General features: G+C 44.2%; 1 protein-coding gene across 1 annotated transcript; it reads left to right on the forward strand.

Moving 5' to 3' along the window:
- The first annotated feature begins 57,599 nt into the window (after window positions 1-57,599).
- On the forward strand, window positions 57,600-106,809 carry shisa9a (shisa family member 9a). Its single transcript, XM_038974647.1, has 5 exons — window positions 57,600-58,117; window positions 59,529-59,635; window positions 100,484-100,612; window positions 105,575-105,653; window positions 106,254-106,809. The coding sequence occupies exons 1-5, from the start codon at window positions 57,600-57,602 to the stop codon at window positions 106,807-106,809; spliced, it is 1,389 nt and encodes a 462-aa protein (XP_038830575.1).
- Window positions 106,810-137,938: the final 31,129 nt, after the last annotated feature.

The following is a 137,938-nucleotide window of genomic DNA, read 5'->3' on the forward strand; positions in this document are numbered from 1 at the left end:
GGAAGAGTAGGGGAGAGAGAGAGAGAGGGAAGAGTAGGGGAGATAGAGAGAGAGAGAAGAGTAGGGGAGATAGAGATAGAGAGGGAAGAGTAGGGGAGATAGAGAGAGAGAGGGAAGAGTAGGGGAGATAGAGAGGGAAGAGTAGGGGAGAGAGAGAGAGAGGGAAGAGTAGGGGAGAGAGAGAGAGAGAGAGAGAGAGAGAGAGAGAGAGAGAGGGAAGAGTAGGGGAGATAGAGAGGGAAGAGTAGGGGAGAGAGAGAGAGAGAGGGAAGAGTAGCGGAGATAGAGATAGAGAGGGAAGAGTAGGGGAGATAGAGAGAGAGAGGGAAGAGTAGGGGGGAGAGAGAGAGAGGGGGAAGAGTAGGGGAGATAGAGAGAGAGAGGGAAGAGTAGGGGAGAGAGAGAGAGGGAAGAGTAGGGGAGAGAGAGAGAGAGAGAGGGACGAGTAGGGGAGATAGAGAGAGAGAGAGGGAAGAGTAGGGGAGATAGAGAGAGAGATAGAAGAGTAGGAGAGATAGCGAGAGAGAGAGGGAAGAGTAGGGGAGGGAGGGAGGGAGGGAGGGAGGGAGGGAGGGAGGGAGGGAGGGAGGGAGGGAGGGAGGGAGGGAGGGAGGGAGGGAGGGAGGGAGGGAGGGAGAGATAGCGAGAGAGAGAGAGAGAGAGAAGAGTAGGGGAGATAGAGAGAGAGAGGGAAGAGTAGGGGAGATAGAGAGAGAGAGAAGAGTAGGGGAGAGAGAGAGAGAGAGAGAAGAGTAGGGGAGATAGAGAGGGAAGAGTAGGGGAGATAGAGAGAGAGAGGGAAGAGTAGGGGAGATAGAGAGAGAGAAGAGTAGGGGAGATAGAGAGAGAGAGAGAAGAGTAGGGGAGATAGAGATAGAGAGGGAAGAGTAGGGGAGATAGAGAGAGAGAGAGAAAGCTAGGAAAGAGAAAGGCAGTGCAGTAAGCTATTAATGACAGCAGGCAACCAGCCAGCCCAGTCTGAATCAGCTATACATCTCTCTCTTTCTACATCTCTCTCTTTCTCCCTCTCCCTTTCTTTGCGTGAAAGATGGTTCCCTATGTGATGTCCTACCTTGAGTGAGACAGAACCCGTTCAGAATGTTCAGATAGAAATGTATTGTAAACATTATTTGTAATTCATTGTTGTTGAGAATAGGGAGTCGTAAGAGCTCTATTAGTATGTTTTCTATCTTCAGTTGGCACAGCAGGACAGGAACTGTGCCTAACCTGCCGAATGCTTGAAGGGTCTCACGATCTGAGGGTTTGGCTGTCACAAACCTTACACAACCGTCCTATCATAGTCTGGAACAGTGGAGTTAAGAAAACTCTATGTACCCTAAAATAAAAATAGATTCATGTTACAATAGAATTATCCTGAATTAATTTGAATATATCAGCTTTACACTGTCGTGTAAAGAGCTCATAAACAAAAATTATTAGAATTAATTATTATGCATAAAACTATCCATGTCACTTTTAATATCTCTGTCAATGTTAAGAAGGAGCCTTCAGCCTACTCTGCTCTTCTTGATAGCGTGGTGAAGAATCGGGATTAATTGGAGGTGATCACTTATCAACAGCCAGTGTTACTTGCTCATTCATATCTCCAGCTAGTCAGGCCTGCTGGGAATCTTAAGAGAAAAATAATGACTTGATAAACATTTTCACACTCAGTCTGTCGGTCTGCACTCACAAGTGTTATTAGTCACTGGCTCTAATGTCCCAGTCAGACAGTCCCACTCAACACCAGACAGGGAAACACAAGAGCTCTGGCTCTTTCACTTAGGAGTTTTTCCTGACCTCTTTTTATTTGATTTATTTATTTGATTTAACCTTTATTTAACTAGGCAAGTCAGTTAAGAACAAATTCTTATTTACAATGACGGTCTACCCTGGCCAAACCCGGACGACGCTGGGCCAATTGTGCGCCGCCCTATGGGACTCCCAATCACGGCCGGTTGTGATACAGCCAGGAATCGAACCAGGGTCTGTAGTGATGTCTCTAGCACTGAGATGCAGTGCATTAGACCGCCCGAGTGGCACAGCGGGAGCTCAGGACCACGCAGCGGGAGCTCGAGACTAGCTCGGGACCACTTCATTAAAAGGATTGGATAAATAAGTGATCCAACCTGTTCAGATCAGTGATTTCTTCAAGGGCAAATCTCTTACCTCCATCTCTATACTCTCCAAGTAAGGACCCTGTAACTCCCGCTCTCACACTGTTCACCCCCAACAGAGATGTCACTGACACATCTGTAAGACGTGTGCAGAGTGTGTGTGTGCACGCGTGTGTGTGAATGCGCGTGCATTCGCACCCTGTGTGTGTGCGGTAGAGCGCGGGTGTCATTAGAGTATTGAACTGGAAATAATTATTAATGAAAGCGTGTCTAGCTGTAGATACATTGCATGACAGAGGGAGGTACAAAATGAAGTAGCTAGTGTGGGGATTCTCATCTATAGCCTGTGCCTGACAGATAAATCACTCATCCAACATATCACTCTCTTACTGTGTCCCAAATGGCACCCTATACAGAGGACTACTTTTAACCAGTCCTTTTCATGATGAAAAGTAGTGCAATATATAGGGAATGGAGTGCCATTTGGGACACAGCCTCTGTCTCAGGATTCCTTTCCAATGTCCTCACCCCACACACACTGCTACTGTAACTACTACTGTACTGTGTGTTACTGTGGTGTCTAGATCAGAGGTGCACAGCTCCAGTCCTTGAAGGCTGCAGTCCAGCTGTTTTCCGTCCTTGCCTTTCATCCAGAGACTGATTTCTAGGTGATTTCTGATTTCTACACTCTATCAGTAACATCAATGCAGTGTTAGAGAAAAACAGTATACATTTCCACCTGCCTGGGAAACCAGATATGTACATTATCCAGCTCGCCACTCTCAGTAATATCAATGAAAGGCCAGGGAGAAATGAAAAAACAGTTAATATCTGAGGGGGCACTACTGTGTGGCTCAGTTGGTAGAGCATGGCGCTTACAACGACAGGGTTGTGGGTTCAATTCCCATGGGGGACCAGTACAGAGAAAAACAAGTATGAATAATGTATGCACTTGTTACTGTAAGAGTGTCTGGTAAATGTGAAACATCCATCATTTATTATGGATCCCCATTAGCTGTTAATCTTCCTGGGGTCCAGCAAAATTAAGTCAGTTTAATGCCGTTAGTAACAATTGAGAAAAGTAAGGGGTCTAGACAGCTACCTTGGGGACTTCCTCATTCTACCTGGATTATGTTTGAGAGGCTTCCATTAAAGAACATCCTGTGTTCTGTTAGACACGTAACTCTTATCCACAACATAGCAGGGGTTGTAGAGCCATAACAAATACGTTTTTCCAACAGCAGACTATGATCGATAATGTCAAAATCCACACCGAAGTCTAACAAAAGAGCCCCCACAATCGTTTTGTCATCAATTTCTCTCAGCCAATCAGTCACTTGTGTAAGTGCTGTGCTTGTTTAATGTCCTTCACTTTAAGCCTGTTGAAAGTCTGTTGTCAATTTGTTTATTGTAAAATAATATTGTATCCGGTCAAACACCATTTTTCCCCAAATGTTTACTAAGGGTTGGTAACAGGCAGATTGGTCAGCTATTTGAGCCAGTAAAGGTGGGCTTTACTATTCTTAGGTAATTACTTTTGCTTTCCTCCAGGCCTGAGGGGACTCAATTTCTAGTAAGCTTAAATTGAACATATGGAAAATACGAGTGCAATATCGTCCGCTATTATCCTCAGTAATTTTCCATCCAAGTTGTCAGACCCCGGTGGCTTGTCATTGTTGATACACAACAATCATTTTTTCACCTCTTCCACACTCACTTCACGCAATTCAAAATTACAATACTTGTCCTTCATAAATTGGTCAGATATACTATGATGTGTAGTGTCAGAATTTGTTGCTGGCATGTCATGCCTAGGTGTGCAAGCCTTGCCAATGAAAAAAACATTAAAGTAGTTGGCAATATAAGGGCACAGTGCGAGACCCAGATGCAGACACGGGAGGCAGATGGTTCGAGTCTGATATTTATTATAATCAAAGGGGCAGGCAAGAGAATGTTCGTGGACAGGAAAAATATCATAAACAAGGTCAGAGCCCAGAAGGTACAGAGTTGCAGGCAGGCTCGAGGTCAGGGCAGGCCGTATGGTCAGGCAGGCGGGTTCAGAGTCAAGGCAGGCAAGGGTCAAAACCTGGAAGACTAGCAAAAGAGAGATAAGAAAAAGCAGGTGCATGGGAAAACACACTGGTTGACTTGAACAAGACAAGATGAACTGGCAACAGACAAACAGGGAACACCGGAATAAATACCCAGGGACTAATGGGGAAAACAGGTGACACCTGGAGGTGGGTGGAGACAATCACAAAGACAGGTGAAACAGATCAGGGCATGACAATATCAGTGTGTTTTGTGATCAATGAGCCATCTGGTTCAATGGATGATGAAGTTGAGTTTGCCTTTTGTCCAAAATATCATTTAACCTCTCTAGGGTATGTGGGACGGTAGAGTCTCACCTCGTCAACAGCCAGTGAAACTGCAGGGCGCCAAATTCAAAACAACAGAAATCCCATAATTAAAATTCCTCAAACATACAAGTATTTTACACCATTTTAAAGATACACTTGTTGTAAATCCAGCCACAGTGTCCGATTTCAAAAAGGCTTTACGACGAAAGCACACCAAACGATTATGTTAGGTCAGAGCTAAGTCACAGAAAAACACAGCCATTTTTCCAGCCAAAGAGAGGAGTCACAAAAAGCAGAAATAGAGATAAAATTAATCACTAACCTTTGACGATCTTCATCAGATGACACTCATAGGACTTCATGTTAAACAATACATGTATGTTTTGTTCGGTAAAGTTCATATTTATATCCAAAAATCTCAGTTTACATTGGCGCGTTATGTTCAGTAGTTCCAAAACATCCAGTGATTTTGCAGAGAGCCACATGTACAAAAATTCTCATAATATACATTGCTAAAAGATACAACTGTTATGCATGGAATTTTAGATCCACTTCTCCTTAATGCAACCGCTGTGTCAGATTTTTTTTAAACTTTACGGAAAAAGCACACCATGCAATAATCTAGTACGGCGCTCAGACGACAAATCAAGCCAAACAGATATCCCCCATGTTGGAGTCAACAGAAGCCAGAAATAGCATTATAAATATTCACTTACCTTTGATGATCTTCATCAGAATGCACTCCCAGGAATCCCAGTTCCACAATAAATGTTTGTTTTGTTCGATGAAGTCCATCATTTATGTCCAAATAACCCCTTTTTGTTAGCGCGTTTAGCCCAGTAATCAAAATTCATGACGCGCGATAACTAGGTGCAGACGAAAAGTCAAAAAGTTCCATTACAGTCCGTAGAAACATGTCAAACGATGTATAGAATCAATCTTCAGGATGTTTTTAACATAAATCTTCTAAATTCCTTTGTCTTCAGAAATGCAATGGAACGCAAGCTAACTCTCTCACGTGAACGCTCCTGGTCAGCTCGTGGCTCTCTGGCAGACCTCTGACTCATTCCCCTCTCATTCGCCCCCACTTCACAGTAGAAGCCTGAAACAAGGTTCTAAAGACTCTTGACATCTAGTGGAAGCCTTAGGAAGTGCAATATGACCCCATTCCCACTGTATCTTGGATAAGCAAAGAGTTGAAAAACTACAAACCTCAGATTTCCCACCTCCTGGTTGGATTTTTTCTCAGGTTTTTGCCTGCCGTATGAGTTCTGTTATACCCACAGACATCATTCAAATAGTTTTAGAAACTTCAGAGTGTTTTCCATCCAAATCTACTAAAAATATGCATATCCTAGCATCTGGGCCTGAGTAGCAGGCAGTTTACTCTGGGCACGCTTTTCATCCGGACATGAAAATACTGCCTCCTACCCCAAAGAAGTTAAGGTGCTCCAAAGCCTTTTACTATCATTCTTTCTATCATTTATCTTTGTTTCATAGCATAGTTTCTTCTTCTTTCTATTCAGTTTAGTCACATGATTTCTCATTTTGCAGTACTTTTGCCAATCGGTTGTGCTGCCAGACTTATTTGCCAAACCTTTTGCCTCATCCCTCTCAACCATACCATTTTTCAATTCCTCATCAATCCAAGGAGATTAAACAGTTTTTACAGTAATTGTCTTAATGGGTGCATGATTATTAGTAACTGGAATAAGCGATTTCATAAGTGCAGCATCTGGCTACTCCTCATTATACACCACAGACCAGAAAATATTATTTACATCATCAACATAAGAATCACTTCTTGTATGACCTCTTATACACTATATTAGGCCCAGCCTTTGGAACTTTGGTTTTCCTAGATATGGCTATTATATTGTGATCACTACATCTGATGGATCTGGATACTGCTTTAAAGCAAATTTCTGCAGCATTAGTAAAGATGTGATCAGTACAGGTTGATGACTTCCTTCCTGTGTTGTTTGTAACTACCCTGGTAGGTTGACTAATAACCTGAACCAGGTTGCAGGCACTGGTTACAGTTTGAAGCTTTTTCTTGAGTGGACAGCTTGATGAAAGCCAGTCAATATTGACATCACCCAGAAAATATACCTCTGTCGATATCACATACATTATCAAGCATTTCACACATATTATACAGTTACTGACTGTTAGCACTTGGTGGTCTATAGCAGCTTCCCGCAATAATGGAATTTAGGTGAGGCAGATGAACCTGTAGCCATATTACTTCAACAGTGTTTAACATGAGATCCTCTCTAAGCTTTACAGGAATGTGGTTCTTAATATAGACCGAACACCGCTCCCACTGGAATTGCTGTCTTTTCTGTAGATGTTATAACCATGTATTGCTCCCACGGTATCATCAAAGGTATTATCTAAGTGAGTTTCTGAGATAATCAGAATATGAATGTCATCTGTTACTAGCAAGTTATTGACTTCATGAACCTTGTTTCTTAGGCTACATATGTTAACATGGGCTATTTTTAGCACTTTTCTGGGATGCTTGATTGTTTTCATTGTGTCACGTTCCTGACCTGTTTTCTGTTGTTTTGTATGTGTTTAGTTGGTCAGGACGTGAGCTGGGTGGGAATTCTATGTTGTGTGTCTAGTTTGTCTGTTTCTATGTCAGCCTGGTGTGGGTTCTCAATCAGAGACAGATGGTAGTCGTTGTCTCTGATTGAGACTCATATATAGGAGGCTTGTTTTGTGTTGGGATTTTGTGGGTGTTTGTTACCTGTCTCTGTGTTTGTGTTCTGCACCAGATAGGTCTGTATCGGTTTTGCACATTTGTTATTTTGTATTGTTGTTTGTAGTGTTTTACTTGTTCTTGATTAAACATGTTGAACACTAGCCGCGCTGCACTTTGGTCCTCTCCTTCACCCCTGGAAGAAAGCCGCTACAGAAACACCCACCAAACCCGGACCAAGCAGCGTGGCAACGGGCAGCAGCAACAGCAGCAGCGGTACCAGGAGGAATGGTCATGGGAGGAAATCATAAACGGAAAAGGACCCTGGGCAAAGGTGGGAGAGAATCGCTGCTCTCGGGAGGAGAAGGAGGCAGCCACAGCCCAGGAGCGGTGGATTGAGGAGGCAGCACGTAAGAGAGGCTGGAAGCCCGAGAGGCTCACCCAAAAATGTATTGGGGGGGGGCTAAAGGGGAGTGTGGCGAAGCCAGGTTGGATACCTGAGCCAACTCCCCGGGCTTACCGTGGAGTGAGAGGGCGTCGTACTGGTCAGACACCGTGTTATGCGGTAAAGCGCACGGTGTCCCCAGTACGTGTGCTTAGCCCAGTGCGGGCTATTCCACCTTGCCGCACTGGGAGGGCTAGGTTGGGCATCGAGCTGGATGTCATGAAGCCGGCCCAACGTATCTGGCCTCCAGTACGTCTCCTCGGGCCGGCGTACATGGCACCAGCCTTACAGGTGGTGTCCCCGGTTCGCCTGCATAGCCCAGTGCGGGTTGTTCCACCTCGCCGCACTGGCAGGGCTACGGGGACCATTCAACCTGGTAAGGTTGGAGAGGCTCGGTGCTCAAGAGCGCGTGTCCTCCTTCACGGTCCGGTATATCCGGCGCCACCTTCCCGCCCCAGCCCAGTACCACCAGTGCCTACACCACGCACCAGGCTTCCAGTGCATCGCCAGAGCCCTGTTCCTCCTCCCCGCACTCGCCCTGAGGTGCGTGCCCTCAGCCCGGTACCTCCAGTTCCGGCACCACGCATCAGGCCTATAGTGCGTCTCAGCCGGCCAGAGTCTGCCGTCTGCCCAACGCCGTCTGAACTGTCCGTCTGCCCAGCGCCGTCTGAGCCGTCCGTCTGCCCAGCGCCGTCTGAGCCGTCCGTCTGCCCAGCGCCGTCTGAGCCATCCGTCTGCCCAGCGCCGTCTGAGCCATCCGTCTGCCCAGCGCCATCTGAGCCATCCGTCTGCCCAGCGCCGTCTGAGCCATCCGTCTGCCCAGCGCCATCTGAGTCATCCGTCTGCCACGAGCCATTAGAGCCGCCCGTCTGTCCCGAGCCATTAGAGCCGTCCGTCAGTCAGGAGCCGCTAGAGCCGTCCGTCAGTCAGGAGCTGCCAGAGACGCCAGCCAGTCAGGAGCTGCCAGAGACGCCAGCCAGTCAGGAGCTGCCAGAGACGCCAGCCAGTCAGGAGCTGCCAGAGACGTCAACAAGTCAGGAGCTGCCAGAGACGCCAGCCAGTCAGGAGCTGCCAGAGACGCCAGCCAGTCAGGAGCTGCCAGAGACGCCAGACAGTCATGAGCTGCCCTACAGTCATGAGCTGCCCTACAGTCATGAGCTGCCCTCCAGTCATGAGCTGCCCTCCAGTCATGAGCTGCCCTCCAGTCATGAGCTGCCCTCCAGTCATGAGCTGCCCTCCAGTCATGAGCTGCCACTCAGTCCGGAGCTGCCACCCAGTCCGGAGCTGCCACCCAGTCCGGAGCTGCCACCCAGTCCGGAGCTGCCATTAGTACGGAGTTGTCCCTCTGTCCTGAGCTACCTCTCTGTCATGAGCTACCTCTTTGTCCTGAACTACCTTTCTGTCCTGAGTTGTCTCCTCTATTGTAGAGGGGAGTTGGTGAAGGTTCCTGGACCATGGTCGGGGGCGAGGGTCGCCACTCAAGGGACGCTAAGGAGGTGGACAAAGACAATGGTGGAGTGGTGCCCTCGTCCACCGCCGGAGCCGCCACCGTGGACAGATGCCCACCCAGACCCTCCCCTTGAGTTTTAGGGGTGCGCCCGGAGTTCGCACCTTGAGGGGGGGGTTCTGTCACGTTCCTGACCTGTTTTCTGTTGTTTTGTATGTGTTTAGTTGGTCAGGACGTGAGCTGGGTGGGAATTCTATGTTGTGTGTCTAGTTTGTCTGTTTCTATGTCAGCCTGGTGTGGGTTCTCAATCAGAGACAGATGGTAGTCGTTGTCTCTGATTGAGACTCATATATAGGAGGCTTGTTTTGTGTTGGGATTTTGTGGGTGTTTGTTACCTGTCTCTGTGTTTGTGTTCTGCACCAGATAGGTCTGTATCGGTTTTGCACATTTGTTATTTTGTATTGTTGTTTGTAGTGTTTTACTTGTTCTTGATTAAACATGTTGAACACTAGCCGCGCTGCACTTTGGTCCTCTCCTTCACCTATGGAAGAAAGCCGTTACACATTGCTTTACTGGGAAGCTTAACAGAAGTAGATGTGCTCATGCTATTTATGTTAGTGCAGGGTGAACTGCACACAGTGGAATTCCTACTAGGGCACACTGCCTCAGTGCTAACAGTATAACTCTGGTTCATAGGCACATGACAACTGCATAAAATAGCTGTGGGATCAGCAGAGGCATTCAGGGCTGTTAGAGGGACTTAAATTAGGTTACTTACAATTGTGTTTTCCAACGCCCCCTGGGATAATGTACATTTGCTGAAGCATTATGGCAACTCAGCGACACAAGGGTATGGATTAACTGAGCTGGGCTGGGGTCATTGATAAGTAATTGTCTCAACGCAGCCTTATAATGGTGTGAAAGGATCCAGAAACCCAAATGATTTCAGTGCATCCCATTCTCCTGATAAAACAAGCTTTGATTCCAGAAGGTATCAAAATTGTCAATACATTTTATCACCCACAGAGCTGCAGTTAGGGAGGGCTACAAGTCTGCTAAAACGTTCAATGCAATGATTTAGGGAGGGCAGATGGCCAGGTATTGTGGGTCCTCATGAATACTAAATCGAATACTAAATCATACTAACTCATGAGATATGAATGGGTAAACACACAACTCATCTTGGTCATAGTAGTTGTACTTGCCTTATGTCAATTCACATCATGCTTGACAACACAAAGGAAACATGGATTCAACTAAAACCTTACATCATAGTATACATAGTTAAAGAGATACTGCGAGCAATGCTACAGTACCTGTAGACTTCAAGTCACTGCGCTAATGCTATTTAGCATTGGCTCGTGAAACTACCACTAACTTCCTTCATACAGCACACATATACATACAAATGGGATCCAAGAGTTCATCTGACTCTGGGTAAGTAAAATCTTGCAGTATCCCTTTAAATGTCCCCCATTCTGAGAGCGCGAGGAACAACAATGCTCATGCATCTACAATAGAAATTACTTCAGAGTCTGACACAATACAGTAGAGAGAGAACCCTCGTCTTTCCCGGTCCGTAAACACAACGAAGCGTCCATCACCTAAATTAAACAGTGAGAGTCTATGGGCGTGCAACAAGTGACACATTCCCAAGATGACACTGGACATTTAACAGCTTCATTTTGGTTCCCGTCCTCTGGGCTCTGACACACAACCTGGTGCAACACTAAACATTACATTATCACCAACCTCCATCTCTGTTCCCATGGCTCTACACCTGCTACCTCCATTCCTCACCCTCTCAGGCTTAAAACAAGGGGGTTTAAAGTCTTATCTCCTGCCTCTAATCAAATCCCTGGGGACGATAAATGTCACCTTTGTTAAGAGAGAAGGTTCCTCTGCTGTTAGATAGAGACTTGGATTGCGTCCCAAATGACACCCTATTCCCTATATAGTTCACTACTTTTGACCAGGGCCCATAGTAGTGCACTATGTAGGGAATAGGGTGCCATTGAGGACGCAGCCTAGCTCAGCCTGGGAACCCGTGGCAGGGTAGGGTGGATAGGAGAGGAAAGTAGGAGATAGCAGGGTAATATACTAAGAACAGGCTTATCTATCTCCGCTAAGTAGTTACTGTATATGCAACTCTAGCGCCGTTAGCTATGTTGGGAATTCCAATGTGTTTTAAAGAATAGAACAGGGCTGAATGCTAACGAAGGTAGCATGAATCTGTGATGGGAGCTAGAGATCCTACCGAGACTGCTGGGGGCATCTTTATTATTACTCTGCATGTGGAGGGAAGGGGTGGGTGGCTCTGACTATACTAAAGGTAAATTAACCAAAATATACCTATGAGACTTTAACGACCTGAACCCTAGTTTTTAGAAAATAATTTTTTATTTGAATGATAGAGACCTTTCCATTCAAATTCGGCACTAATACCATTTCAAAGGGGATTGAGAACCACAATTGTTATTACAGCTGAATAGAAACTGGGTTAGGAGCAGTATACTAAGGTAACCTGCCTAAATGACTACCGACCCGTAGCACTCACGTATGTAGCCATGAAGTGCTTTGAAAGGCTGGTCATGGTTCACATCAACACCATTATCCCAGGGACACTAGACCCACTCCAATTTGCATACCGCCCCAACAGATCCACAGATGATGCAATCTCTATTGCACTCCACACTGCCCTTTCCCACCTGGACAAAAGGAACACCTATGTGAGAATGCTATTCATTGACTACAGCTCAGCGTTCAACCCCATAGTGCCCTCAAAGCTCATCACTAAGCTAAAGATCCTGGGACTAAACACCTCCCTCTGCAACTGGATCCTGGACTTCCTGATGGGCCGCCCCCAGGTGGTAAGGGTAGGTAACAACACATCCTTCACGCTCAACACGGGGGCCACTCAGGGGTGCGTGCTCAGTCCCCTCGACTCCAACACCATCATTAAGTTTGCAGATGACACAACAGTGTTAGGATTGATTACTGACAACAATGAGACAGCATATAGAGAGGAGGTCAGAGACCTGGCCGTGTGGTGCCAGGACAACAACCTCTCCCTCAACGTGATCAAGACAAAGGAGATGATTGTGGACTACAGGAAAAGGAGGACCGAGCACGCCCCCATTCTCATCGATGGGGCTGTAGTGGAGCAGGTTGAGAACTTCAAGTTCCTTGGTGTCCACATCACCAACAAACTGTCATGGTCCAAACACACCAAGACAGTCGTGAAGAGGGCACGACAAAGGCTATTCCCCCTCAGGAGACTGAAAAGATTTGGCATGGGTCCTCAGATCCTAAAAAAGTTCTACAGCTGCACCATCGAGAGCATCCTGACTGGCTGCATCACTGCCTGTTATGGCAACTGCTCGGCCTCCAAAAGCAAGGCACTACAGAGGGTAGTGCGTACGGCCCGGTACATAACTGGGGCTAAGCTGCCTGCCATCCAGGACCTCTATACCAGGTGGTGTCAAAGGAAGGCCCATAAAATTGTCACAGACTCCAGCCACCCTAGTCATAGACTGTTCTCTCTGCTACCGCACGGTAAGCAGTACCGGAGCGCCAAGTCTAGGTCCAAAAGGCTTCTGAACAGCTTCCACCCCCAAGCCATAAGACTCCTAAACAGCTAATCAAGGGGCTACCCAGACTATTTGCATTGCCCCCCCTCTTTTACGCTGCTGCTATACCTGTCACAAGACCCACTGGTTGATGATTATTTATAAAACCCTCTTAGGCCTCACTCCCCCCTATCTGAGATATCTACTGCAGCCCTCATTCTCCACATACAACACCCGTTCTGCCAACACCCATTCTGCCAGTTGTTAAAGGTCCCCAAAGCACACACATCCCTAGGTCACTCTTCTTTTCAGTTCACTGCAGCTAGCGACTGGAACGAGCTGCAACAAACACTCAAACTGGACAGTTTTATCTCAATCACTTAATTCAAAGACTCAATCATGGACACTCTTACTGACAGTTGTGGCTGCTTTATATGATGTATTGTTGTCTCTACCTTCTTGACCTTTGTGATGTTGACTGTGTCTAATAATGTTTGTACCATGTTTTTGTGCTGCTACCATGCTGTGTTGCTACCATGTTGTTGTCATGTTGTGTCATGTTTTTCTGTTATGTTGTTGTCTTAGGTCTCTCTTTATGTAGTGTTGTATCTCTCTTGTTGTGATGTGTGTTTTGTCCTATATTTATATTGTATTTTTTATTTATTTTTATTTATCACAGGCCTCCGTCCCCGCAGGAGGCCTTTTGCCTTTTGGTAGGCCATCATTGTAAATAAGAATTTGTTCTTAACTGACTTGCCTAGTTAAATAAAGGTTAATTAAAAAATAAATACAAAAATAAAATAAAATACTCTCTGTTTATTATCTATGCATACATAGTCACTTTAACTCTACCTACATGTACATATACCTCGATTACCTCAACTAACCGGTGCCCCCGCACATTGACTCTGTACCGGTACCCTCTGTATATATTTTACTGCTGCTCTTTAATTATTTGTACCTTTTTAATTTATTTTTTATTTACTTATCTATTTTTTACTTTACACTTATTTTTCTTAAACCTGCGTTGTTGGTTAAGGGCATGTAAGTAAGCATGTTGTATTTGGCGCATGTGACAAATAACATTTGATTTGATTTCATATACTGAATAGTATGTATGTGTTAAACTGAATAGTATGTATGTGTTATACTGAACAGTATGTATGTGATATACTGAACAGTATGTATGTGATATACTGAATAGTATGTATGTGTTATACTGAACAGTATGTATGTGTTATACTGAACAGTATGTATGTGATATACTAAACAGTATGTATGTGTTATACTGAATAGTATGTATGTGTTATACTGAACAGTATGTATGTGATATACTGAACAGTATGTATGTGTTATACTGAACAGTATGTATGTGATATACTGAACAGTATGTATGTGATATACTGAACAGTATGTATGTGTTATACTGAACAGTATGTATGTGATATACTAAACAGTATGTATGTGTTATACTGAATAGTATGTATGTGTTATACTGAACAGTATGTATGTGATATACTAAACAGTATGTATGTGTTATACTGAATAGTATGTATGTGTTATACTGAACAGTATGTATGTGATATACTGAACAGTATGTATGTGTTATACTGAACAGTATGTATGTGATATACTAAACAGTATGTATGGGTTATACTGAACAGTACGAATGTGTTATACTCAAATCAAATTTTATTGGTCACATACAGTACACATATTTAGCAGTTGTTATTGCGGATTTAGCTAAATGCTTGTGTTCCTAACTCCAACAGTGCAGGAGTATCTAACAATTCACAACAATACACACAAATCTAAAAGTAAAAGAATAGAATTAAGAAATATATAAATATTAGATTGAGCAATTTCATAGTGGCATTGACTAAAATACAGTAGAATAGAATACAGTATATACATATGAGATGAGTAAAGCAGTATGTAAACATTATTAAAGTGACTAGTGATCCATTATTAAAGAGGCCACTGATTCCAAGTCTAACTATATAGGGCAGCAACCTCTAAGGTGCAGGGTTGCGTAACCGGGTAGAAGCCAGCTAGTGATGGCTATTTAACAGTCTGATGTCCTTGAGATATAAGCTGTTTTTCAGTCTCTCGGTCACAGCTTTGGTGCACCTGTACTGACCTCGCCTTCTGGAGCTCAGGTGGTTGATGTCCTTGATGATCTTTTTGGCCTTCCTGTGACATTGGGGGTTGTAGGTGTCCTGGAGGGCAGGTAGTTTGCCCCCAGTGATGCGTTGGGCAGATGGCACCACCCTCTGAAGAGCCCTGCAGTTGCGGGCGGTGCAGTTACCGTACCAGGCGGTGATACAGTCCGACAGCATGCTCTCAATTGTGAATCTGTTGCGCCTTCTTCACCACACTGTCTGTGTGGGTCGACCATTTCAGATCGTCAGTGATGTGTACGATGAGGAACTTGAAGCTTTCCATCTTCTCCACTGCGGTCCCGTCGATGTGGATAGGGGGGTGCTCCCTCTGTTGTTTCCTGAAGCTCCTTTGTTTTGTTGACGTCGAGTGAGAGGTTATTTTCCTGACACCACTCTCCCATGGCCTTCACCTCCTCCCTGTAGGCTGTCTCGTCATTGTTGGTAACCAGGCCTACTACTGTTGTGTCGTCTGCAAACTTGATGATTGAGTTGGAAGCGTGTGTGGCCACGCAGTCATGGGTGAACAGGGAGTTCAGAAGGGGGCTGAGTTGAGGATCAGCAGAGTGGAGATGTTGTTTCCTACCATCACCACCTGGGGGCGGCCCATCAGGTAGTCCAGGACCCAGTTGCACAGGGTGGGTTTCAGACCCAAGGCCCTGAGCTTAATGATGAGCTTGGAGGGTACTATGGTGTTGAATGCTGAGTTACAGTAAATGAACAGCAATCTTACATAGGTATTCATTTTGTCCAGATGGGATAGGGCAGTGTGCAGTGCGATGGAGATTGCATCGTCTGTGGATCTATTGGGACGGTAAGCAAATTGAAGTGGGTCTAGGGTGTCAGGTAAGTTAGAGGTGATAGGATCCTTAACTAGCCTCTTAAAGCACTTCATGATGACAGAAGTGAGTGCTACGGGGCAATAGTAATTTAGTTCAGTTACCTTTGCTTTCTTGGGTACAGGAACAATGGTGGACATCTTGAAGCAAGTGGGGACAGCAGCCAGCTGGTCTGCGCATGCTCTGAGGACGCGACTAGGAATGCCGTCTGGGCTGGCAGCCTTGCGAGGGTTAACACGCTTAAAATGTCTTACTCACGTTGGCCACGGAGAAGGAGAACCCACAGTCCTTGGTAGTGGGCCGTGTTGGTGGCACTGTGTTATCCTTAAAGTGGGTGAAGAAGGTGTTTAGCTTGTTCGGAAGCAAGACATCAGTGTCTGTGACGTGGCTGGTTTCCCCTTTGTAGTCCGTGATTGTCTGTAGACCCTGCCACATATGTCTCGTGTCTGAGCCGTTGAATTAAGACTCCACTTTGTCTCTGTACTGACATTTTACCTGTTTGATTGCCTTACGGAGGGAATAACTACACTGTTTGTATTCGGCCATATTCCTAGTCACCTTGCCATGGTTAAATGTGCTGGTTCGCGCTTTCAGTTTTGCGCGAATGCTGCCATCTATCCCCGGTTTCTGATTTGGGTAGGTTTTAATAGTCACCTCCTATACACTTCCTGATGAACTCAGTCGCCGTATCCGTGTATTCGTCAATGTTATTCTCAGAGGCTAGACGGAACATATCCCAGTCCGCGTGATCAAAACAATCTTGAAGCATGGATTCCGATTGGTCAGTCCAGCGTTGAATAGACCTTAGCACTGGTACTTCCTGTTTGAGTTTCTGCCTATAGGAAGGGAGGAACAAAATGGATTCATGATCAGATTTGCCGAAGGGAGGGCTGGGGAGGGCCTTGTAGGCGTTTTGAAAAGTTGAGTAGCAATGTTCCAATGTTTTTCCAGAGCGAGTACTACAGTCAATGTGAGTACTACAGTTTAACTTCGGTAGTGTTTTCCTCAAAGTTGCCTTATTCAAATCCCCAGCTACAATAAATGCGGCCTCAGGATATGTGGTTTCCAGTTTGCATAAAGTCCAGTGTAGTTCTTTGAGGGCCGTCATGGTATCGGCTTGAGGGGGAATATACACGCTGTGACTATAATCAAAGATAATTATCTTGGGAGGTAATATGGTCGGCATTTGATTGTGAGGTATTCTAGGTCGGGTGAACAAAAGGACTTGAGTTTCTGTATATTATCAAAATCACACCATGAGTAGTTAATCGTGAAACATACACCCCCGCCTTTCTTCTTCCCAGAGAGTACTTTATTCCTGTCTGCGCGATGTACTGAGAACCCAGTTGGCTGTAAGGATTGGGAGAGTATATCCCGAGAGAGCCATGTTTCCGTAAAACAGAGTATGTTACAATCCCTGATGTCTCTTTGGAAGGAGATCCTCTCCCTGAGCTCGTCTACTTTATTATCCAGAGACTGAACATTATCGAGTAATATACTCGGAAGAGGTGGATGTTGTGCACGCCTCCTGGGTCGGACTAGAAGTCCACTCCGAATACCTCTTCTCCGCCGCCAGTGTTTTGGTGCAGCCTCTGGAATAAGTTCAGTTACTCTGGGGGGGTACGAACAAAGGATCCAATTCGGGAAAGTCGTATTCCTGGTCGTAATGCTGGTGACTTACCGCCGCTCTGATATCCAAAAGTTATTTCCGGCTGTATGTAATAACACAAAAAATGTTCTGGGCTAATAATGGAAGAAATAACACACACACCAAAAAAATAGTGCAAAGTTGCTTAGGAGCTAGAAGCATAGCTGCCATCTAGGAAATAAGACTATTTACCACGAACAATACGAGTGGGAAAACACCCTCTTACCCTCTGCAGTTTTTCCAGACATATGGAACATAACACTTATTTTGAAATTGTGCATTATTTAGTTACTTTGAAATAATTAGCTGTTTTTCCAAGCAGAAAAATGTTTAAGCTTGGTCAGTTGGTCGGGATATTTTTACCAGACGCCCACATCATGACCTGCAGTGAAAAACGGTTCATATGTACTTACATATGTGCCAATTTCCCAATAACAGGAACAAATTGTCTGTAAAAACACAATATTTCCTTTGGAGTCTAAGTAACAAAATACACTGCAGCCTGCCTGCCTACTGCTGTATAATGCACCCAGAGCAGAACAAATAAAGTACTGTGTAAACAATAGCTTAGAGATCCTAACCCGTATCTCACCCTGATGATTAGGAATGATAGGAATAGCAGCACCTCCTGCTAACAGAGAGAGGAGGCTGATCACAGCTCTATGCCTCCAGGCCAGAACAGACAGGCTAACACACACAGAGAGGAGGCCGATTACAGCTCTATGCCTCCAGGCCAGAACAGACAGGCTAACACGCACAGAGAGGAGGCCGATCACAGCTCTATGCCTCCAGGCCAGAACAGACAGGCTAACATACACAGAGAGGAGGCCGATCACAGCTCTATGCCTCCAGGCCAGAACAGACAGGCTAACACACACAGAGAGGAGGCCGATCACAGCTCTATGCCTCCAGGCCAGAACAGACAGGCTAACACACACAGAGAGGAGGCCGATCACAGCTCTATGCCTGCAGGCTAGAACAGACAGGCTAACACACACAGAGAGGAGGCCGATCCCAGCTCTATGCCTCCAGGCCAGAACAGACAGGCTAACACACACAGAGAGGAGGCCGATCACAGCTCTATGCCTGCAGGCCAGAACAGACAGGTTAACACACACAGAGAGGAGGCCGATCACAGCTCTATGCCTCCAGGCCAGAACAGACAGTCTAACACACAGAGAGGAGGCTGAACACAGCTCTATGCCTCCAGGCCAGAACAGACAGTCTAACACACAGAGAGGAGGCTGATCACAGCTCTATGCCTCCAGGCCAGAACAGACAGGCTAACACACACAGAGAGGAGGCCGATCACAGCTCTATGCCTCCAGGCCAGAACAGACAGGCTAACACACACAGAGAGGAGGCCGATCACAGCTCTATGCCTCCAGGCCAGAACAGACAGGTTAACACACACAGAGAGGAGGCCGATCACAGCTCTATGCCTCCAGGCCAGAACATACAGGTTAAGGCTTTTCATAGAACATACAGGCTTTTCATAGCCGGGCATTCAGAGGTCAAGACAGCAGGTGCAGTAGAGAGAGAGAGAGTCAAAAACAGCAGGTCCGGGACAAGGTAGCACTTCCAGTGAACAGGTCAGGGTTCCCTAGCCGCAGGCAGAACAGTTGAAACTGGAGCAGCAGCACGACCAGGTGGACTGGGGACAGCCAGGAGTCATCAGGCCAGGTAGTCCTGAGGCATGATCCTAGGGCTCAGGTCCTCAGGGAGAGGAGGGAGAGAGGGAGAGAGAGAAAATCAGAGGGAGCATACTTAAATTCACACAGGACACCAGATAAGACAGGATAATTACACCAGATATAACAGACTGACCCTATCCCCCCGGCACATAGACTATTGCAGCATAGATACTGGAGAATGAGACAGGGGTGGGTCCGGAGACACTGTGGCCCCGTCTGGCGAAACCCTCCTCCACCATACGAGCCCGAGGGGGTGCAAAACCGGACAGGAATATCACGTCTGTGACTCGACCCACTCAAGTGACGCACCCCTCCTAGGGACGGCATGGAAGAGCACTAGTAAACCAGTGACTCAGCACCCGTAATAGGGTCAGAGGCAGAGAATCCCAGTGGAGAGAGGGGAGCCAGCCAGGCAGAGACAGCAATGACGGTTCATCGCTCCTGGAGGCAGGAAGCCCTGCCTCCAGCTGTTTGTTTAGAAATTTTAGGGACAATAAGGAGGCCTGCGTCTTGTGACCGTAGCGTATTTGTAGGTATGAACGGCAGGATTAAAACAGAGAGATAGGGAGGAGCATGCCCATGTCATGCTTTGTAGGTTAGCCGTAAAACATTGAAATCAGCCCTAGCCTTAACAGGAAGCTAATGTAGAGAGGCTAGCCCTGGAGTAATATGATACATTTGTTTAGTTCTAGTCAGGATTCTAGCAGCCGTGTTTAGCACTAACTGAAGTTTATTTAGTGCTTTATCCGGGTAGCCTAACCTAGAAGTGAAAAAAGCATGGATTAGCTTTTCTGTATAATTTTTGGACAAAAAGTTTCGGATTTTTGCAATGTTACGAAGATGAAAAAACGCTGTCCTTGAAATATTCTTCATATGTTCGCAAAAAGAGAGCTCAGGGTCCAGAGTAACGCCAAGGTCCTTCACAGTTTTATTTGAGATGACTGTAAAACCATCAAGATGTCACGATTGTCGTCTGGAGAAGGAGAGGACCAAAACGCAGCGTGGTAAGTGTTCGTCATTTTAATGGTAAACTGAACACTACAAAGCAAAACAACAAAGTGACAATCGAAAACAGCTCCGTCAGGTGCAACACACACTAAACAGAAATTAAACACACAATGGAAAACAGGGTACCTAAATATGGCTCCCAATCAGAGACAACGATAGACAGCTGCCTCTGATTGGGAACCACACCAGGCCAAACACATAGAAAACCAATAACCTAGAAAAAAGAACATAGACTGCCCACCCTAGTCACACCCCGGCTTAACCAAAATAGAGAATAAAAACCATCTCTATAGCCAGAGCGTGACAGTACCCCCCCCCCCCCCCCCCCCCCCCCAAAGATGCGGACTCCGGCCCGCAAAACCTGACTCTAAAGGGGAGGGTCCGGGTGGGCCTTCCTTACGGCGGCGGCTCGGGTGCGGGACGTGGACCCCTCGCAGCGGGCCCCGGACTGAAGACCCTCGTAGAGGGCACCACTGGACTGAGGGGCGCCTCTGGCAGCTCCGGACTGACGGGCGGCTCTGGCAGCTCCGGACTGACGGGCGGCTCTGGCAGCTCAGGACAGACGGGCGGCTCTGGCAGCTCAGGACAGACGGGCGGCTCTGGCAGCTCAGGACAGACGGGCGGCTCTGGCTGCTCCGGACAGACGGGCGGCTCTGGCTGCTCCGGACAGACGGGCGACTCTGGCTGCTCCGGACAGGAGGGAGACTCTGGCCGCTCCGGACAGGAGGGAGACTCTGGCTGCTCCGGACAGGAGGGCGTCGCCAGAGGCTCCGGACTAGAGGGCGTCGCCAGAGGCTCCGTGCCATGGATCCTCACCGGAGGCTTCGTGCCATGGATCATCACAGGAGGCTTCGTGCCATGGATCATCACTGGAGGCTTCGTGCCATGGATCATCACTGGAGGCTTCGTGCCATGGATCATTACTGGAGGCTTCGTGCCATGGATTATCACTGGAGGCTTCTTGCCATGGATTATCACTGGAGGCTTCGTGCCATGGATCCTCACAGGAGGCTTCGTGCCATGGATCATCACTGGAGGCTTCGTGCCATGGATTATCACTGGAGGCTTCGTGCCATGGATCATCACTGGAGGCTTCGTGCCATGGATCATCACTGGAGGCTTCGTGCCATGGATTATCACTGGAGGCTTTGTGCCATGGATTATCACTGGAGGCTTCTTGCCATGGATTATCACTGGATTGGAGAGACACACAGAAGGCTTCTCTGGGAGAAGGCACAGGACTCACCAGGCTGGGGAGACATGCAGGAGGGTTAGTGCTTAGCACAGGCACAGAACTCACCAGGCTGGGGAGACATGCAAGAGGCCATGTCCTTGGCCGAGGCACCGGATGCACTGGACAGTGGAGGCGCACTGGCGGTCTCGAGCGCAGAGCTAGCACCACTCGTCTTGGCTGGATCCCCCCTGTAGCCCGGCAAGTGCGGGGAGTTGGAACAGGCCGCACTGGGCTGTGCTGGCGAACTGGAGACACCGTGCGTAGGGCTGGTGCAGTATACCCCGGGCCGAGGAGACGCACTGGAGACCAGATGCGCTGAGCCGGCATCATCCCTCCTGGCTCGATGCCCACTCTAGCCCGGCCAATTCGAGGAGCTGCGATGTAGCGCACCGGGCTATGCGTGCGCACTGGGGACACCTTGCGCTTCTCCGCATAACACGGTGCCTGCCCAGTCACTCTCTCGCCACGGTATGCACGGGGAGTTGGCTCAGGTCTCCTACCTGAGTCCGCCAATCTACCCATGTGCCCCCCCCCCCCCCCCCCAAAAAAATTCTGGGGCTGCCTCTCGTGCACTTTTCCTCGCGCCAATTCCTCATAGCGTCGCCGCTCCGCTTTAGCTGCCTCCAGCTCCTCTTTCGGACGGCGATACTCTCCCGGCTGTGCCCATGGTCCTTTTCCGTCCAAGATTTCCTCCCATGTCCAGGAGTCCATTCCACCACGATGCTTGGTCCTTTGGTGGTGGGTGATATTTCACGATTGTCGTCTGGAGAAGGAGAGGACCACAACGCAGCGTTGTAAGTGTTCGTCATTTTAATGGTAAACTGAACACTACAAAGCAAAACAACAAAGTGACAACCGAAAACAGCTCCGTCAGGTGCAACACACACTAAACAGAAATTAATCACCCACAACACACAATGGAAAACAGGCTACCTAAATATGGCTCCCAATCAGAGACAACGATAGACAGCTGCCTCTGATTGGGAACCACACCAGGCCAAACTCATAGAAAACCAATAACCTAGAAAAAAGAACATAGACTGCCCACCCTAGTCACACCCTGGCCTAACCAAAATAGAGAATAAAAACCTTCTCTATAGCAGGGCGTGACACAAGATTAATTGTCAGATCCAACAGCAGCTCTCTTTGTTTCTTGGGACCTAGAACTAGCATGTCTGTTTTGTTCGAGTTTAAAATGTAAAAATATACCGCAATCCACTTCCTTATGTCTGAAACACAGGCTTCCAGGGTAGGCAATTTTGGGGCTTCACCATGTTTCATTGAAATGTACAGCTGTGTGTCATCCACATAGCAATGAAAGTTGACATTGTGTTTCCGAATGACATCACCAAGAGGTAGAATATATAGTGAAAACAATACTGGTCCTCAAACAGAACCTTGAGGAACACAGAAACGTACAATTGATTTGTCAGTGGACAAACCATCTTTCCGACAGATAAGATCTAAACCAGGCAAGAACTTGTCCGTGTAGACCAATTTGGGGTTCTAATCTCTCCAAAAGAATGTAGGATTGATCGTGTCAAAAGCAGCACTAAGGTCTAGGAGCATGAGAACAGATGCAGAGCCTCGGTCTGACGCCATTAAAAGGTAATTTACCACCTCCACGAGTGCAGTCTCAGTGCTATGATGGGGTCTTAAACAAGACTGAAGAGTTTCATATACATTATTTGTCTTCAGGAAGGCAGTGAGTTGCTGCGCAATAGCTTTTTCTAAAATATTTGAGTGGAATGGGAGATTCGATATAGGTCAGTAGTTTTTTACATTTTCCGGGTTAAGATTTGGCTTTTTCAAGAGAGTCTTTGTTACTGCCACTTTTAGTGAGTTTGGTACACATCCGGAGGATAGGGAGCCATTTATTACGTTCAACATAGGAGGACCAAGCACAGGAAATAGCTCTTTCATTAGTTTAGTTGGAATAGGGTCCAGTATGCAGCTTGATGGTTTAGAAGCCATGACTATTTTCATGAATGTGTCAAGAGATACAGGATTAAAAACGTGAGTGCCTCCATTGATCCTAGGACCTGGCAGTTCTGTGCAGACTCAGGACAACTGAGCTTTGGAGAAATACACAGATTCAAAGAGGTGTCCGTAATTTGCTTTCTAATGATCATGATCTTTTCGTTTAAGAAGTTCATGAATTTATCACTGCTGAAGTGAAAGCTATTGTCTCTTGTTGAATGCTGCTTTTTAGTTAGCTTTGCGATAGCATGCACATTTTGGGGGGGGATTGTTCTTATTCTCCTCAATTAGGTTGGAAAAAGCGGATGATCGCGCAGCAGTGAGCACTCGTCGATATTGCACGGCACTGCCTTTCCAAGCTAGTCGGAAGACTTCCAGATTGGTGGAGCGCCATTTCCGTTCCAATTTTCTGGAAGCTTGTTTCAGGGCTCTGGTATTTTCTGTATCAAATTTCAAATTTCTTGTGACAAATGTTTTTAGTTTTTAGGGGTGAAACTGCATCTAGGGTATCACGCAAGTTTACATTTAGATCCTCAGTTAGGTGGTTTACCGATTTTTGTACTCTGACATCCTTGGGTAGGTGAAGGGAGTCTGGAAGGGCATCTAGGAATCTTTGTGTCATCCGAGAATTTATAGCACGGCATTTGATGATCCTTGGTTGGGGTCTGAGCAGATTATTTGTTGCAATTGAAAATGTAATAAGATGGTGGTCCGATAGTCCAGGATTATGAGGAAAAACGTTAAGATCCACAATATTTATTTCACAGGACAAAACTAGATCCAGGGTATGACAGTGGCAGTGAGTAGGTCCGGAGACATGTTGGACAAAACCCACTGAGTCGATGATGGAGTGGGTCTGTGGACTTTTCCATGTGAATATTAAAGTCACCAAAAATTTGAATATTATCTTCCATGACTACAAGGTCCGATAGGAATTCCGGGAACTCATTGATGGAAGGCTGTATACGGCCCAGGAGGCCTGTAAACAGTAGCTATAAAAAGTGATTGAGTAGGCTGCATAGATTTCATGACTAGAAGCTCAAAAGAAGCTATTTTTTTTGTAAATTGAAATTTGCTGTCATAAATGTTAGCACCACCTCCGCCTTTGCGGGATGCGAGGGGATATGGTCACTAGTGTAACCAGGGGGAGAGGCTTAGTTTAACACAGTAAATTCATCAGGCGTGTGCCATGTTTCAGTCAGGCCAATCACATCAAGATTATGATCAGTGATTAGTTCATTGACTATAACTGCCTTGGAAGTGAGGGATCTAAACATTAAGTAACCCTATTTGAGATGTGAGACATCACAATCTCTTTCAATAATGATAGGAATGGAGGAGGTCTTTATTCCAGAGAGATTGCTAAGGGGAACACCACCATGTTTTGTTTTGCTCAACCTAAATCGAGGCACAGACACGGTTTCTTGGGGATAGCTGAGCTGACTACACTGACTGTGCTAGTGGCAGACTCCACTAATCTGGCAGGCTGGCTAACAGCCTGCTGCTTGGCCTGCACCCTATCTCATTGTGGAGCTAGAGTAGAGTAGACAACATGGCTCACATCATTGGCTGTGTGTGTGTGTGTGTGTGTGTGTGTGTGTGTGTGTGTGTGTGTGTGTGTGTGTGTGTGTGTGTGTGTGTGTGTGTGTGTGTGTGTGTGTGTGTGTGTGTGTGTGTGTGTGTGTGTGTGTGTGTGTGTGTGTGTGTGTGTGTGTGTGTGTGTGTGTTATATTACTATACTGTATGTCTCAGGGCTCCAAAGGGACAATGGTATGAGCACAGATAGAACAATGAGACAGATATCTCACTGGATGTATAAATGTGAAGCATCCGGTTGGCGTTTCCACTCACTACCAGATATGGAGGGGGAAGAGGGAACAAGATGGATTTTGGCCGACATTCTGCAAATTTTCTCATCGATTAAACATTTGATCTCAATACAGTTTTCTGTTCCCAAAACTAAAATCTGTTATGAACGGAGTTAACTAAGTTTTGTAGACTTGATCTTTTGCAAAAGTTTTTAAAAACCATACTGTTTAGGAGTGCAAAGGCGAATTGAGTTATTGCACATGCACACTTCACAGAGTAGGCGTTCCCTAACGGAAATATGCAGATGTATACTAGAATGCGCCAATAGGATCTCGCTAACGCGTACTTGGTTCTGCCCACCTCCTTGCTTGTTCTGCCCACTATGACTCATTTGTTCCCATTGGAAACGACAAGCTGTGGTCTATCTTAGTTTAGTTATACAAATCTGTGGTATTAAAGGCCCAGCGCAGTCAAAAAAATGATTTCCTGTATTTGATGCATATATTTCCACACTAAGGTTGTAATAATACTGTGATATAGTCAAAATGATGATAATACCCTTTTAGTGTAAGAGCTGTTTGAAAAGAATATCTGGAATTTCTGCCTGTTGTGGTGGGGTGGAGTTTTGGCCTGCCTGGTGACATCACCAGGTAGTAATTTAGTTCATAGACCAATAAGAAAGAGTTACAAATCTCTCTGCCAATAATAGGTAGTTTTCCGTTTTCCTCTCCCCACTTAGACCACTCAAGCAAGATTTTTTCCTAGCAAACCTCTTGCTTAAGACATTGCTCTTGCTAAGAAGCTATTTTTGTTCATTTAAAAAATATATATATAATTGAAAACAATCACAGTAAGGAACTTAAATGTTACCCAGAAATGAATGCTCAAAGCGCACATTGCACAGTTTCTCTAGAAATAAATCAGATCCAGCCCGAACTGTGCAATGTAGTAGGGAGTTCTAGTTACCAACAAGCAAATATACTACATAGTTAAGCGCATAAAACGTGGTAATTAACTACAGTGATCATAATCCATTGAGCATCTACTTGTCCAGTCTGTGTTTCTTTTACGCCTGCTATGGAAGAGACAGAAGAATGCATGATCATGAGGTGATTATAGAGAGCAGTTGTTGCTTCATGAGGTACACTATATATACAAAAGTATGTGGACACCCCTTCAAATTAATGGATTCAGCTATTTCAGCCACACCCATTAATGACAGGTGTATAAACTCGAGCACACAGCCATGCAATCTCCAAAGACAAACATTGCCAGTAGAATGGCCTTACTGAAGAGACTTTAAACGTGGCACCGTTATAGGATGCCACCTTTCTAACAAGCCAGTTCATCAACTTTCTGCCCTCAGCCGCAAAGTGGTAGGCCACACAAGCTCGCGTAGCGTGTAAAAATCGTCTGTCCTCGGTTGCAAAACTCACTACCGAGTTCCAAACTGTAAGCACAAGGGCTTTTGGAAGTAACGTCAGCACAAGAACTGATCATCAGGAGCTTCATGAAATGGGTTTCCATGGCCAAGCAGCCGCACACGAGCCTAAGATCACCATGTGTCGGCTGGAGTGGTGTAAAGCTCATCGCCATTGGACTCTGGAGCAGTGGAAATGCATTCTCTGGAGTGATGAATCTCGACCTCTACCCCATAGAACACTTTTGGGATGAATACCGATCAGTGCCCGACCTCAGTAATGATCTGGAAGGATCCTGGAAGGATATTGATCTCATCCCGTCAGTAGAGGATGCCGGGTTATTTTTTTTAAATGCCTTCCTGACCATCTTAAATAAGCATGCCCCATTCAAGAAATTTAGAACCAGAAACAGATATAGCCCTTGGTTCTCTCCAGACCTGACTGCCCTTAACCAACACAAAAACATCCTATGGCGTTCTGCATTAGCAGCGAACAGCCCCCGTGATATGCAACTTTTCAGGGAAGCTAGAAACCAATATACACAGGCAGTTAGAAAAGCCAAGGCTAGCTTTTTCAAGCAGAAATTTGCTTCCTGCAACACAAACTCTAAAAAGTTCTGGGACACTGTAAAGTCCATGGAGAATAAGAACACCTCCTCCCAGCTGCGCACTGCACTGAGGACAGGAACACTGTCACCACCGATAAATCCACTATAATTGAGAATTTCAATAAGCATTTTTCTACGGCTGGCCATGCTTTCCACCTGGCTACCCCTACCCCGGTCAACAGCACTGCACCCCCACAGCAACTCGCCCAAGCCTTCCCCATTTCTCCTTCTCCCAAATCCAGTCAGCTGATGTTCTGAAAGAGCTGCAAAATCTGGACCCCTACAAATCAGCCGGGCTAGACAATCTGGATCCTTTTTTTTCTAAAATGATCTGCCGAAATTGTTGCAACCCCTATTACTAGCCTGTTCAACCTCTCTTTCTTGTCATCTGAGATTCCCAAAGATTGGAAAGCAGCTGCAGTCATCCCCCTCTTCAAAGGGGGGGACACTCTTGACCCAAACTGCTACAGACCTATATCTATCCTACCCTGCCTTTCTAAGGTCTTCGAAAGTCAAGTCAACAAACAGATTACCGACCATTTCGAATCCCACCATACCTTCTCCGCTATGCAATCTGGTTTCAGAGCTGGTCATGGGTGCACCTCAGCAACGCTCAAGGTCCTAAACGATATCCTAACCGCCATCGATAAGAAACAATACTGTGCAGCCGTATTCATTGACCTGGCCAAGGCTTTCGACTCTGTCAATCACCACATCCTCATCGGCAGACTCGATAGCCTTGGTTTCTCAAATGATTGCCTCGCCTGGTTCACCAACTACTTCTCTGATAGAGTTCAGTGTGTCAAATCGGAGGGTCTGTTGTCCGGGCCTCTGGCAGTCTCTATGGGGGTGCCACAGGGTTCAATTCTTGGACCGACTCTCTTCTCTGTAGACATCAATGATGTCGCTCTTGCTGCTGGTGAGTCTCTGATCCACCTCTACGCAGACGACACCATTCTGTATACTTCTGGCCCTTCTTTGGACACTGTGTTAACAACCCTCCAGACAAGCTTCAATGCCATACAACTCTCCTTCCGTGGCCTCCAATTGCTCTTAAATACAAGTAAAACTAAATGCATGCTCTTCAACCGATCGCTGCCTGCACCTGCCCGCCTGTCCAACATCACTACTCTGGACGGTTCTGACTTAGAATATGTGGACAACTACAAATACCTAGGGGTCTGGTTAGACTGTAAACTCTCCTTCCAGACTCACATCAAATCTCCAATCCAAAGTTAAATCTAGAATTGGCTTCCTATTTCACAACAAAGCATCCTTCACTCATGCTGCCAAACATACCCTTGTAAAACTGACCATCCTACCGATCCGCGACTTCGGCGATGTCATTTACAAAATAGCCTCCAATACCCTACCAATAAATTGGATGCAGTCTATCACAGTGCCATCCGTTTTGTCACCAAAGCTCCATATACTACCCACCACTGCGACCTGTACGCTCTCGTTGGCTGGCCCTCGCTTCATACTCGTCGCCTAACCCACTGGCTCCAGGTCATCTACAAGACCCTGCTAGGTAAAGTCCCCCCTTATCTCAGCTCGCTGGTCACCATAGCAGCACCCACCTGTAGCACGCACTCCAGCAGGTATATCTCTCTGGTCACCCACAAAACCAATTCTTCCTTTGGCCGCCTCTCCTTCCAGTTCTCTGCTGCCAATGACTGGAATGAACTACAAAAATCTCTGAAACTGGAAACACTTATCTCCCTCACTAGCTTTAAGCACCAGCTGTCAGAGCAGCTCACAGATTACTGCACCTGTACATAGCCCATCTATAATTTAGCCCAAACAACTACCTCAACCCCCTACTGTATTTATTTATTTATTTTGCTCCTTTGCACCCCATTATTTCTATCTCTACTTTGCACATTCTTCCACTGCAAATCTACCATTCCAGTGTTTTACTTGCTATATTGTATTTACTTCGCCACCATGGCCTTTTTTTTGCCTTTACCTCCCTTATCTCACCTCATTTGCTCACATTGTATATACTTATTTTTCTACTGTATTATTGACTCTATGTTTGTTTTACTCCATGTGTAACTCTGTGTCGAACTGCTTTGCTTTATCTTGGCCAGGTCGCAATTGTAAATGAGAACTTGTTCTCAACTTGCCTACCTGGTTAAATAAAGGTGAAATAAATCAAAAATATATATATTGTGGCTGAATGTAAGCAAGTCCCAACAGCAATGTTCTATCATCTAGTGGAAAGCCTTCCTAGACATCAATGCATGAAGTGAAAATATGTTTTTAGTGGAAATTAGGATTCTCTCCTAAATAAAGTTTAATTCAAGTTAAATTACTAAAATTAAAGGCTTGTTTGGGAGTGACCCCAGGCCCCTAGGAGGCCTTCTGCAGCTGGCCCTCTAACCAGGCCTCCTGGACGTCTCTCAGGTCCGGGCAGGCCCACACACCAAAGAACAGCTGGGTTGGGATTACAGTATAGGTTAATGTTATTTAGATTATGTCATTATCAAGCTTTATGTATACAGCACATTTCAGACATGGAATGCAGCGCAATGTGCTTCACAGAAAAAAACAAATAAAAAACAGTGAAACTTTTACTACACAACAAACATAAGAGGATAAAAAACTAAAGAATAACAATAAAAACGGAATGACTAAAAAGCACACTAAGATCTCTTTAAATTTCCACAGTTTTGGCCCCTTCAGGTTCTCTGGAAGGCTATTCCAGAGGCTGGGGGCATAGTAGCTAAAGACTGCCTCCATGCCTCTTTGTCCTAGGCTTTGGGATTGTTAAAAGGCCAGTGCCAGAGGACCTGAGGGACCTACTGGGTACATAACTTAAAAGCATGTCTGACATGTATTGGGGTGCACAATTGTGGATTGATTTAAAAACCCATAGAAGAATATTAAAATGAATTCTAAAACTCATAGGCAGCCAGTGCAGAGACCTTAAAACCGGTGTCGTGTGCTCTCCGTCTGGTCTTGGTCATTACCTGTGCTGCTGCATTCTGTATGTTTTGCAGTTGACCAATGGCTTTCCTGGGTAGACCAGACAGGAAAGCATTACAGTAGTCAAGCCTGCTTTTAATAAAATCATGGATGAGTCTCTCTGTATCAGCCTGAGAGAGAAACAGACGCACGATCGAAATAGAGTTCAGAATCTAAAATGACACCTGTTCAGAGCAACATTTGTGTGACTGTCCTTGTCTATCAGTTTTTTGTTACTTGTCATGTTTTGTGTTATTTGTGGACCCCAGGAAGAGTAGCTGCTACTTCTGCAAAAGCTAATGGGGATCCAAATAAACAAACAAAACAGTCGTAGCCTAATTCACATTGGATTAAAGTGTTAGCTAAGGGCTGGCACTCTGCCCCTACCATTCATGCTATAGGCCAATTGTTTCTATCTGGGTCAAAATGACCAGTGTTTTTATAAGGGACTGTAAGGGTTTTGTACAATCTCCTTCTACAGTATGTTTTCATCTCACTCTACCCACCCAGAAGCTGAAGTAGTCGTCTCCCCAGGCGTTGCAGAACTGGGCTACAGTCTCCGGGGTGGGTGTGTTACCCAGGTCATGGTTCTCACTGACAAACACCAGAGGGATGGAGGGGTCTGTACCCCTCAGAGCCACCTTCAAGTCCCGCGCCTGCCCCTCCCGGAACGGGGTGCCTGCATGGGGGAGAGAGGACACACTCACTGTTAGGGGTCGGCAATTGGCGACCTGTGGGCTAGAAATAGCCCAAGCCTGCCTTTTATCCGGCTTGAGAATTGGTGGTATTATTTTTAACTTCCAAGGTTGTTTTTTTCCATTTAAAGTTTGGATGGATATTATGGCCCCCTACCTGTTCACAACATTCATTACCATCCACATATTAAAAACTGAGAAATTGAACAAAGTGAATATATCTGCTCTGTGAATAAAGTAAGGAGAAAGAGTAAAATAAGTCTATTTATAATTTACAATCAAACAAACCCATCAATGCATAGCAAAGTATTTCTTCCTTCCTTTCTTCTGGTTTTTATTTTTCCATTTAAGTAATTATTTTACTGCCCTACTTTTGGAGATAAAAATTCCTTAGAAGTTTGGATAGGGTTGGTTTCATAAGACAAGAGCATTTCCGGCAATACGAATTGTGCTGGAAGTAGAGAATAATAGTTTAGTAAAAAAATAAAAAAAGATAAAAAACCAAAGTGACTTTTTCCCTCCCTGCTATAATTAAGTGAACCTTTCTATATTCTGACACACGTACGCACAAGCACACACACACACACACACACACACACACACACACACACACACACACACACACACACACACACACACACACACACACACACACACACACACACACACACACACACAAGGAAATGGGAAAATTAGGATAGCTCCTTCTGTCATTTAAATCTGGTGCTTGTATTCCCCATTCAAGCAGCTGTGGTGTCTGTACTGTATCAATGCCTGCATGCATTGACTTTATTAACATTTGGGGATCCTCGTGGGGTGGGGAGCCAATCAGCCCATATGTCCTGCAGAAAGGAATGGACGAGCAGCTAATTATCTGATGACTGATGTGGAGACCGGAGAGACTAAACCAAATCAGAGAGCCATCTGGACTAATAGTTACAATACACTAACATGATTTAGACGAGAGGAACATTTATCGTATAGAGCAACAAAATCCGTTAAGTAAGAAAGAATAACAATCAAATGAGGTACAACGACTGCCAACTGACTGCTGATTGCTGCTGTGAACAAAGGGTCAATACAGGGAGTCTGGTCTGAGGCTTTCAACAATATGTGTCATGTTTTTTATTTGATTTATTTTACCTTTATTTATACAGGGTTTTTCTCATTGAGATAATATCTATTTTCCAAGAGAGACCTGGTCCAATAGCAGCAGGGGGAACAACGTTTCAGACAAAACAACTTCCATACACTAACACAACATTAAACAAAACTATAAACACACATACAGTACAACAATTACATATTACATTAAAAACACAAACATCTTGACTAAAAACACCTGGCCTAAAAACAATTACACTCTTCTATGTTAAATACAACTGGTAAATAAATGCTCCTGTCCTCTTAAATACATTTTCAAAACAATAATACAATTATAAAAAAGGAGCCCTCACATACAGACACAGATTGACATGCAGGCTACTGTTGATAAATCCACTACACTACACCATACAAGGCTACTGCTGTTAGATCCACGACACGACACCATACAAGACTACTGTTGTTAGATTTGCATCCTGTAGTACAAACTCTAAAAAGTTCTGGGACACTGTAAAGTCCATGGAGAATAAGAGCACCTCCTCCCAGCTGCCCACTGCACTGAGGCTAGGAAACACTGTCACTACCGATAAATCCACAATAATTGAGAATTTCAATTATCATTTTTCTACGGCTGGCCATGCTTTGCACCTGGCTACCCCTTCCCCGGTCAACAGCCCTACGCTCCCCACAGCAACTCGCCCAAACCTCCCCCACTTCTCCTTCACCCAAATCCAGATAGCTGATGTTCTGAAAGAGCTGCAAAATCTGGACCCCTACAAATCAGCCGGGCTAGACAATCTGGACCCTCTCTTTCTAAAATTATCTGCCGAAATTGTTGCAACCCCTATTACTAGCCTGTTCAAACTCTCTTTCGTATCGTCTGAGATTCCCATAGATTGGAAAGCTGCCGCAGTCATGCCCCTCTTCAAAGGGGGAGACACTCTAGACCCAAACTGCTACAGACCTATATCTATCCTACCCTGCCCTTCTAAGGTCTTTGAAAGCCAAGTTAACAAACAGATTACCGACCATTTCGAATCTCACCGTACCTTCTCCACTATGCAATCTGGTTTCAGAGCTGGTCATGGGTGCACCTCAGCCACGCTCAAGGTCCTAAACGATGTCATAACCGCCGTCGATAAGAGACATTACTGTGCAGCCGTATTCATCGACCTGGCTAAGGCTTTCGACTCTGTCAATCACAACATTCTTATTGGCAGGCTCAACAGCCTTGGTTTCTCAAATGATTGCCTCGCTTGGTTCACCAACTACTTCTCAGATAGAGTTCAGTATGTCAAATCGGAGGGCCTGTTGTCTGGACCTCTGGCAGTCTCTATGGGGGTGCCACAGGGTTCAATTCTCGGGCCGACTCTCTTCTCTGTATACATCAATGATGTCGCTCTTGCTGCTGGTGATTCTTTGATCCACCTCTACGCAGACGACACCATTCTGTATACCTCTGGCCCTTCTTTAGATACTGTGTTAACTAACCTCCAAATGAGATTCAATGCCATACAACTCTCCTTCCGTGGCCTCCAACTGCTCTTAAATGCAAGTAAAACTAAATGCATGCTCTTCAACCGATCGCTGCCCGCAGCTGCCCGCCCGTCCAGCATCACTACTCTGGACGGTTCTGACTTAGAATATGTGGACAACTACAAATACCTAGGTGTCTGGTTAGATGTAAACTCTCCTTCCAGACTCACATTAAACATCTCCAATCCAAAATTAAATCTAGAATCGGCTTCCTATTTCGCAACAAAGCGTCCTTCACTCATGCTGCCAAACATACCCTCGTAAAACTGACCATCCTACCGATCCTCGACTTCGGCGTTGTCATTTATAAAATAGCCTCCATAACTCTACTCAACAAATTGGATGCAGTCTATCACAGTGCCATCTGTTTTGTCACCAAAGCCCCATATACTACCCACCACTGCGACCTGTATGCTCTCGTTGGCTGGCCCTCGCTTCATACCTAACCCACTGGCTCCAGGTCATCTACAAGACCCTTCTAGGTAAAGCCCCGCCTTATCTCAGCTCACTGGTCACCATAGCCGCACCCACCCGTAGCATGCGCTCCAGCAGGTATATCTCACTGGTCACCCCCAAAGCCAATTCTTCCTTTGGCCTCTCCTTCCAGTTCTCTGCTGCCAATGACTGGAACGAACTGCAAAAATCTCTGTGCAGCTGTAGCTCCAGTCCTGCTACAGTTATACCTCATCAATCTGCATTTGGGACAAGTCAATACCACGGTATCGGTGAGTGATGATGAGACTAAGATTTTTCACATTAGGGTACTAGGGGGTAACTAGCCACCCCTAACAACAATGTCTAATTGCTGACACAAAAAAGCAATGTTTAGAAAAAAAAGTATCTGGATGAAGGTCATGCTTTGGCGAATAAACTAAAGGGACATAAATGGCTATTAAATCCATTTAATCAGTTTTATTTAGAAATTCTTAAGTAAGTAATACTTAAAATCTAAGTCTAGTTGTTATATTTTCATTATTTAAATCAAATTTGGGGGAAAAGGGTGTTGCACATGTCACTATTAATATCTGCACTATGAGGAGATTTGATGTAAAGTCCCTCTTTTTAACTCACCTGCACATTAATTGTCTTTGTTCTTTCTTTGTTGTTTATTTTCCTTACAATCCATTATGTAAATTACACTAAATATCATTTGAATAATATAAGATTTTAAATCCCAGCAGTCTTTAAAATGACATTCAGGAGCAAAAGGTTTTCAATAGCTTTTAATTCATTCAAAAATGTATTCATTGGAATATGATATTGGAATGGAATATAACTAATAACATTAAATAACATTGGAATATAACATTTAATAACAATAAAACATAACTTAACTAATTCAGTGTAACATTGATGTTGCATCTCTTATGCTCTGCTATTGCACAATTCTAATTTGTACCTAGGTCACAAATGAAGCTATCCCCAGTAAAATTGGAGCACAACTCATGAGCCCACCTCCTGCATTGCTCACACCTAATCCAGTCCTGTGACTGAAAACAGCTCCTCAAAGAAAAGAAATTCCGCATCCCCTTCTTTGGTGGCTGATGTGGCTTGTTGTGCTGCAACAACCTTCTTTGAGACCACTTTTATTTGAAGAACCTGCATCATTTTCTTACTCTCTCTCTCTTCTTGTTGATGTTTCTGTCGAGCGTTTTCCTCCAGCAACCTTTTGTAAGGTGAGGCTGTCAGTCCAGCCGCAGACTCTGCCTTCCTCTTCCTCGGCCTCGACTCCTGGAGCCTCGACCCCAGGGACAACTCCAATAGAACTGCTGCAGCTGTTGGTTGTCGGTTTAAGCAAAAACAAACAAACAAGAACACATGAGTATTGGTATAATAAACACTTCTAACAGACTAACAGACTTTTTTATTTTCTTACCAACATTTGGACACGGGTAGGCTGCAGGGTGGAGGTTGTGGCAGAGGTAGATGGGGTGGAGGTAGAGGTTTTGGTGTTAGAGCTGGTGGAGGTAGAGCTAGTGATCGGTAGAGGTGGCGGCGGTAGAGCTGGTGGCCGTATCGGTAGAGGTGGCGGCGGTAGAGCTGGTGGCCGTATCGGTAGAGGTGGAGACGGTAGAGCTGGTGGCCGTATCGGTAGAGGTGGAGACGGTAGAGCTGGTGGCCGTATCGGTAGAGGTGGCGGCGGTAGAGCTGGTGGCCGTATCGGTAGAGGTGGCGGCGGTAGAGCTGGTGGCCGTATCGGTAGAGGTGGCGGCGATAGAGCTGGTGGCCGTATCGGTAGAGGTGGCGGCGGTAGAGCTGGTGGCCGTATCGGTAGAGGTGGCGGCGATAGAGCTGGTGGCCGTATCGGTAGAGGTGGCGGCGGTAGAGCTGGTGGCCGTATCGGTAGAGGTGGCGGCGGTAGAGCTGGTGGCCGTATCGGTAGAGGTGGCGGCGGTAGAGCTGGTGGCCGTATCGGTAGAGGTGGCGGCGGTAGAGCTGGTGGCCGTATCGGTAGAGGTGGAGACGGTAGAGCTGGTGGCCGTATCGGTAGAGGTGGAGGCGGTAGAGCTGGTGGCCGTATCGGTAGAGGTGGCGGCGGTAGAGCTGGTGGGCGTATCGGTAGAGGTGGCGGCGATAGAGCTGGTGGCCGTATCGGTAGAGGTGGCGGCGGTAGAGCTGGTGGCCGTATCGGTAGAGGTGGCGGCGGTAGAGCTGGTGGCCGTATCGGTAGAGGTGGCGGCGGTAGAGCTGGTGGCCGTATCGGTAGAGGTGGCGGCGATAGAGCTGGTGGCCGTATCGGTAGAGGTGGCGGCGGTAGAGCTGGTGGCCGTATCGGTAGAGGTGGCGGCGATAGAGCTGGTGGCCGTATCGGTAGAGGTGGCGGCGATAGAGCTGGTGGCCGTATCGGTAGAGGTGGCGGCGGTAGAGCTGGTGGCCGTATCGGTAGAGGTGGAGGCGGTAGAGCTGGTGGCCGTATCGGTAGAGGTGGAGGCGGTAGAGCTGGTGGCCGTATCGGTAGAGGTGGCGGCGGTAGAGCTGGTGGCCGTATCGGTAGAGGTGGCGGCGGTAGAGCTGGTGGCCGTATCGGTAGAGGTGGCGGCGGTAGAGCTGGTGGCCGTATCGGTAGAGGTGGCGGCGGTAGAGCTGTTGGCCGTATCGATAGAGGTGGCGGCGGTAGAGCTGGTGGCCGTATCGGTAGAGGTGGCGGCGGTAGAGCTGGTGGCCGTATCGGTAGAGGTGGCGGCGGTAGAGCTGTTGGCCGTATCGATAGAGGTGGCGGCGGTAGAGCTGTTGGCCGTATCGGTAGAGGTGGCGGCGGTAGAGCTGGTGGCCGTATCGGTAGAGGTGGCGGCGGTAGAGCTGTTGGCCGTATCGGTAGAGGTGGCGGCGGTAGAGCTGTTGGCCGTATCGATAGAGGTGGCGGCGGTAGAGCTGGTGGCCGTATCGGTAGAGGTGGCGGCGGTAGAGCTGGTGGCTGTATCGATAGAGGTGGCGGCGGTAGAGCTGTTGGCCGTATCGGTAGAGGTGGCGGCGATAGAGCTGGTGGCCGTATCGGTAGAGGTGGCGGCGGTAGAGCTGGTGGCCGTATCGGTAGAGGTGGCGGCGGTAGAGCTGGTGGCCGTATCGGTAGAGGTGGCGGCGGTAGAGCTGGTGGCTGTATCGATAGAGGTGGCGGCGGTAGAGCTGGTGGCCGTATCGGTAGAGGTGGCAGCGGTGGCAGTAGAGCACTGTGGTTGAATGAATTCTTTGCATTGAAAATAAACAACAAAAAACACTTTCTACCAAGTACATGCTGCTTCTGCAACGTTTCCTTAATTTTGATGACTTTTTCTTACCGGCAATGGGCCCCTCTATAACCTCAGCGGACACGAAGTCCGCTTCTGTGAAGATGTCCTTCTCCAAAGGCCACAGCCCACTGGCCCGGAAGCCCTCCACTCCTCTCTCCACACTGGCCAACTTGTTATAGGCCTTTGCGAAGAGGCCAGCCATTTGGTATATACCTATCGTTTTCGCAGGATGGGTCGTCATACACTGATCTGCTGCCCTGCTGTAAAAGGCCTTCAGACCCTTGAAGATGGTACGGTCTAACGGCTGCATCTTGTGGCTGCAGTGGGGTGGCAGAGTGATGAGAATCACTCCCTGGCTTCTTGCCGTCAGAACAACCTCCAGGGTCTAATGGAAGGGGTGCCCATCGGGGATCAGGATGTGGGGTTCCTCAGGGATGCAACCAACACTATGGGTGAAGTGGTGGAGCCAGACGACAAAGATGATCCTGTCGACCCAGCCTGAGTCACTCACCCTTCCAACGGACCCTGGAGGTGCTCCAATCAGGAGCTGTTCTTTCATCCTCTTCCGGGGAAAGATGAAGAGGGGCGGTACGTACTGCCCCGCTGCACTGATAGTACAAATTACTGTGACTGTGAAGCCCCTCTCTGTGCTGGTCATCCGTGCAACCTGTTTTGCTCCCTGGGTGGCCAGGGAGAAACCGTTGGGTGGCCAATGGTTTCTGGACACTTTGTATTCCCATCTCATCCATGTTCCAAATCCTCATTGGCCCAACGTCCCTGACGCTGTTTAAAATGTCCTCATAGGCCTTAAAAAAATTAATGCCCACGGCCCTCACAAGACCGGTTGCTTACAGTACTCAAACTGATAGTTGAGTTGCGCTTCATGAAGCCACTGCACCAATCGAGCCCTGCATACCCCGTTCCTTTGCTGAACCTGTGCTTGATTCCCATCCTCTCTGTCAGATCGAAGGCGAGTCTTCTCACGTCCCATGATGTTAGGCCAAATAGGGCTCTTTCCAATTGTTGAATGTGGTTGACAAGGTCACTTTCATACGTGGAAGAGAAGGCTGGCACCCCACCCATTTGGCTGAAGCCTGGGTTTTTCACCTCCTTTCCTCTGTGGTGCTGTAGGGTTCTTGGTGGAATGTTGAACACCCCGGCAGCCCCTTTAAGGTCTGCCAATTTTCTACTGCCTTCAGGGCATGCTGTATCACCTAAGAGCCATAGCTTCCACGGTCTGTTTTCTTCTTGTATGTTCTCATCTGCAAATAAAAAAATGAAATTATTTTAGGAACTGTAAGGAACTGACCCCTAATCTAACAGATGGCCCCTAACCCCCCTAACTACCCCACATAGGACGGTGTACCTTAAGACAAGTCAGTTTCTTTCAAACCACCTGACTCAAAGTATTATTATTAACCTGCAGAGGGAAGAGGTGCCAATTTAAAAGCCCTCTCTTAAAAACGTAGCTTGCTATCTAGCTATATGACGTAAAATGCTGTGTAAAATAGCTAAAAGGCTATAAAGTAATATTAACTGTAAAGCCATCAGTCACTAGTGCAAACATTTACAACTGCTATTAAGTTGTGTTATATTTTTTTATGTATCTTACCTCAGACGATCTTGTAGTAAGGTTGCTAGCTATCACTGCTAGCAGCTTATGCTAACTAGCATTTACTGGTATGCAGGTTAGCATAAACAAGCCCATAACTAAATGTCTAAATGACAGGTAGAAACACATTCATAACCATAACCCCAGGGGCCAGTTACCCCCTAGTAGAGGGGGTACTCAAAAATGATCTACATTTTTCTCTCTAAACAACTGGATTATTTATCTTAAGGCTTTCCTACTTGTATATACAGTTGAAGTCAGAAGTTTACATACACCTTAGCCAAATACATTTAAACTCAGTTTTTCACAATTCCTGACATTTAATCCGAGTAAACATTCCCTGTTTTAGGTCAGTTAGGATCACCACTTTATTTTAAGAATGTGAAATGTCAGAATAATAGAGAGAATAATTTATTTCAGCTTTTATTTCTTTCATCACATTCCCAGTGGGTCAGAAGTTTGCTTGGGGTCAGTGTCCATTTGGAAGATCCATTTGCGACCAAGCTTTAACTTCCTGACTGATGTCTTGAGATGTTGCTTCAATATATCCACATCATTTTCCGCCGTCATGATGTCATCTATTTTGTGAAGTGCACCAGTCCCTCCTGCTGCAAAGCACCCCCACAGCATGATGCTGCCACCCCCATGCTTCACAGTTGGGATGGTGTTCTTTGGCTTGCAAGCCTCCCCCTTTTTCCTCCAAACATAACGATGGTCGTTATGGCCAAACAGTTCTATTTTTGTTTCATCAGACCAGAGGACATTTCTCCCAAAATTACAATCTTTGTCCCCGTGTGCAGTTGCAAACTGTAGTCTGGCTTTTTTCTGGCGATTTTGGAGCAGTGGCTTCATCCTTGCTGAGCGGCCTTTCAGGTTATGTTGATATAGAACTCGTTTTACTGTGGATATAGATACTTTTGTACCCGTTTCCTCCAGCATCTTCCTCCAGCATCTTCACAAGGTTCTGGGATTGATTTGCACTTTTCGCACCTCAGTACGTTCATCTATAGGAGACAGAACGCGTTTCCTTCCTGAGCGGTATGACGGCTGCGTGGTCCCATGGTGTTTATACTTACTATTCTTTGTACAGATGAACGTGCTACCTTCAGGAGTTTGGAAATTGCTTCCAAGAATGTACCAGACTTGAGGTCTTCAATTTTTTTCTGAGGTCTTGGCTGATTTCTTTTGATTTTCCCATGATGTCAAGCAAAGAGGCACTGAGTTTGAAGGTAGGCCTTGAAATACATCCACAGGTACACCTCCAATTGACTCAAATTATGTCAATTAGCCTATCAGAAGCTTCTAAAGCCATGACATCATTTTCTGGAATTTTCCAAGCTGTTTAAAGGCACAGTCAACTTAGTGCATGTAAACGTCTGACCCACTGGAATTGTGATGCAGTGAATGATAAGTGAAATAATCTCTATCTGTAAACAATTGTTGGAAAAAATACTTGTGTCATGCACAAAGTAGATGTCCTAACCGACTTGCCAAAACTATGGTTGAAAAATGAGTTTTAAGGACTCCAACCTAAGTGTATGTAAACTTCCGACTTCAACTGTATATATATATATATTTTTTTTTTTAAATATAAAAAAAATCACAAAATTGTTTTGTTGAAATATATCCAAAAGTTGTGATGACACAAATTACATTTTTGGTTGAGCAAGAGCAGTGGCAGCCAGGGAAAGTAGTGGGGAAATAGTTTGGTGACATCTTGTGGTCTTAATTTGAATTACAGGAGGGAGGGCAGTTACCCCCCTAGTACCCTAAAATGTGAAATGATTACAAAGTTAAACAAACCATACAACTCTATGCACAATGACTACTTTTTTCAATTTCCACTGCAAATTTTACAAAAACATATTTAGGCTTACTAGAAGAAGAGTGCAGATGCAAAGATGGGTAACAGGATGACAGTTTGTGCTGTTTTAGTGCCGTCATTCTGTTACCAAACTTTGCATCTGCACTGTTCTAAAAAAAAAATGAATATGAAATACATTTTAAAGTGAAATATCGGTGTCTCATTATCATTGTCTCATTATTACCATGAAATTGCCCAACACGTCAACTGAGATTCATGAACCATGGCTAGCTGTGATTTCTGTAGACACAACCCCACTAAGGCATTGACAGCAACTGTAACCTAGAACCACATGTCTAGCTGTGATGCTGATTTTCATTCACCCATTGATTTCTGATATTAAAGTTATGATGTATGTGGACCACAGGAAGAGTAGCTGCTGCTTTTGCAGTGGCTAATGCGGATCCTAATAAATACCCCTAAATACCAAATATTGCAACGCTAAGGCCACTAGCTTCTATGATGGTATCATTTTATTTAGACAGCGAAAGGGACACTTTAATAGGCTGAGCTGAGCTCAGAGAATATCTGAGAAAGAAAGGATTTTGACTGGTCGGGATAAACACTTTCCCATGGGACTCTGCTGAGAACTATAGTCCTGTACTGTATACCACATCGTTGGCTCAAGCATTTAGGAGATTGAAGGGTTCTCCAGCTGCTAGTCCTTCAGTCTAGCCAAATACTGTATATAACCTATGTATCCATATTCATCAGACTGCATACTGTGCTTAACTTCCTGTGTGTACAACCTTGTCCTTGAGAAAAAGTATAAAAATATGCATCACAATTAGTCTAAAAGATTAAAACTATATAAAACTGAATACATAATAGGCAATTCACAAGAGCTATAACAAAACAAGGGCAGAGGCAGTATTACAAAGTACTGTATTGACTTCACTATGAATCAACTGAGCCAGCCAGTACATTCTGACACAGATGTACCAGAGACAGTTAGTTCTAACTCTTCTCTGTAGGGGTCACCCCTACATAGTCTCCTCTCTCCTCCTCTCCTTTCCTTTCCGCTGTCCCCAAACCCCTCATAAACCCATTAGAAGCTCTTCCCATTGGATGTCCCCATCAGCAAAACACACACACACACACGCACACGCACACTACGCTGCATGTACACACACTACGCCTCCTCACAGAGCCTGATTTCCCCACTCTCGCTCCTGTCCAAATTATGTGCTGCTGCTGCTCAATTCCACAGAGTCACACTTTATCTGCCTTCAACTACAATTAGGAGGCTTCCGCATGGGTGGAGGGGGACTGTATGGCTCAGTTGGTATAGCGTGGTGCTTGCATCACCAGGATTGTGGGTTCAATTCACGGGGCCACCCATATGTAAAATGTATGCACACATGATTGGATAAATGCATCTGCTAAATGGCATACAGCATATTATTCTATACTACTGGGAGTCCGAGACTAACCTCACTCTTACCTTCCCCCGTTCATGTGCTCTTCTGTCGTCCCCTAACCAACCCCTGAAGTCCTTTGTAGTGCTCATTAGGAGTGTGTTTAGTCCAGCAGGTTGCTTTAATCGAATCATCCTTCCTTCTCTGAACGTTTCACGGCTCTTCATTCTCTGTGAGAGAAAAGTCCTTGATGGGTCTCTCCCTCAGTCTCTCCTGGGATGGGATTACATTTGAGTCATTTAGCAGACACTCTTATCCAGAGCGATTTAGAGGAGCAATTAGGGTTAAGTGCCTTGCTCAAGGACACATCAAGGGATTTAAAAGAGCAACCTTTCGGTTACCGGCCCAATGCTCTTAACCACCTGCCGCCTTGGGATCACAGCGAGATCTGTCAGTAATAGCAGCACGGAATGGGATGGTAACAGGAGATATGTTTCCTCTGACAGCTGCTAGTTAGGGAAGGGGATCTGTGGATTGCTGGAGTAGGGGGTCAGGGATGGGCATTTTCATTGGGCCCAGCATGGAGCCTTGTGGCACACCACAGGTAGTTAACAAAGGTGATGGATGATCAAACTGTCAGTCGCTGAGTCATTCAAGGCCCTGTGTTTTCCTGATCACTACAGTGATAATGTACGGTGTTGAAGGATACAAGTAGAGAATTTAATTAATTATTTAGCCTTTCTCCCTTCGTGGTGACTGAAGAATGGTGAAATAAGAGATGTATTTTCACACAATAAAGTGAGTTATGCAAACAGGTTGGGAAGGGAGATGTTTACTCAAAGACACCCAGCCAGGAGACATTTGGCGCCAATTTCCTGTCTTTCCCTGACAGCACTGTTTGTGGACAGGCAACTTCCTCTGGCCAGCAAAATACTTTTTTTCTGTTTGTAAATAAACACAAACAGTTTTTGGGCGATACCCCCCCGGCAGTGGGAGCCGTGGAAACGGCTGTGCGTGTGACGGACGTAGCTTGTAATGCACCTGGCACACACAACCTGCTCAGGCTGCCTGACGGTAACTAAGAGAGACGGCAGGCCATTTAAAATGTCCCCAAACCCTGGGCGGTTAGACTATCACTATGCATTTGGTAGGGACATGTGAAATCACAGTGACCTATAAATGCAACTGATCAGGGAGGGAGGGAGGGACAAAGGGGAATGAGAGGGAATCGTGCCCGACTTAAACTGTACAGTCATGGAAAATATTAGTTACCGAGCACTCAGAGGATTGTGCAGGAGTGGAATGTGTTTAATGTATAAATGTATCCATTATAGTGTTTGTCAGCAGAACGTACAGTACAAGGCGAATTGGAGGTCATTATTACTAAGCATGGACAAAAGGAGAGGAAGAGGGTAGCTCTGGGGTTATCTGTATGCACAGCATTTCTTATGTAAGCAGAAGTAAGATTTTTCCCTCGTCATTTAGCTAAATGTGCATTCTGCAAAATGTGAACAAACAATACAGAAAAATGATACCTTTTTATATAGTCATAATAAAATCCTGTTCATGAGAACTATATTGGACACGTATAGTATACATCCCAGAGAAAACAGACAGACAAGCCTGATGACTTCTGCAGATGCCAAATATTCAGAGCCAAATATTCCACAGATCCACCCTTGGAAGGCAAAGCACCCCACAGTCCCTAATTGTCAGGCAAAGGTAGTTCCATTGGGAAGCAGCACGTTGGTGTGCAACAATATTATCTCTGCAGTGGGTCTAGCCTTCCGATTCCTCTTATCCTGTTATCAAATTAGTCAGCTGGACATCAAACACTCACCAAGCTATAGCCGCTCACTTAATTACATTCACCACCAGCACCTGTTTCCCCGCTAATGCCTCTCAGGCATACAGAGAACACCACTCAAACTTGTTCTCCTCTTTAAAACCACACAGGGAAGGATTGGGTTTTTCTGCATTTTTTCTTACATTGACAAATGGGAGTTTAGTTTTCCTTAAGGCCCAACAAACCTCTGCTCTGCTTTCTCCCAAGCCAGACTCAGATCTATTTGAGTAGATAAAACTCATCAATTTTCCAAGATCTACCATTTGTGAAAAATTTCCTAGAGGCAAATACTTCTCTCATATATTTTTTGATAAAACATCACACAGATACAGTAGTGGGAGGGAGACTGCTGTTAAGTCCACCGGTATCAAGATGCGGCTCATTCTTCTGCCTCTCATAGAGAACATTCTGTAATGATTCCAAACGCTCTAACGTCCTCAAGAGTCCATGCATTTAATCAGAACAATCTCAGTGGGGAAGGAGAATCCATTAATCATTATATAACAGCCATATTCCATTCCCTTTATAGACCCATATAATATCAGAGACTTTCAAACTGATTTATCAGAATGTCAGTAACAGTGTATCTGCATAGCTGCTGGACATAAAACTGTTGTGGTCACACAACTACAATGAAATGTGCCGTAGCAAAACTATACTCGTCCACTCCTAGTTGTTGTTATGAATACAAACGATGGCATCATGTCGGGGACAGTGACACAAAAAGGATCCCATCATTGTCAAAGCATGACTGGACTGCTCTCTTCTATACAGTATGTCTACCATATGAATACAGGTAATATCCTCATGTTCACACCTGTTAAGGCTCAGGTGTGTTTCCTTTGAACTTTGTCTTACCTGGCATGGACCATGTCCCCACACAGCACCATGAACTTGGGCCTGCGGCACAGCTTGTTGATGGCCTCCACAGCCTGCTGGGTCAGTTAGACCTCTTCGGCCCACTCGTCCCCTTCCCCGTCGCAGTCCCCCTCCCTCCAGGCCTTCATCAGACCCAGCTGGAGGTCTGCAAAGGATGAAGCCGAATGGACCTCTCCATTCCTTCTGCTCTTCTGGGAAGGTAGGGGAAGAGGAGAACAGGGGAGAGATGCCAGAGACATTGAATAAAAGATACACTCAACATACGTTTTTTGACACCCAGTCTCTCTGTTCGTGAAAGTAATGCCAGAGTTATAGTCCTAATAGCAGCATTCTTACAAAATGGTCCTGTAGACCCACAGGGGATTTTGTTCTAGCTACTAATCAATTAATCATCAAGCCCTTGAATTGTTTAGTCTGGTATGTTACTACTGTCTGTAACAAAAAGCCTACACACCCTGTGGGTCCAGGACCATGAGTGGAGAACAACACTGATGTAACAGTTATTGTCATAGTCGTGTTTCTCCTCTCAATAAAGAAACAGGTTAAATAATTAGGCCTAACAGAACTATGGATATTGATGTGTGCATGGCAAAGTGTTTGAAATAATCTGGACATTACATAACGTGCCCATAACCTACAATAATCTCACTCAAATATGCATTTAAAAAGGCATTTGTTTTCACAGAGATAGGCAGGCATGCTGCGCCGCCAGTGAGTAGCAGTCGGGAGGACCTAAGACGGATCTAACAGTTTTTAATGGATTGCCCTTGTTGCATGAAAATGGCCAGCAGAAACAGACATCCGCTGTTTGTACAATGTGTTAAGAGGAAGGACAAACAAACTCTCTCTAGTCTGGTCTGCATCCCTCATTCTGTTCTAGAAGCTCAAAAAGCTACACGCTGTGTATACACACACAGGACTACACACACACACACACACACACACACACACACACACACACACACACACACACACACACACACACACACACACACACACACACACACACACACACACACACACACAGGACTACACACACAGGACTACACACACACACACACACACACAATACAGTACAGTATACACTCTCTCTCACACACACACACACACAGACACACACACACACATGGCCGTACACAGCAGGACTTCCTTTCTCATCAGAATCTTCAATGTTTAACAAGCAGCAAATGAATGATGGTGAATCACAGTACTTGGAACAACAGAAAAGAGCTTTGTCTTTGGTCTTTGTATCTTCGTTTAGGAAATAATGGGGAACATTCCCTGCTTCTATGGTTAGGGCAATTCTGCTACATTTTGACCTCATATTCATTATCTCCAGCACCATACCAGTGTTTACATAATGTGACAACGGCACGTTTCTATGATCTGTTATTAAAACAATAAGAAGAAAGATCCTAAAAAATGCTTCTCTGTGACTTCACAGGGTAGAATTAAAAGTAAGGAAAACTGTGATTTTTAAAACCTGCAACAAGTTTCTATGTCACGTTCCTGACCTGTTTTCCTTTTTCTTGTATTTATTTAGTTGGTCAGGGCGTGAGTTGGGTGGGTTTGTCTATGTTTGATTTTCTATGTTGGGATGTTTGTGTTCGGCAGGGTATGATTCTCAATCAGAGACAGCTGTCAATCGTTGTCCCTGATTGAGAATCATACTTTGGCAGCCTGGGTTTCACGTGTGTTTTGTGGGTGTTTGTTTCCGTGTCTGTGTTTGTTGCACCACACGGTACTGTATCGGTTTATGCACTTCGTTTATTTGTTTTGTAATTCAGTATTCAGTTTTGTTTTAATAAATCATTATGAACACTAACCACTCTGCGTATTGGTCCGATCCGTCTCGCCTCTCCTCGTCCGAGGAGGAGGAAGAATATGACGATAGCCGTAACATTCTAGCCAGAGGGAGGGTATTTTCTTGCTCCCCAAGTCACCACGAATGTCATACTTTGAAAATCACTGTTTTTAAAATATTGTATATTTTGATGATATCATCAGGTAAAACTTTTTTAATGTATATTCTTTCTACAAAAAGTATAAATATACCGTTTTCATATATGTAGACACTGGTATTGTGCTGGAGATAATGAAAATTAATTTGAAAAGAGTTGGAATTGCCTTAAAACATCAGATTTATTAAACACAACACCAATTAGATGTCTTACTTGCAGGGTATTTGGAGGGAACAAGGTTAAGGCAGTGTAATGTCTGCTTCCAACTCACACCCTCAAACACGTAGATCACCTGAACGCAGCTCACTTTCCAGACCACTTTCCAGCTCACACCCTCAAACACGTAGATACCCTGAACGCAGCTCACTTTCCAGACCACTTTCCTGCTCACACCCTCAAACACGTAGATCACCTGAACGCAGCTCACTTTCCAGCTCACACTCTCAAACACGTAGATCACCTGAACCCAGCTCACTTTCCAGACCACTTTCCAGCTCACACTCTCAAACACGTAGATCACCTGAACGCAGCTCACTTTCCAGACCACTTTCCAGCTCACACCCTCAAACACGTAGATACCCTGAACGCAGCTCACTTTCCAGACCACTTTCCTGCTCACACCCTCAAACACGTAGATCACCTGAACGCAGCTCACTTTCCAGCTCATACTCTCAAACACGTAGATCACCTGAACCCAGCTCACTTTCCAGACCACTTTCCAGCTCACACTCTCAAACACGTAGATCACCTGAACGCAGCTCACTTTCCAGACCACTTTCCAGCTCACACCCTCAAACACGTAGATACCCTGAACGCAGCTCACTTTCCAGACCACTTTCCAGCTCACACCCTCAAACACGTAGATACCCTGAACGCAGCTCACTTTCCAGACCACTTTCCTGCTCACACCCTCAAACACGTAGATCACCTGAACGCAGCTCACTTTCCAGCTCACACTCTCAAACACGTAGATCACCTGAACCCAGCTCACTTTCCAGACCACTTTCCAGCTCACACTCTCAAACACGTAGATCACCTGAACGCAGCTCACTTTCCAGACCACTTTCCAGCTCACACCCTCAAACACGTAGATACCCTGAACGCAGCTCACTTTCCAGACCACTTTCCTGCTCACACCCTCAAACACGTAGATCACCTGAACGCAGCTCACTTTCCAGCTCACTTTCCAGACCACTTTCCAGCTCACACTCTCAAACACGTAGATCACCTGAACCCAGCTCACTTTCCAGCTCACTTTCCAGCTCACACTCTCAAACACGTAGATCACCTGAACCCAGCTCACTTTCCAGACCACTTTCCAACTCACACCCTCAAACACGTAGATCACCTGAACGCAGCTCACTTTCCAGACCACTTTCCAGCTCACACCCTCAAACACGTAGATCACCTGAACGCAGCTCACATTCCAGACCACTTTCCAGCTCACACCCTCAAACACGTAGATACCCTGAACGCAGCTCACTTTCCAGACCACTTTCCAACTCACACCCTCAAACACGTAGATACCCTGAACGCAGCTCACTTTCCAGACCACTTTCCAGCTCACACCCTCAAACACGTAGATCACCTGAACGCAGCTCACTTTCCAGACCACTTTCCAGCTCACACCCTCAAACACGTAGATCACCTGAACGCAGCTCACTTTCCAGCTCACACTCTCAAACACGTAGATCACCTGAACCCAGCTCACTTTCCAGACCACTTTCCAACTCACACCCTCAAACACGTAGATACCCTGAACGCAGCTCACTTTCCAGACCACTTTCCAGCTCACACCCTCAAACACATAGATCCCATGAACGCAGCTCACTTTCCAGACCACTTTCCAGCTCACACCCTCAAACACGTAGATACCCTGAACGCAGCTCACTTTCCAGACCACTTTCCAGCTCACACCCTCAAACACGTAGATCACCTGAACGCAGCTCACTTTCCAGCTCATACTCTCAAACACGTAGATCACCTGAACCCAGCTCACTTTCCAGACCACTTTCCAACTCACACCCTCAAACACGTAGATACCCTGAACGCAGCTCACTTTCCAGACCACTTTCCAGCTCACACCCTCAAACACATAGATCCCATGAACGCAGCTCACTTTCCAGACCACTTTCCAGCTCACACCCTCAAACACGTAGATACCCTGAACGCAGCTCACTTTCCAGACCACTTTCCAGCTCACACCCTCAAACACGTAGATCACCTGAACGCAGCTCACTTTCCAGACCACTTTCCAACTCACACCCTCAAACACGTAGATACCCTGAACGCAGCTCACTTTCCAGACCACTTTCCAGCTCACACCCTCAAACACATAGATCCCATGAACGCAGCTCACTTTCCAGACCACTTTCCAGCTCACACCCTCAAACACGTAGATACCCTGAACGCAGCTCACTTTCCAGACCACTTTCCAGCTCACACCCTCAAACACGTAGATCACCTGAACGCAGCTCACTTTCCAGACCACTTTCCAGCTCACACCCTCAAACACGTAGATCACCTGAACGACACTAATGACGCCTTTTGCCTATTCCCTGCCTGTTCTTTAGCCTATCGGATTTCCTGTTATCTACCTATTGCCTGATCTCCCGGACTACGTTACTAGCCTTTTCCCTGCCTGTACTGTTGCCCTTTTGGACCCCCTGTGCATGACCTTCTGCCTGCCCCTGGACCCAGCTACCTGCCTCCTCCTGTGGTCCTTTGCAATAAACACCTGCTGCGCCCTGCGCTTGAAACCAGCTCTCGGTCTCCCTCGTGTTCATTACTGGCAAATACTAACTAATTTTGACATTACAATTTTCAGTCGAAGTTTATATTATTTTCACTGAAGACAGAATGTTGCTTGGGTACTTTTCATAGGTTGAAAACTTCCCTGAACTTCTACAATTCAGCAAAACCCTTATGCTGTAAAGGTTTATGCTGCAATATATTGGAATATCCTGCATCAGCATATGGGCCTTAGTTCACTGATCTCTCCAGCACCAATTGGATATATGTGTTTCCTCCCAACCCTAGATATGTAACAGGCTAAGCCCTCTCTTTTTTACTGCCTCATATGAGACAGACGCGTGATTTGTAAGGCTTTCATACTAGCCTAGCATTTAATCTCTCATTCTAGCCAAGCATGGTACCTTTTAACACTAAACAAACTTTACAGTAGTGTGCGTCTCAGGAATCGCTGCTGTGTGAACTATTTTAGAGGCAACTTTTTTTTTTTTAAGCATAAATAGTTTTTTACACAAGGAGCCAAAGCTCCCATGACCGCTGATAAGTACACGCAACTTTGTGCGCATGCGCTGAGCAAGCACCACTTCAAACATAAATCGGAGAGATTTCTCAGGTGGCAGATGGTATGTTCAAACAATCCTAATCATAATTCAACATGAAGCACTGAGGGCCTTTTTAATAAAAAATAAAAAAAGGAATGAAATATGGAACTTATGTGGAATTGTCAGTGAAGAGAAAAACCTATTAATTCCACCATCAGTTTGAGGTGCTGAAAAACTAACACGGTTTGTAGAGATGTGATGGTGCAATCAGCAAAGCTGTCAGAGGAAGAGATTAGTCTGCGAATCTGATTAGTCTGAACACTCAAATGCCTCAGTCTGTAAGCTTGGCCAGAAATAGGACTATTCAGCCCAGCCCGTTCACTGGTCAAAGGTCAAATGTCTAAGGTAGATAGGGTCTTCATTAGTTACCACAGCTACAAAGTCATTATTAAGGCTAAACCTAACTTTAACCACACTTCTAACCTTATGCCTAAACTTAAAAAGCAATTAAATTTGTTTTTATACATTTTTATGATATAGCCGATATACACCGAACAAAAATATAAACACAACATGTAAAGTGTTGGTCCCATGTTTCATGAGCTGAAAAAAAAGATCCCAGAAATGTTTAATATGCACAAAAAGCTTATTTCTCTCAAATAAAATGCTCAAATTTGTTTACATCCCTGTTAGGGTTGGCATATCAAGAAGCTGATTAAACAGCATGATTATTACATGATCATTACACAGGTGCACCTTGTGCTGGGGACAATAAAAGGCCACTCTAATGTGCAGTTTTGTCACACAATGCCACAGAGTTCTCAAATTTAGAGTGAGTGTGCAATTGGCAAGCTGACTGCAAGAATGTCCACCAGAGCTGTTGCCAGAGAATTTAATGTTAATTTCTCTACCAATGTCGTAATAGACCGCAGACCACGTGTATGGTGTCTTGAGGGCGAGCGGTTTGCTGATGTCAACGTTGTGAACAGAGTGCCCCATGGTGGCGGTGGGGTTAAGGTATGGTCAGGCATAAGCTACGGGCAATGAACACAATTGCATTTTATTGATGGCAATTTGAATGCACATGAGATACCGTAATGAGATCCTGAGGCCCATTGTCTTGCCATTCATCCGCCGCCATCCCCTCATGTTTGAGAATGATAATGCACGGCTCCCTTTTGCAAGGATCTGTACACATTTCCTGGAAGCTGAAAATGTTCCAGGTCTTCCATTGGCCTGCATACTCACCAGACATGTCACCCATTGAGCGTGTTTGGGAAGCTCTGGGTCAACTTGTTTCGACAGCGTATTCCAGTTCCCGCCAATATCGAGCAACTTTGCACAGCCATTGAAGAGGACTGGGAAACATTCCACAAGCCACAATAAACCACCTAATAAACTCTATGTGAAAGAGATGTGTCGCGCTGCATGAGACAAATGGTGGTCACACCAGAAACTGACTTTTTTACTGATCTGCGCCCCTACCTTTATTTAAAGATATCTGTGACCAACAGATGCATATCTGTGTTCCCAGTCATGTGAAATCCATAGATTAGGGCCTAATGAATTTATTTCAATTGACTGATTTCCTTATAAGACTGTAACTCAGTAAAATCTTGGAAATTGTTGCACGTTGCGTTTATATTTTTGTTCAGTATATATTTTTACTTTGTGTCTGTGGCAACTAGTGAGAACCGATAGACAGTGAGCGGGTTCGATTAATCTTGCCTGGGCGCACGTGTAGCCATGTTTTGCATCGGCTGAAAGTTGATTTTAATTTGGAACCGGGCTGCTTCCCGGGCATGAGCCAGGTGCCCGCTTTGTCCGACGGCGACGTCTGCTCAAAACAAAAGTTACTTAATTAAGCACGTGTTGTAGGATTCTGTGTTTTTACATGAAAAAGTGATTGCTTTTGATTAAAAGCCTTTATCTGCCTTCCCAATGAAAACTAGTTTGAAAATTCTAAATGTATTTGATAGAAAAGAGTAGATGTATATTTAAGCAATAAGGCCAGAGGAGGTGTGCTATATGGACAATATACCACGGCTAAGAACAGCCCTTAGCCGTGGTATATCGGCCATATATCACAAACCCCAGAAGTGCCTTATTTCTATGATAAACTGGTGACTAACGTAATTAGAGCAGTAAAAATAAAGGTTTTATCATACCCATGGTATACTGTCTGATATACCATGGTTGTTAGCCAATCAGCATTCAGTGCTCGAACCAGACAGTTTATAATTCTGGACAATGCACCATGCTGCCTTGTTGACAACATGACCGAGCGGTGCAGATTACTGTTCGATTTGAGACGGGCAGTCCTCCTTCCCCACTTTCGCCCAATGATGTGACAAGCCATTGCCCAGTTCAGCCCGGGCCAGCATAAAAGAACTCCCACCCTAACTGACTTCCCATCACACCATGACCAACCAATCCTAAAATAGGCCTATTTAAAGTTAAAATACTAAATTGCTACAGCCATTTTTGGACTTATAAATTAATGATATATACCCATTGAATCTTTAAGAATTTTACTTATAAACGCCTCATAAGCTTAGTTCAACTGTCATACCCCATCAGAACCCCAAATATAAGCTTATTTTTCTTTAATGTTTCTAAACAATGTAAATTTAAACAAACACTGCATAGCCTCAAAACATGTTTAAACCTAGCTTATACATGTGATATCATGGATGGTCAGTACTTGCATCCATAGCTCTGTCTATGAATTTGAGAGTGGTTACATTTCTCCAGCCCTTCCCTTAGCTTTTTAACAAAACAGGGGTGGGGATGTTTTCTTATTGTTTCAATTAAGGATTCTAGCTTAAAAAATATGATTTGAAGGTATTCATAATTTGTTAAGTCTTCCATACAACACCACATGTAATATGCCATTGGTTTTGGGCAGAGACCCGTTTTGGGGTTATGATAAGGTAGCTAAACGGCAATAATGCAACTCACATTTACAGCTATAGGCTATACAGCTATAATCTTCAAAATCAAGGGGTATATTTCAGCAAAACTAAATTGCAAAACAAATGGATGTTAGCTAGCCTACTATATGGACGGCTAGTTAGTTAGCTTGCTAGCTAGTTGGCTAGATTTAGGTAGCTACGTTCAGTCAGTCTTGATGTTGTTCTTTTTTTGTCAATGTACAGTGAGGTATTTGTGAATCACAAACTAGGCGAAAGTCACTATCTGGCCAAGTAGCATAACAACAATGTCCGAACCCCTGCCTAGTTCTACAATTTCTACAACAACCCCCGGCCTTGTTGCTGACGAAACTCAGAGGGAGACTTCCAGAGAGTGACAATACACTCGTGAATTTAATTATGTAATTCATATGAATTAATAAAACGAGCATGAAATTCATATTTGTGATTCAGCCATAGACTCGTCGCTCGTGTTGAATCGATGTCACGATCGTCGTAATGAGGCAGAGTGGACCAAGGCGCAGCGTGATAGAAAGACATCTTCTTTATTATGAAGACGAAACAAACGAACAAAAACAACAAACAGACGACTGTGAAGCTATTCAAACAAATAGTGCTGACACTAAACACTACACATAGACAATTACCCACAATATCCTAATGCCTATGGCTGCCTTAAATATGGCTCCCAATCAGAGACAATGAATGACAGCTGTCTCTGATTGAGAACCATTCAGGCAACCATAGACATACCTACATTTACATTTAAGTCATTTATCAGATGCTCTTATCCAGAGCGACTTACAAGTACATACATTCATACTTTTTTGTACTGGCCCCCCGTGGGAATCGAACCCACAACCCTGGCGTTGCAAGCCCCATGCTCTACCAACTGAGCCACACGGGAGTGTAGGTGTCTAGGTACCTAGACACCTACACTCAACACAAACCCATACACTCTACCCAAAACCCCCTATACCATACAACCACCCAAGACGAGACAAATACACAAACATCCCCCCTGTCACACCCTGACCTAACCAAAATATTACAGAAAATAAAGATAACTAAGGCCAGGGCGTGACAATCGACTACATCATCTAACTATTAACTTTGCTTTGCTGCATAACTTTTCTGTAGCAGCCCTTGTGACTGACTGACTGCATCTGGAAGCTGTACCTTGACTTTCTCTCTCTCTCTCTCTCTCTCTCTCTCTCTCTCTCTCTCTCTCTCTCTCTCTCTCTCTCTCTCTCTCTCTCTCTCTCTCTCTCTCTCTCTCTCTCTATATATATATATATATATATATATATACAGTATATATATATATATATATATAAACTCAGGAAAAAAAGAAACGTCCCCCTTTTCAGAAGCCTGTCTTTCAAAGATAATTCGTAAAAATCCAAATAACTTCACAGATCTTCATTGTGAAGGGTTTAAACACTGTTTCCCATGCTTGTTCAATGAACCATAAACAATTAATGAACATGCACCTGTGGAACGGTCGTTAAGACACTAACAGCTTACAGATGGTAGGCAATTAAGGTCACAGTTATGAAAACTTAGGACACTAAAGAGGCCTTTCTACTGACTGAAAAACATCAAAAGAAAGATGCCCAGGGTCCCTGCTCATTTGCGTGAACGTACCTTAGGCATGCTGCAAGGAGGCATGAGGACTGCAGATGTGGCCAGGGCAATAAATCCGAACATCACACCTGCGGGACAGGTACAGGAGTGCAACAACAACTGCCCGAGTTACACCAGGAACGCACAATCCTTCCATCAGTGCTCAGACTGTCCGCAATAGGCTGAGAGAGGCTGGACTGAGGGCTTGCAGGCCTGTTGTAAGGCAGGTCCTCACCAGACATTACCTGCAACAATGTCACCTATGGGCACAAACCCACCGTCGCTGGACCAGACAGGACTAGCAAAAAGTGCTCTTCACTGACGAGTCGCGGTTTTGTCTCACCAGGGGTGATGGTCGGATTCGCCTTTATCGTCAAAGGAATGAGCGTTACACCAAGGCCTGTACTCTGGAGCGGGATCGATTTGGAGGTGGATGGTCCGTCATGGTCTGGGGCGGTGTGTCATAGCATCATTGGACTGAGCTTGTTGTCATTGCCGGCAATCTCAATGCTGTGTGTTACAGGGAAGACATCCTCCTCCCTCATGTGGTACCCTTCCTGCAGGCTCATCCTGACATGACCGTCCAGCATGACAATGCCACCAGCCATACTGCTCGTTCTGTGTGTGATTTCCTGCAAGACAGGAATGTCAGTGTTCTACCATGGCCAGCGAAGAGCCCGGATCTCAATCCCATTGAGCACGTATGGGACCTGTTGGATCGGAGGGTAAGGGCTAGGGCCATTCACCTCAGAAAGGTCCGGGAACTTGCAGGTGCTTTGGTGGAAGAGTGGCGTAACATATCAGAGCAAGAACTAGCAAATCTGGTGCAGCCCATGAGGAGGAGATGCACTGCAGTACTTAATGCAGCTGGTGGCCACACCAGATACTGACTGTTACTTTTAACCCCCCCCCCCCCCCCCGCCTTTGTTCAGGAACACATTATTCCATTTCTGTTAGTCACATGTCTGTGGAATTTGTTCAGTTTATGTCTCAGTTGTTGAATGTTGTTATGTTCATACAAATATTTACACATGTTAAGTTTGCTGAAAATAAACGCAGTTGACAGTGAAAGGACATTTCTTTTTTTGCTGAGTTTATATACCCACTACCGTTCAAAAGTTTGGGGTCACTTAGAAATGTCCTTGTTTTCCATAAAAACATACTTGAAATGAGTTGTAAATATAGTCAAGACATTGACAAGGTTATAAATAATGATTTTAATATAAATAATAATTGTATCCAAACTTTGTGCTCGTCAAAGAATCCTCCATTTGCAGCAATTACAGCCTTGCAGACCTTTGGCATTCTAGTTGTCAATTTGTTGAGGTAATCTGAAGAGATTTCATCCCATGCTTCCTGAAGCACCTCCCACAAGTGTAGACCTTGTTAATGTTGTAAATGACTATTGAACCTGGAAATGGCAGATTTTTTATGGAATATCTACATAGGCGTACAGAGGCCCATTATCAGCAACCATCACTCCTGTGTTCCAATGGCACGTTGTGCTAGCTAATCCAAGTTTATAATTTTAAAAGGCTAATTGATCATTAGAAAACCCTTTTGCAATTATGTTAGCACAGTATCTGGAGCATCAGCATTTGTGGGTTCGATTGCAGGCTCAAAATGGCCAGAAACAAAGAACTTTCTTTGGAAACTTGCCAGTCTATTCTTGTTCTAAGAAATGAAGGCTATTCCATGTGAGAAATTGCCAAGAAACTGAAGATCTCGTACAATGCTGTGTACTACTCATTACAGCGCAAACTGGCTATAACCAGAATAGAAAGAGGAGTGGGAGGCCCCGGTGCACAACTGAGCAAGAGGACAAGTATATTAGTGTCTAGTTTGAGAAACAGACGCCTCACAAGTCCTCAACTGGCAGCTTCATTAAATTGTACCCGCAAAACACCAGTCTCAACATCAACAGTGAAGAGGCGACTCCAGGATGCTGGCCTTCTAGGCAAAGTTCCTCTGTCCAGTGTCTGTGATCTTTTGCCCATCTTAATCTTTATTTTTATTGGCCAGTCTGAGAGATGGCTTTTCTCTGCAACTCTGCCTAGAAGGCCAGCATCCCGGAGTACCCTCTTCACTGTCACTGTTGATGTTGAGACTGGTGTTTTGCAGGTACAGACAGTATTTTGATGAGGTGAGCTTTTTGAACAGGTGAAAGGCAGCGAGTAGAATATGATAGCATATGGGAAATATGAATTGTATATAAGGGAAATCATTCCTAAAGGAAATCAATCCACAGAGCTCTATAATCCAACGTTTGTGAGGCATAACAAATATAATTTTGTGATGAATAGAGAAACGTCTCTGTGTATGATGTCACTGTGCATGGAAAGAGAAGAGTGTTTGTGTGGACTCTTAGTCAGGCCAGTGTATAAAAGCATTAGTCTTCGAGTGTAAAAAATAAATACATACGTGTAGCCTATGCAACTCAGGCTGGCAAAACAACCCCCCTATAACCCTCTAATCTCATTTGGAAGTTACCATAACGGAAATGTCTGCATCCCGTGACCATATTTTGTCCGTGCGCAAATTATAAGAAGGAAAAAACTGATTTGCTAGGCAGCACAACTCGATCCACAATTCGTAATGCGCGTTTTGGGCTGTCACAGACTCACAGATATGTTTAACAATACAGTGATCTCTCTTTCTTCTTCGGAATTCCTCCTTACCTTCTCTCCTCCTATATTTTTGCGCACCATGCTCTCCCACCTCAGCTCTTATTCGCTCACTCCCGCTCAAAACATTTGTGCAGTTAGTTCTAGCTCCATCGACTCCTGTGTGTGAGAGCGCGCTGATGGATGTGAGAAGTGAAGTAGCCTAGATTTGATAACATCATGGAATTATTTTTCTAAGAACACCTGTAGAGAGATTGTGCACTGGGGAAATATTCTAAGAAGGACAATACCCATATAAATGCAACGTTTTATTTGGGAAAAAAATAACAACAAATGGTTCTCTTTACCTTCATGAATGTCGAGGACATTAGTGAAAACGTTCACCAACACTGATGGCAGTGTTCTGCAATTTGCATGTATGTTTTTGGACTTTTCATAATACCAAGACCGTACGCTCTTCTTCTTCTTCGAGTGTCTTCTGAAATGCGCTAGAGGAGCTGAAAGGAAGGGGGAGAAGGACAACACAATGAGGGGGAAATACTTTCTGCTCGGTTACTTGTTGGTCAAAGTTATGGCGCTGGTCTGCAAGGCGGACGGAGAACCAGGACAACTGGATGGCTTTGTCATGATGACGACGTCCAACGGATCTAGGGAGGACGAGGGCGCAGGCTTCTCAGAGCCCCCACACACGGAGGACCGGTGCCGGGGGTACTATGATGTGATGGGCCAGTGGGACCCGCCGTTCGTTTGCAAAACGGGCGATTATCTGTATTGCTGCGGCACCTGTGGCTTTCGGTTCTGCTGCTCCTACAAGACCTCGCGGCTGGATCAGAGCACCTGTAAAAACTACGACACTCCGGTGTGGATGATGACAGGTCAAACCCCGTTTAAGAAAAACGACCTCCGGCACGACCCCACCAAAGATAAAACTAATTTAATCGTGTATATAATCTGTGGAGTAGTCGCTATCATGGCACTTGTTGGGATATTCACCAAACTCGGCCTGGAAAAGGCGCACCGACCTGAGAGAGAGAATATGGCTAGGTGGGTTTCTGGGGTTCTGCTGCTGAGCGCGCCGCGAGCTCCTTTCATGCGCTTGTTTTCAAGGAGCTCGCTTGGTGCGCTCATGTAGGCTAGAGCGCGCGCCACAATAATATTAAAGCTTGAGTTCTAGACTCGTGCTTGCCAGTTTTATATTGGTAAACGACTCTATTGTAATAGCCTTGTCACTGATAGTAGGAACGATCCAATCTAAATGTGGTTCTTGTTTAAAATTATAATAAGAAATCCCCCCTATAAATTACTTTTACGCGAACAATAAGACCTCTTCGATGGACAGAAAGTAGCTGTCATCGACAGTTTATCAATAGGACTAGATTGCATAATGTCATCAGACACTTGGCTCACCTGTGTGGGTTGCTTGCCTGCTTCACTCGCAGAGAGCACGGGGGCGTGTGTCTCTTGCAGTTGTGAGCGAGGCCACAATGCCCCCCACAACATGCGCATGCTATGCCTTTATTTGGAGATAACAATGGACCAATTATTGTCCTATTAGTTTTCATCATCATGTCTTATTTATTCTTAGAATTTAATATTTTCGAATTAATGTGGAACCGGTTAAAATTAACTAGTCAAATTAACTAAATGTTTAATTTTGCTTTCTCTTAAACTCCCTGCCCTGTGCCTGGTCTCATAGACTAGACATATCATAGTAAATGTAAATCTGAGACACTAAAATTAGCATGATATGTTATGTTTGGTATGGTTACATAAGACAGATGGTTACGTGGTTGGTCAGGGTAGTCTAGCAACTGAAAGGTTGCAATTTCGAATCTCATCACGGAAAACTTTTGCATTTTAGCTAATTAGCAACTTTTCAACGACTTACTTATTTTTTCCTAATTTGCAACTACTTAGCATGTTAGCTAACCCTTCCCCTAACAGTAACCCTTTTAGCTAACCCTTCCCCCAACCCTAACCCTAACCTTAACCCTTCTAGCTAACCCTTTAACCTTCCTCCTAAACTTAACCCTAACCCTAATCCCTAGCCTAGCCACCTAACCACCTAGCTATTATTCGTAACATATCATACGTTTTGAAAATTCGTAACATATTGTGCGTTTTGCTAATTCATAACATATAATACGAATTGTAATTCGTAACATATACAAAATGGATGATGGACATCCACAAATGAATAAATAATATTCGAAACATAGCATATCACACTAAATGGATTGTCTCAGATTTCCTTACAGAATAATACGAAATGCTCTGAGACCAGGTTGCAGCGCAGCGGTGTTTAGCATGAAATCAAGCATTAGGCGCAATTCTTCATTCTCTCTCTCTCTCTCTCTCTCTCTCTCTCTCTCTCTCTCTCTCTCTCTCTCTCTCTCTCTCTCTCTCTCTCTCTCTCTCTCTCTCTTTTCTCTCTCTCTCACTCATACACACACAGGGCTGTCCAAAGCGTGTTACAGGTCAGCAGTCCAGGTGAGCAGTTCCAGGGGGAGGACACCCTTGGCATGCACGCACAGCACTATGACACAAGGGCCAACAACCTCCGTAAGTTTTACAGTTTTGGCCCTTATAAGCAGAGGTTTTTGGTGGTGATGGTTGTGGACAGCTTTGTGTGGATGTATCTGCAACTTCAGAGAAATTTGAGACTGGGAGGGTTGGCCATGAGGGCCCCAAACAGATAATAGCAAACGTAATGTGGGCAGGTTGCATTGTTGCATATTGTATTTGTTTCAAGTGTGGCATTCATGTTATAATCTTAGATGGAGTCATGTGGATGGAAACCAACTGCCTTATGCTTTAGAAATCCAGTGGTAATTCACAGTTTTATTTTGTCCCATGCCTACATGATTCAACGATTCAAAATGTGTAGGAGAGACAGAGAGAGAGAGAGAGAGAGAGAGAGAGAGAGAGAGAGAGAGAGAGAGAGAGAGAGAGAGAGAGAGAGAGAGAGAGAGAGAGAGAGAGAGAGGAGAGACAGAGAGAGAGAGAGAGAGATAGAGAGAGAGAGAGAGAGAGAGAGAGAGAGAGAGAGAGAGAGAGAGAGAGAGAGAGAGAGAGAGAGAGAGAGACAGAGAGAGAGAGAGAGAGGAGAGACAGAGAGAGAGAGAGAGAGAGAGAGAGAGAGAGAGAGAGAGAGAGAGAGAGAGAGAGAGAGAGAGAGAGAGAGAGAGAGAGATAGATAGAAAGAGAGAGAGAGGAGAGAGAGAGAGAGAGAGAGAGAGAGAGAGAGAGAGAGAGAGAGAGAGAGAGAGAGCGGTGTGAATGGCATCTATTTCTGTTGCATCATGTGGGCAGCACAGTTATGGGCTTTGTGTAAACAACTCAGAAACACAGAAGAGGCTTAATCTGGAGTATTTCATACTCATTCCATACTGCTGTACCAAGAGATTCTGATTCCAGTATGATTACATCACCACCTTTTGGGGCTGGATGTGTTTCATCCTAAAAATTGAAAAATTATTAAAACACAAAGCAAGCGGCACATCTAAGCCCCCTTCTACTTGAAAGGATGTATTTTGAGACGTACTGACTGAAACTGAGAGTGTAGCTGACAGTGCTGTTGTCAATGGGATTTGTCCTATTTTCTTGATACTATCAAACACAATCTGACTGACACACCTTATCATCCGGTGTGACTGTACTGGACTCCTAACAGCTCTCCTTCGAATCATTTTAAGGTAGTGTCCTTTGTCTCTAATGTCTTCTGGGGTGCTGGTGTCATCTGTCATCAATTATATCTATAAATAACGGTCACTGATGTTTCGAAGAGGCAGATGTACCAGGTCTACCTCAAAATAAATAAAGGTTAAATATATATAGATAGAAGTACCAAACATGGGGAGGCATGTGTGGAAATCTTAAACGAGGCTCTAGTCTAAAGCCAGGCTCTCTGAAGTATGCATAGTAATATATGTCTTCTGCTGCTGTGAGGGAACACAAAAATAGGATAATATCACCTGGGAGGCCTGGCTGGTGAAATAGTGATTATTATTGATGTGGAACCCTGCTCCACTCTTTAGTCTGGGGTCTTGTGGGTAATCATGTTGAGTGTTATTAACCCCTATGATCTGATTAGATCCCCAGAGAGGCTTCATATGGGTTTAGATGTCTCGACCAGCCGGGAGACGGATTTATCATAGAGAGAGGGATGGATGAAGGGAGTTCAACTGTGTACGTGTCTTGTTGATCACACTCTATTTTTAGAGTAGACCATCTATTGATTATAGTTTATGGCCAGATTACCTTATTACTGACATTATCAGTAGATCCCCATCTTAGCTGTCCTCACCCAGCTTTGGAGAATAATGACGAGGGCAGTTTGTATGGCTGATAGTCACAACAATGCCTCTTTCAGCAGGGCAATGGTGGATAACAGCTTGGGATGAGCTACTTTCTCCCCCAAGCATTTTCTTCAAGCACCTCTGAGTATTAGCTAAGGACAAGACTAGAGCAAGTGTTTTGTTCCTTACGTTGCTTTGTTTTGCCATCATATGGGATGTAATGCGTAAAAACCCTTTATCATGTATCGCACATGTGAGACATGTCTCACACACCACATCAATGAGTAATACGTCAGATCTCTCCATGTTATGTTAGACCCCATGAGGACTGGGGCCTCTGCTCTGTACCCCTCTACATATGAAAAATTAACAGTTTAATCTTGGTGGCTCCACAGCCATGAACCAAGCAGCCCTCCCAAGCCTTGCTGGGCTGGTGATAACACTTTCATGTCATCTCAAAACGGGATACTTTTTAAAAATTCTTAAAGAGCTCAAAATCCCATGTCTCCGAGCCTTCAGCATCAAAGCACAAAGTGAGAAATGGAGTGAGAGACGGAGACAGAAATAAAGAGGCAGCGAGACACAGAGAAGGAGAAGGGGAAATGGAGTGAGAGACGGAGACAGAAATAAAGAGGCAGCGAGACACAGAGAAGGAGAAGGGGAAATGGGGAGAGAGAATGAAAGAGAAGGAGAGAGAGAGAAAGGGAGAGAGGACAACATGTCAAGACTGTCGGAGAGGATCAGTTCAATGTCAACAGTCAAATATCTTTAGAGTGACAAAGTTGACAAACTGCAGGCAGAATGTAACCTCGTTTACATCTGTGAAGGGAAATGTGTCATACAAACGATATAAGGTCACCGCTGCTTCTGGTAGATTTGTCCCACCTCAACCTAAACTCATGAGGTGGGACATTGAGAAAAATAGAAGAAAGAAATGGTACTCTGAAAAAAATGAAATATTGTTACGTGAGAGCCCCAGGACGAGAGCAGGGTAGGCTTTCCATCCGTGAGCTGACTGGGAGTGATCTGTATTTACAACTCACGTTCACAAAGGTAATTACCTGCCCAGCAGTTCTAATCTTCCCTTAAACATCTCCAGATATGAAGTATGAAATTGCTAATAAGTAATTGCTTGGAGATTACAAAGCATGAAGAAAGGCTCTGTCTCCAAAATACTCTCCACTCTTGGATTTCTCTAACCTCATCTACTGTTTATTAATTATGCTGAAATGTATCACCTGCAGCTATAGTGTGTGTGTGTGTGTGTGTGTGTGTGTGTGTGTGTGTGTGTGTGTGTGTGTGTGTGTGTGTGTGTGTGTGTGTGTGTGTGTGTGTGTGTGTGTGTGTGTGTGTGTGTGTGTGTGTGTGTGTGTGTGTGTGTGTGTGTGTGTGTGTGTGTGTAAAATGTAACACTACTGCTGGGTTTATCAGATCACACAGTTCTGTTGAGAGATACAACTTTACCCTAACCTCTAAGTCACCCATCACCTAAGACTCCAGACTCTTTCATCCTGAATCCTACACAGACAGGCATCCAGGGAAGCAGCTACAGACAGGCACAAAGCAAAGGAAAATAAAGAAAATTGACATTTTCCAATCAAGGTACAGGAACAGGAGCAAGCTAAGAATACAAAAATATTCAGCAACCCAAAAATAGTTATTTATTATTGGCAAAAAACATAACAATAAAGAAACAATGTGACCCACCCCCTGGATTCGGTCCTATGTAGCAAAATTTGAAATGTTTTTTTTTACATTGGATAAAAGTACAGAATCCTAGCTAGATAATGGTATATCATACTCTGCAGTTGAGGAACAATGAGAAAGTAATTCTGCTTCGAAAGTTGATAAACTTGTAGCCCGGTTTTGAGAAAATGGCCTGTGAATAGGTTTGTACACCTACTGGGGAAGCTCTTCTTTGTCTACACCCGTTCAGCAACGTTCACACCCATCTCTTTAAGGATTCACAGTGTAGTAAACAACCAAACATTTCAAGTAGTGAAAGTAGTAGCAAAAAGTAGCAGTAAAAATAAACTTTATCTAGTCCTTGGCCTTTATTCTAATCTGACTTTGGTGCAGGTCATGTTGTTCTTCACGTTACCATCTCTGGTAAACACACACTATATCAAATAAAATCAAAGTTTATTTGTCACATGCACAGGATACAGAAGGTGTAAACGCTACAGTGAAATGGTTACTTGCATAATGGAGTCTTTTTTGGCTAGCTAGCTAAACAGTGAACCATAATCTCAACTCTAATGCGGCATTCAAAACAACTGGGAAGTCAGAAAAAAAACCTCTACCTGGGAAAAATCTATTTGAACGGTCATCCAACTCGGAATTCCAACTCAGGAACTCGGGCCTCTTTCTAGAGCTCCTACACAGATCATACACGTAACTTTAGCTAGCGAGCCAGCCAGCAAACATTAGCTAGCTAGCTAACAGCATGCTTTAACTTGCAATGAAAATGACTTTCTGACCAAATTTGAAATGTATAATATCTGAAAATGTAGCTAGACTCTTACCCGTATACATGGATGGACGCTTCTCCCTCGCTCTGTCATGGATGTCATGGTTGCCCTTAGTTTGAAGATGTAATCCAGAGACAGGTGTTTTATACAACAGCCTTCTTTCTGTGTTCTCTTTTTGGACTCTCTCCGCATTTGGCAATCATCTCTCTGCTTCACTGGGCATTCCACTGATTTCAAAACTCGGTTAACTTATTCCCTGACAACGACACCGTTTCGTCCCCAGCATTGTCATCAGAAGACTATACAATGTCTGGTTCAATGAAAATGCTTTTACCTAAATCAGGGATTTCCGCATTCTCTGATTCATTTTCAGAGTCAGGTGAGAGTCAGCATGGCACGATCATCTTCCAGAAAGTAGTCCCTCACAACGTTTTCCCACTGATCTGTCGATAGCGCTGTTAACTTCAGGGCAGCAATGTTGAGAGCAATAGCAAAACTTTTTCAGTTCTTCATGATAACTTTCAAAAAAAGCTGCTGTAGACAGGATTATCCACACATACTTAGCAGTTCATGTTAAAGACAGAAGCATGCTACATGGCAGACCAATCCGAACTCATCTCTTGGCATGTCCAGCCCATCCATTATCTCAGCCAATCATGGCTAGCGGGAAGGTTCCTGTATTTTTCCTTGGCTAAACAAACTATGCTCATTATTTAACAATTTTATTCGTATTTACAGATGGCATACAAGTTTGTTATTAAGGCACATGAACGTTTGCATGTTCGAGAAGGCATTTCTGCCCCCCCCCCCAAAAAACGTTCAAATGCTTCTCCTGTGAAGTAGTAATGAGCGACACGCCTAGTTTCTTGAAACAGGTCACAAGTGTATACCTTGAACTTCCATTGTGTTTTTTTAATCCATTGTCCTCCTAAAAGTTGCAGAATGTTTTTTAATCTACAGACAGACCCAGGTCCAGACGTGCTCCTCCCGGGCCTCGTTCCCGTGCCCTTGCTCAGGCTAATTACACTAATATGGGTCCCCTCAGCAGCACCGGAGATCCATTAGGCTGTGTTCATTAGGGCTGTGGGCCTCCCAGCCTCCTCAGACGGCTCTGATCGACCAGACACAGTAATCAGCTCAGAGTCATACACACGGGGAGGCTGGGACTCACTGCTCTTTGGAAGAAGTAGAGTAGAAAACATAGAAAAAGGAAGTGAACTAAAGTTGAACAAGGGAAGTAGAATAGCCACACGCTGTTTAAATGCTTTTAGGGATTATTTAACCATCTAAAGATTTTTTACATGGAGGGAAGTTCCCCTGTATGTCCTAATTGTCCTCTATCTGACTGATTACTGGACTTGGTCTTAATGTATGACTCTGTTCCTATGTACTGTATAATCTGCCATCTTGTTGTCATGGTGTAATAACAAAAGAAGCTGTAAGGAGGCTGAATATCTCAGGGTGTAATCAGCGGACTGGCCTCTGTCCTTGTACGACCCTGGGGAATATTAATCAGTTCATTTACAGCCAGAGACTCAAATAAACATGTTGACAGATAATTACGTGTGTGTGTGTGGCTTCTGCATGTGTGCGTGTTTGGCTTGTGCGTGCGTGAGTGGGTGTTTGCGTACATGTGTATCTGCTCATGTGTGTGTGGATTGGGTCTGAGGAGGGCTAAGTGGATAAGAGTCTGTCATGTCTTCAAGGGAGCGACTCAACAGACATTTGTATTACTACACCCATCTACATCAATATCAATAAAAAGATGAGCATTCCTCCTTTCTATGTTTGAACAGTCGGGAATCCTTTGGATTGTAATTAAATGCTACAGTGAGTATATCTTATTACACAGTTTAATTCATTTGAATTAAGATCTTCACAAATATTAGGATTATGTGTTTAATCTGCAAAAGGAAATTATTTTTCCAGATGTCCTCTGATTTTAAATGTCTTAAGTTTTAATGTAATGTAATGTAATACCCCAAGGAAATTAGGGCGGAAAATTGTTATTGATTGAGGCTCAGATTATGATGCATATGGAATACATCGATGTAGCTCCTACTGAGGAGGGAAAAAAAGATGCTCAAATGTCTGTTTTGCTCCTCTGGGGTCCAAACAATTGGGGATCCTAATAAAATACAAATAGTGAAGGGAGGAAAATCTGAGAGAGACATTCTAGCACTATTTAGCTTCTGTATGTGGCTACACAGTAGTATTTAGCTTGCCGAACATGTGGCTGAGTTAGTACTAGTCTCCCTAGCATGTGGCTGTGCTACACAGTGAGAAATCCCCTTAATGTCTTGCATCATATTTTCAGTGAAAAAATTCCATTTGAATTTCCATTCATTACATTTACATTGTGTTGATGAACGCCTCTGTATGTAGGTTTGCATTGCAAAATTGTATTGTGAAGAAAGACTATACAGAGTTTTCATGTTGGTTCTAAGCTCTGACGCTACAGAACATACTGGCACTTCTGGTTCAATCTCTGTACATGGACTGAGACGTTTGGCTCACTTGCTCACTCAATCAATCACACACACACACACTCACTCACTCACTCTCTCACTATCTCACTAACTCACATACACTCAAACTCTCCCTCCCTCATGATTTGCCCTGGGGGCAGGCAGCAGATTCTTTTGGCTAACTGACTAACGCCACCAGCGATGTCATATTACTGGCAGGGGGACCACCCACTGAGGGCAAATTTTGTGATGCACCACCTCCCTCTCTCTTAGGGCACGGCTCTATGGAGAGTTGGCCCCTTCTCCCCCGCCTAGAGATTCTCTGGCAGCAGCTCTCTGTATGCCTCCTGGGCTCTGGCCCAGCCCGGGAAACAGGGACATGTGGTGGCAGTGAGAAGTGCGTCACGGAGCTGGGCACATTCACAGGTCTATTGCTGATCTTATCTATTTAGGATTGGTGGTTACACACACTGAATCCTGCTGCTTTCTGGGTTTTGATTTTGACAGACTTTGATCTGTAATTAGCTTGCAATTGATTTGGGAAGCATTATCAGGTATCAAATCAAACTTTATTTCTCACATGCGCTGAATACAACAAGTGTAGACTTTACCATGAAATGCTTACTTACAAGCCCTTAATCAACAGTGCAGTTCAAGAAGAGTTAAGAAAATATTTACCAAGTAGACTAAAATAAAAAGTAATAATAATAAAGTAACAATAAGAATAACAATAATGAGGTTATATACAGGGGGCACCGGTACCGAGTCAGTGTGCGGGGGTACAGGTTAGTTGAGGTAATTTGTACATGTAGGTGGGGGTGAAGTGACTATGCATAGATAATAAACAGCGAGTAGCAGCAGTGTACAAAAGGGGGGGTAGAAGCTGTTGAGGAGCCTTTTGGTCCAAGACTTGGCGCTCCGGTACCGCTTGCCGTGCAGTAGCAGAGAAAACGGTCTATAACTTGGGTGACTGGAGTCTCTGACAATTTTATGGGCTTTCCTCTGACACCGCCTATTATATAGGTCCTGGATGGCAGGAAGCTTGGCCCCAGTGATGTACTGGGCCGTTCGCACTACCCTCTGTAGCGCCTTACGGTCAGATGCCAAGCTGTTGCCATACCAGGCGGTGATGCAACCGGTCAGGATGCTCTCGATGGTGCAGCTGTAGAACTTGGGGCCCATGCCAAGTCTTTTCAGTCTCCTGAAGGGGAAAAGGTTTTGTCATGCCCTCTTCACGACTGTCTTGGTATGTTTGGACCATGATAGTTTGTTTGTGATCCCCAGGTATGTAGGGATTATAAAGGCTTCATGAAGGTTTCATAAAGCATTTGTAAGTTATACTGTACTTTGTTTGAAGTGTGACCTTTTTGATTGATGTTTTTAATTAACTAGTAGTTTTTTTCATCAGTCATGTATGACGATAATACCTGCCACCCATGGCTAATCGATCAATCAAAGGTATTTATAAATCCCTTTTTACATCAGCAGATGTCACAATGTGCTATACAGAAACCCAGCCTAAATTCCCCAAACAGCAAGCAATGCAGATGTAAAAGCACAGTGGCTAGGAAAAACTCGCTAGAAAGGCAGGAACCTAGGAAGAAACCTAGAGAGGAACCAGGCTCTGAGGGATGGAGATTATAAGAGTACATGGCCATTAAGGCCAGATTGTTCTTCAAGATGTTCCAACATTCATAGATGACCAGTAGGGTCAAATAATAAGCACAGTGGTTGTAGAGGGTGCAACAGGTCAGTGCCTCAGGAGTAAATGTCAGTTGGCTTTTCATAGCCGAGCATTCAGAGGTCGAGACAGCAGGTGCGATAGAGAGAGAGAGTCGAAAACAGCAGGTCCAGGACAAGGTAGCATGTCCGGTGAAACAGGTCAGGGTTCCATAGCCGTAGGCAGAACAGTTGAAACTGGAGCAGCAGCACGCCCAGGTGGAATGGGGGCAGCCAGGGGTCATCAGGCCAGGTAGTCCTGAGGCATGATCCTAGGGCTCAGGTCCTCCGGGAGTGACGGGAGAGAGAGAGAATTAAAGGGAGCATACTTAAATTCACACAGGACACCAGATAAGACAGGAGAATTACACCAGATATAACAGACTGACCCTATCCCCCCCATCACATAGACTACTGCAGCATAGATACTGGAGGCTGAGACAGGGGTGGGTCGGGGGACACTGTGGCCCCGTCCGACGATACCCCCGGAAAGGGCCAACCAGGAAGGATATAATCCCACCCACTTTGCCAAAGCACAGCCCTCACACCACTAGAGGGATATCAACAGACCACCAATGTACTACACTGAGACAAGGCTGGCTATAGCGCCTGGAAGATCTCTTCCACTGCACAAGCCAGAGGGGGCACAAAACTGGACAGGAAGATCCTAGGGACAGCTTGGAAGAGCACTAGTAAGCCAGTGACTCAGCCCACGTAATAGAGTCAGAGGCAGAGAATCCCAGTGGAGAGAGGAGAGCCGGCCAGGCAGAGACAGCAAGGCCCTGCCATTCACCTTCGCACCCCTGGGCCAGACTACATTCAATCATAGGACCTACTGAAGAGATGAGTCTTCAGTAATGCCTTAAAGGTCGAGACCGAGTCTGCGTCTCTCACATGGATAGGCAGACCATTCCATATATGAGAAAGTCCTGCCTCCAGCTGTTTCCTTAGAAATTCTAGAGTCAATAAGTAGGCCTGCGTCTTGTGACCGTAGATTACGTGTAGGTATGTACGGGAGGACCAAATCTGAGAGATAGGTAGGAACAAACCCATGTAACGCTTTGTAGGTTAGCAGTAAAACCTTGAAATCAACCCTAGCCTTAAAAGCAAGCCAGTGTAGAGAGGCTAGCACTGGAGTAATATGATCACATTTTTGGGTTCTTGTCAAGATTCTAGCAGCCGTGTTTAGCACTAACTGACGTTTATTTAGTGCTTTATCCGGGTAAACGGAGGGTAGAACATTACAGTAGTCTAATCTAGATGTGACAAAATCATGGATTAGCTTTTCTGTATCATTTTTGGACAGAAAGTTTCCGATTTTTGCAATGTTACGAAGATCCTTGATATATTCTTGATATGTTCGTCAAAAGAGAGATCAGGGTCCAGAGTAACGCCGAGGTCATTCACAGTTTTATTTGAGATGACTGTACAACCATCAAGACTAATTGTCAGATCCAACAGAAGATTTCTTTGTTTCTTGGGACCTAGAACTAGCATCTCTGTTTTGTCTGTTTAAAAGTAAAACATTTGCCACCATCCACTTCCTTATGTTTGAAACACAGGCTTCCAGGGTAGGCAATTTTGGGGCTTCACCATGTTCTATCGGAATGTACAGCTGTGTGTCGTGAGCATAGCGCTTAAAGTTGGCATTGTGTTTCCCAAATTACATCACCAAGAGGTAGAATATATAGTGAAAACAATAGTGGTCCTAAAACAGAACCTTGAGGAACGCCAAAACGTACAATTGATTTGTCAGAGGAAACCATCCACCCAGATGGACTGATATCTTTCCGAGAGATAAGATCTAAACCAGGCAAGAACTTGTCTATGTAGACCAATTTGGCGTTCTAATCTCTCCAAAATAATGTGGTGATCGATGATGTCAAAAGCAGCTGTCACAGTTCCAAAAGTGGTGATTGAAGGAGTCAGGCGCAGAGAGCAGGGTAGTTCAGAAGGACGTGGATTTAATATTCCAAAAATAACAGCGAGACGGTTACGCCACACACACAAGGGCGCGTCAAGTCCCAGTCCAAAACAAACAGGACTAAATGTAATCGGAACAGACACCACAAGAAATAACGAAACACCACAAACAGAAAAACAAGCCCGCACAAAAGTCGGCGGGCCAACTGGGTTTAAATAGCCCACAATAAACCTAAACACAAAACAGGTGCAACAAATCAGACAAAACTAAATGAAACAGAAAAGGGGATCGGTGGCAGCTAGTAGGCCGGAGACGACGACCGCCGAGCGCCGCCCGAACGGGAAGAGGCACCATCTTCGGCGGGATTCGTGACAGCAGCACTAAGGTCTAAGAAGGACATATGCAGAGCCTTGGTCTGACGCGATTAAAAAGTAATTTACCACCTTCACGAGTGCAGTCTCAGTGCTATGAGGGGTCTAAAACCAGACAGAAGCTTTTTATATACATTATTTGTCTTCAGGAGAGCAGTGAGTTGCTGCTCAACAGCTTTTTCTAAACATTTTTGAGAGGAATGGGAGATTCGATATAGGCCGATAGTTTTTTTACATTTTCCGGGTCAAGGTTTGGCTTTGTCAAGAGATGCTTTATTACTGCCACTTTTAGTGAGTTTGGTACACATCCGGTGGATAGGGAGACATTTATTACGTTCAACATAGGAGGGCCAAGCACAGGAATTAGCTCTTTTAGTAGTTTAGTTGGAATAGGGTCCAGTATGCAGCTTGAGGGTTTAGAGGCCATGACTATTTTCATGAATGTGTCAAGAGATACAGGATGAAAAATATATGGCAAATAAAAATCCGAAATGGATGATGTTGGAAGATAGATGGGAAGGGTTGAGTGGAACTGAAGGGTGGGACTAATAACAAGATAAACAATGTAGGGCATACGGGATCTGTGAAATTTGTATAGGTGCGGAGCTTTTGTGAAATAGCACAGTTACAAGTGGAAATAAAATTGGATGGACAACAGAAATAGAGGAAGGACTAAGAACAAACAAGAGAGAACTATTATAAAGTAGTCTGTGTCTGTAAAATAGGTATAAGATGTATAAATTGAAGGTAAAAGCAGAAGTGTTTATTAGTTTACTCCAATTGGGGGAGCGGTGGTAGGGTTGCGGGGAATAATAATAAAGGTATATTCTTTAAAAAAGTATGTATGTCTATATAGGTATGTGTATGTATATATGTATATATGTATGCATGCGTGTATGGATATATATATTTACCCAAAAAAATATGGGGGATTGGAAATGATGCAGACAATTACATTGGAAGCAACATTCTTTCCGCAATATTAAGCTGATCCACCCCAAAAAAAAAAAAAAAAAAAAAAAAAAAAAAGAGATACAGGATTTAAAAACTTGAGTGTCTCCATTGATCCTAGGACCTGGCAGTTCTGTGCAGACTCAGGACAACTGAGCTTTGGAGAAATACGCAGGTTCAAAGAGGAATCCGTAATTTGTTTTCTAATGATCATGATCTTTTCATTTAAGAGGTTCATGAATTCATCACTGCTGAAGTGAAAGCCATCCTCTTTTGTTGAATGTTGCTTTTTAGTTAGCTTTGCGACAGTGTCAAAACTACATTTGGGATTGCTCTTATTCTCCTCAGTTAGGTTGGAAAAATAGGATGATTGAACAGCAGTGAGGGCTCTTCGATATTGCATGGTACTGTCTTTCCAAGCTAGTCGGAAGATTTCCAGTTTGGTGGAGCGCCATTACCATGACAAGCCTCGGGTATTTTCTGTATACCAGGGAGCAAATTTCTTGTGACAAATGTTTTTTGTTTTTAGGGGTGCGACTGCATCTAGGGTATCACGCAAGTTTACATTTATATCCTCAGTTAGGTGGTTTACCGATTTTTATTCTCTGACATCCTTGGAGGGAGTCTAGAAATGCATCTAGGAATCTTTGGGCTGTCCGAGAATTTATAGCATGGCTTTTGATGATCCTTTGTTGGGGTCTGAGCAGATTATTTGTTTGCGATTGCAAATGTAATAAAATGATGGTCCGATAGTCCAGGATTATGTGGAAAAACATTTAGATCCATGGGAGAAAACGTCCTCTCACTGTCAACTGTGTTTAATTTAACCTCTTGAAGCTAGGGGGCAGAATTTTTATGTTTGGAAAAATAACGTTCCCATTGTAAGCTGCCTATTTCTCAGGTCCAGATGCTAGAATATGCATATAATTGACAGAGTGGGATAGAAAACACTCTAAAGTTCCCAAAACTGTCAAAATATTGTCTGTCAGTATAACAGAACTGATTTTGCAGGCGAAAACCTGAGGAAATCCAACCCGGAAGTGACTCTTATTTTGAAAAAACACTGTTCCATTGCCTGCCTTTCGTCCATTTAAAGGGACATCAACCAGATTCCCTTTCCTGTGGCTTCCTCAGGGTGTGAGCAGTCTTTAGACATAGTTTCAAGCTTTTATTCTGAAAAATGAGCGAGATTTATCATATCGCGTCAGTGGATGGCCGATGTCCTTCCATTAGTTCATGCGCGCAACACTGGTAGCTAGACATTTTCTTTCTCTCCAGTATTGAATAGTTTACAGTCCGGTTGAAATATTATTGATTGTTTATGTTAAAAACAACCTGAGGATTGATTATTAAAAACGTTTGACATGTTTCTACGAACTTTACGGATACTATTGGAATTTTCGTCAAGCCTTGATGACCTGCCTAAGGCTGTGGAATACTGAACATAACGCGCCAAACAAATTGAGGTTTTTTGCTATAAAAATAATCTTTATCGAACAAAAGGAACATTTATTGTGTAACTGGGAGTCTCGTGAGTGCAAACATCCGGATATCATCAAAGGTAAGCGATTAATTTTATTGCTTTTCTGACTTTTGTGACCAATCTACATTGCTGCTAGGTGTTCTTAATGTTTTGTCTAGTGATCGATAAACTCACACAAATGCTTGGATTGCTTTCGCTGTAAAGCATAAAATCTGACACGACAGGTGGATTAACAACAAGCTAAGCTGTGCTTTGCTATATTGCACTTGTGATTTCATGAATATAAATATTTTTAGCAATTTTTATTTTATTTGGCGCTCTGCAATTCAGCGGTTGTTTACGAAAATGATCCCGCTAAAGGGATCCGTGCGTCAAGAAGTTTAAGCAAACTTAACATGTGTAAATATTTGTATGAACATAACAAGATTCAACAACTGAGACATAAACTGAACAAGTTCCACAGACATGTGACTAACAGAAATGGAATAATGTGTTCCTGAACAAAGGGGGGGGGGGCAAAATCAAAAGTGACAGTCAGTATCTAGTGTGGCCACCAGCTGCATTAAGTACTGCAGTGCATCTCCTCCTCATGGACTGCACCAGATTTGCCAGTTCTTGCTGTGAGATGTTACCCCACTCTTCCACCAAGGCACCTGCAAGTTCCCGGACATTTCTGAGGGGAATTGCCCTAGCCCTCACCCTCCGATCCAACAGGTCCCAGATGTGCTCAATGGGATTGAGATCCGGGCTCTTCGCTGGCCATGGCAGAACACTGACATTCCTGTCTTGCAGGAAATCACGCACAGAACGAGCAGTATGGCTGGTGGCATTGTCATGCAGAAGGGTCATGTCAGGATGAGCCTGCAAGAAGGGTACCACATGAGGGAGGAGGATGTCTTCCCTGTAACGCACAGCGTTGAGATTGCCTGCAATGACAACAAGCTCAGTCCGATGATGCTGTGACACACCACCCCAGACCATGACGGACCCTCCACCTTCAAATCGATCCCGCTCCAGAGTACAGGCCTTGGTGTAACGCTCATTCCTTCGATGATAAACACGAATCCGACCACCACCCCTGGTGAGACAAAACCACGACTCGTCAGTGAAGAGCACTTTTTGCCAGTCCTGTCTGGTCCAGCGACGGTGGGTTTGTGCCTGCCTTACAACAGGCCTACAAGGCCTCAGTCCAGCGTCTCTCAGCCTATTGCGAACAGTCTGAGCACTGATGGAGGGATTGTGCGTTCCTGGTGTAACTCGGGCAGTTGTTGTTCCCATCCTGTACCTGTCCCGCAGGTCGGATGTTCTGGATGTACCGATCCTGTGCAGGTGTTGTTACACGTGGTCTGCCATTGCGAGGACGATCAGTTGTCCGTCCTGTCTCCCTGTAGCGCTGTCTTAGGCGTCTCACAGTAAGGACTTATTTTATTGCCCTGGCCACATCTGCTGTCCTCATGCCTCCTTGCAGCATGCCTAAGGCATGTTCACACAGATGAGCAGGGACCCTGGGCATTTTTCTTTTGGTGTTTTTCAGAGTCAGTAGAAAGGCCTCTTTAGTGTCCTAAGTTTTCATAACTGTGACCTTAATTGTCTACCGTCTGTAAGCTGTTAGTGTCTTAACGACCGTTCCACAGGTGCATGTTCATTAATTGTTTATGGTTCATTGAACAAGCATGGGAAACAGTGTTTAAACCCTTTACAATGAAGATCTGTGAAGTAATTTGGATTTTTAGTTACTTCACAGACAGGGTGAAGGGTGAAAATATAGGCCTATGGGCTAGGCTACATGAGGTGTGTGACTATGATATGACTATGATTTGACCAAGTTGACAAAAAAAAAGACATTGTTTCTTATTCTGGGCATCATTCACAAGTGATTGGCTAATTGTCACCCATCACACTATTCTTGATTTAATCTTGTGTTTACATATACTCAATAATATATGTGACATTTGTTTTGATTTAGAATCTACCATTATCATGCACCTGTATCAAAACAGGGGCAGAGGAAAAAATTCATGTCATCTATGCACATAAAATAGCGAATGGAGGGCTCTTTTCCCCGTGGTTTATTTTCATTCCAGCCAGGTAGGGTATTCTCCTTTAGTAAATATAAGCAATGTGCTTAATATTAGGAAAGTTGAGAAATAAATATAGTAGGCGTAGCCTATAGAAAGCTGATGGGATCCTATTTTTATTACCGGCCATCACTCGGTTTTCTCCCGCAATTGCATAGCCTATAGAAATGTTGCTCAACATGAGCTCATGGGCTCTCATGAAGTGTTTGATTAGATTTTCAAAGACATTTGCATTGATGTCAGAGTGACTAGAGGGACAATAGAGTGCTGAGTACCAGGCAGTTAGCAAGTTTGGTAGGCTACTAATGACCTGCAGCAGCATCAGAGCTTGGAGAATCCTAATTACCGGGACTAAACGGTCATGTGGAATTTGACTGCCTTCATGACTGGTGACCGCCGGTAATACGGTCACCGCAACAGCCCTAGGCGTGACCACCATTTGCCTCATTCAGCGTGATATCTTCTTTACATAGAGTTGATCAGGCTGTTGATTGCGGCTTGTGGAATGTTGTCCCACTCTTCAATGGCTGTGCAATGCCTGGATATTGGCGGGAACTGGAACACACGATCGTACACGTTAATCCAGAGCATCCCAAACATGCTCAAAGGGTAAAATGCAGCATGCCTAAGGCACGTTCACGCAGATGAGCAGGGACCCTAGGCATCTTTCTTTTTGTGTTTTTCAGAGTCAGTAGAAAGGCCTCTTTAGTGTCCTAAGTTTTAATAACTGTGACTTTATTGCCTACCGTCTGTAAACTGTCTTAACGACCGTTCCACAGGTGCATGTTCATTAATTGGGAAACCGTGTTTAAACCCTTTACAATGAAGATCTGTGGAGTTATTTGGAATTTTACAAATTATCTTTGAAAGACAGGGTCCTGAAAAATGGACGTTTCTTTTTTTTGCTGAGTTTAGATCCAGGGTATGACTGTGGGAAAGAGTAGGTCCGGAGACATGTTAGACAAAACCCACTGAGTCAATGATGGCTCCGAAAGCCTTTTGGAGTGGTTCTGTGGACTTTTCCATGTGAATATTAAAGTCACCAAATATTAGAATATTATCTGCCATGACTACAATGTTCGATAGGAATTCAGAGAACTCTGAGGAATGCGGTATACGGCCCAGGAGGCCTGTAAACAATAGCTATAAAAAGTGATTGAGTAGGCTTCATAGATTTCATGACATTTTTTTTTCTAAATCGAAATTTGCTGTCATAAATGTTAGCAAGACCTTTGCGGGATGCGAGGGGAATATGGTCACCAGTGTAACCAGGAGGAGAGGCCTCATTTAGCAAAGTAAATTCATGAGGCTTGAGCCATGTTTCAGTCAGGCCAATCACATCAAGAATATGATCAGTGATTAGTTCATTGAGTATGACTGCCTTGGAAGTGAGGGATCTAACATTAAGTAGTCCTATTTTGAGATGTGAGACATCACAATCTCTTTCAATAATGACAGGAATGGAGGAGGTCTTTATTCCAGTGAGATTGCTAAAGTGAACACCGCCATGTTTAGTTTTACTCAACCTAGATTGAGGCACAAACACGTTCTCAATGGGGATAGCTGAGCTGACTACACTGACTGTGCTACTGGCAGACTCCACTAAGCCTGCCTGTGGAGCTAGAGGAGTTAGAGCCCCGTCTATGTTGATAGATAAGATGAGAGCACCCCTCCAGCTAGGATGAGGTCCGTCACTCCTCAGCAGGCCAGGCTTGGTCCTCTTTGTGAGTGAGTCCCAGAAAGTGGGCCAATTATCTACATATTCTATCTTTTGGGAGGGGCAGAATACAGTTTTCAACCAGAGATTGAGTTGTGAGACTCTGCTGTTGAACTCATCACTCCCACTTACTGGGAGGGGGCCAGAGACAATTACTTGATGCCGACATCTTTCTAGCTAATTTACACGCCGAAGCTATGTTACTCTTGGTGACCTCTGACTATTTCATCCTAACATCATTGGTGCCGACGTGGATAACAATATCCCTATACTCTCTACACTCGCCAGTTTTAGCCTTAGCCAGCACTACCTTCAGATGAGCTTTTATGTCAGTAGCTCTGCTCCCTGGTAAACAGTGTATGGTCGCTGGATGATTATTTAATTTTTATTGCGGGTAATGGAATCGCCAATGACAAGGGTTTTCAATTCGTCAGAGCTAATGGTGGGCCGCTTCGGCGGCTCAGACCCCGTAACGGGTGGAGGAGAGACCTGAGAAGGCTCGACCTCTGACTCCGACTCGTTGTTTAATGGTACAATATGATATTATTACAGGTTGAAAGTTCCTGTCGACTGAATGAGCGACACTGGTTGAGCTTCACCATAAGGCGATAGTTCTCCTGTATATTATAAGTACAGTGACTGCAATTGGATGGCATAGTGTTAATGTTACTACTTAGCTTTTTCAGCGGGTGGAGGTCCTGTAGAAACATATATAGCGTCCGGGGTGAAAACTTTCAATGAAAAAAGTTGAGCGAGGAAAAAAACGAAATGTTTGGCAGATAGATAGTCAAGTAGCAACAAATAGCACAGCAGCATGATAACAAGTCCGGAAGTTTGTTAGGACTGTCTGGGAGTGTTCAAAAATCGAGATACCAGCTGTACAGAACTCATCCAAAGTAGCTAGTAAACATGTTTTACAATTAACAGAGACATACAGAGACATATACTGTATTTTACATTTTTATAGTGGCCTTTAAAGTAATAATATTTATTATTTATTCATACTGTCAGGTCGTAACAGTATCTCATTTAAAGCCAGATTTTGTCAGAGTGAAAAAAGTGTTTTGTTTGACATTGGACAAAAGATGTAACCCACAAATATGTTGGATTAGTTTTTTTTTGCCAAACTAACAATGTCTTACTGTATTTAATTTATTTATTTGATTTCAACTAACTTATGTTTTAATGTCCTTCAGAAACTTTGATACCTCTGATACCTGCCTCCTTGAATCTGAGACGATCACTCACAGACGCAGTATCAAAGAGATTGGTCAAAGTTTTTAATGTTACCCTTCCTGATTGAATGTATAACATCAAAGACATTCATACGACCTTGCCTTCAAAAGAAATCCAGGGATTAAATCTGTTTGAATAGATGAGATCAAATGATATAATCTCCACCCATCATCATCTCTACATAGCTCGATCTATTATCATGTACAGTATACCATCCCCTTCACTCTTCTCATAGATTTCTGAGTGTGTGTTTGTGAATCTGGTGAATTCTGGAAATGCTGGCAGTTTCTCTGCCTTTTTGTCACCCACTGTATTTCGTGCAAATGCTACTACATGATACTCCAATGTTCCCTATACCCATCATGAGGTTGCTACAACCTAGCCTATGAATAAATGTTTACACGCACACAGGTCGAGAGAACATTTGATTTGACAGACAGTGACACATTCAATTCCGCTTGCACACTCTTTCCTGCATCTAGCTGATCTAGGGTGTAATCATTAGTCGAACAATTGCGAACAAGATTTTTTCTATGGGACAAATTCAGGTAAGTTTATCCTCATTTCGTTCCGTTTGCGTCCGTTTAAGATTTTTTTTTAAACAGAATCGGCGGAATGAATACACCCCTGATCACGGGTAAACACAGTTCACTTTCATAGCAGCCACGTTGTATTCCTTCTCGCATCTATGCGCTCTCCTCCTCTCACCTTTTCCCTTTGCTTGTGGACTTGCACAACTCATCAGCTGTATGTGACCAGGCAAAAAAAACGTTCCATGCCAAACCATATCATAACCGCTACAGACAGCCTACATTGTTGTCACCATATTAGCTAAATTAACGTCAGTCAGCATAGCTAATAGAACTAACGAGTTAGTAGACCCACTACAATCATGCAGTAACATTACAGTGTACTGTCAGTTAGCAGTTTAGAACTTACACCGGCGGGCCCGGTGGCAATATTTTTGACAAACCAAAAGCTTACCTTGACTTGGAAGACTTCCAGTGTTGTGTTGGATAGTCATAGACAGCTAGCTAACATAGCATCTCTCTGTTTGAGCAGGGTGTTTGAGTGGGCTAAACTAGCTCTCTGCATTTGCTAGCTAAGTAAGTGAAACTGAAAGTTTAAAAAAATGACTGTCTATATCTCTCTCTTGCTTGTCCTTTATTTGAGAAGAAATTAATTTGTTCAAAACTATTCAACTATTGTCTTTCTTTCTCTTTGAGTCAACTACTCATCACATTTTATGCGCTGCAGTGCTAGCTAGCTGTAGCTTATGTTTTCAGTACTAGATTCATTCTCTGATCCTTTGATGGTGCACCATGGTGCTGCCCTACAGAGTGCTGTTGAGGCTACTGTAGACCTTCATTGCAGAACAGTGTGTTTTAATCAATTATTTGGTGATGTGAATATATTTAGTATAGTTTTATCTAAAAAGGATAATTGTTTTAATATTTTGCAATTTAATAAAAATAAAATCCACTTAGGTGGATAGTCCTCCCCTTCCTCCTCTAAGGAGCCTCCACTGGTACAATATGATATTATTACAGGTTGATTAATTACTTTATCTAGCACTGTGACATATTGACACGTTTTGACTCCGAATTTTTTTCTGTCTTGTCAGTAGTATGTTTCTCTCTGCGACTTGACAGCGAATTTCCCCTTGGGGATCAATAACGTCTGAATCTGTCTATCTATCTGTCAGTATGGCACACTGCAGAATACTCCAACCCTACTTTTAGGATTTCTGTCCTTTCCTCAAAGTGAAACATGCCCATTGTCTGAACATGCACAGGCTAAACTCAAGCAGGCAGTAAGTATACCACTCCCACGGTCACCCAACGTATAATCAAACATCTAGACATCTTGAAATCATAGAACAGAGAGTGACTGTACTCTGTACAGTTGAAATTCAAACAGGGCATGGGGAGAAAGAGCTCCAAAGGGAGAAAAATACCTTGGATGTCACTGTCATTCTCTCTAGAAATTATATCGAGTTTGCCCCTAGGATTCCTGGAAAATAAAAGAACACAGGAGTTGAAAGGATCTTTTTCCCCGATATGGTTTGTAGCCCAAAGGGGAGTAAGACGTGTCACACACCCGCAGGAGCACCTCTCTTCGGAATACTGATCTGGGAGCCATGCTTTGCAGAGTGCCTGACGGCTCAGGAGAGAATTCTCCCAGTCGGTCACCTGGTGCTGGATTCTGACACAATGGGTGTTGTTTTGGTGACGGCTTCGACTTTCTTTACGTAAAAAAAAACAAATTTTCATGTGATCTCATGTGAAGTTAATGTGATAACATGTGACAACATGTAACACAACATGTGAAAACATGTGATCACATGAGAAGTGTTCCAAAAACATGTTTTCACATGATTTCACATGAAATTTCACATGAAATCATATGATTTTCCATATGTGAAATCATGTGGTTTTTCTGTAAGAGTTTATAATTAGTCAATGATTCTCAGTATGTAAAGAACTGCCCCGAGCCCAATAGGAAATCCCTATTATGTCAAGTGTAAACACATTTGACAGGTTGCGTCAGTCTAGTAGAATTTCATTTGAAAAGATAGCAGCCAGTTGTATGATGCATCATTGATAACTGATTCCTTCAAGGACTAGGCTGCAGTTTTATAGTCATACGGTACGATCATGATGAAAAGACTTGGCCTGGTTGGCCTGCTGGGCAGTGTGTGTGTCTGTGGACGTCTTTAACTATTCTTGTGGGGTCCCCACATGAATAGTGAACAAACAACAATTTTACCAACTGGGGACATTTTGTTGGTCCCCACAAGGTCAAGTGCTATTTCTAGGGGGTTTAGGGTTAAGGTTAGAATTAAGTTTAGGGTTAGGAGCTAGGGTTAGTGTTGGGGTTAGGGTTAGGAGTTAGGGTTAAGTTTAGGGTTAGGGTTAAGGTTAAGCTTTTTGGTTAAGATTATGGTTAGGATTAAGGCTAGGTTTAGGGTTAGGGAAAATAGGATTTTGAATGGGACTGAATTGTGTGTCGTCACAAGGTTAGCTGTACAAGACTGTGTGTGTGTGTGTGTGTCGGTGTGCTCGTGTGTGTGTCTGCATGACGCAATTATTTTAGTATCATATAGAATTGCATCTATCCTGACCTCAGTCACTTAGCAGGTGTATATGTGTATTGATTTTAATCTGTAACTGTGGCTCTTCCAGCATCCCTCCCCCCCCCCCCCCCCCCACACACACACACGCACATCTCGGGTAAATGACTGATTGTGTGCCAGGATCTGCAGTCCTCATAAAACGTTTTACAGGCCTAAATCATGTATAATTCATAGCATGTATGTGTGGTTTCTGTTTTTGACCTAGAATATTTATCTTGTGGAAACTCTCTAGATTTTAATGCATTACTCACTTTTCTTGGGTTAAGTAAGAGAAACGGGAATATTATTTTACATGTTGTCATAGGAATTCTGCGCTTGCTATGGTTTTCTGTATTTTATCTACACTATAGCACAGTACTGCAGTACTTACCGTATACCCCTCAGTTTGGTAATCATGTAAATATGATTAACAAACATCAATGTTTCTCAATTATCTCCAAAAATGTCAGCATGTATGTTTATGTACCCAATTATAATTCATTACATACAGTATCATAACTACATTGACATATCGTCCTGATAAAAAACAAAGACGGTGCATGTCTCTATTCTTCTGTCTCTCGTCTCCCGGACCACAACAGACAGCTGAGTGTTTGTTTATTTGTTAGTTTATTATCTAAAATGATTTGCTAGCAGCAGGAGAAGGCCACAGGTTGTGAATGGTAATGAGTAGAGAGTCTGAAGGTCTACCGTTGTGGCAGCGTGTCATTTTCTCCTGAGGCAGTGATTGGCATTAATTACCTAACAGGTGTTAACTGGGATGAATCTCATAATTAACTATTTTAGAATTTTAGTTCACTCGGAGTGTGTATCTTTGTGTGTGTGCGTGCATGTGTGCACTTGTGCGTGCGTACACTCATGTTTGTGTGCATGAAAGCATGCATACCGTACATACACAGTTCCTTGCTGAAGGCGCTGAGTTAGTTCTGCAGCCCTGAAGGCAATGGGGCTGAGCCGAATGGCCCGGGGTTCCATATGGGGTTTCCTAGCGACCCACTTCTTCCTCCATAAAAAAAGTAGTCCCTCCCTGGCGCTGCTTCATATTAGGAAGAAGGAGATCCTTTGTCTTGGACCAATATATTTTTCTCACCATTTCCAAGACGCCGCAATGGCAAAGCACACCCAAAACTACTGCTCATTCTGCTTGTGCCCTCACCAACAGAGCCACACGCTGTGTTCAGTAACCTAGTTTTCTCCCTGCTAAATGTGCTAGCTTGTATTTTTCTCCAATGGAGTATAGTTGTCTTCTTTGAATTGATTTTCATCTCTCAGATCGCCACTAAGATACATGTTCAGTTTTAGCTAATAATAAAAATAATGTGCATCCTAGAATGTAAATGGATAGGCTTGACCAATGCAGGGTGGACATCACTGGTGAGCTAATATGCCCTTCTCATTGCTGCATTCCTATGGGATGCTTCTGCTCCTCCTGAAAGATATGCCTCTGCATCTTTTATGAGCTGTAGGAGAGGAAAGGTATCTGCTGCTGGAGTGTTGACCTAGTCTCTCTGTGTCAACAGACTTTGCAGCAACCTTCAACACACAGTGGCCCGTCACTGCTTTCCAAACACAGAGAGAAATGAGAGCAAAGCGAACAGACGGACAAGTAGACACACATGGACAGACTGACAGACATATACGTAGTCACATACATGAACACACACACACACACACATCAAGCTCCCCATGCCCTAAAAACACAGTCCTGAGGTTTAGTGTCTCTTATTATGATGTTTTTTAATAATAGCATTTTCTCACAGTAATGGAAAGTGAACCTGTAAAAAGAGCAGCTTAATCATGTTCAATTTCAGCTAATTATAGTTTCACTGCTGCCTTTCACAAACGCTAATCCCCATGCTGGGTAAAACCTCTCCAGAAGAATCCTACCCAGCTACCCTGTCTGGGCTGATTTAGAAAAACATCAGTACACAGATTAAAAGCATGAAGTAGCCTGAGGGCCCGAACAGGAAGAGGATGACAGTGCCGTTTAAAGAACAGGGGGACAGACGTACAGTACAGTATTATCTAAGTCTTACCAATTTGATTGTGATGTTTATCCACGTTAATCCAAGAGTCAAATTTCAAAGTTAAGGGTTGATGTTTTTTATAGGGTTAAAACAGTACATTTAGGCATTCATTCCGAATGGTTAAGTTTGGGGTCAAGGTTTGGGATAGGGTTAAAACAAAACAATTTTTTTTGTGTGTATCACTGGGATCAAACACGCAGCCTTTCGGATCTGGAGTCATGGGATTACGCCTAACCACCACCCCCATCCACCCTAGCAAAATCCAATCCTACATGATGTAATAGCACTCACCATTGCCCATAGTGGTCGGTTTTGAAGACATTTCCTGACTTCCTCAGGACATGGACAGGTGTCCAATTTTAAAGTCAATCTTGAGCGATCTGCCTGGTACGGAAAGGCAAGCGGATGCTTTTGACTCACTTGTTTGGGATTTCGCTCAGTTTTTTTTAACCAGAGATAAATATATGTATTTATTCAGGTTTTTCCCCGTTTTCATATTTCATATTTCAAGTTATTACACATTTCATGATTTACAATTACAGATTACTTCTTCCAGTTACATACTGTACATTTAGATGGGTCAGAGGGTCAGGTCTATTCAAGGTCATGGACACTTTAAAAGGCAGTGATTACCAGAGATGATTTGATGTTGAGTTTGAGTGCTAGGGTTTTGATGCTACCACCACACATTTCTAAACATCCCCCTTTATGATACCTATGTAGATTCCCTGGTGCATTTATTGATGAGTAGATTATGATACTTTAACGGACTGTAGGCTATCTCCAGCCTATCACCTCAAACTGTGCAATAAGAAGACATTTTGTAGAATCAATAGTTTTTTGTAAAACACTACAGAGTTTTTTGGACCTGGTGAAAGATTAGTTTGCAGCGTTGCCGTGTAAATAGTGGGCCCGTTTATTGTTTATTCCTGTTTGTCCCGTAAACCCACATATAATCACTTGCCTCTCTCATCCAGCTTCTGTTGCTGAGGGATTTAAAAAAATATTTTAATTTTATTTAACTAGGCACGTCAGTTAAGAACACATTCTTATTTACAATCAATCAATCAAATTTATTTATAAAGCCCTTTTTATATCAGCTGATGTCACAAAGTGCTATACAGAAACCCAGCCTAAAACCCCAAACAACAAGCAATGCAGATGTAGAAGCACAGTGGCTAGGAAAAACTCCATAGAAAGGCAGGAACATAGGAAGAAACCTAGAGAGGAACCAGGCTATGAGGGGTGGTCCGCTTCTGGCTGTGCCGGGTTGAGATTATAACAGTACATGGCCAAGATTTTCAAACGTTCATAGATGACCAGCAGGGTCAAATAATAATCAATGACGGCCTACCCCAGCCAAACTCTAATCCAGACGACTCTGGGTCAATTGTGCGCCGCCCTATGGGACTCCTAATCACAGCCGGTTGTGATACAGCCTGGAATCGAACCAGGGTCTGTAGTGATGCCTCTAGCACGGAGATGCAGTGCCTTAGACCGCTGCGCTACTCGGGAGCCCAGCTTGGGATGAACTGCAGAACTGCTGGCAATCGAACCACTCTGTTCTGTCTTCTCTTCTCAGGGCCAAGAAACTCCCTCAGAGAACGGGCTTTGCCTGGCACTCTCTCACACCTGCCAAGGACTACAACACAAGGCCATGCAGGCTGAGGCTAGCGGTATTAGTTATTTAACGCACAGTCGTTTCACAGGAGCCAGACTGTTATACTAGGCCAGGGATGGGCAACTTTGATAGGGATGGGGTTCAAAGAAAATCAGAGCTCATGTCTCTCTGAGGATATTTACATCACATCCCTGTCTGTCTCTCTGAGGATATTTACATCACATCCATGTCTGTCTCTCTGAGGATGTTTTCATCACATCCATGCCTGTCTCTCTGAGGATGTTTTCATCACATCCATGTCTGTCTCTCTGAGGATGTTTTCATCACATCCCTGTCTGTCTCTCTGAGGATGTTTTCATCACATCCATGTCTGTCTCTCTGAGGATGTTTTCATCACGTCCCTGTCTGTCTCTCTGAGGATGTTTTCATCACATCCCTGCCTGTCTCTCTGAGGATGTTTTCATCACATCCCTGTCTGTCTCTCTGAGGATGTTTTCATCACATCCCCGTCTGTCTCTCTGAGGATGTTTTCATCACATCCATGTCTGTCTCTCTGAGGATGTTTTCATCACATCCCTGCCTGTCTCTCTGAGGATGTTTTCATCACATCCCTGTCTGTCTCTCTGAGGATGTTTTCATCACATCCCTGCCTGTCTCTCTGAGGATGTTTTCATCACATCCCTGCCTGTCTCTCTGAGGATGTTTTCATCACATCCCTGCCTGTCTCTCTGAGGATGTTTTCATCACATCCCTGCCTGTCTCTCTGAGGATGTTTTCATCACATCCCTGCCTGTCTCTCTGAGGATGTTTTCATCACATCCCTGCCTGTCTCTCTGAGGATGTTTTCATCACATCCCTGCCTGTCTCTCTGAGGATGTTTTCATCACATCCCTGTCTGTCTCTCTGAGGATGTTTTCATCACATCCCTGCCTGTCTCTCTGAGGATGTTTTCATCACATCCCTGCCTGTCTCTCTGAGGATGTTTTCATCACATCCCTGCCTGTCTCTCTGAGGATGTTTTCATCACATCCCTGTCTGTCTCTCTGAGGATGTTTTCATCACATCCATGTCTGTCTCTCTGAGGATGTTTTCATCACATCCATGTCTGTCTCTCTTAGGATGTTTTCATCACATCCATGTCTGTCTCTCTGAGGATGTTTTCATCACATCCCTGTCTGTCTCTCTGAGGATGTTTTCATCACATCCCTGTCTGTCTCTCTGAGGATGTTTTCATCACATCCATGTCTGTCTCTCTGAGGATGTTTTCATCACATCCATGTCTGTCTCTCTTAGGATGTTTTCATCACATCCATGTCTGTCTCTCTTAGGATGTTTTCATCACATCCATGTCTGTCTCTCAGGATGTTTTCATCACATCCATGCCTGTCTGTCTCTCTTAGGATGTTTTCATCACATCCATGTCTGTCTCTCTTAGGATGTTTTCATCACATCCATGTCTGTCTCTCTGAGGATGTTTCATCACATCCATGTCTGTCTCTCTTAGGATGTTTTCATCACATCCATGTCTGTCTCTCTTAGGATGTTTCATCACATCCATGTCTGTCTCTCTGAGGATGTTTTCATCACATCCATGTCTGTCTCTCTGAGGATGTGTTCATCACATCCCTGTCTGTCTCTCTGAGGATGTTTTCATCACTTCCCTGTCTGTCTCTCTGAGGATGTTTTCATCACATCCATGTCTGTCTCTCTTAGGATGTTTTCATCACATCCCTGTCTGCCTCTCTGAGGATGTTTTCATCACATCCATGCCTGTCTGTCTCTCTGAGGATGTTTTCATCACATCCATGTCTGTCTCTCTTAGGATGTTTTCATCACATCCCTGTCTGTCTCTCTGAGAATGTTTTCATCACATCCATGCCTGTCTGTCTCTCTGAGGATGTTTTCATCACATCCATGCCTGTCTGTCTCTCTGAGGATGTTTTCATCACATCCCTGTCTGTCTCTCTTAGGATGTTTTCATCACATCCCTGTCTGTCTCTCTGAGGATGTTTTCATCACATCACATCCCTGTCTGTCTCTCTGAGGATGTTCTCATCACATCCATGTCTGTCTCTCTTAGGATGTTCTCATCACATCCCTGTCTGTCTCTCTGAGGATGTTTTCATCACATCCCTGTCTGTCTCTCTTAGGATGTTTTCATCACATCCCTGTCTGTCTCTCTTAGGATGTTTTCATCACATCCATGCATGTCTGTCTCTCTGAAGATGTTTTCATCACATCCCTGTCTGTCTCTCTGAGGATGTTTTCATCACATCCCTGTCTGTCTCTCTGAGGATGTTTTCATCACATCCATGCCTGTCTGTCTCTCTTAGGATGTTTTCATCACATCCCTGTCTGTCTCTCTGAGGATGTTTTCATCACATCCCTGTCTGTCTCTCTGAGGATGTTTTCATCACATCCATGCCTGTCTGTCTCTCTTAGGATGTTTTCATCACATCCCCGTCTGTCTCTCTGAGGATGTTTTCATCACATCCATGCCTGTCTCTCTCTCTGAGGATGTTTTCATCACATCACATCCCTGTCTGTCTCTCTGAGGATGTTTTCATCACATCCCTGTCTGTCTCTCTGAGGATGTTTTCATCACATCCCTGTCTGTCTCTCTGAGGATGTTTTCATCACATCCCCGTCTGTCTCTCTGAGGATGTTTTCATCACATCACATCCCTGTCTGTCTCTCTTAGGATGTTTTCATCACATCCCTGTCTGTCTCTCTGAGGATGTTTTCATCACATCCCTGTCTGTCTCTCTGAGGATGTTTTCATCACATCACATCCCTGTCTGTCTCTCTGACGGAGAGGATGTTTTCATCACATCTCATCCCTGCCTGTCTGTCTCTCTCCGAGACCTGTAGGATGTTTTTATCAGCTGTTATTACGAAGGGTTGCTGGCTGCTGACTCATACAGCTGTCCAGGAACTGTGAGCAGGCAGGGAATATAACTCACCCTGACGGTGGCAAAGAGCTACTCAGAAGGCCAAAACAAAATGCTCTCAGCAGACCACTCAGGGAAAACCAAAGATTAAAAACTAAACAGGGGTGACTGTCAGCCAGGCTGGCTCCCTTTAAACTCACAGAAACAACCATGGACCTTTTCTACGCATGTAGGGCTTGGAGAGAACACCTTGAACAATACGAACTGGACAGTTGTTTGCTTTCCGGTCTCTGTGGTGCTGTGGTGGTCCATCACTATGATGAACGAGCTGCTCTTTGTCAATCCTATTGTTTAGTGGACCATTGTTTATCTATCTGTCTGACTGATGAGGCTGTCAAGGAGGAGACACAAAGGCTAGTCATAGGGGAAACAAGAGGGAGGTTCCTGTTCAGTGTCCTACCTGCCCGGAAACCAGAGCATGACCTGAGACAGAAAGCAAACTTGTAACCACCTAGCATGACAGAAACTGGATGTGTATATTTCATAACAAAATGTCTGTTGGAATTTATAAACTATCCTTTTTGAGAGATAATATTTCTGTTTCCCTCATATTTAGGTTAGGTCCCTCATTATCCAATTCCTTATTCACCAGACAAGACAATGGTGGAGAAGGCTGCTTGTTTGTGAATCCGTCTGGGAAGACTATATTCAGTTGTGAGTGAGTAGAACAATGGAGATAAATATGTGGTCTACAGAATAGGGGTGGAATATTATAACAGGAGCCAAGTGGAATTCATAGCGCGATCCAGCACGTCGTATCATAGCATAAAAGACACAGACAACTAATCATAGCATGAAAGGTACGGGCAGGACAATGAAAGCAACAGAAGCCAGTGCTTTATCTATGATCATCTCACTCTAAGAAAATATATGAAACCCTGCACATTTTGCATGCTCCTGTAACAGTATTGCTTCCGTCCCTCTCCTTGCCCCAACCTGAGCTCGAAGCAGGGGCCCTCTGAACACATCGACAAGTCAACCTCGAAGCATCATTACCTACCACTCCACAAAAGATGGATTATTTTTATTATTAGCTAAAACTGAACATGTATTTTAGTGGCGATCTGAGAGATGAAAATCAATTGAAAGAAAACAGGACCCTATGGGCACTATATAGTGAATGGGGTGCCATTTAAAACACAGTCAGGTTCTGTATCTTGTTCCCCTCTGAGTCTCCTTTAACTGTATTCTCATCAATGAATACATCCTGTCCTGCTAATGACAGATGATGAAGAGATGGACATATGGTGACGATAATGAGCACCACAATGTTTAGAAAACAAGCCATGTATTGTACAGCACCGTACTGTGGATCTCACACATTGTCTTCGCCAACGTACAGTATGACTACTGCAGAACCTATGAATTTAAGCTATACAGCAGCAATACAGACTCCTGATCAGTTGGCACTTACTGGATAAGTGTACACTTGGAATAAGTGCAGAGACAGGTATCTGCATAGTCCGGTTAAGTGCACTCTTGAACAACACTCCAAATGATTGCATACAGAACATCAGGAGGATGCTACTGTAAATTACAGATTCAGCGTCAAATGCGCAAAAACAATGTATGGCCACCTTTATGTGAGAAATAGAACACACAGTAATACCACAATCTGTATAATCACACATTTACGGATACAGATGTAGGATCTTAATTTGATCACTCTTTTATTGCTGAGAATTTTCCTGCACAGAAGAAAATCCAAACTTGTAGTGTATTCAAGGTTTAAAAATGCTTCTAAAATTTGTAATTTCCACTTAAAAATGTCCGACTTGATTTTCCTAAAACCAAAAGTGTATCAACCCCTACAAAATATGTAAATTATTTATAATCCACATTATAATTCACATTTCCTGATGCTGTAGGGTTATTTACCTGCTGTATCAAACTGGCTCAAATTAAGATATGGCATCTGAAATGCCGAACACACACACACACAAACACACACATACAGTATACACTCACACTCTTACAGATAGAGAAAACACACATAAATCCACATACAAACACACACACACACGCTCACACTGACCTCACACTTCTCAGAGCAGATAAACCGGCTTAGAGGGCAAGTTCTAGTATACATATACAGTGCATTTGTAAAGTATTCAGACCCCTTGACGTTTTCCACATTTTGTTGGATTGGATTAACTTGCATTCCCCCCTCATCAATCTACACACAATACCCCATAATGACAAAGCAAAAACAGGATTTGAAATTTTCTTTGCAGAAAAAAAAGGAAAAAAAGAAAAATAAATATCACATTTACAAAAGTATTGAGACCCTTTACTCAGCACTTTGTTGAAGCACCTTTGGCAGCGATTACAGCGTCGAGTCTTCTTGGGTATAACGCTACAAGCTTTGCACACCTGTATTTGGGGAGTTTTTCCCATTCTTCTCTGCAGATCCTCTCAAGCTCTGTCAGGTTGGATGGGGAGCATCGCTGCACAGCTATTTTCAGGTCTCTCCAGAGATGTTAGATCGGGTACAAGTCCGGGCTCTGGCTGGGGCACTTAAGGACATTCAGAGACTTGTCCCAAAGCCACTCCTGCGTTGTCTTGACGGTGTGCTTAGGGTCGTTGTCCTATTGGATGGTGAACTTTCGTCTGAGGTCCTGAGCACTCTGGAGCAGGTTTTCATCAAGGATCTCTCTGTACTTTGCTCAGTTCATCTTTCCCTCGATCCTGACTAGTCTCCCAGTCCCTGCTGCTGAAAAACATCCCCACAGCATGAGGTTTAGTGTTGAGTGAGTGATTTGTGCCAAAAACGATGCTTTTAGTTTTGGAGATATTTAGCACCAGCATATTGCTAGTTAAAAAACTGACTGGAGCTCTATATTAAGGGTGTCAGTTATTTATTTTACTGTCGTAGCCGACATGTATACTGTTGAGTCGTCAACCTACATAGAGACACATGCTTTATTCAAGGTCAGTAAAAATAGAAAACAATAATGGCTCAAGCCGGCTTCCCTGCGGTACACCACACTCAACTAAATTTGCATTAGAGGGGCTTTCATTGGGCCTCTCGAGTGGCGCAGCAGTCTAAGGCACTGCATCGCAGTGGTTGAGGCATCACTACAGACCCAGGTTTGATCCCAGGCTGTGTCGCAGCCAGCCGCAACCGGGAGGCCCATGAGGCGGCACACAATTGGCCCAGCGTTGTACGGGTTAGGGGAGGGTTTGGCTGGCTGGGCTGTCCTTGTCCCATTGCACTCTAGTGACTCCTTGTTGCGCGCTGGGCGCATGCACACTGACTTCGGTTGGCAGTTGTACAGTGTTTCCTCCGACATATTGGTGCGGCTGGGTTAAGCGAGCAGTGAGTCAAGAAGCAGTGCGGCTTGGCAGGGTCATGTTTCAGAGGACGCATGGCTCTCGACCTTTGCCTCTCACGAGTCCGTATGGAAGTTGCAGCAATGGGACAAGACTGTAACTACCAATTGGATATTATGAAATTGGGGAGAAAAAGGGGTAAAAATTTGAAAAAAAAAATATTTAGCAACTTGGATTAAAGAAAACCCTCTGTGTTCTATTAAATAGGTAACTCTCAATCCATGATAAGGCAGAGGATGCAAATCAATTATATCAAAAGCTGCACTGAAGCCTAACAAAACAGCTCCCACAATCTTCTTACTATCAATTTCTTTCAGCCAATCATCAGTCATTTGTGTCAGTGCCGAGCGGATTGTGTGCACTTCCCTATAAGCATGCTGAAAGTCTGTTGCTAACTTGTTTTCTGTAAATTTACTTTGTGCAAAAAAAAATCACAAATTTGCAAAGCACTGGTAACAGGCTGATTCGTTGGCTATTTGAACCGTTAAAGGGTCCTCTGCTATTAGTGGGCAGTGGAATGTCCTTTGCCTCCCTCCTGGCCCGAGATAACACACCATCTTCTAGACTTAAATTGAAGATGTGGCAAACAGGAGTCGTAATGTATTCCGCTACCTACCTCAGCAATTTACCATCCAGGTTGTTGGTAGCAGGTGGCTTGTCCTTATTTATCTGAATCCAAGATGGCGTAGCAGTCAGGCGTCTTTGTCTTCATCTTGTCGTCTCCCGTGTTATATCTTTTTCTTCGCATATATTTCGTATATATTTTTTAAATATTTTTTAACCTCAACTTCAACATACTCTCCTGCAACCCGCCTCACCCAATGTGGTATGGATCTGCTATTTTCTGTACTTTAGAACCGGAACCCCCAACAGAAGCTAGCCAGTTAACTAGCTACTAGCTAGTAGTCAGCTAGCCACTGCTAGCAGTCATCAGCTAACCTTTAGCCCGGACAACTCCTGCCAGTCTGCACAGCGCGATTCAATCCAGAGCATACATTACTTATTTTTCTCCAAATCTCCGGATTCCTACCGCGAGCTCTGAACCTTCATCTCTGTCCCGAAGCAAGCACCAATTAACCTGGAGCTAGCCTATGCTAGGCCCATCTCCCGGCTAGCTGAAGAGGTCCATCAGCCACTCCTTGGGCTACAATACCTATTTTGCCAATTGGCCTGGACCCCTTTTACTGCCGATACGGAGCCCTGCCGATCCATCACGACTGGACTACTGACGTAATCCGCCCGAGGGGGTTTTCAACAGGCTCCTCCGTCGTGACGTCCCCTGAATGTCCATTGCTAGCATGCTAGCCGCGGCCCGCTAGCTGTCTAGAGCATATCGGACTGTTAGTTGAAGAGGTCCATCAGCCAATTTCTTTGGCTACAATACCTATTTTGCCAATTGGACTGGACCCTTTTACTACACGGAGCCCTGCCAATCCATCACAACTGGTCTGCCGATGTAACCGCAGGAGGGGGCTACAACAGACTCTTCCGTCGCGACGTCCCCCTAAGGCCCTTCTGCTAGCCTGCTAGCCCCGGCCCGCTAGCTGTCTGAATCGCCGTGTCTCCAGCTCGCCTAGCTACTCACTAGACCCCATGATCACTTGGCTACGCATGCCTCTCCCTAATGTCAATATGCCTTGTCCATTGCTGTTCTGGTTAGTGATTATTGTCTTATTTCACTGTAGAGCCTCCAGCCCTGCTCAATATGCCTTAGCTAATCATTTTGTTCCACCTCCCACACATGCGGTGACCTCACCTGGTTTAAATGGTGTCTCTAGAGACAATACTTCTCTCATCATCACTCAATGCCTAGGTTTACCTCCACTGTATTCACATCCTACCATACCCTTGCCTGTACATTATGCCTTGAATCTATTCTACCGTGCCCAGAAACCTGCTCCTTTTACTCTCTGTTCTGAACGTACTAGGCGACCAGTTCTTATAGCCTTTAGCCATACCCTTATCCTACTCCCCCTCTGTTCCTCTGGTGATGTGGAGGCTAATCCAGGCCCTGCTATGCCTAGCTCCACTCCCATTCCCCAGGCACTCTCATTTGTTGACTTCTGTAACCGTAAAAGCCTTGGTTTCATGCATGCTACCATTAGAAGCCTCCTCCCTAAGTTTGTTTTATTCACTGCTTTAGCACACTCTGCCAACCCGGATGTCCTAGCCGTGTCTGAATCCTGGCTTAAGAAGGCCACCAAAAACACTGAAATTTTCATCCCTAACTATAACATTTCCCGACAAGATAGAGCTGCCAAAGGGGGCGGAGTTGCAATCTACTGCAGAGATAGCCTGCAGAGTTTTGTCTTACTATCCAGATCTGTGGCCAAACAATTTGAGCTTCTACTTTTAAAAATCCACCTTTCCAGAAACAAGTCTCTCACCATTGCCGCTTGCTATAGACCACCTTCTGCCCCCAGCTGTGCCCTGGACACCATATGTGAATTGATTGCCCCCATCTATCTTCAGAGCTCATAATGTTAGGTGACCTAAACTGGTACATGCTTAACACCCCAGCCGTCCTACAATCTACCAGGTACAACCACAAATCCGTAAACATGGGCACCCTCATAGATATCATCCTAACCAACCTGCCCTCCAAATACACCTCTGCTGTCTTCAACCAGGATCTCAGCGATCATTGCCTCATTGCCTGCATCCGTAATGGGTCTGCGGTCAAACGACCACCCCTCATCACTGTCAAACGCTCCCTAAAACACTTCAGCGAGCAGGCCTTTCTAATTGACCTGGCTCGGGTATCCTGGAAGGATATTGACCTCATTCCCTCAGTAGAGGATGCCTGGTTATTCTTTAAAAGTGCTTTCCTCACCATCTTAAATAAGCACAACCCATTCAAAACATGTAGAACCAGGAACAGATATAGCCCTTGGTTCACTCCAGATCTGACTGCCCTTGACCAGCACAAAAACATCCTGTGGCATACTGCATTAGCATCGAATAGCCCCCGTGATATGCAACTTTTCAGGGAAGTTAGGAACCAATATACACAGGCAGTTAGGAAAGCTAAGGCTAGCTTTTTCAAGCAGAAATTTGCATCCTGTAGCACAAACTCAAAAAAGTTCTGGGACACTGTAAAGTCCATGGAGAATAAGAGTACCTCCTCCCAGCTGCCCACTGCACTGAGGCTAGGAAACACTTTCACCACCGATAAATCCACGATAATTGAGAATTTCAATACGCATTTTTCTACGGCTGGCCATGCTTTCCACCTGGTTACCCCTACCTCGGTCAACAGCCCTGCACCCCCCACAGCAACTCTCCCAAGCCTCCCCCATTTCTCCTTCACCCAAATCCAAATAGCTGATGTTCTGAAAGAGCTGCAAAATCTGGACCCCTACAAATCAGCCTGGCTAGACAATCTGGACCCTCTCTTTCTAAAATTATCCGCCGAAATTGTTGCAACCCCTATTACTAGCCTGTTCAACCTCTCTTCAAAGGGGGAGACACTCTAGACCCAAACTGTTACAGACCTATATCTATCATCTCCTGCCTTTCTAAGGTCTTCGATAGCCAAGTTAACAAACAGATCACCGACCATTTCGAACCCCACCGTACCTTCTCCGCTATGCAGTCTGGTTTCAGAGCTGGTCATGGGTGCACCTCAGCCACGCTCAAGGTCCTAAACGATATCATAACCGCCATCAATAAGAGACAATACTGTGCAGCTGTATTCATCAACCTGGCCAAGGCTTTCCACTCTGTCAATCACCACATTCTTATCGGCAGACTCAACAGCCTTGGTTTCTCAAATGACTGCCTCGCCTGGTTCACCAACTACTCCTCAGACAGAGTTCAGTGTGTCAAATCGGAGGGCCTGTTGTCCGGACCTCTGGCAGCCTCTATGGGGGTGCCACAGGGTTCAATTCTCGGGCCGACTCTTTTCTCTGTATACATCAATGATGTCGCTCTTGCTGCTGGTGATTCTCTGATCCACCTCTACGCAGATGACACCATTCTGTATAATTCTGGCCCTTCTTTGGACACTGTGTTAACTAACCTACATACGAGCTTCAATGCAATACAACTCTCCTTCCGTGGCCTCCAACTGCTCTTAAATGCAAGTAAAACTAAATGCATGCTCTTCAACCGATCGCTGCCCGCACCTGCCCGCCCGTCCAGCATCACTACTCTGGACGGTTCTGTCTTAGAATATGTGGAGAACTACAAATACCTAGGGGTCTGGTTCGACTGTAAACTCTCCTTCCAGACTCACATCAAACATCTCCAATCCAAAATTAAATCTAGAATCGGCTTCCTATTTCGCAACAAAAAATCCTTCACTCATGCTGCCAAACATACCCTCGTAAAACTGACTATCCTACCGATCCTTGACTTCGGCGATATCATTTACAAAATAGCCTCCAACACTCTACTCAGTAAATTGGATGCTGTCTATCACAGTGCCATCCGTTTCGTCACCAAAGCCCCATACACTACACACCACTGCGACCTGTATCCTCTCATTGGCTGGCCCTCGCTTCATATTCATCGCCAAACCCAATCGCTCCAGATCATATATAAGTCTTTGCTTGGTAAAGCCCTGCCTTATCTCAGCTCACTGGTCACCATAGCAGCACCCACCCGTAGCATGCGCTCCAGCAGGTATATTTCACTGGTCACCCCCAAAGCCAATTCCTCCTTTGGCCGCCTTTCCTTCCAGTTCTCTGCTGCCAATGACTGGAACGAATTGCAAAAATCACTGAAGCTGGAGACTCATATCTCCTTCTCTAACTTTAAGCACCAGCTGTCAGAGCAGCTCACAGATCACTGCACCTGTACATAGCCCATCTGTAAACAGCCCATCCAACTACCTCCTCCCAAATCAAATCAAATCAAAGTGTATTTTTATCACGTGCGCCGAATACAACAGGATACAACCGAATACAACCTTACAGTGAAATGCTTACTTACAGGCTCTAACCAATAGTGCAAAGAAGGTATTAGGTGAACAATAGGTAAGTAAAGAAATAAAAACAACAGTAAAAAGACAGTAAATAATAACAGTAGCGAGGCTATATACAGTAGCGAGGATATAAAAGTAGCAAGGCTACATACAGACACCGGTTAGTCAGGCTGATTGAGGTAGTATGTACATGTAGATATGGTTAAAGTGACTATGCATATATGATGAACAGAGAGTAGCAGTAGCGTAAAAGAGGGGTTGGCGGGTGGTGGGTGGCGGGACACAATGCAGATAGATGTGCCGGAGCACTGGTTGGTTGGGCCAATTGAGGTAGTATGTACATGAATGTATAGATAAAGTGACTATGCATATATGATAAACAGAGAGCAGCAGCAGCGTAAAAGAGGTGTTTGGGTGGGGACACAATGCAAATAGTCCGGGTAGCCATTTGATTACCTGTTCAGGAGTCTTATGACTTGGGGGTAAAAACTGTTGAGAAGCCTTTTTGTCCTAGACTTGGCACTCCGGTACCGCTTGCCATGCAGTAGTAGAGAGAACAGTCTATGACTGGGGCCTTCCTCTGACACCACCTGGTGTAGAGGTCCTGGATGGCAGGCAGCTTAGCCCCAGTGATGTACTGGGCCGTACGCACTACCCTCTGTTGTGCCTTGCGGTCGGAGGCCAAGCAATTGCCGTACCAGACAGTGATGCAACCAGTCAGGATGCTCTCGATGTTGCAGCTTATCTCAGCTCACTGGAACCTTTTGAGGATCTCAGGACCCATGCCAAATCTTTTTCCTGAAGGGGAATAGGCTTTGTCGTGCCCTCTTCACGACTGTCTTGGTGTGTTTGGACCATTCTAGTTTGTTGTTGACGTGGACACCAAGGAACTTGAAGCTCTCAACCTGCTCCACTACAGCCCTGTTGATGAGAATGTTCGGTCCTCCTTTTCCTGTAGTCCACAATCATCTCCTTAGTCTTGGTTACGTTGAGGGAAAGGTTGTTATTCTGGCACCACCCGGCCAGGTCTCTGAACTCCTCCCTATAGGCTGTCTCGTCGTTGTCGGTGATCAGGCCTACCACTGTTGTGTCACGGCCGTCGAAAGAACTTGACCAAAGCGCAGCGTGGTGAGCGTACATATTCCTTTTTATTAGAATGACGCCGACAAAACAATAAACAATACAAAAACGACCGTGAAGCTTAAGGGCTATAGTGCCACAAACAAAGACAACTTCCCACACAGAAAGGAGGGAAAAGGGCTACCTAAGTATGGTTCCCAATCAGAGACAACGATAGACAGCTGTCCCTGATTGAGAACCATACCCGGCCAAAACAAAGAAATACAAAAACATAGAAAATAGAACATAGAATGCAGACCCAAATCACACCCTGACCAAACCCAAAATAGAGACATAAAAAGCTCTCTAAGGTCAGGGGTGACATGTTGTGTCGTCTGCAAACTTAATGAGGGTGTTGGAGTCGTGCCTCCCCATACAGTTATTGATTTGTTTTGCTCCTTTGCACCCCAGTATCTCTACTTGCACATTCATCTTCTGCACATCTATCTATCTGCACATTAATTGCTAAAGTGTAATTATTTCGCCACTATGGCCTATTTATTGCCTTACCTCCCTTATCTTACCTCATTAGCACACACTGTATACAGAATTTTCTATTGTGTTATTGACTGTATGTTTGTTTATTCCGTATGTAACTCTGTGTTGTTGTTTGTGTGGCACTGCTTTGCTTTATCTTGGCCAGGTCGCAGTTGTAAATGAGAACTTGTTCTTAACTGGCCTACATGGTTAAATAAAGGTTAAATAAAAAAAGATATATATTTTTTTTTTATGTATAGCAGCAATTTTCTCACCTCTTCCACACCCACTTTGTAGAACTCACAACTACAGTGCTTGTCTTTCATTATTTGGTCTTTATGCATGAATATGAAGGCTCATCGTTTGTTGTTTGCATGTCATGCCTAAGTTTGCTGATCTTTTCAACAAAAAAGTTATTAAAGTGGTTGGCAATATCAAAGGGTTTTGTTATGAACAAGCCATCTGCCTCAATGAAGAATGGAGCCAAGTTTATTTTTCATTTAAAGTAGTCCAGAGCTTTTTTCTAGCATTCTTTATGTCATTTATCTTTGTTCCATAGTTTAGTTCCTTCTCCTTGTTTAGTTTAGTTACGTGATTTCTCAATTTACTGTATGCCTACACAGTAGCCTGTTGGTATGTGTGGGCGATGCGCACAAGACAGAAAAGAGCTCTCACACACACACACATACACACTTCATGTTGCCATGACAAAGTGAAAGCGTGAGAACAGGAGAACATAAAAGCAATCAGTAGCTGAATCCAGGAGAGGAGGTTTATTATGACACAGCTCTTAAACACCAAACCAAACAAACACTGAATTCCACATGCAGCTCGACATGAAGCCATGCCAAGCACTAAGCATGTAAATAACTCCCATGTACATGGGTCACATGTACTGTGCTGCTGTTAAACTGTCAGTTTCTTCAGCATGTACATGTTCTTACTGCACTGCTACTGTTTCAGCAGAGATGGAGCAAAAGTCCAGATAGAGAACTGTTGTATTCGTGCCGCGATTCATGCAATTCAGAAACAGTGTGAAGGTGAGTCATTCGATACTCCATACAGACCTCAGAGGCACAAGTAGAGGAGTACAGATACAAAAACGTAATGCTCTCATACTGCAGAGTGCATCATGTGCCGTGCTGTTACTACCTATAGACCATGTGAATGTGTAGTGCTGTTACTCTACTCCCCTTGAACTCAGCCTTCTAACTGGGCCGACTCGTCATGCTGATGGACAGGCTGACATCTGTCACTCAGATGGGGGTTTGGATACACAGTGGATGAGATTGAGATGCTTACTGACTACATGTGTGTCGAGGTGGGACGGTATGTGTGTGTGTGTGTGTACGTTCATGTGACTAAAATGTAAATGTTAGTCTCCTCTGTCCTCTGTTGTGTGTAGATTAGAGCCAGATCAGAAGCAACCATTGAGCCATTCTATATGGTGGTACACTGTGGAAATTGAAAACATTGCTGTTTACAGTGAGGTATGAAAAGCGTTTACTCCTCTCACAGCATTCATCCTGATTTAACCTCTGACTATGAGGGGTTCTGCTGAAGTGTGTGTGAGTGGGCTTGAAGTTATGGTGCGACTGCAATCAGTCATTCTCCCTCTCCCTCTCTCTCTTTCTCTCTCTCTCTCTCTCACTCTTTCCCTCTCTGTCACAGACCCTGCATCAAGGGTAGATGATTAATTAGTCACAGCTTTAGCTGCCTGTCTGACAGGTGTGACGTGGAGGTTACAGGTGCTTTGATTGTTCCGCCACTCTGACAGCCCAAAGAGATGAAACAGAGGGAAACAACTGTCTGAATCAATAGGCGCTTGTTGCTGACATGGCTCCCCTTCCTCTGTCTGTCTCTCTGTCACGGGAGGAAGACAAAAGGGTGATGTCGCCGCTGCCATAAGTAAATGAGACCGCTGCCGCTCTCTCCTCTCTCTTGGGCGGCGCAGCATTTAGCTCTCTGTAGGGCTCTCTGTTTGATTCTGAGACTTAAGCTAGACGAAGCTACTCGGAGTCGGTTGGGAATATTAATATGAGGACTGGGTAAATCCTCTGATCAGACATACAAAGCTCTTTCTTTTCTGCTGTCTGTCTCATTCACTCTTTCTTTTCTGCTGTCTGTCTCATTCACTCTTTCTTTTCTGCTGTCTGTCTCATTCACTCTTTCTTTTCTGCTGTCTGTCTCATTCACTCTTTCCGTCTCTATTTGCTCTCTATCGGCCCTCTCCCCTTCTTTTATTTTTTCCCTCTTGTACTGCTCTCTCTATGTACTCTCTCTCTCTCTCTTCAACTCCTTCTCCTGCGCTCTCTCTCTCTCTCCCTCTCACGCTCTCTCTCTCTCTCTCTCTCTCTCTCTCTCTCTCTCTCTCTCGCTCTCTCTCCCTCTCACGCTCTCTCTCTCTCCCTCTCACGCTCTCTCTCTCTCTCTCTCTCCCTCTCACGCTCTCTCACGCTCTCTCTCTCTCTCTCTCCCTCTCACGCTCTCTCTCTCTCTCTCTCTCTCTCTCCCTCTCTCTCTCTCTCTCTCTCTCTCTCTCTCTCTCTCTCTCTCTCTCTCTCTCTCACACTCTCTCTCTCTCACACTCTCTCTCACACTCTCTCTCTCTCACGCTCTCGTTCTCTCTCTCTCTCTCTCTCGCTCGCTCTCCACTCCTTCTCCCTTTCTTAATCCGGCTTTCAAGGGCTCTTATAGTCTCTTATAAAGTATCACTTTACCTTGAGTAAGATGGCAATTAATGTTCATCTCCATTACAGTAGGAGGATGGTTCTAAATGAGAGCTTGCTCTTTTTCTTACTGTCATTATCACGAGAAAAAAGACACTACCAGACCTGTCATGTACTTACCCAACAAAAACATCAAAATTACCAATGGTTCATTATTTCGGCCCATGGTGGGCCGATACTGGGACAAGGCATGTGTATTGTAAAGTGAGAACAGCTGTTCATTGATGTGTTATATGTCCCCACTAGTGACATACCTAATATTTGTGTGTTATTGACTACAATGGTTAAATGTCACTACCTTGACTTATTGTAATGAGACCATGTTGGTACCAAAGCCCTCTAACATTACTCCATTTTGTGTATTGTCTCTTCAGAGGGAGGTCAGATTAACAACACCGTGGGCCAGCCACACCCCTACCCTGCTTTGAGCCAGCTGGCTCACGTCTATGAACAGCAACAACCTGGGAAGGAACTCAACAAGTATGCCTCGCTCAAGCTCGTCGGTGAGTGTCTGCTCTATCTGCTTTGTCCTGCTTTGTTGACGCTGCCTGTGTCTGTAGAGGCCTGGGTTCGACTAAGTAAGTAAGCCTAGGACGAGTAAGCCTTGTTCGAGCCAGAACGGCCCAACGACTAAGTAGTGTATACCATTATGTATACAGTCGTGGCCAAAAGTTTTTAGAATCATTTTCACAAAGTCTGCTGCCTCAGTTTGTATGATGACAATTTGCATATACTCCAGAATGTTATGGAGAGTGATCAGATGAATTGCAATTAATTGCAAAGTCCCTCTTTGCCATGTAAATGAACTGAATCCCCCAAAATTTCCACTGCATTTCAGCCCTGCCACAAAAGGACCAGCTGACATCATGTCAGTGATTCTCTCGTTAACACAGGTGTGAGTGTTGACGAGGACAAGGCTGGAGATCACTCTGTCATGCTGATTGAGTTTGAATTACAGACTGGAAGCTTCAAAAGGAGGGTGGTGCTTGGAATCATTGTTCTTCCTCTGTCAACCATGCTTACCTGCAAGAAAACACGTGCCGTCATCATTGCTTTGCACAAAAAGGGCTTCACAGGCAAGGATATTGCTGCCAGTAAGATTGCACCTAAATCAACCATTTATCGGATCATCAAGAACTTCAAGGAGAGCAGTTCAATTGTTGTGAAGAAGGCTTCAGGGCGCCCAAGAAAGTCCAGCAAGCGGCAGGACTGTCTCCTTAAGTTGATTCAGCTGTGGGATCGGGGCACCACCAGTACATAGCTTGCTCAGGAATGGCAGCAGGCAGGTGTGAGTGCATCTACACGCACAGTGAGGCAAAGACTTTTGGAGGATGGCCTGGTGTCGAGAAGGGCAGCAAAGAAGCCACTTCTCTCCAGGAAAAACATCAGGGACAGACTGATATTCTGCAAAAGGTACAGGGATTGGACTGTTGAGGACTGGGGTAAAGTCATTTTCTCTGATGAATCCCCTTTCCGATTGTTTGGGGCATCCGGAAAAAGCTTGTCTGGAGAAGACAAGGTGAGCGCTACCATCAGTCCTGTGTCATGCCAACAGTAAAGCATCCTGAGACCATTCATGTGTGGGGTTGCTCACTCACAATTTTGCCTAAGAACACAGCCATGACTAAAGAATGGTACCAACACATCCTCCGAGAGCAACTTCTCCCAACCATCCAGGAACAGTTTGGTGACGAGCAATGCCTTTTCCAGCATGATGGAGCACCTTGCCATAAGGCAAAAGTGATAATTAAGTGGCTCGGGGAACAAAACATCGATATTTTGGGTCCATGGGCAGGAAACTCCCCAGACCTTAATCCCATTGAGAACTTGTGGTCAATCCTCAAGAGGCGGGTGGACAAACAAAACCCCACAAATTCTGACAAACTCCAAGCATTGATTATGCAAGAATGGGCTGCCATCAGTCAGGATGTGGCCCAGAAGTTAATTGACAGCATGCCAGTGCGGATTGCAGAGGTCTTGAAAAAGAAGGGTCAACACTGCAAATGTTGACTCTTTGCATCAACTTCATGTAATTGTCAATAAAAGCCTTTGACACTTATGAAATGCTTGTAATTATACTTAAGTATTCCATCGTAACATCTGACAAAAATATCTAAAGACACTGAGGCAGCAGACTTTGTGAAAATTAATATTCGTGTCATTCTCAAAACTTTTGGCCACGACTGTACACTACATTTCATAAAGGGTTTCTGTATATTGCCCACTTTCGCTGGAGCTAAAGACCGGTGGGTGTCTAATGTAAAAGTCTCACAGTCAAAAACAGAATCAACTTGTTTGGTGATAGACATTCTGTACATTCCATTCACTGACGGCATATTTGATTTGAATAGAGCCTAAACCACTTTTCAATTTCAATACCATAATATATACGAGCAAAGCAAATAACAATTTATTTGAGTAGAAGTCGTGCTGAGTCTTCTTCTTTAGTATGCTAAAGGCAGCTCCACCAGAAACAAAATGATAGGATCCATCTGGCTCTGAGTACTGTAAAATCATAGTCACTACCTCTGGAAAACACAACATCACGGGAATGCAAAATACCCACATCTCATTGAGATGTTAAATGTAGGAGTAAAGCTCTTAATTTTAAATGCAATTCCCAATCCATCACTTTACCATTCAGTCCCTGACTCATTTTGAACAGATTGTTGTGATTGTTTACACAAAGGCACTCCATTATGCTGGGGCATTCAGAGGGAGTAGAGAAGATGAAGTGTTTTTCTGTTTTCTGTTTATGCCACACAGTTTATATAACCATTAGCTATTCAATCTGAGACAATTAAGAATGGGAAATGTTGACTGATATGGCCCATATCTCCTATGTTTGACTAATAAAGTGAGCTTGGTAGCTTGGTATTCATGAGGCTATCTGCATACTGGAGTAGGTCCACAATACCAGCAACTTTTTTAGAGACACCTATATTTGCTTATTTCTCCTCCTCCTCTTCCTCCCCCTCTTCCTCCCCTTATTCCTCCTACTCCCCCTCCTCCTACCCCTCCTCTTCCTTCTCCCCCTCATCATCCTTTTCCTCCCCTCTTTCCCGTGCTCCTCTCCGTCTACCTCCAAACCTAATCTCAATGTGATTCTCCTTTTCTCATCTTCACCTTTCCGCTCCCCAGGACTCTATCTGATGTAATGTCTGTAATAGAGGGTCTCCCACCCCCAGTATTCAGAGCCTTGACTACGGCCTAACTGATAGCTTCTCATTCTAGAGCCGCTCTCCAATGAGATGGCACGGGAGTTATTTTAATCTGCTTTAGAAAGGAATGGACGCATAGTCCCAAGAGACCATCTCCATCTCCTGGAGTCATGAACCGATGATATGCACGTGGAGATGCACAATAACGAGGGCAGCCTAGAGGGACAGAAATAGAGAGAGAGGGAGAGAGACGGAGACAGAGAAAGAGAGAGGCACAGAGACAGACGATAAATGGTGCCTTCATTTGAGCTGTGTTATTGCGAAACTTTAGCTGAGCCCTTTTTCTTCTCTCCTCCATATTGCTCTGCCCTTATTCCACTCATCACAAGTGGCCTAAAGGAAAGAAACACTCTAGTTTGAAACTACAGTGTTGTTTTCCCCTTTTTTCTTTAATTGCCTTTCTGTCACATTCCCAACGGTAGCTACAGAATCCTCAGGCTGAGAGCTGAGAGCTGATAAGCCACAATTCTGCAAATCAATATCTATCTGTACTGTCCCCAAGCGAATCTATAAGGTCACACTATTGGATTTTAAAACCAGACATGGAGAGACGGACTAATAAAAGGGACCCAGTACCCAAAACGTAACCCTGAAGACGGTTTGGATATCTCTATCTTTCACTGGAGCAAATGGCCAATTACTATGTATGGCATTGCAAATGCATTTGTGTCTCACTACTCCACCACCCCAATACCATAGAGACCAACAGTTAGGCTATCTCTGGCATTTCCCAGATACTATTGTAGCCTAATTGGAGTTGACACATCATTTAGTCCCTACAGTCCCGACGCCAAGCATCCGCATTTGAATTGTTTTTTATGTCTGTGGCCTTTTGTGACGGAGGAACTTACTCTGTCTATCTGTAGTTATTCTGTTTCTCATCACGTTTCCCTGGGAATGTGTGTGTGCCGTTGAGCTGACTGTTGCTAGATTGATTTATGTGTCGCCTGACTGAGTTTGATCCCAGAGGCGGTTTTCTTGCAGCCAGGCAGCCAGGCAGACAGGCAGACAGGTAGACAGGCAGACAGGCAGACAGGCAGCCAGGCAGCCAGGCAGACAGGCAGACAGGTAGGCAGGCAGACAGACAGGCAGACAGGCAGACAGGCAGCCAGGCAGACAGGCAGACAGGTAGGCAGGCAGACAGGCAGGCAGGCAGGCAGACAGGCAGACAGGCAGCCAGGCAGACACGCAGACAGGCAGACAGGCAGACAGGCAGACAGGTAACAGGCAGACAGGCAGACAGGCAGACGTGAGGCGAGCTCACCGTTCACAGTGCCTCGCCATGCCCTCCTGGCTCGTTTTCCTGCACTAAAAGGAGAGCAGAGCGATAAACTAGATGCATAGTTGCAGCGGCAAGTCAAACTCCCCTAGTATGTTAACTTTATCTTCAAGGATGTGAAAAGCGAAGGGCCATCCACCTTAACTTAAGAGTTACACTAGGATGCTTATTGCTCAACAGCTAAGGTTAAAGATTAATGAGTGAACCGGGGAATGTGAATCACCCAGTAAAAAGGACACATTTCTCAGTGTTAAGAGCGATTACAGATTGCCGACATGAACGACAGAGAAATTAATGAGGTCAATTTAACGTGAATAAACTGATTGATGTAGGCTAGCTGGAGGGCACAGGTCTTGGGAGACAGGAAGCATACGAGGCAGAGAATGCTATAGCCTAGACAACATTCCCCTGCCTAGAAGTGTCCTCATATCAATTGATCAGCAGAGTCCAATTTAAATTCTCCTCATTTACGGTATTTACAGTACATGTGTAGAAGTAGTAGCCTGCAGTGTCTGTATTATATCATAGGGTTTCAACCAAAGCAGTCTGTGTTAATTTGATGGTTGGAGGCTGTCTGGGTGATTCCAGGGCCATTGGAAAGTTTGAGCGAAATATAATTCCTTCTGAGCAAGTTTCTCCTCCAACAGGGTGAAGTAGAAAACATGTTTTATTTCAGACTCAGTGCTCGATAAGGGAACTAACATTTGTAATAAAGTTTGGAATGTGATGAATGTACACTGAACGGCACGTATGTGGATTCCTTATGATCTGAACAATGCGCCATGTTTGTTTTGGTATGGTATTACAGTAGGGGAAAGAACTTGAGTTAAAGGTAATGGTAAGTGCACAACCAGAGACAACTTTTGGGAGCATAGGCCACTAAAGGTGCTATAGGGCAGTATTACTGTAGTGTTATAAACTACAAAACATCTTAAACATATGCATCTGCCTCTATCTCCATGCAGCGGCCAAGGCCAACGGCGACTTCTACAACAAGCGGCGTCTGATGGTGGAACTGCCATCCGAAGGCGGCCTCCCCCTCCAACACATGAACGCCATGCGACCTATGAACCCTATGACCAACAACCCTATTTCCCACAACCCAATTAATAACCCCACCATGACCCACAATCCAATGAACAACCCCATGGCCCACATCAACCCCACGGCCCACATCAACCCCACGGCCCACATCAACCCCACTGCCCACAACAACCCCATGCCCCACATCAACCCCATGTCTCACAACAACCCCATGTCCCACATCAACCCCATGTCTCACAACAACCCCATGCCCCACATCAACCCCACTGCCCACAACAACCCCATGTCCCACAACAACCCCATGTCTCACAACAACCCCATGTCCCACAAAACCCCCATGTCTCACAACAACCCCATGGCCCACAACAACCCCATGGCCCACAACAACCCCATGGCCCACAACAACCCCATGGCCCACAACAACCCCATGGCCCACAACAATCCCATGGCCCACAACAACCCCATGGCCCACACCAACCCCATGGCCCACAACAACCCCATGGCCCACAACATCCCCATGGTCCACAACAATCCCATGGCCCACAACAACCCCATGGCCCACAACAACCCCATGGCCCACAATCCCATGAATCCCATCAGCCCCCTGGGCTCCCTGGGCCCAGAGCCCGTGGCCACCTACATCACAGAGATGCCCAGCAGCTTGCCCATTCTATCCAGCTCCCACCAGGGCTCCACCATGCCAGCCGCGCCCAAGCAGAACGCACTGAAGCCCCAAAGACTCAGCAGCAGTGGCGGCGACAGAGTCAGTAATAAAGGTTCAGGAGCCATGACCATGTCCAGCATGACTAGAACAGGGACTTTCCCAGGGCCTCACCGCCACACCGGGACGGTTCCCGGGCCTCACCGCCAACAACAACACCACCACCAACATCAAGAGCAACAACACCACCCACTGGCCTACAGCTCCAACACCATCGCTGCCCCCAGGGGGATGGGGGGGGGGATGGGTCTGAAGGGCTGGGGGGGGACTGAGACGGTAGGCAGGAGGAAGGGTTACGGCTCCAAGAGGCCCCAGTGTACGGTGGAGCAGATCAACAAGCTGCACAGTCAGTCCCGCTCCCAGAGCCACAGTCAGCACTTCCTGCCCACTCAGCCTTACTTTGTGACCAACAGTAAGACGGAGGTGACTGTGTGAGAGAGTGGGAGAGGGGGACGAAGGTTGCCCAAAGCAGAGTCACCCAACAGGCAAAGAGGGAGAGGACAGAGATGGTGGTGTGTAAGGCCCAGGTTGTTTTGTGTCTTTCTGGGAGCGGGGGCCAGAACAGTGCACCCTGGTGGTGTGGCAGTGTGCTTGCGTGTGTCGTCCAGTATGAGTGGATAACTGCACAATGTGACTGTCAGTCAATCCTACACAGATCCTCAGTCAGAGGGCAAGGGGGCGGAATTGTATAACCATGGCAACGTCCAACAGAAGTATCAAATTCATTGTGTGTGTTATAATATCTTCTGTGTAATGACAACATTATCAACCAATGACAGTGAAACGCGAATCCAGCAACAGCAAAAGGAAACATGAGATTGCCATGGATTGCATTACCAAATCTGACAAGCAATATGAGATCTATGGACACCACAGTGGCTGGGGCTAAAACATTGAGCAGGGAAACAACAAACTGTAGGGAAAGGAAAAGACATTAATTAAGGAGGCTCTCTCCTACAAAGCCATTGAATCAGCCACAGTTTTAGGGTTATGGGATATGGCTACGAACATTATGGGCTTTGTTCTGTGCTTGTAGCCTTGAGAAGTCTCTTGGTCATCAACACAGAGAATGGAGGCCGTTGTCCTGTATATTTGAAGTACAGTACTTGATCACAGCTGACCCGAAGGCAAGGAGGCTGAAGCATCATCTGGAGGATAGTACTGTACTCCTGAAAGACTCATCAGTCACAATGCTGTTCACACATAGAATCAGAGAGAATCTGTGATCCAATATTTAAAGATGTGACTACAGAACATGGCTATCTGTAGTGATACCAGCAAGCTTTTATATTCCCCCTTTTCTCTCTCTTTCATTTTCTCTATCCCACTGAGAAAAGGCAACCTTCAGGTAAAGACAATGTAAAGAGAGAGAAAGTGGTTCTGAATCCTTTCTGTTCTACAGTGTATGGCGAGGCCCCGATAAGAACTATGAAACCCTATTGAGAGATATCCCTCACCTGTATTATTGCTACACAGTATTGTGATTTATATAATGTACCAACATTTGTATTTCTGTTTGTATTTTTGTATGACTGTGTCCTCTTGACCTTTGGCCATCTCTTCACTCTGGCGTTTGTGGAAAATACTGTTGCTAGGGCATCCAAATATATAATGGTCTAAAAGTAGAAGACAAAACCTCTTCAAGCAAATTGAACAGTCAAATCTATACAAGCTGAATTTATAGTCCCATTTCAACCTATAGAAAGCATACTGCATTCATGTACTGTGTTTCCCCCATCCCCCATGTGCTTCTGATTGTAAACATCCCCCATGTGTTTCTGATTGTAAACATCCCCCATGTGCTTCTGATTGTAAACATCCCCCATGTGTTTCTGATTGTAAACATCCCCCATGTGTTTCTCATTGTAAACATCCCCCATGTGTTTCTCATTGTAAACATCTCATTTTACTTTTTACATTTTAGTCATTTAGCAGGCGCTCTTATCCAGAGCGACTTACAGTAGAGTGCATACATTTTTTATTACATTTTACATACTGAGACAAGGATATCCCTACCGGCCAAACCCTCCCTAACCCGGACGACGCTATGCCAATTGTGCGTCGCCCCACGGACCTCCCGGTTGCGGCCGGCTGCGACAGAGCCTGGGCGCGAACCCAGCCCAGCCTGGGTGCGAACCCAGAGACTCTGGTGGCGCAGCTAGCACTGCGATGCAGTGCCCTAGACCACTGCGCCACCCGGGAGGTACATCTCCCATGTGTTTCTGATTGTAAACCCCTCATGTGTTTCTGATTGTAAACATCCCCCATGTGTTTCTGATTGTTAACATCTTCCATGTGTTTCTGATTGTAAACATCCCCCATGTGTTTCTGATTGTAAACATCCCCCATGTGTTTCTGATTGTAAACCCCTCATGTGTTTCTGATTGTAAACATCCCCCATGTGTTTCTGATTGTAAACATCCCCCATGTGTTTCTGATTGTTAACATCCCCCATGTGTTTCTGATTGTAAACATCCCCCATGTGTTTCTGATTGTAAACATCCCCCATGTGCTTCTGATTGTAAACATCCCCATGTGTTTCTGATTGTTAACATCCCCCATGTGTTTCTGATTGTAAACCCCTCATGTGTTTCTGATTGTAAACATCCCCCATGTGTTTCTGATTGTAAACATCCCCCATGTGTTTCTGATTGTAAACATCCCCCATGTGTTTCTTTTCTTTCTCTTCTTTGCTCATGTAAAGGACGTCACACTGCTTGTTTATCGAGTGCCACTTCCTCCCGATTTGGCCCATACCATTTTGCCTCCCGAGTGGCGCAGAGGTCTAAGGCACTGCATCTCAGTGATAAAGGTGTCATTACAGACCCTGGTTCGATCCCGGGTTGTATCACAACCGGCTGTGATCGGGAGTCCCACAATTGGCCCAGTGTCGTCTGGGTTAGGGGAGGGTTTGGCCGGGGTAGGCCGTCATTGTAAAAAATAATTTGTACTTAACTGACTTGCCTAGTTAAATAAAAAAATAAACAATTCCTAGTGCAAACTCTGCCTTGCTAGGACACGTGACCACCCTCCTGAAGCGTCTTACCAGTCAGCGCCACTCGAAAAGCTAGCTATACACTGGTGCAAGTGGGGACACTTCAGGCTGAGGAGTAAGTTTCACACGTCTCCATGTGCTACATTCACCCCCAAACTTACTCAACTGCGACCCCAGCTTTGAGCTGAGCGCAACTGTACATCCGAGTCACAAGGCACCACTGTAGAGGACGTCACGCTGCTTGCTTAGCCAGTACCACTTCCTCCAAAAGTTGGCCCATACCTGGCGCGAACTCAGGACCTCTGCCTGGCTGACCATCCTCCTCACACCTGACCATCCTCTTGAAGCGATTTACAAGTCAGCTCCACGTGAAAAGCTAGCTATTCGCTGGCGCATGTAGGGACACTCAACCCTGGTGGTTCCACTGTGTAAGCCATGATAAATAACATCAATGTTTTCAGGATGTGCATTATCACAATACTCAATTAAATTAATCCAGCTATGCGGAAATCTGGAAATATGAACCCCAAACCATCAACATTAAAGTTCACACTGCTCTCAGTGCAGCGGGAAGGCAGATGGGAATGCAGACATGGAGGGAGGCAAACCAGGCAGGCAAAGGAACTCAAACAGAACATATTTTGTCTGAGCAGTGCACCGGGAAGGCAGGGAGGGAGGCAGGCAGAGAGGCAGGGATGGAGGCAGGCAGGCAGGGAGGGAGGCAGGCAGAGAGGCAGGGAGGCAGGTGGGCAGGTAGGGTTACAGGCAGAGGAGGAGGCAGGCAGGCAAACCAGGGAGGCAAAGCAGCTCAAGCATAACATATTTTGTCTGAGCAGCATTCTGCACTCAGCATAACTTAATAGAGAAGAGTCATCCTTCACACTGTGTTCTTCCCAGCAGTAGACTCGGAGTGCATTCAGAGCACAGTTGGTCAGCGGGACTCACTCTGAAGTAGCAGTCATACAGCTCTGAGACGCTGAGAGGGCAGGAGATACTGGAGTATTACTAGTGTAGTAGATTACTACTTTGTCAATGATTGCCTTCTCATGACTGTCCTTATAGTAATGTTATGATATCATAGCTTTATCATTTCCATACTTTTACCTGGCTTGATTCAGCCCACTCGGACAAAGTGTATAAGGTCCCTAGCAGACCATTCCACACTAGCACACCATTTAGAATGCATGGCCATGCCAATGCATTCCCTCATTCTAAGTGTGCCAGTCTGGATATTGGAATGGAGCCTAATTCCCCCTCATCACATCTGATCCTTTCTTCCCCTCTAAAGCCAGGTGTCTGAAATTAGCAGATCGCCGAGCCAGCCAGCTCCTGATTGACCTGCTGCCAAAGAAAATTGTTTCTGCTCGGCTGAAAGGAGCGAAATTAAGACTGGATGGTGCGAGTGGCCTAATTAGTGGAATCAGAACCTCTCGTTCCCCTGCTCTGCTCTTGCCTCACGGTAGCAAATTGATCGAAGGAGTCGGGTGGTCGATACAATCAGGGCTGCCAGGCATGCAGCTGAAGTCTTGTATTAACTGCCTGGCTGAATATGATTTAGTATTGTGTAGTATGGTGTTGCTCGTTAATAACAACAATCACCCTGGATTTCTATATGGCTTGAACATAAACTACCCCTGATTGAGAGACCAATTAACATAAACTACCCCTGATTGAGGGAGCAATTGAGGGAAAACTGTACAGTACCGATTGTCACTCAAAGAGGCTACATTAAGGAACTCTGTGAACCCGGAAATATTTTGTGTGTATAATAAATGTGATTTTTGTTCATTTTCTTGGAAACCTGAAAACGTATTGAAACCATTCTTGTAAAGGTGTCTAAAGGAAGTGACTCATTAGAATGTTGGGATGATGTTTGAAGCCACCACACCGTTATTCTCTCTTTCTGTCAAACTTAACTTGGTGGTTTCATTTGATTTTCCTCCTACAACCTTGAAGTGATGAAGTTGAGATAATTACATATAATTACAATCTTGCGCCTATCATCTCAGAAAAGAAGTGACTGAAGGGAATCTGGAGAGAGAGAGAGAGAGAGAGAGAGAGAGAGAGAGAGAGAGAGAGAGAGAGAGAGAGAGAATAAAAACCTCTCTAAACCGTCAACATCAGACTCTCGCGTTCTTTCAGCTGCCTGCTGTAACAGGGAGAAACTCCACCTGGAAACTCAACATAAAAACTAATCTTGGAAACAATAAGATCTACAAACCAGACGAGATTAAACCTGACCTTAAAATACCTGCCATTACTACTTACCATTATTGACATTTATAATATAAAATCAGAAAACATCTGCAACCTACACACACACACACACACACACACACACACACACACACACACACACACACATATACGTACACATACACACACACTCTCCCACAGTAATCAGCATCAGTAAAGGTATCAGGATTGTGAGCACTGAAAAATAATGGAAGTTCTCTAAATTCTTATAAAAGCTTATAATGAGCAATATAGTCACAGGCATCAATTTTGCAGATTACCCAACCAAATGTATATTGAAAAATATATTTGTCCGTGAATGTTATGTTTGTATGATTTGGTTGGACTGAGTATGTACACCAGGTTACATCGAGCCAGATTAAAACATAACGGAGGCTTATACTCAGAACAGAAATTGGAAGTGTATTAGATTATGAACTCTTTACCACAGTTCTGTACTAACCAGATAAGCAAACCAGGCGGGATGTTAGTAATTATTGTTAAACCATTCTGTATGACAGAGAAACATAATTGTATTTATCAAGCAGTAAAAAAGGAATACATACAATGGGCTGATATTAAAGGACTTCTGCAGGTCTGATTTCTATAACACATTTTACACTGTTTATTCGGTTACCCAGAAGAGGTGAGCTGAATAAATTCCAGTTAATTCCAGTTCCACCCTGTCATTGAAACTATGGAATGTTTAATCATGCTTTTGTCTGCTATGCCAACCTGTTAATTTTCTGTCATTCTGCCTTCTATCAAAAACTGTCTAAACTAAATATTGTACTGTATACACATGATGAGGGTGAAGATATCAAACAACATCTGCAGTTTCTCTTACATCTGATTAAGGGGTTTGTTCCAATAGGAGGTATATCATTAAGTTATTATCTGATATCAGAATCAATGGAAGGGTATCAAACCCATACAATCTGTGTGTTTGATATTTCTGGGGTTTGAACTCTATTGCAATCAAGGGCCAATGGATACAGTTACCATGGAATGATTAATATGCTTTCTATAAACTACAGTATATAAATATAATCCATAGAAACCACATCCTTTAATAGATTCTTACATTTATTAGATCATCTGAATTCTAATCATGCATTAATCAATAAAAGTCTGTTTTTGATGTCCAACTCATTCTATGATATTTATATACACTACTGTTCAAAAGTTTGGGGTCACTTAGAAATGTCCTTGTTTTTGAAAGTGAAGAGGTAACTCCAGGATGCTGGCCTTCTAGGCAGAGTTGCAAAGAAAAAGCCATATCTCAGACTGGCCAATAAAAAGAAAAGATTAAGATGGGCAAATGAACACAGACACTGGACAGAGGAACTCTGACTAGAAGGCCAGCATCCCGGAGTCGCCTCTTTACTGTTGACGTTGAGACTGGTGTTTTGCGGGTACAATTTAATAAAGCTGCCAGTTGAGGACTTGTGAGGTGTCTGTTTCTCAAACAAGACACTCTAATGTACTTGTCCTCTTGCTCAGTTGTGCACCGGGGCCTCCCACTCCTCTTTCTATTATGGTTAGAGCCAGTTTGCGCTGTTCTGGGAAGGGAGTAGTACACAGCGTTGTACGAGATATTCAGTTTCTTGGCAATTTATCGCATGGAATAGCCCTCATTTCTCAGAACAAGAATAGACTGACGAGTTTCAGAAGAAAGTCCTTTGTTTCTGGACATTTTGAGCCTGTAATCGAACCCACAAATGCTGATGCTACAGATACTCAACTAGTCTAAAGAAGGCCAGTTTTATTGCTACTTTAATCAGAACAGCAGTTTTCAGCTTTTGCTAATTGCAAAAGGGTTTTCTAATGATCAATTAGCCTTTTAAAATTATAAACTTGGATTAGCTAACACAACGTGCCATTGGAACACTGGAGTGATGGTTGCTGATAATGGGCCTCTGTACGCCTATGTAGATATTCCACAAAAAATCTGCCGTTTCCAGCTACAAAAGTCATTTACAATATTAACAATGTCTACACTGTATTTCTGAACAATTTGATGTTCTTTTAATGGACAAAAAATGTGCTTATCTTTCAAAAACAAGGACATTTCTAAGTGACCCCAAACATTTGAACGGTAGTGTACATATGTGTATATTTATACATTGGACTGAACACTGCATAGTATGAGTGATTATTAGTCAAGCATATTTTATTATAGAGCCTATCCCATACTCTTGTTTGAACAGTAGCTATAAGAACACACTGTTGCCAGTCCTGACCTAGGATTTGTGAGGTTCAGTTATGGGGTAGCTGTATTTTTGGGTACTGTTAAATTATAAATAGATATAAAATTTTAAAAAGAAGAAATATAGCAACGTTTTGTCCGAGAATATATTACTATAGTGTTGCTATGAATTTGTCTTTTCTAGTTTATGGATTGACAGGAGTATCTTCTTTTTTTAACAATTAATTTGATGTTGAAAAATGTTCATTTGTCATCTACAGATTACTATCAGTGTTCTATATTCAACTTTCTTATGTGGCAATAAAAAGATGAGTACATGACTTCTGAAAACACTGCATTCTGCCTGTTTCTGTTTCTGTTTCTCGTCCTGTTTTTCTGTCCTAATCGTCCCCCAAGAGGTTCTCCCACTATCCCTGTCTCTCCTCTCTTCCTCTCCTCTTCAAGCTCGCTGAGTCCATGCCAGTCAGTTAATGTGTCCTTGGAATTAAAACGGCTGATTGCTGCCAGCTACAGTCAAACCATACTGTTTGGTCATAAACATTGCTTTTACCTTCAAATGAACCGGGCGATTCATGAGAAAACATATACTGTCCTCACCTTTGCAGGTAGGAGACTGCCAGATTTCCAAAGCACTAATTACAGCATGCTGCCAGCGCTATTGGCTATAAAAGAACAGCTGTAGAGGCAATCCTGGGTTTTCCAATCAATCAGGAAAAAATAAGACCTGAGTTTCATCCCACCATAGAAGCTACCTTCTCCTCCTGATCAACCTAGCCAAATACCACAGCAGTGAGGTAAATAACATAACAATTAACCAAATAACTCAACATTGAACTGTTTATGCAATATGTCGCTGAAGACAGGGATTTCTCTCCCTCTTGCCCTTCATTCATGTCTTTATTGATGTCTGGTCCTCCACGAGTCGACCTGGAGTAATTGTGTTGGAGCCTGGCCCACAGTGGCTCATTTCCTGAGAGAGAGGACAGGGAGAGAGGACCACTGATGAGCCATGTGGTAACCAGGTGCACAGACACACTCCCCTGGACCTTACTGCCCGTTCAAATCAAATCAAAGTTTATTTGTCACGTGCACCAAATATAACAGGTGTAGACCTTACAGTGAAATGCTTACTTCCAGGCCTCAAACCAACAGTGCAATTTTTAAGTAAAAAAAAATAGGTATTAGCTGAACAATAGATAAGTAAGGAAATAAAAAACAACAGTAAAAAGACACTGAATAATAACAGTAGCGAGGCTATATACAGGCACCGGTTAGTTGGGCTAATTGAGGTAGTATGTACAGTTGAAGTCGAAAGTTTACATACACGTTTTTCAACAACTCCACACATTTATTGTTAACAAACTATAGTTTTGGCAAGTCGGTTAAGGCTTCTACTTTGTGCATGACACAAGTAATTTTCCAACAATTGTTAACAGACAGATTATTTCACTTATACTTCACTGTGTCACAATTCCAGTGGGTCAGAAGTTTACATACACTAAGCTGACTGTGCCTTTAAACAGCTTGGAAAATTCCAGAAAATGATGTCATGCCTTTAGAAGCTTCTGATAGGCTAATTGACATCATTTGAGTCAATTGGCGGTGTACCTGTGGATGTATTTCAAGGCCTCCCTTCAAATTCAGTGCCTCTTTGCTTGACATCATGGGAAAATCAAAAGAAATCAGCCAAGATCTCAGAAAAAAAGTGTAGACCTCCACAAGTCTGGTTCATCCTTGGGAGCAATTTCCAAATGCCTGAAGTTACGATGTTCATCTGTACAAACAATAGTACTCAAGTATAAACACCATGGGACCATGCAGCCGTCATACCGCTCAGGGAGGAGACGCGTTCTGTCTCCTAGAGAGGAACGTACTTTGGTGTGAAAAGTGCAAATCAATCCCAGAACAACAGCAAAGGACCTTGTGGAGATGCTGGAGGAAACAGGTACAAAAGTGTACATATCCACAGTAAAACGAGTCCTATATCGACATAACCTGAAAGGCCGATCAGCAAGGAAGAAGCCACTGCTCCAAACCCGCCATAAAAAAGCCAGACTACGGTTTACAACTGCACATGGGGACAAAGATCGTACTTTTAGGAGAAATGTGCTCTGGTCTGATGAAACAAACATAGAACTGTTTGGCCATAATGACCATGTTTGGACCATGTTATGTTTGGAGGGAAAAGGGGGAGGCTTGCAAGAACACCATCCCAACCGTGAAGCACGGGGGTGGCAGCATCATGTTGTGGGGGTGCTTTGCTGCAGGAGGGACTGGTGCACTTCACAAAATAGATGGCTTTATGAGGAGGGAAGATTTTGTAGATATATTGAAGCAACATCTCAAGACATCAGTCAGGAAGTTAAAGCTTGGTCGCAAATGTGTCTTTCAAATGGACAATGACCCCAAGCATACTTCCAAAGTCGTGGCAAAATGGCTTAAGGACAACAGAGTCAAGGTATTGGAGTGGCCATCACAAAGCCCTGACCTCAATCCTATAGAAAATTTGTGGGCAGAACTGAAAAAGCATGTGCGAGCAAGGAGGCCTACAAACCCGACTCAGTTACACCAGCTCTGTCAGGAGGAATGGTCCAAAATTCACCCAACTTATTGTGGGAAGCTTGTGGAAGGCTACCCAAAACATTTGACCTAAATTAAACAATTTAAAGGCAATGCTACCAAATACTAATTGAGTATATGTACATTTCTGACCCACTGGAAATGTGATGAAAGAAATTAAAGCTGAAATAAATCATTCTCTCTACTATTATTCTGACATTTCACATTCTTAAAATAAAGGTACAGTTGAAGTCGGAAGTGTACATACACCTTAGCCAAATACATTTAAACTCAGTCTTTCACAATTCCTGACATTTAATCCTAATAAAAATTTCATGCCAATCTTCCACTCCCAATGTGTATCACCCACATGGGTGATTTGATTTTACAGTCAGAGATTATTATATAAAATTGTGTTGTTTAAATAAAGGATCACCACTTTATTTTATTGGCGCTTTGTCTGTTTGATGGTTCGTCGGAGGGCATAGCGGGATTTCTTATAAGCTTTCGGGTTAGAGTCCCACACCTTGAAAGTGGCAGCTCTACCCTTTAGCTCAGTGCGAATGTTGCCGGTAATCCATGGCTTATGATTGGGGTATGTACGTACAGTCACTGTGGAGACGACATCCTCGATGCACTTATTGATAAAGCCAGTGACTGATGTGGTGTATTCCTCTATGTCATCGGAAGAATCCCGGAACATGTTCCAGTCTGTGATAACAAAGCAGTCCTGTAGTTTAGCATCTGCTTCATCTGAACACTTTTCTATAGACCGAGTCACTGGTGCTTCCTGCTTTCATTTTTGCTTGTAAACAGGAATCAGGAGGATAGGATTATGGTCAGATTTACCAAATGGAGGGTGAGGGAGAGCTTTGTACGTGTCTCTGTGTGTGGAGTACAGGCAATCTAGATTTTTTCCCCCTCTGGTTGCGCATTTAACATGTTGATAGAAATTAGGTAAAACTGATTTAAGTTTCCCTGCATTAAAGTCCCTGGCCACTAGGAGGGCCGCCTCTGTGTGAGCGGTTTCCTGTTTGCTTATTTCCTTATACAGCTGACTGAGTGCGGTCTTAGTGCCAGCGTCCGTCTGTGGTGGCAAATAAACAGCCACGAAAAGTATAGATGAAATCTCTCTTGGCAAATAGTGTGGTCTACAGTTTATCATAAGATACTCTACTTCAGGCGAGCAAAATCTAGAGACTTCCTTAGATTTCGTGCACCAGCTGTTGTTCAGCTGTTGTTCACACCACTCAGACCGAGACGTTCATAAAGGCTACAGAGACAGGATGACATCAATAAAGGCTGAGTTTAGAAACACCTTTATCTAATAATCCCAGATTTCTAAAGACATACAAAGACCTGTATTGGTATTGTCTGTCCTCTGAAATGAACATCAATCTGGTCTCGCCTTTTCTCAACTTGTTCTGAATATATTTTTCAACACCAGCGATTCAGTGATTCATTTGATATTTCATGTTGATATGAAATTATTTAGGAAATGCTCTTTAAAGCCTTAAATCCATTGAAAACTATTATCACTATTTCCTGCATGTTATTTTCAACACCTATTTTCCCAACTGAGATGCCAAAGGCCTCTGCATTTATTCCTCTCTTGTAGAACATATTGAATAGAGTACATGACTCTGTATAGTTAGGAGCTAATGGGAAAGTCTTTGGGTGGCAGCCACCACTGTGCCCTGTGTGCACCATGACAGCACATTTTATTTACACACACACACACACACACACACACACACACACACACACACACACACACACACACACACACACACACACACACACACACACACACACACACACACACACACACACACACACACACACACACACACACGCACGCACACGCACACGCACACACACACAGACATACCTGTGTGGTGCCCTTTTCAGTGTCATGGTGACAGCACTGTTTATTCACCCCGCTCTGACGAGGGTACCCAGGTGCCCCTGTGCTGGCTTCGTGTCAGCAGAGTGAACACTCCATATTTCTAAAGGAGGCACTCATGTTGTGCCTCTCTACTTATTCTGCGTCACGCTAACTGTGGTTTTATGACAGGGTGGATGGAGGGTGATGTAACAGTTTTCTTCCTGGGATGAAGGAGAGGACCAAAACGCAGCGCGGCTAGTGTTCAACATGTTTAATAAAGAATAATAACATGAACACTACAAGCTACAAAACAATAAAATGTGAAAACCGAAAACAGTCCTATCTGGTGCAGAACACAAAGACAGAAAACAATCACCCACAAACCAACAGTGCAAACAGGCTACCTTAATATGGTTCCCAATCAGAGACAATGCAAAACACCTGCCTCTGATTGAGAACCATGTTAGGCCAAACAACAAACCCAACATAGAAACACAAAACATAGACTACACCCACCCAGCTCACGTCCTGACCAACTAAACAAAGACTAAACAAAGGAAATAAGGTCAGGAACGTGACAGGTGATGTATGCATACAGGCACAACTCTGAGAACACAGCCACCCGGGGGTGATAATAACATGTGCAGTTTTTCTGTCTTTATCCACGCTGAACTTTAAAACTGGAAATGTACTTTGTGTGTATCTTTCCATTTTGGTTTAAATACTTTATGTACAGTAAATTGGCCAGAATCATGTGGTTAAATGTGGTTCTCTACTCATACCCTGCAACTGTACAGTGCAAGCCTACCCCATCAATCTCTCCTATCCCCACAGTGTTTCTTAGTGTTTCCAAACTCTTAAATTATAACCTCATCAATAGCGATACCACTGCTTCCTTCGTGTTTTCCAGTCAAGTGTGAGTGTCTGCTGGTGGTCAATTTGACAGCTGAATTTGAGGAGCCAGAGGGGTTGCAGGACTCAACAGTTCCTGGATGAAAGCCAGCCGTTGCCAGGGTGACCGAACTTGTGCCTCCTGTGAAGAAATCTCTTTGTATTGTTTCCAAGGCAACAACTGTAGAGAGAGAGAGAGAGAGAGAGAAGGAGGCTGAGGGTAGAGTGGGTAGGGCTATTGGGTTTGGTTAGATTTTTCTTCCCATGTCTGTGTTGTTTATGTTCAGTAGTTGTTTGCGTGGGCAAAGTCATATGATATAAATCCCCCAAAACAACGTAACTCAGCAGATTCTATAAAGTCAGGTGCAATGATACAGCTTACAGAGGGAAAGAGTAAGATACAATGGTCCTTGACGATGTTTGAGGTGTTTTTATGTGCAGTTATTGAAGAGACTGTCAACCCAAAAGCTCTTTCCAGCTATAGAATAGGACATGAAAAACAAGATTTACTGCGGGGATGATTCCGTTTTAAACAAACAACAACTTCAAAGTCTTTATGAAACCTTTAAAAAAAACATTATAAAACCTTCATAGATTTACTCTGCGGATGATTAGAGCTGTGACATTTTGTCAGCCGGTTATTGTCATGCAAAAGACTGCCGGTCTCACGGTAATAGACCGTTATTTAACATAAACATGTTTAGCAGCTCCAGGCCTCCACACATACAAGCAGCTGATGCCCGCCTTTGGAACATCTACATTTTAAAAAGTTGAATAAAAAAGTTGAATAAATGGGCCTCCAGCAGTCTAAGGCATCACTACAGATGCAGGTTCGATCCCGGGCTGTGTCGCAGCCGGCCGCGACCGGGAGACCCATGAGGTTGCGTACAATTGGCCCAGCGTCGTCCGGGTTAGGGATGGTTTGGCTGGATGGGATGTCCTTGTCCCATCACAATAAATCAATTTTACTTTAGGCAGGTCTAACATCTCTGGGTCGCTCGTCTTTTCAGTTCACTGCAGCTAGCGACTGGAACGAGCTGCAACAAACACTCAAACTGGACAGTTTTATCTCAATCTCTTCATTCAAAGACTCAATCATGGACACTCTTACTGACAGTTGTAGCTGCTTTGCGTGATGCATTGCTGTCTCTACTGTCTTGCCCTTTGTGCCGTTGTCTGTGCCCAATAATGTTTGTACCATGTTTTGTGCTGCCAACATGTTGTGTTGCTACCATGTTGTTGTCATGTTGTGTTGCTACCATGCTGTGTTGTCATGTGTTGCTGGCATGATATGTTGTTGTATTAGGTCTCTCTTTATGTAGTGTTGTGGTGTCTCTCTTGTCATGATGTGTGTTTTGTCCTATATTTATATTTTATTTATTTTTATTTTTAATCCCAGCCCCATCCCTGCAGGAGGCCTTTTGCCTACCGTCATTGTAAATAAGAATTTGTTCTTAACTGGCTTGCCTAGTTAAATAAAGTTTCAATAAAACATTTTTAAAAGTCTAAAGAAACATTATGATACAAAGAAAATGCATTTTATAAGAACCGAATATGAGTTGGCTTGTATGTTATCTGGCTGTGCACCATGGCATCGGCTGTAGGCTTGCTCATTCAGCAGACAAGATATGCTTAGAAGTCTTGTGCCATTGTTTTATATTGTATGATTTTATAGTAAGAAGTATAATAGCTGAATAAAATAGAAAGGATATTTTTCCCATACCAGAGCGAGTGTGCATATGAAGTGGCTATGTTGAGCATTAAAGGGATCATTTGAAACAGGTCCTATATGCCAGATTTAGAGTTATTTGGCAACTTTAGTTGTGAATGATACAAACCTTAGAATGCCTTAGAAATCAAAAGCTGTATGTGCTGCATGATGCGGCTATAGGTTATTGATTTGAGAAAGTCGCAAAAAAAGCTTGCCTGTTCCTTGCCTCAGGCTGTACACGTTGTTCTCTCATATATTAAAATCATAACATAAATATTGTGTTGTAAACATTAAAAAGGAAATACATATATAACGACTGCATAGGACTATGTTTTGGATGACTGGCTGCGAATGCTTATTGAATTGTTTTATTTCTGCCTTTTCTATTCCAGACATTCTGAAATTCACTAAAGCATCCCATGTATGTAACTTTAGTCTTTCACTTTTTAAAAGGTTTCTTTACCACAGACTTTCCTGAAGCAATCAGGATGGAGAGCACCACAGATCACCTCAGAGGGAGCTTCAATAGATTTATTTTTTCTTTCCCCTAATTGTCATCTGACCCTTTTTGTTGACCCTTTTTGTTGAAGATATTAGGTGGCTTCTTGTGTAAATATTTTCCGTCTGGATCCAAAAATCCAAAATCTCATATATTCATATATTCATGTCTCATATATTCACCAATCAGACTATTCTCAATTTAATCTACTCTTTAATAATATGTACAATTGGTTTTGATTTAGAATGGCACATTATCAAATGGGCAGAAAAAGGAGCAGGAGAAAAAATACATGTCATCTGTGTGCACTGGAATAGTGAATGGAGGCAACTTTCCAGGTTCATTTTTCACTCATGTCAGGTAGGCTATTCCGGTTATTTCACTCCATGCATCAAGCACTGTTTCAGGAGCTGGCAGCCTCTGGCTGTGTGACAGGTGATATTCCCACCCAAACTCTGCCATGTTCTCTCCAACCCTGTTCCTGCAGCTACCCAGTGTTTCATTTGGGAAACCAAGTTAAATCTGTCTGGGAATATTGACAGTAACATGTTTTCACAACAAAACATATTTCATGAAACTGTTGACAGCCTCTCTTTCTGTCTGCTTTAGAAAGGAATGAAGGAGAGAGGGGAGGAGATGGAAACGCACGGTGGTGAGATATTCTGTAGCTAAAGGTCATGTGTCAGCCTATTCATTATGGGGGCCAAAAGCCCTATTACTACGCTATTCAAAATCAAAAATGTATTCAAGAATACAAATTCACTTTAATTGTATGCCAACTCGAAATTTGTTTAATTATGTACCAAAGATATCAAATAAATGTTTTATGTGTTTATGCCGTGCGTAATATGTCTAGTATTGTATAACATCACAATCATTATTTGAATTCAGGTTTTATGTCGGTCTTGGGCTCATTTAGAGGCCTGTGCTTATGCATAGGCCAATATATTTTTGTTGTGTTAGGCTTTGAAATAACATCCACAACGACCATGTTCTCCACTCAGTTTCAACCTGTTGTTGAACTTCTTTCTTCACATTGATCAATCACAGTGAGGTGAGTTTTAAAAGCATGATACTGTTTTGATGATAAGTGATGTGTTTTTAGATTGTATTTGCATCGATGTCAGAGTGGTTAGCGGGACAATAGAGCCCTGAGTAGCAGACCATTAGGACCTGATGGTCGTTAGCGAGTTGGATACTACTATGTGCATAAAAGGAGATTACCGTGACTCAAGCATCACTTAGAATTTAACTGCGGTCATGAATCATAACTGCCAGTGTGACGGTAATATGGTCACTGCAACAGCCCTGGAGATGATTCCATTTTAAACAAACAACTTTAAAAGCTTCATGAAGCCTTTATAAAACCCTTTATAAAACCTTCATAAACCATTTCTGAGAAAATGTCATGATATAGCCTTTAGTAGATGGAAAAGGGACATCATCCTACATTTGGCAAAGCACCTCTCATATCAAAACTTTATAAAGCCTGAAAAGTTGTTGATTTTAATTGGGACCAAAATTATGTTTTTTTTATTTTTTATTACAATAGCTCTTTAATATAGAGAGGAAATGGATTCTGCTGCTTGATAATTGATTGCATAAATTTAGCAGTGATTTTACAGTTGATTAATAATGTTGCGAGTTCTCTCGCATATAAAACTGGTTTACCCATACCAACGGATTCCACTAAGACGCTCCTTCTTTCCTCAGTAGAATCTATTCTATAATATATAACTTACGTTTTGTTCAGGTCCAGTGATTTGTTATTTGATTAAAGAGTATGTATGACTTCATTTGGATAATGGTGTGGATTAGATTCCTACTATCTGCTGGACAGTCTACCAATAAATGAAAGGGATTGAAAGTTTTTGCCATTTAGTTTCTCACTATCTACAAATGTACTGTACATGTGTGGAGAAAGAATGAAGAGTGGATAAAGACACATTGCATGTACACACACACACACACACACACACACACACACACACACACACACACACACACACACACACACACACACACACACACACACACACACACACACACACAGCAGAATTCAGGAGATCTTCAGGGGAAGATGGATCTATACCTCTGGGTAAATATTATCCAAGTCTGGTATTATATGACACGTGTAAAACAATAACTTGCAGAGAAAACCCTAGGAGAGAGCTGAACGGGCTGAAGACTCAATTCCAACTTTTCAGAAAATCTCCTGGGGGCATTTATTAGTTTGTTCCTCCGGCTTCCTTCCATGTGAGGTTGTTTTCTCTCTACAGAGACACATACAGCACCCGACAGCAGCCATGGAATGTGAAGCTCTTCACCATGAATATTCTGAATGAGGCGATGAAAATTCAACTGTCAGGTAAACCCTGTTATCTCAGGGAGATTTACATATACCCTGTGAGGGTACTGCACCACTTAAACCCCAGGATCAGGCATCTGAACATCCCACTCCTCCTCCTTTAACTGTGCCTGTTGGGGTTTAATCAGACACAAGGCTACTGCAGTAGTTGGGATAGCCAACCCTCTACCTATATCTATAAGCCAGACCATAGAATAGAAGGTAAAGCACCATGTAGAATCGTGGGCATTACACAGACATTAGCGAAGGGGTTGTTGCCCCCTCGCCCCCCCTAATTCCGAGTACACACACACATGCACGGACACACACACAAACACACACATGCAGGCACTATCACACACAAACACACACACACATACATACACACATGTACATGTAAATACACACACACACACAATCACCATCCCTCTTCATTTTTGCTCTGCAGCTAAAGTGAAGCTCAGAGTGATAATCAAGTGTTTTTCCACAGGGACTCAGTGCTTAGTGGAGAAGACAAATAGAAACGCATGCATCTCCTACCAACCCACTCCCTCCACACGCACACGCATACACACAGGCATGCACGCACGCACGCACCCACACCCACACACACACACACACACACACACACACACACACACACACACACACACACACACACACGCACCCACACACACACGCACCCACACACACACACACACACACACACACACACACACACACACACACACACACACACACACAGGCATGCATGCACGCACACACACAGACACACGATCCACCTGAACCAAAGCATTTTCTGCATCTGTGTAACAACGTGAGACACACTCTTCCACACACTCTTCCACACACTCTACTTACAGTAAGCTGAAGGGGAAAACATCCATATATAGCTAACAGATATGTGTTAGCAGATAACAACACCAACACATTATTTTCAAGAGGGAATGCATATGGCTGTAAAAGCATGCAAAATCTCCCCAGTGTACCTTAGAAACAGTTTTTTTCAATTGCTAACAAGCATCGGTCAATACTGAAGCCACTTCTTCAAAACTCTTGACCAAACAGTTAATCTCACCTCCAAAACTCACTCAAACCACCAAAACACTTCATACATGTCTCAAAATAATCTCGTTCGACCAAAACACTGGCAACATTTCTCACTCAGAAAGCGTACATTGTCACTCATAACACATTGACCTACAAAACACTAACAACTGGGAGCATTACATAAATGATGAACTTTTCTCTTTGAAGTTAGAATGATTGCACATACTGTACAGTACTGTGAGGGTTCTAGTTCTCCCTTTCTCCTGCATTTGGCCACAAGTTCTCATCAACATCACATCTTACGTCTTCTCTGGCGATGCATCTTGAAAAGTATCTTCTGGAATGTCTAATCCAACCCTTCTTCAGGAGAAGTGTCTATACACCCTGGCAGTATTCAGGAGAAGTGTCTCCACACCCCGCATTCATGGCATCCAGTAAGGACATCTGGTCATGTGGATGGTGGTCATAAACCTTCCACCTCCATACAGAGAAGCACCTCTATGGGGTTTAGGAAGGGGGAGTATGTAGGCAGAAATAGTACTGCCATCCTGGGATGTCTAGCAAACCAGTCTGTGACTGCAGCAGAGTGGTGGAATCCCACATTATCCCACACAACAACGAAGGTAGGGGAGTTTTTGCCCCTCTCTCCTCCGCTGGCACAAGTCGATTATGTAGGTCATCCAGAAAAGAAATGAGCATCTGTATTGTAGGGGCCAATGAGTGGTTTGTGTAACAGCAAACCATCATTGGACAGTGCTGCACACATTGTGATGTTAGCTCCTCTCTGGCCTGGAACATCCACGGTTGCTCTCTGTCCAATCACATTTCTTCCCCTGCGGCATGTTTTTGCCAGGTTGAATCCAGCTTCATCCACAAAGATGAATGTATGTGCAGTTTGCCTGGCTTCCATCTCCATTACTCTCTAAAATACAGTAAATCCACAGTTTTACCGTACTTTACATTATGCATAGCTGTTTATGTACTCTGTTTGGTTATTGAACAGACATCTTACCTGGACATATTGATACGGGAGTTCTTTCACACATTCACCATTTCTCTCAAAGGGTTCAGTGTACAACTGCTTCATCCTTATTTTATGTTTCTCTAGGACTCTGGCAACTGTCGTTGTGCTGACTGTATTCACATTCCCACACGTGCTATTGTCTGCCAGCACTCTGTCCCGAATTTCCCGCAGTTTTATTGCATTGTTACCAATTACCATGTCAACAATGTCAATTTCCTGCGCATCTGATAATATTCTGCCTCTCCCTCCTGTGGGAGAATACCTTTGGATCTCACTGAAAAACACAAAACAATCAATATATTTCAAAATGTCAGTACATGTAAAAATGTGAACATACTGTATTTTACTGTAATATGTAGTTCAATTATCATTGAAGGATGCACATCTCATCTTTTGCCTGGAAAATGTGTACTATTGATGCAACTGTTGAACGCTGCAGATTTGGTTGCACCCTGAAACCGGCCTCTTTCTAAGAGAGACCATGGTTTACAACATGGTCAATAATTGTGGCCCTTGTCTCGTCAGAGACCACCGCTCTTGGTCTTCCTCTCCTTTGTCCTCCACGCATTCTCCCTCTCCCTGCCACTCTTCTTTCCCCACCAACCTGTCTTCCTTGATCCATGTTTCCAAACTAAATCATTCCGAAGCCGTCCTCCTTTGTCTGTTTGGTAACGAGACTAAAACAGGACACCTGAGTAGGCTGTCAGCTGAAATTGCAATCAGCTGTGTTTGGAATGATTAAATATTCTGATGAGATTTTCTATATGTTTCAATCTGGTTACTGCAGAAATGCACAACATTTGCCATCGTTCTGTTTTGAATGTGTTTTTAACAGTTTTGGAAACAGTGTGTTTGCATTTGAAAACATGTGCTGCAAATATATAGTTTAGCAGGTGGTGGAGTATGAATGAGAAAATAGTTGATGGATTTCGGAGAATGTGGTCATTGAATGCATTTTGTGTGAAAGCAATAAAAAACGATTCACAGTTTGGTCCACATACACGACTGTTTCGCTGACTGTATGAAGAGTTTTGACAATGTGACTTCAGTTTTGACGAATGCATGTCAGAAATTGAAAAAACTGTAAATGTATGCCAGGAGATATCATCAAATCAAATCAAATTGTATTTGTCACATGCGGCAAATACAACAGGTGTAGACCTTACCGTGAAAAGCTTACTTACAAGCCCTTAACCAACAATGCAGTTCAAGTAATAGATTTAAGAAAATATTTACTAAATATACTAAAGTAAAAAAAAAAAAATCAAGTAACACAAGAAAATTACATAACAATAATGAGGTTATATACATGGGGTTCCGGTACCGAGGCAATGTGTGTTGGTACAGGTTAGTCGAGGTAGTTTGTAAAGTTGTCACACCCTGATCTGTTTTGCCTGTCTTTGTGCTTGTCTCCACCCCGCTCCAGGTGTCGCCCATCTTCCCCATTATCCCCTTTGTATTTATACCTGTCTTCTCTGTTTGTCTGTTGCCAGTTCCTTTTGTTTGTGAAACCTACCAGCGTTTGTTCCCTAAGACCCTGGCTGCAATTCTGGACCCTTTGAACCCTCTCTGGATTATTGACCCCTGCCTGCCTTTGACCTGTCGTTTGCCTGCCCGTGTTTTAGAAATAAACTTTTGTTTCTTCGACACTGTCAACACATCTAGGACATACCTGAAACGTGATAGTACGAACTGGTCATGACTGACCCAGCAGACTCAGACCAGCTCCGCAACGCCCTCTCCTCCCAAGGAGCCACCATTGGATGTTGCTTCGTGGTCTTTTGGAATGGTTCCAGACCTTAGCCGAACGCCACGACCAAGCATTGAACAAATTTCTAGAGCAATTCCGTGGGTTGTCTACTATGCAGCCTACCACGACGGTAACCTCCCAGCAACCCAGTAACCCAGCTGTTAGCAGCGCCGTCACCCCGGTTCACCAGGAACTCCGCTTATCTCCCCCGGAGCGCTTCGATGGAGAGTCGAGCACCTGTCAGGCGTTTCTCACTCAGTGTTCACTCATCATCAAGCTGCAGCCCTCCTCCTTCCCCTCGGACCGCTCTAAGATAGCATACCTCATCACGCTGATGTCCGAGAGTGCTCTCGCCTGAGCTATGGCAGTATGGGAACAACAGTCGGTCGTATGCTCCAGTCTGGAGGAGTTCGTGGCAGAGGTAAAGAAGGTTTTCGATGCTCCATTGTCTGGGAGAGTGGCTGCCCGGAAGTTACTCCAGCTTCGGCAAGGCTCCTTCAGTGTGGAAGACTACACAGTGGATTTCCGCACATTGGCAGCTGAGAGTGCCTGGAACCCGGAAGCACTGTTCGACATTTTCCTGCACAGAGTTTTGGAGGAAGTAAAGGATGAGCTTGTTGCCCGGGAACTACCGACGGATCTCGACTTGCTCATCGCCTTGACCATTCGAATCGATGGGTGACTATGGGAACGAAGGAAGGAGATTGGATTTCACTCGCCCGTCCAAGGATTCCACCTCGCCTCTGAGGGAACCCGGAAGTCCCCGACGGCTCTGTTGCCGAGAGAACCCGAAGCTACCCGAGTTCCCCTGAGAGTCTCCGAAGGCTGCCAATTCACCTCTTCCCGAGCCCATGCAACTAGGCAGAGATAGCCTGTGTCCAGCTGAACGGCTATACAGGCTTCACACTAAGAGCTGCCTGTATTGCGGGACTACTGGTCATTTTGTCTCCACCTGTCCACTAAAAGACCAGGCTCACCGGTAGGAGCAACTATTCTGGTGGGACTGTGGGATTTATCGTCTCCCAGGCACCACTCCACCCCGGGGACGACTGTACTCTCTGTCGGGTCCGGAGACCAAGGCTATGGAGACCTACATTGATGAATCCCTAGCTGCTGGGTTCATCCGTCCTTCTGCCCCTCTGCTGTTCGTCTTCTGTTGCCCCGTACCCTTCATATACATCCCACCTTTCATGTGTCCAGAGTTAAACCCATGTCTCACAGCCTTTTGTTTCCTGTCTCCTGTTTGCCTGCCGTTCTGGACCCTTTGTACCCTCTCTGGATTACTGACCCCTGCCTGCCTTTGACCAGTCGTTTGCCTGCCCCTGTTTTAGAAAAAAATAATTGTTTCTTCGACACTGTCTCTATCTGGGTCATACCTGAAACGTGATAAAAGTGACTATGCATAGATGATAAACAGCGAGCAGCAGCAGTGTTAAAAACAAAGGGGAGATTGCGTTGTCTGTGGATCTGTTGGGGCAGTATGAGAATTGGATTTGAAAACCAATCAAAGAATCTTAAAATTAATTATAAAACTCACAGGCAGCCAGTGCAGAGACCTTAAAACTGGTGTAATGTGTGCTCTCCATCTGGTCTTGGTCAGTACCCGTGCTGCAGCATTCTGTATGTTTTGCATTCTGTATGTTTTGCATTCTGTATGACCAGACAGAAGAGCATTACGTTAGTCATGCCTGCTTGTAATAAAGTAATGGATGAGTCTCTCTGTATCAGCCTGAGAGAGAAACAGACGCACCTTGGCATTCTTCCTCAGGTTGTAAAAAGCTGTATTTGGGTCACATTGCTAATGTGTGATTTAAAATTGAGTTCAGAATCTAAAATAACACCTAGGTTTTTTAACTTTATTGCCTGTGAATTAATATACCGTAGGTAGATACATTACTATCACATACGAGTGTATGAGTCTGCTTCCGCTACTGCATATTTAACATCCAATTACCGTTGTGAAGTAGAGAGGAACAACACACTTCTCAGGTGCAGATTAAAATAAAAAAGTTAGTTTGTCTTCTATTCTTAACTCTTGCAAAGTTATGGAAATAAAACGTGTTATAGAAATAAAGAAAGAAAGTTGCACACACTATGCTCCCAACAATTTAATTGGTAAACCTAATAATCAAATGGGATATAAACATATAATAACAACAGGAGATGACGTCCTGTGCCCTAGTAATGAAATTACAGTAATAAAATTAGTATTTGCTATCACTAGGGCTCAGAGTCTATCCTTATCATGTCAGCTAGCCAGGAACTACTCTGATCCTAACTATACAGTTTTCTCTGACAGAGACCCACACAAATGAAAAGATACGGTATTTCTGAGCTCAAACTTCGTGTGAAAGTAAGTTAAATTATCCCTACTCTGCTTCCCTCGTTGCTAATGGGCTTATCCAGTCGCCTGAGGTAGAGAAAAGCAGTTTAATGATAATAAAGTATATGGGCTGGTCTGATAGCCACACTACACCACAGGTTTAGGATAACAGAGGCAAGTGCTTAATTGCAACAGTTTCTGCAGAAAAAGCTCATGGTTTTACATGATGTACAATAAAAGTGCATTAGGAAAAGGGACATCTCTGGTTGTGCTGATGTTCCTGAAAAATGTGTTTTGTGATGCTGGTTTTTTCTTACCACACATTTCTTGTTTGGTTCTTCAACTATCATAATGCCTTCTGTCTTGATGTAAGATGACCTAACTGGGCTGTTCAGAAAGGTTCCTAACAAATTGCTCGAACAGCCATGCAGTGTGAACAGACACTACATGGCTAAATGTATGCGCGCCTGCTCGTCGAATATCTCATTCCAAAACATGGGCATTAATATGGAGTTGGCCCCCCCTTGCTGCTCTAACAGCCTCACCTCTTCTGGGAAGGCTTTCCACTAGATGTTGGAACATTGTCCACATACACTGTATATACAAAGTATGTGGACAACCCTTCAAATTAGTTACTATTACTATTTCAGCCACACCCGTTGCTGACAGCAGTATAAAATTGAGAACACAGCCATGTAATCTCCATATACAAACATGACAGTACAATGTCCTTACTGAAGAGCTCAGTGACTTCAACATGGCACTGTCATAGGATGCCACCTTTCCAACAAGTCAGTTCGTCAAATTTGTGCCCTGCTAGAGCTGCCCCGGTCAACTGTAAGTGCTGTTATTCTGAAGTGTAAACTTCTAGGAACAACAACGGCTCAGCCACAGTGGTAGGCCGCACAAGTTCACAGAACAGGACCGCTGAGAGCTGAAGCATGTAGCGTGTACAAATCGTCTGTCCGGGCCTCCCGGGTGGCGCAGTGGTCTAGAGCACTGCATCGCAGTGCTAGCTGCGCCACCAGAGTCTCTGGGTTCGCGCCCAGGCTCTGTCGCAGCCGGCCGCGACCGGGAGGTCCGTGGGGCGACGCACAATTGGCATAGCGTCGTCCGGGTTAGGGAGGGTTTGGCCGGTAGGGATATCCTTGTCTCATAGCGCTCCAGCGACTCCTGTGGCGGGCCGGGCGCAGTGCGCGCTAACCGTGGGGGCGGGTGCACGGTGTTTCCTCCGACACATTGGTGCGGCTGGCTTCCGGGTTGGAGGCGCGCTGTGTTAAGAAGCAGTGCGGCTTGGTTGGGTTGTGCTTCGGAGGACGCATGGCTTTCGACCTTCGTCTCTCCCGAGCCCGTACGGGAGTTGTAGCGATGAGACAAGATAGTAATTACTAGCGATTGGATACCACGAAAATTGGGGAGAAAAGGGGATAAAATTTTAAAAATATAAAAAAAGAAAAAAAGAAAAAAAGAAGAACAAAAATAATAAAAAATAAATAAAATATAAAAATAAAAAAATCGTCTGTGCTTGGTTGCAACACTCACTACCAAGTTCTAAACTGCCTCTGGAAGCAACGTCATCACAATAACTGTTCGTCGGGAGCTTCATAAAATGGATTTCCATGGCCGAGCAGCCGCACACAAGCCTAAGATCCCCATGCTCAATGCCAAGCGTCGGCTGGAGTGGCACGATGCCAGGAGAACGCTACCTGCCCCAATGCATAGTGGCAACTGTAAAGTTTGGTGGAGGAGGAATAATGGTCTTGGGCTGTTTTTCATGGTTCGGGCTAGGCCTCTTAGTTCCAGTGAAGGGAAATCTTAACACTACAGCATACAATGACATTCTAGACGATTCTGTGCTTCCAACTTTGTGGCAACAGTTTGGGGAAGGCCCTTCCTGTTTCAGCATGACAATGCCCCCGTGCACAAAGCGAGGTCCATACAGAAATTATTTGTCGAATATTTTTTACATTTTTTATCCCTTTTTCTCCCCAATTTTGTCATATCCATTTGGTAGTTACAGTCTTGTCCCATCGCTGCAACTCCCGTACAGACTCGGGAGAGGTGAAGGTCAGGAGCCATGCGTCCTCCGAAACACGACCCTGCCAACCCGCACTGCTTCTTTGCACACTGCTCACTTAACCCAGAAGCCAGCCGCACCAATGTGTCGGAGGAAACACCGTACAACTGGCGACCAAAGTAGCGTGCATGCACCCGGACCGCCACAAGGAATCGCTAGAGCACGATGGGACAAGGTCATCCCGGCCGTCCAAACCCCTCCCTAACCCGGACGATGCTGGGACAATTGTGTGCCGCTCATGGGTCTCCCGGTCGCCTGTCCAGCTGCGACACAGCCTGGGATTGAACCTGGGTCTGTTGTGACGCTGTTGTGACGCCCCTTGGGATGCCCCAGTGTGGAAGAACTTGACTGGCCTGCACAGAGCCCTGACCTCAACTCCATCGAACACCTTTGGGGTGAATTGGAACGCCAACCAGGCCTAATCCCCCCAAATCAGTACCCGACCTCACTAATGGTCTTGTGGCTGAATGGAAGCAAGTCTCCTCAGCTATGTTCTTACATCTAGTGGAAAGCCTTCCCAGAAGAGTGGAGGCTGTTATAGCAGCAAAGGGGGGACCAACTCCATATTAATGCCCATGATTTTGGAATGAGATGTTTGACTTTTGTCCATTTTGTCCATTTAGCCTATTGGCCATTTAGCCAACTGTTTGACATTCAATATTAACATGCATTTGTCCTTTTATTATGTTCAAAGCTGGTCTAACTCACATAATCATGAGCCCTGCTGTTGACTCAAACATGACCTTTTCAGAAAGAGGTCTGATAAAAAATACATGACTCCTCATCACATCTCTCTAACGGTCACATCTGTCTGCAAACCTGGATCACGTCACGCTTCACAGCCTGCTGACGAGCCCACAGACTGGGATAACACACAGACCAGGATGTGGGCTTGGCTCCATAGCCAATCAAATCTCAGCATGGATAAACCCCTCAAAAACAATGATCCACAATGCTGCACCCATTTACTCCACTCCCAAATCATAAAACTCACTCACTCATCATCATAATCCCTTCCCCTTAAAAAGATTACAGGGTAAGTGAGTGAAGTACATAAGATATGTGTTAAAAACTATTTTAAGTCTCTTAACTTTCTGTCTCTAGCTCTGTTCCTGTTCTAATTCAACCAACACAGTACAGGAGGCCTACGTAGGGATTGTCTAAAATGACTATATCATATATCTATATCATATAGTGGACTACTTTTAATCAGAGCCCACATAGAGAGACATTTCAGAGGGAGCCTAACCTCACGTCACTGGATACAGCAGAACACAGTCAGGTTGGATCAGTCTTCCCGCCTAGAGAGGGCTCAACGTTTTCATCATCAGTACAGATTCATCTACAATAACTAAACAAACCACATGGGACTGTGATGACTGTGATGACACCCAGTAGGGCCCCTCTATCCATCCCTCCCTCCCCCCACTGTCCCCATGTTTAATCTCATCATAACTACAGTACCGTCAGTAATTACCGGATTACACTGTAATGAATGATGCAATGCCACCACCACCAGTGGAGTCACTGAGATGGATGGAGGATTACTCTGTTACTCCAGACAGATTTTTTAGCATCTCACTCCAACAAGCTAATAAACACATGGATTTTCTCCCTGCACATAATTAGTGGCAGCATTCCAGCTTAATCCAGTTTTTTTTACACACACACACACACACACACACACACACACACACACACACACACACACACACACACACACACACACACACACACACACACACACACACACACACACAACCGTATAAATTGCCCTAAATCTTCAAAAGCATTAAATAAAGGATGATTTATCTAAATCATAACACTCTGTTATGAAAATGACAGATTATTATTTTTCCAGAACACAGTCTGTAAATTAATTAGAACCAGCTTCTGCTCCGCAGTGTGAAAAATAACACTACATTTACAAGTAAACAAAAACATTATGTGAAAGCTTATTTCAGCATTGCATTTTGTAATTTGCCATAATAAGAGAGAGGAGAATGTATTAGTTTCAGGTTGTCGTCTACTCCTTCATCGATCAGTGTTGTGTGTGGAGGCAGCAGGCTTCGTAATGATAAAACTGCAGCGTTAGATGGAGATTCCAGATTGCAATGTAATAATGTAGTGTTGATATGCTGGAGGAGTTATTACACATGGAGGATTACAGATAGAAGCAGATGAAGTAGCGTGGCTGGACCCAGTAGACCTCATATCCTGCTTTTGATTTAGGAGGGAAGTCTCCACAGACAAAATTAATAAAACAATAAATCACCAGCCTTGAAGAGAAATCAGGATGACCTTTTGGAAAGATTGATTCGCAGATTGATTAATCCCATGCGCTAATCTTGATTTATTTAAACTACAGTAAAACGTCAAAGAAAATAAAAACTAAATTCAGATCATTACCAGTGAGTGTTTTTATTCTGTTCATTCTCTTCATTCACATCATGGCACAAAATATTTTCTATAGATGTTGATGGAATTCCATCCCTCCATTTGAGTATTCTAAATGTCAGGATCCTCTCAAAGCCACTCTAATCTTTCTGGAATGTGTTTTGTTCCATTGAATCAAAGACGGATCAACATTCTCGCATACACAGATTTAAGCATAAAAATAGGTCAAGATTTAACACTATGGATTCTAGTGGGTTCTATGGAACAATAAATGAGATGGACATATGAGTGAATCCAAGCAGCAGACAGAGGTCTTTACTGTGTGGCCCGCTGAGGCTCCAGCTGGAGCTAGCATCTCATCTTGCTGCAGAGTGGGTCAATCTGGGAACAAAATAAACCAAGGAAGCAAGCGACAACTCAGACCAGAGGTGGAGGGATGAGACAGAAAACAATGGCGAGAGAAAAAGTTTAGTAGGTGAGTATTACAAAGAGGCTCTACTGTTGGGGAAGTCTGACATACGGAGTTTTCTTGTACAGTATGTGTAGCCCATGTATCTGATGCTTTCTGGACCAAAAGAGTATGACATGTTGCCACCATATCATTTGATTGATTGACGCCAGCAAGTGTTTGGCTTCCCTTGATAAAAGAAAATATTAAAGAATTAGCCAATCAACGTTTAGCTGAGCTCAACTGCGGGTTTTCCTGGCGCAGCAAAACGCACCCCCAAGGGAGGCCAGTTTGGATTTGACTTAATGCTAATCAAATCAAATCCAAAGCAACACATCATTGTCAGAAAAACTTGTCTGTTTCTGGTCTGATTGTGTTGATGTCCTGCAGTAGCTAGCTTGCTAAATCAGCCCTTTCCTAAGCCATGATTGGAGATTGGGATTTGGACTTGTGGTTTTGACTTAATTTTCTGTACAGTTCAATGATTATAAGGAGCGTTTTTGGTCTAACCATAAATGTATATACAGTTGAATTCGGAAGTTTACATACACCTAGGCCAAATATATTTAAACTCAGTTTTCACAATTCCTGACATTTAATCCTATTAGAATGATTTATTTCAGCTTTTATTTCTTTTGTCACATTTCCAGTGGGTCAGAAGTTCACATACACTCAATTAGTATATGGTGGCATTGCCTTTAAATTGTTTAACTTGGGTCAAACGTTTTGGGTAGCCTTCCACAAGCTTCCCACAATAAGTTGGGTGAATTTTGGCCCATTCCTCCTGACAGAGCTGGTGTAACTGACTCAGGTTTGTAGGCCTCCTTGCTCGCACACGCTTTTTCAGTTCTGCCCACAAATTGTCTATGGGATTGAGGTCAGGACTTCGTGATGACAATTCCAATACCTTGACTTTGTTGTCCTTAAGCCATTTTGCCACAACTTTGGAAGTTTGCTTGGGGTCATTGTCCATTTGGAAGACCCATTTGCGACCAAGCTTTAACTTCCTGACTGATGTCTTGAGATGTTGCTTCAATATATCCACATACTTTTCCTCCCTCATGATGCCATCCATTTTGTGAAGTGCACCAGTCCCTCCTGCAGCAAAGCATCCCCACAACATGATGCTGCCACCTCCGTGTTTCACTGTTGGAATGGTGTTCTTTGGCTTGCAAGCCTCCCCCTTTTTCCTCCAAACATAACAATGGTCATTATGGCCAAACAGTTCTATTTTTGTTTCATCAGACCAGAGGACATTTCTCCAAAAAGTACGATCTTTGTCCCCATGTTTAGTTGCAAACTATATTCTGGCTTTTTATGGCGGGTTTGGAGCAGTGGCTTCTTCTTTGGAGCAGTGGCTTCTTCCTTGCTGAGTGCCCTTTCAGGTTATGTTCATATAGGACTCGTTTTACTGTGGATATAGATACTTTTGTACCTGTTTCCTCCAGCATCTTCACAAGGTCCTTTGCTGTTGTTCTGGGATTAATTTGCACTTTTCGCACCGGAGTACATTCATCTTTAGGAGTCAGAACGCGTCTCCTTCCTGAGCGGTATGATGGCTGCATGGTCCCATGGTGTTTATACTTGCGTACTATTGTTTGTACAGATGAACGTGGCACTTTCAGGCATTTGGAAATTGCTCCCAAGGATGAACCAAACTTGTGGAGTTCTACCATTTTTTTTCTGAGGTCTTGGCTGGTTTCTTTTGATTTTCCCATGATGTCAAGCAAAGAGGCACTGAGTTTGAAGGTAGGCCTTGAAAGACATGCACAGATACACCTCCAATTGACTCAAATGATGTCAATTAGCCTATCAGAAGCTTCTAAAGCCATGACATCATTTTCTGGAATTTTCCAAGCTGTTTAAAGGCACAGTCAACTTAGTGTATGTAAACTTCTGACCCACTGGAATTGTGATACAGTGAATTATAAGTGAAATAATCTGTCTGTAAACAATTGTTGGAAAAATTACTTGTGTCATGCACAAAGTAGATGTCCTAACCGACTTGCCAAAACTATAGTTTGTTAACAATAAATTTGTGGAGTGGTTGAAAAACTAGTTTTAATGACTCCAACCAAAGTGTATGTAAACTTCAGACTTCAACTGTGTATATACTTTTGTCTAAACATAGCTGACCAGTGTTTCCCAAATGGCAAATGGTGGGTCGAGGATTTAGACCGAAGCTGTGAGATGAATGAACAGTGGACAAAGTGTGGACTGGACTATCATCTTTGTTACTACTGGAATATAGCAGGCGGAATTCTAATTGACATATATCTCATCAACTCTCCAAGAGAACGGACATCAATTAGACATCGACACGGTTATCGATTAAAACACAATCTGGAGTACAATCCTGCTGGTTTGTTATTCTTATAAAACCCTGCGAACACAGATGATGCAGGCTTCATAGAATTAGAATTCTATGAATTCAAACATGAAATTATTAAGTAAATGGATGTTATTTGCACCTGGGTCATATTAATTTGGAATCCAGGGTAGCAGGGTTTTGACAGCCAAGTTGCCAAACCTAAAACCAAGTTGATTTATTCTATGAAATCGCTCTCTGAAAGTGTTGATTAGCGTGAAGAAAATAACTTTGCCTGTCAGCGAGAGATGTATATAGAACTGTGAATAAGGTCCATTCCATGATTTATTCAATTGAGTTTCCCTACAGTGTGATTAACACAGTACATTCGGAAAGTATTCAGACCCTTTTCCAAAAAAAAATACGTTACAGTCTTATTCAAAAATGTATCAAATTATCATTTTTTCTCATCAATCTACACACAATACCCCATAATGACAAAGATGTATTAAAAACAAAAAACAGAAATACCTTATTTACATAAGTATTCAAACCCTTTGCTATGAGACTTGAAATTGAGCTCAGGTGCATACTGTTCCCATTGATCATCCTTGAGACATTTCTATAACTTGATTGGAGTCCACCTGTGGTAAATTCAATTCATTGGATATGATTTGGAAAGGCACACACCTGTCTATATAAGGTCCCACAGATGACAGTGCATGTCAGAGCAAAAACCAAGCCATGAGTTCGAAGGAATTGTATGTAGAGCTCCAAGACCAGATTGTGTCATGGCACAGGTCTGGGGAAGGGTACCAAAACATTTCTGCAAGATTGAAGGTCCCCAAGAACA

The sequence above is a fragment of the Salvelinus namaycush genome, chromosome 35 (assembly GCF_016432855.1).
Source record: "Salvelinus namaycush isolate Seneca chromosome 35, SaNama_1.0, whole genome shotgun sequence".
NCBI lineage: Eukaryota > Metazoa > Chordata > Actinopteri > Salmoniformes > Salmonidae > Salvelinus > Salvelinus namaycush.

Excerpts from the sequence above, each read along its gene's own strand:
- shisa9a (XM_038974647.1), top strand. The coding sequence starts at position 57,600 with ATGAGGGGGAAATACTTTCTGCTCGGTTACTTGTTGGTCAAAGTTATG. Across the intron at positions 58,118-59,528 it reads GAGAGAGAGAATATGGCTAG|GGCTGTCCAAAGCGTGTTAC; the intron begins GTGGGTTTCTGG and ends ATACACACACAG. Across the intron at positions 105,654-106,253 it reads GAAGGCGGCCTCCCCCTCCA|CCCCCTGGGCTCCCTGGGCC; the intron begins ACACATGAACGC and ends GAATCCCATCAG.